The following is a 144,179-nucleotide window of genomic DNA, read 5'->3' on the forward strand; positions in this document are numbered from 1 at the left end:
ACAAATATCAGAATGCACAATGTCAGGTAGATCTTTTGCTCTTCTACTTGATGATTTAGGAAAAGGTTGTCGAGACTGTTTACCTTTTATGCAGGGAATACGTGGATCTAAATTGATGTTCGTCCAGTTCAGTCCATCAGCCACTTTTTCTTTTAATAAATGCATGCTTACACCATTCAAATGTCTCAATCTTCGATGCCAGAATCCATTACTGTCAATTTCTACAACATTCACGTAATGATGCACTTCATCTAAACGATACATACCATTTATTTGAGTTGCAGTTGCTACTGGTGTTCCAGAAACAATTACATCACTTTTATTGTATACATCGCACTGCACATTGTCAAACAATACACACAATGCACGTCTTGTCATCTGAGTAACCGACAGTAGGTTGTAAGCAAGGCTTGAAACATACGCAACAGCATTAGCAGTTATCTGTTTATTCTTGTCGTCACAAGTAACTGGAGGATGAAGGTCGCCTTCTCCAATACCCTGAAGATTGCAATTATCTGCTACTGTCACTTTAGCAGCTGTGGTCGATTGGAAAGTGTTGAACGAGTCTCTTTGATTCGTCATGTGTCGTGAACACCCGGAATCCACGTACCAGCCATCACTATGATGCGAAGATGCAGTTAGAGCCATTAACACAGTTTCGTTTTCAGTTCTCACTGCATTCGCAGAATTTGAAAATTTATTTGGTTTCTTCTTTGTTCAACACTCATTCGCCTTGTGTCCAGATTTCTGACATTTATAACACTTAAAAGACTTGATATTTCGCACATCACGTTGGATATTCGTCTTCTGGTGTTTACTGTCCTGCTTACTAGCTGCAGCGCCAAATCTACGGTCTCATTTAAGGATGCAAACTGAGGTTTCGTCGATTCTTGAATTAATCGCTGACTAACTAAATCACTAGTCATCTTAACACCCGAATTCTCAATTGCCATAATCAAGGGTTGGAAATCTGCTGGAGTGCTTCGAATTTGTTGCGCAAGAAACACAATTTTCGACAAATACGCCTCCATATTTTTTCTCAGAAGCCAATCGTGCATTTATTAAGCATTGTAACAGCCCAATATAACTAGATAAACTCTTATCTTCAAATGCATATTGTAAATTTTGCCATGCTTGTTTAGCAGTCGTTGCTGCACAAAGTTTAGGATACACAGATGAATTTACAGATAAACATAATTTCGACAATGCTTTCTGTACATTCTTCTCATCTTCGTCAGAGCCAGCAATTCTCCCATAGTCCCTCATGTTTCAGGTACATTTCCATCGTGAATTTCCACTCGTTGTAGTGTGTCATACCGGCCAACTTTTCAAAATTAAACAGTGATTGTCCACCCAAAGCCATCTTGAATACTTTCAGATAGTTAAACAAATAAATCTTGAAAGTTTCTCTGCAAAAAAAAAGATAGCATCACGTTGAACACGCGCGAAAATTATGTAGCCTTGATTTATCAGATTGTTTCTTTCGTATGGAAAGTTTACTAATGTCTCCTGGGCAATAACTTAGTAGATATTGACTCTAATTAGTCCTCTGTGAGATTATAAAGTTAACCTTTTAATCAAATACGCAATACACTATATTGCCAGTAACACGCAATTTTAGTGACCATTTATTCAACGATGTACATAACGGAGATAATGGAGAAAACATAAACTATCATACATATAACAAATCAAAGAATAATTTATGAACGTTCCCAACATTAATAAATCATGTTAAATCCAGTAAACACGTCTCCAATACGAAAATGAAGGATAGCAGTAGGAAAATTTATTCATTTTGCAGGTTGATGGCTCTGCTACTCTTGAGAGCAAGAACTTGACAGATGATACCAAATGGGATCGCTTGATGAGCATTCTTAGAGCTGATGGCGTTCCAAATTATGATAGGTTATCCAGGCTAATGCTTTCTGTTTTGACTCTACCACACAGCAATGCTGAGTGTGAGCATGTGTTCAGTTTGGTGAACAAAAATCGCAATCACTTTAAGCCCTCCATGTCAAATAAAACTCTGGGATCCATTTCTGTTTTGAAAACACGAATCAGCAGTCCATATCACATGAATAATTTTCCTTCAGAATTTCTGAAGAAAGCTACTCATCTTCATCTCTCCTCTGCAGCCTGTGATGGAATATAGCGAGTGTTCTGTGAACTTGAGAAAAATTTGTAAATAAGTGTAAAAAAATGGCTCTGAGCACTATGGGACTTAACTGCTGTGGTCATTAGTCCCCTAGAACTTAGAACTACTTAAACCTAACTAACCTAAGGACATCACACACATCCATGCCCGAGGCAGGATTCGAACCTGCGACCGTAGCAGTCGCACGGTTCCGGACTGCGCGCCTAGAACCGCGAGACCACCGTAAATAAGTGTACATGAACGTTCAGTTTAGTAGTTTTGACAGTGTCGTTCATATTGTGGCTTGCAAGATTAAGAGCAGAAAAGATATTTTTTTGTAATGTGTAAACTGTTCCCAATATTAAGTGACAAAAAATTAACACTCATCAGCAAGTAACTTGTGTAAGTACTTAATTCAGAGTTTGAAAATAGTGATCTTAAAATTTAGCCTACTTTACGTGTGTGAACTTTATCTGTAATCTCTTTCTATGTAGTCTTTTCTCGCATTGTTTGAACAACTTGAGACGCATGCATGCGTTAAATTTTTGCTGTTTGATATCTTCTAGATTTCTGTTTTTTGATGTTGGCAGGTATGCTGTTAGTAATTTTGGGCATAACACTAAGTGAAAAATCTTTCTGATCTTACAATGAATAAATATTTTTCTTTAGAAATTTATATACAGTGCTCCACAAAAGGGAGAAGTACATGTGTAGGTTACAGCAAATGGAAAGACAGGAACTATTTTTGTGATCAAGTGTTTATCGTCTCAGCAGATACTTATACATAAAATCTGTGAACATACACATGTAAAAAACATTAAAAAAGCAGCAAGTATAGTGCATCAATTCTTTTTGCAAATTGTCTTAATTTCTGGGTCTGAATTTCAGATAGATGTAAGTGCCCTACCCTTAGTGCGAAATTATATTGTTTGAAAGTAATTGCGTGCATATGTTTGTGCTAATATGCAGCACATAAATGGTAGTGTTTTAGCTTTCTTAACACTGTCAGTTTGTGAGTATGACTTGACTGTGAATTAGTAGTTACAAAAGGGCTCACAGATACTCAATAAAAGCACTATCCCTTAAAATAGTTCGTAGTTACACAGGTTACAGAAAGTATTTGATAGGTACATAAATACACAACTTTTAGTCATTATCCATAAACATTTGTATTATCATCATTATTAATTTATAACATTTGAGCACTTAACAATACCAAATACCTGCAAGATAAAACTTCCTGGCAGATTAAAACTTTGTGCCCGATCAAGACTCGAACTCGGGACCTTTGCCTTTTGCGGGCAAGTGCTCTACCATCTGAGATACCGAAAAACGTCTCACGCCCGGTCTCACAGCTTCACTTCTGCCAGTATCTCGCCTCCTACCTTCCAAACTTTATAGAAGCTCTCCTGCGAACCTTGCAGAACTAGCACTCCTGAAAGAAAGGATACTGTGGAGACATGGCTTAGCCACAGCCTCAGGGATGTTTCCATAATGAGATTTTCACTTTGCAGCGGAGTGTGCGCTGATATGAAACTTCCTGTCAGATTAAAACTGTGTGCCCGACCGAGAGTCGAACTCGGAACCTTTGCCTTTCGCGGGCAAGTGCTCCGCCATCATAGCTACTGAAGCACAACTCACGTCCGGTCCTCACAGCTTTACTTCTGCCAGTATCTCGTCTCCTACCTTCCAAACTTTACATAAGCTTTCTTGCGAACCTTGCAGAACTAGCACTCCTGAAAGAAAGGATATTGCAGAGACATGGATCTCTGCTGAAGAGTGAAAATCTCATTCTGGAAACCTTTCAGATACTATGGAACAAGTTAACTTCTTTCCTCTTCCAACTGTTTTTAGTTGTTCTCTTGAATTTATTGCCATGATGCAGTGGCATGTGTTCCACATTCTCCCATGTTCCATATTCATGAGTGTCTCTCTTTCTTTGCGATAAGAGGGTTGTTGTATTTTTACAGCAGGATACTAACTTTATATAGTACATAAAACAGTTCTGATAAATCTGTTATGAAACATGAATACCTGGTTGTGCAATCCCCATTATTTATTCATTTGTATTTAAAGGTATTCCATGTCCACAATCGGAAAGATGATGTTCTGTGGGAAACACAAATTTGGGCTGATGGCACAGGGCAGTTATTATTTGCCCCCTCCAAAACTCACATTTGAAGCCATGAATAGTACCATTGACATTCCCATACTGTTCTCACTAATTATCAAAAGAAGACAGCAGACATGGACAGAGGAGAAAGGCTACAAAATGAACACGTATCAGCAGCTCTACAGTATAGTTTGTCTACTAAAAAAGACTACGATAAAGCTTTCAGCTTCAGTTCTTTAGAAGAGTTACTGTTACATGCCAAGGAAGAGGAACCACCCTGTGAGTGGAGTGTAACTGAAAGGAAGAGTGAGTTTGTGTATTTTTTGAAGATCACAAGAAACCCAGCACCAATGTTGTTGTAGAAATGGATTGAAATATTTCATTATCCAAGAAAAATTTGCAACTGGAGGTATCAGGAAATAGGTCTTTTCCTTGAGCAGTAAATAATGTACCAGAAATTGTGAGTCTGTTACAAGAATTTTCAGACATAAATTATGAGTGCTCAGAAAGTTGCATAGAGAATATAGTAGAAGTAGTTACTGAGAGTTTAGGAGTACTAAAAAGGAAAGTGGAATGAGTGTGAAAAGAAAATGTTGGAATTTACATCAGAAAAAGCTAGGCTTATAAGCGTCATAAAATTTAATCATAATTGTAGTTCCACACTGATGATATTTTGTTGTTTGTTTTATATTTCTTGTCATGCCTATAAGTGCCTATAAGTTTGTACATTGCAGTTCATTACTGAAAATGCCACATCGAAGTACTCTACCTATAATATGCAGCAGATTTAATGAAAACCCATTGCATGAAAATTTGGGGGAAATAACTTCCTATCTTATGCAAAACAGAAATTTCAGTATTTGAACGTAAATGATGTAGATGTTATTCTGAATGCTGATGAAATTAATCTAAACTCTTACACGGATTAGAAAGGAGGCAGCATATTGGGCATGTCGTATAGTTCAGAACATGCTGCAATTTCATTATTAGTGTTTATGTTGCAGAGTGTAAGGATTGATTACAGAGATGTTTTTCACATCCTACCAGTGTAAATTATTTCTGCATGGTTGTTACATAAAGTGTTATTAGATATAATAGATGTCCTTGACTTATTGGCTATAGGATTTTCTGAGTTACAACTGACAACAACAATATTAACAGCAAAACAATGTCAATGTTTTCTGTGCAGAAAGTTACTAATATACCTAGCGTCCATGCGCAGCATCAGATGATACGTGGGAGCAGCAGACGATATGTGTGTGGAAAAAAACTGTCTGATGTCTTGTAAAGTCATTTGTTCTGCCGCATGCAACTCAAGAGTGACTGTGTGATATGTTCAAATTATATCTGTGAGCTCAAGGTTCCTATTTAATAAGAAATTGCTTTGTACCATTATTTATTAAGTTATTGTTTTTCTCTTATGTAGGTTAGTACTATTCTGAATTACAGAATCAACATTTTTATATTACGACACTTGGTTACAAAGATATATGTCTATCGAAGTTTACATTTATACAGCGTACTGCATATGGTGGATCCACTTGTTTCTGGAGCTATTGCCCTGGCAGTGACAGGAGATCTTCAGATTAGGTCAGAATGGAGACAAAAACAAAAAGTCTGATGTTCTTGGGTTCGACCCTGACTGGAAAGAAAGGACCAAGGCAGGGGAATATATTCACTCTTAGTGAAAGAACTGAGGCCCGAAGATCCGCAAGAATTTCGGAACTTTGTTAGGATGGACATGGCCTGTTTCGAGAAGCTGCTGCCTGTGATAGAAGATGGAATCAAAAAGTGTGACACAGTCACGTGGGAGGCTACCTCACCTTCTCGAAGGTAAGAATTATATATTTATACATTTTATGATTATACCAGCCAAGATTTCTGATAAAATACCATTACATGCCCTGTTATGTTGCAGGATAGTTGTAATATTACGGTCCTGGCGACTGGGGAATGTTTTAAGAGTCTGGCTTTCAGCCACAGAATAGCACAGCCCACCATTTCAAAATTTGTTGTGGATGTATGCACTGCAATTTGCAACACTTTAAAGGATCAGTACTTAAAGGTGCACTAGTTACTTTTTCGAGTTTGGAATATGTATATATATAGTGGCATTCAGACAGTAATTAAGTATAAAATGTTACAGGCACCATCAACAGAAGAAGAGTGGGAGAAAATTGTCAAAGATTTGATGAATTGTGGCAGTTCCCAAACTGCATTGGTAAGCCACAGAAATAAGTTACATAATATGGAGAAAATCTGACAATAATGAAATGCATTTAAAATGCTTTTAATGAAATCATCAGACTCAGCTTAATGCAGTTTTTATCTTCCATACTGGAAGTCTATGTAATGCTATATAAACCTACTTACTTTTATTTCCAGGAGCAATGCCACACCACAAGCTGCTGACTCAGCGTACTTCAGTTATAAAGAAATCCACAGCATTGTTTTCCTAGCCAGGTACCAATTCTCTTTAATCGACATTGGGTGCAATGGGAGAGTGAGTGATGGTGGGGTGTATGCAAACAGCCTGATCAGCAGTGCACTTCGGCAAAACTGGCTGAAGGTACCACAGAAAAAAATCACTTCCTAGCACTGAAGTGCCATATATGATACTTGATGATGCCTTTCACCTGGAGCCATATATCATGAAACCCTATAGAGACTGACAGAAACAGCAGCCCAAACAAATTTTTAACTACTGACTGTTAAGAGGGAGGTGGGTAGTGTAAAACACTTTGAAATTCTGGCCGACCCTTCAGAGTTCTTCTCAGTACAGTTCAACTACCTGTTCAGAAAGTGGAATTAATTGTTCACTTTGTGCATCTGCACAACTACTTGACTGAAGAGGAAGACAGCACATATCTGACACATACTGCTACAGAAAACTCAGACTTGTGCACCATAAACAAAAGTTCCTGTAGAGAAGGCAGCATACCCCAGCAGAGTGGAAATCACAAGTCACTGTGTGTCAGAAAAGTGCGCAAAAAATTTTGTGAATTCTTTGGTACAACAGGTTATGTTTCATGACAGTGGGAAGCTGTTAAGAAGTAAAACTTTTAACAGTCATAATTTACAAAAGACAATCTTTTATTTTAAAATAACTCATAATTGAAAGGCAGTCTCTTAACTTTAAAATCAGTTACTGATTTCTTTATGTATTCCATCCATGATAGAGTTAATCACATTCAATTTTACTTCAGCCTTAATTGCTAGATTTGTCTTTTTTTTCAATTCAGCAGCAACTACTGCCAAAACTTATCTTCACTGTCGCCACTAATTGAAACTTGAATGTCTCTTAAAACTGACAATGCTGAGGTGGCCAATTCATCCTCATTGTCCCTCCTACACCTCTTCCTTGCTGAAGCATAATGCTCACTTAGAGGTGATTGTGGTGATATCTGAGGTGTTGATACAGGTGTACTTCTCTCTGCCCATTCCACAGTAAATATGTCTTGGGAGTACTGAAAATGGAAAACTGATAACAGTACTGTGCTACATACATATTACAATATCTAACATTAAAGTGGTTATATAAAGTACAGTAGCCTGTTTAAAGTTATCTATGTAAAATGTTGTTAATGTAAATGACTTTATGAAAGTGAAGTACTATTTTGTTGTGGCAAATATATACAATATAATCAAAATGTTACATTCTCTTTGTCAAGAGAGCTATCATCGACATACATGAGAACACTGTTTATGCACTTACATTGCTGTTGTCATCTTCACTATATCCCTCATTTACTATGGTCTCTTCAGCTACTCTGGTCACCTCAGTATCCTGAAATAGTTGATATGTTATTCACCTGTTGCAATTACTGTTTACAACTTTTATTTAAATTTATGTAAATACTTACACAAGAGTCATTAACAATTGTCATGCTACACTGATTAGATGAAATATATAAGGCCCATGTCAGTCAACAGCAGATTGTTCATTGGTGAACCCCTAATGACACTGAAATCTATGAACCAACATGGTAGTATGAAAGTGTGACTTGTTTGCCAAAATACCATTCACTAACATAAGCGTATATACTACTTGAGTTGGAATATCCATCTACAATATTAAATCAGAATAAGCTGTATTACACAATACAGAACTCCTACAAAGGAAGTACAACAAAATGTTTGTACTTACTATACAGCGTAGGATGTTTGTCACTGTTTTTCTCAGTGTCACATAGTCTTTTAAAAACTTCAATGGATGGAACCACCACACAGCAGGTTCATAAACTTCGTTTGCCCCAGCACCACTATGCTCACTGGCTCTAATTTTTTTAGCTCTCCACAAAAGTGCGACTGCAGGGACATGAAACGAGTTTTGCAGTCTTTCTGTCACAATGGGCAACACTGTGTAAACTTTATTGCCTATCACTGCCTGTTTCTCTTTACTGGCTCGCTGAAATAAAGCAAGATACGGAATCGAATCAAACATGAACTTTCGTATGCTAAGGTATTGAGATACGAATCGAGAATAATCGTGTGACATTATGTGCATATCACTCAGAAATCAAAGATGCCGATGTATCTTATTATGATATAGCGGGTCGTGCGTGCCGAACATGCACTTTTCTTCGCTGTACGCCTGAATTAGGATGCTTAAAGCCTATTTGCTCCCTTCCATTTCTATAATATGAAGCAATAAATAGAACAATATGCTTTCCCAAACAGCTAGTATAAAGGTAAGTCTACTGGAAAAAAATAATGCTGTTTTTACTGCATTTACAAAACCTGCTTACTGAAAAAAATTCGGAAAATCCCCAACACCAAAAACTGTAATTTGCCTCTAGTCACCCAACAATAAACAAATAGCAAGCAGAAACCACTGTGGCACCTGCTTCTGACCATGCGCAAGTTATCACAGCCTAGTGCGCATGCGTGACCTGACGGAAGTTTAGAACTGAAGGAATTATTTCTACTGATTACTTCGTATTCTAGAAATTAAATGGATAAAAGAGGAGTTAAGCGTCTTAATTTAGGCATACAATGAGGAAAGCTGTATGTGCGACTTGCTGTATCATAAAACGATATGTCGGCAATCGTTTCTTTCCGAGTAATATGCATATAATGCCACACAGTGATTTTCGATTTGTGTCGTAATGCCTCATCTTACGAAAGTTCATATTTGTTTTGATTGCACCTCTTTTTTATTTCAGCATGCCAGAAAGGAGAAACTGGCAGTGATACGTGACAAAGTCCATGCAGTTTCGCCCAGTGCGATAGACGAGGACTGACTGAGTAGCACTTACATACTGTATACTCAAAACTTGGAAAAATAACACAAGTACACCTTTAAGTAAGTGCTGCACAGTGCTTACATCCACAACAACTTTTCAAAAGATGAGCTGTGTTATTCTGTGGCTAAATGCCAGACTCTTAAAAGATTCCCCAGGAAACGAAATGTTACAACCAGCCTACAACATAACAGGGCGTTTACTGGTATTTCATCACTAATCTAGCCTGGTATGATCACAAAACGTATCAACATACAATTTAATTCTTACTTTCGAGAAGGTAGGATAGCCTCCGTCGTGACTGTGAATCTCTTTCTGATTCCATCTTCTATCACAGACTTCTCAAAACAGGCTGTCCATCCTAACGAAGTTCCGAAATTCTAGCGGATATTCGGGCCAGGGAAAGTAAGTTCCGTTAGGATATATAAAACAAACGTGTACAGATACAGAAAAAATATTTATTGTACAAAAATCTACAGCTGTTAAACTACATTTCTACATAGCTAACATATTTTTTCAGCTCGCCATCAGCGTTGAAGTGTTGACCACCAAGGACAGATTTTAGGTGTAAGAAGAGATGAAAGTCGCTAGGAGCGAGGTCCAGGCTGTACTGAGGATGGTCAAACATGTCCCAGTGAAATTCCTCTAAGAGTCGTTTGGTCATTCGCCGTTTGAGGTCAAGCATTATCATGGAAAAAAACAACTTCTGACAGTAATCCTCAGGGCCTGTTCTGTATTGTGCAGTGCAATTTCTTAATGGTATGCAGTAACGATGTGCATTGATTGTTTGGCCTCGTGGTAAGAAATCAATCACCAAAATGCCTTTTCTGTCCCAAAAAACGGCGCGCATGACTTTTCGAGGTGTCTTCACGATTCTCTCTCAAGACCGTTTATGTGGATAGATACGTACAGCAACCAGCAATCAGAGTCGGAACTGCATCTGCAAAATCACAAGGATTATTAATCGTTTTTGTTGTCACTAATTAGCAGCAATGTAATTGACAGTGTAGTATCGCCAATATTTCCTGTAATGAAAGCCACGCAATGGGGGATGTTTCACATTTGCAAGAACAATCTCACTTAAGTAATTAAATTCATTGAAACACTTAGAAACTAACCTCTCGTCTGACGAAGACATTCTAAAGACGCAATGGCAATTTCTCCAGATCTGTTGGCAATGATATTTTGAATTATTGCTATACTGAGTTCGGGTACCTGAGAAACATAACAATACGTTAGAATTCGTTTTCTAAACACGAATTATTATGGTAATCTATGGCTAATTACATATAACTACACAATTAATATTTTCACAATTGTTTCTTTACTACAAAATTAAGGCCAACGGAAGAACAAATGTAAAACATACTTACTAATGACAGTTTTCTTGAGATGTAATTTTCTGTGTGGACAAGTGTAACTTGTACATAAGATAATAAATCGCAAGAGTCACAGAAATTACAGAAATAGCAGTGGTAGAGTGCGGAGGGATACAAGAACTGGATTCGTTGACTGTGACAAATCACAGTTAAGAATAACAAATACTGGAAACTAGCATCCACAGAAATCGCTGATATCGGAAATTTGCAGAATGACAAAAGCACAGTGATATTCTGGAAGAATGGTATACCGATAATATTTGTAGGACGTCTTTCAAAACTCACATCTCAGAATAGCAGCTATTATCGAAAGTCAAAACTTAACTGAGATATGAATACAGTGGGCGGGAAAAAGCCTGGGAGTTGAAAATCCAGAAAAAAACTATGTTCATCCGGAAAATCGAACGACTACCCCCCTGCCCGCATGAACCATAATGGATCTTGCCGTTGGTGGGGAGGCTTGCATGCCTCAGCGATACAGATAGCCGTACCGTAAATGCAAACATAACGGAGGGGTATCTATTGAGAGGCCAGACAAAGATGTGGTTCCTGAACAGGGATAGCAGCCTTCTCAGTAGTTGCAGGGGCAACAGTCTGGATGATTGACTGATCTGGCCTTGTAACACTAACCAAAACGGCCTTGCTGTGCTGGTAATGCAAACGGCTGAAAGCAAGGGGAAACTACAGCCGTAATTTTTCCCGAGGGCATGCAGCTTTACTGTATGGTTAAATGATGATGGCATCCTCTTGGGTAAAATAGTCCCCCATTCGGATCTCCGGGCGGGGACTACTCAAGAGGATGTCGTTATCAGGAGAAAGAAAAATGGCATTCTACGGATTGCAATGTGGAATGTCAGATCTCTTAATCGGGCAGGTAGGTTAGAAAATTTTAAAGGGAAATGGATAGGTTTGAATTGAAGAAATGTATGATGAAATAAAAGAAATTATTCAGATAGTGAAGGGAGACGAAAATTTAATAGTCACTGATGACTGGAATTCGGCAGTAAGAAAAGGGAGAAAAGGAAACGTAGTAGGTGAATATGGACTGGGAATAAGAAATGAAATACGAAGCTGCCTGGTAGAATTTTGCACAGAGCATAACTTAATCATAGTTAACACTTGGTTTAAGACTCATGAAAGAAGGTTGTATACATGGAAGAAGGCTGGAGATACTGACAGGTTTCAGATAGATTATATAACGGTAAGACAGAGATTTAGGAACCAGGTTTTAAATTGTAAGACATTTCCAGGGACAGATGTGGACTCTGACCACAATCTATTGGTTATGAACTGTAGACTAAAACTGAAGAAACTACAAAAAGGTGGGAATTTAAGGAGATGGGAATAGGATAAACTGTCTAAACCAGAGGCTGTACAGAGTTTCAGGGAGAGCATAAGGGAACAATTGACAGAAATGGGGGAAAGAAATACAGTAGAAGAAGAATGGGTAACTTTGAGGGATGAAGTAGTGAAGGCAGCAGAGGATCACGTAAGTAAAAACATGAGGGTTAGTAGAAATCCTGGGGTAACACAAGAAATATTGAATTTAATTGATGAAGGGAGAAAGTATAACAAATGAAGCAGGCAAAAAGGAACACAAACGTCTCAAACATGAAACATGAAATCAACAGGAAGTGCAAAATGGCTAAGCAGGGATGGCTAGAGGACAAATGTGATGATATAGGGCGAGGAGTAATATAGACACTGCCTACAGGAAAATTAAAGAGACCTTTGCAGAAAAGAGAACCACTTGTATGCATATCAAGAACTCAGATGGAACCCAGTTCTAAGCAAAGAAGGGAAAGCGGAAATGTGGAAGGAGTATATAGAGGTTCTATACAAGGGTGATGTACTTGAAGACAATATTATGGAAATGGAAGAGGATGTAGATGAAGATGAAAAGGGAGATGTGATACTGCGTGAAGAGTTTGACACAGCACTGAAAGACCTAAGTCGAAACAAGGCCCGGGAGTAGAAAACATTCCAATAGAACTACTGATAGCCTTGGGAGATCCAGTCCTGACACAACTCTACCATCTGGTGAGCAAGATGTATGAGACTGGTGAAATACCCTCAGACATCAAGAAGAATATAATAATTCCAATCCCAAAGAAAGAAGGTGTTGACAGATGCGAAAATTACCGAACTATCAGTTTAATAAGTCACAGCTGCGTAATACTAACGCGAAGCCGACCTCTGGGAAGATCAGTTGGGATTCCGTAGAAATGTTGGAACACGTAAGGCAATACTGACCCTACGACTTATCTTAGAAGAAAGATCAAGGAAAGGCGAACCTACGTTTATAGCATTTGTAGACTTAGAGAAAGCTTTTGACAATGTTGACTGGAATTCTCTCTTTCAAATTCTGAAGGTGGCAGAGGTAAAATACAGGGAGCGAAAAGCTATGTACAATTTGTACAGAAACCAGAAGGCAGTTATAAGGGTCGAGGGACATGAAAGGGAAGTAGTGGTTGGGAAGGAAGTGAGTCAGGGTTGTAGCCTCTCTCCAATGTTATTCAATCTGTATACTGAGCAAGCAGTGAAGGAAACAAAAGAAAAATTCAGAGTAGGTATTAAAATCCATGGAGAAGAAATAAAATCTTTGAGGTTCATCAATGACATTGTAATTCTGTCAGAAACAGCAAAGGACTTGGAAGAGTAGTTGAACGGAATGGACAGTGTGTTGAAAGGAGGATATAAGATGAACATCAACAAAAGCAAAACAAGGATAATGGAATGTAGTCGAATTAAGTTGGGTGATGCTGAGGGAATTAGATTAGGAAATGAGACACTTAAAATAGTAATGGAGTTCTGGTATATGGGGAGCAAAATAACTGACGATGGTCGAAGTAGAGAGGATATAAAATGTAGACTTGCATTGGCAAGGAAATCGTTTCTGAAGAAGAGAAATTTGTTAACATCGAGTTTAGATTTAAGGGTCAGGAAGTCGCTTCTGAAAGTATTTGTATGGAGTGTAGCCAAGCATGGAAGTGAAACATGGACGATAAATAGTTTGGACAAGAAGAGAATAGAAGCTTTCGAAATGTGGTGCTACAGAAGAATGTTGAAGATTAGGTGGGTATTGAATAGGATTGGGGAGAAGAGAAGTTTGTGGCACAACTTGACCAGAAGAAGGGATCGGTTGGTAGGACATGGTCTGAGGCATCAAGGGATAACCAATTTAGTATTGGAGGGCAGTGTGGAGGGTAAAAATCATAGAGGGAGACCAATAGATGAATGCACTAAGTAGATTCAGAAGGATGTAGGTTGCAGTAGATATTGGGAGATGAAGAAGCTTGCACAGGATAGAGTAGCATGGACAACAACAACTACAATAACAACTCAAAACATGGAAATCTTCTGGGAAAACCGAAAAACTTCGCAGGTATGTAACAGAAACTTTACGGCCTCCATCGCAGTTGCCTCTACAGTTCAACACACAACAACGAAACAGCATTATGTCAGTAGTGAGATTTCACAGAACATACACAAATTGTCCAGTCTAGTGTACACAAAGGAATTCAATTTAACACATGGTAACTTCATTCACGAACGAGCCAAATAAAGATACAATAATGGGCAGTGCAAATGTTTATGAGCTTCCACGAACTACTGCTGTCGCCATGTTGTGATGTCACGACAGGCTTTCTTTATTTAGTGGGTGCTGCTTGTACACCTGTGTCTTATTGTATCGCAGTTTGTTGTAAAAATGTATATGTGTACGTCCATTTGTTACCTACTGACGAATTCATCAAAATGATCCTTGTATTATATGATGTTGAATGAAATTACTATTATTAATTATTATTATTATTATTATTATTATTATTATTGAAGAGAACAAGTTATCCACTGTCACATTTTTAAATGACAAAACCATATTGAAAAATGACTGTAGGTTGTCTGTTTTATTATGCAAGATGCCTTTATTGCATTATTGGCCAATTTCAAATGTAAAATGTTGGTGATGTGCATGTCACAATCTGTGATCAGTTTCATGCTACGTGGAAACACACATGCAACAGAAATAACAAGTCATTGTTTACTTTTCTATCCTCATACACTAACTTTTCTATTTCTTTCATTTCTTTATGAGAACGTAACACCACTTCAGTCTAGGACAGAAATCTCTTACGCAGTAGGATGGTGTCACTATCATCCTAATTAAAAGAAAAATTGTTGTAGTCGCAAACTTCCCTGCTGGAAACATGAACAGTCTGTTTGACAATTTAGAGCAGATAGACTAAAAGGTACTGGAATTGCAGGGCCACAGTATTACAAACATTTAAGCTAAACAAAATAAAAACCTCTGCAGTCCACAAGACCCCACCGTACTAGTTACATGTTAAATAGGTTAGGCCTGATGATTTGACAGGCATTTGTCACAACAATATAATACTAGGAAGTGAATTGGGGCAGTGAAATAAAAGAACCAAGTAAAAATAAAGAATAAGTATAAGTGAAATAAAAAGCACTTGAAAAACAAATACCGGATATAAATTTTGTCTAATAATTGGAATATATTTTCAAATCTCATGTATTCTGGAAACCCCTGAACTTTCAGATTAAGTCAATAATATATTTGCCTAAATAAACACTGGCATAATGTTGTAGATACATTTTCAATGAAAATGTTCGGTATGCCAGAATCTTATAAAGGTCCTTGCATCTCACCAAATACAGTGATAAACTGCAAAGTGAGAATCTGAATGACTGTTTTGACAGTTCTCTGTAAAAGTTATCTTAACCACAGTATTAACTCATTCCACAAAATTTCTGGGAGTGCTGTGACTAAACTCTTCTTAGACTTCAATTGTTTGTATGAATCATCTGCTATGTATTTTTAAATAAACTAAAGATGGCAGAAAAGTTGTAAAATGATTCAGGGCAGTTGGAAAATTTACCTTTATTGACTTATAATGCCACTTCAGTAACAGTCACAGTACAAAAAAAAATCTTAAAATTTACAAACACGAAAAATGCAATGAAGAGCAGCAATAGTGCTCACCAGGCCTTAGAAGTGAACATGTACTCCAACATTAAACATAGGAAAATGAGAAGTATTTGAATACACCACGAACAGTATTAAAATTGCAGTACTGTTTTTCATATCTAATAAGAAATCATCTATTCTATCAGTGAAACACAAATCATTCACCCTGGTTAAAAAGGGGCACATCAGTTTATTTTTACAATGATTGCTTGTGAGATGCACAAGTGAGAGGAGGGGAGCACGAAAAAAGGTGGAGTTGATTGTGCATGATTAAATAGAAAGTGACCACACACGATCAAAGGTAGGTGTAAACAGAAAATAGATAAAGCTGTTGGGGGATTGGAGCAGAGATCTAGAGAAACAGGTCAACCAAGAGCACAGTAAGGCATATTACCATCAAATTGAATGAAAACTTTATGAACAAAAAGTCAGAAGTTGAAAATATTTTTAATAATCATTTTCTAAATGTTGTGAATATAGTAGGATCCAGGTGTTCATTAGAAGATGCTAGGCTGTTAATGGAAGAGGCCATACCTATGCAATTTGATACAATTGAAATCTCACCCACTTCTCCCTCTAAAATGAGGAAAATAATAAACTTGCTTAAAAGCAAAAACTCACATGAAATTGATGGCATTTCCATAAAAATACTAAAAGCTTGTTCTCAGCAGATAAGAGATTCTCAGCCACTTGTGTAATAGCTCTCTGGAACAGTGCATTTTCCCTGATAGACTGAAATATGCTATTGTTATACCTTTGCATAAAAATGGGATAGATCTGATGTCAACAATTACTGTCCAATCTCCCTTATAACAGCTTTATCCAGAATTTTTGAGAAAGTACTGAATTCAACACTAACAAAATGTCAGTTTGGTTTCCAGAAATGGTTTTCAACAGAAAATGCCCTATATGCTTTTGCCAATCAAATGTTGAATGATCTGAATAACCGAACACCACCCACTGGGATTTTTTGTGATCTCTCAAAGGCTTTTGATTGTGTAAATCATGAAATTCTGCTAGGCAAGCTCAAGTATTGTGGCGTGAGTGGGACAGTGCACAAACAGTTTAATTCGTACCTAACTGGAAGAGTGCAGAAAGTTGAAATAAGCAGTTCTCATAATATGCAAAGGTCAGCACATTCCTCAAATTGGGGAACTATCAAGAATGGGGTTCCACAAGGGTCGGTCTTGGGTCCTTTGTTGTTCTTAATATATATTAATGACTTGCCATTCTATGTTCATGAAGAGGCAAGTATAGTAACCACACCTAACAAACAAGAATGAACTGATGAAATTGTCAATAATGCCTTTCTCAAAATTACTAAGTGGTTCCTTGTAAACAGACTCCCACTGAATTTTGAAAAGACACAGTACATACAGTTCCGTACAGCAAATGGTATGACGCCATTAATAAATATAGACCTTAATCAAAAGCATATAGCTAAGGTAGAATATTCAAAATTTTTAATTGTGTCCATTGATGAGAGATTAAATTGGAAGAAACACATTGATGATCTGCTGAAACATCTGAGTTCAGCTACTTATGCAATAAGGGTCATTGCAAATTTACTAAGATGTTTATCACCAAACATCTTAGTAAATTAGCTTACTACGCCTATTTTCACTCATTGCTTGCATATGGCATCATATTTTGGGGTAATTCATCACTGAGGAATAAAGTATTTATTGCACATAAGCATGTTATCAGAATAATAGCTGGAGTCCATCCAAGATCATCCTGCAGACATTTATTTAAGGATCTAGGGATATTCACAGTAGCTTCTCAGTATATATACTCTCTTATGAAATTTGTTATTACCAAACAAATCCAATTCAAAAGTAATAGCAGTGTGCATAACTACAATACTAGGAGAAAGGATGATCTTTACTATTCAAGATTAAATCCAACTTTGGCACAGAAAGGGGTGAATTATACTGCCACTAAAGTCTTTGGTCACTTACCAAATAGTATCAAAAGTCTGACAGCAACCAACTATTATTTAAAAAGAAATTAAAAGAATTTCTGAATGACTACTCCTTCTACTCCATTGAGGAATTTTTAGACCTATTTTTTTTTTAAAGTTGTTATATTAACTTAATTATGTTGTTAAATTAACTTAATTATATCATGTATTGGAAAATTTGACTCGTTCCACATAATTATGAAATATCATATTCATGATCCATGGAACTAGTATTAATCTAATCTAATCTAATCTAATCTGAAACAAGGGAATGGTGCCTTCGTTATACTGTGTTAGTTTACTATTCCTGGTACTGGTGACAGACTAACAGGTAATTGTATATGTCACCTTATGATGACTGGTATTGACAGTCTTTTGGTGATAGATACAATAATATGGTCTTCGTGAAACGCAACTGGCCTATGGTTTCGCAGTCAGGTAAAGGATTTCTTTTTTCTCCTCGTGTTTGGACATTGTCCACTGTTCTGTATGATGTCCTCAACAGGGGGGGGGGGGCGGGCGGGGAGGACAAAGGTAATAGCCAGGAGTGGTGAGGGCGTCCAGAGGACGGACAGGTACAGTGAGTTCAGGAGTAGTCGGAGGGGGTCGGGCTTTACACTTTTGGGAGTAGGTGGGATGGGGGAGATTGCAGGTATTACAGGAGCGAGGGGATTGAAGGTTAGGGCACTGCTGGAGGAAGTGCGCTTGCCTACAATGCGGGCAGGTGGGGGCCTCGTGGCACTCGGCTGTTGGGTGCACGTTATAGTGCAGACACCTCTGACAGTGCAGGGATTGAGGAGGGGAACGGGAAGGGTCGACCTTAGAGCGCTGGTTGAAGACGACGGCACCCTCCTCCAGGAGACGGTCAATGTCCTCGGAGAAAACCCACATAAGGCGGGTGGGGCCGGTCGAGTTAAAAATGTGGCAGACTGCCCGCACCTTCAGCGACGGATGCGCCTTGAACTCCACCAACACCTCCTCCTCCGTGATCGTCGGACTAAGCCGAGTGATCACGGCGGTGAGGGTCGGCGGGTGATGCTGGTGTTGGGGTTGGCAGGTAGGAGATGGGGAAGGAGCAGGGGTGAGGGAGGCATTGGGGCCAAACCGGGTGATGGGGAGGCGGGACAGGATGTCAGTATGGAGGGTGGGGCTGGGGGAGGAGATGAAAACTGAATCCCATCTGGGAGTAAGGAGTGAGATGGGGGCACCAGGGATGTGTTGGCGGAGGAGGAGGGAGAGGTTCCGGGCCTCAAGAAGGGAAGGATCGGGATGGGAGAGGAGGTATTTGTATAAAGAGGGTGGGGAGGAGGAGGAGTAGGCGGAGGGAGCAGGGCCAGGAGTGGAGACATCCATGGCAACCTGGGAGGCGGGGGAGAAGGAGGACGGGGCGGGGCCTTTTTGGGAGTGGAGGAGGTGGTGGTGCCACAAGGGCGTTTAACAGCGGCAGAAGGGTGGGTGGTGAAATGAGAGGCGGGAGCTATAGTAAGGTCGCGGGAAGTGGCATGTCCCGGCGTGAGCGCAGTAGTCGGTGCCGGAGATCGTGATGGTGAAGGCGATGGCGACAGCGACGGTGGTGGCGGTGGCGGTAATGGCGAAGGCGATGGGGAGAGTTGGGCATGGGCAGTGGCCCGACGGGCCACCATCCTAGCTGGAGCTGCAGTGACAGGCCGGGGGAGTGGGGGGAAAGGATCAGAGGGAGAGGAGTGGGAAAATGAAGGTGGGGAGGGCGCGACAAAGAGCGAGGACGAAGAGAGAGTTAAAAGAGGGGGGATGGAAAGAGGGGGGGTCACTGGGCAGACCATGTAATGGTGGTGGTGGAGGCGGATGGCGAAGTGTACACTACGGCAGTGGTGGTAGTAGTAGCAGTGGCGGTGGGGGCTGACATGACGATAGGCATGATCGAAAACAGCACTGGACGAAAAGGAGAGGAAAAAACCGGGACGGACGAAGGCGAAGATGGACGAAGACGAGGACCAGAGTCCCATGCTGCTGGCGCTGGCGACGGCTGGCAGGAACGCCGCAGCTGCTGCTGTCCTGGATGGGGCTGCTGCTGCTTCAGGGCTGGCTGGCTGTCTGGCTGGACCGCTGCTGCTGGCTGGGACCGTTGTAACTGCTCAACTGGCTGGCTGGCTGGAAGGCTGGCACACTTAATTCCAAGTCCTATTCAAATGGCAAAGACGTAGTCTTCCGTGGAGACGTCCTAGAGGTCGTGAACTGATTCCCTCTCTCATTACAGCTCCTGTTATACACGATTGTCATGTGCAGTCACTGACGTTTCGCTGTCCAGCACCATCTGTTGGGCATTTTGTGAAATTTGTTTTTTTTATTGTTCTAATAAAACCCCATGTCATTCCAAGCATGTGTGTCAATTTTTTACTATCTACATTATTCCATGGTTTATTAAATTTTTGATCATCCGGTACATTAAAATATGGAAGAAAATTATGACTGCCGACTACATTAAAAAATATTAGTTGAACCTAACCTAACGCTTTGTGATTTGCGTTGGGGTTGTTTGGGTGAGAAGACCAGACAGCGAGGTCATCGGTCTCGTTGGATTAGGGCAGGATGGGGAAGGAAGTCGACCATGTCCTTTCAAAGGAACCATCCCGGCGTTTTCCTGGAGCGATTTAAGGAAATGACATCAGGATGGCCGGACGCGGGATTGAACCATCGTCCTCCTGAATGCGAGTCCAGTGTGCTAGCCACTGCACCACCTTGCTCGGTGCTTTGCGATTTCTTTCAAATGTTTTGTTCCACTTTTAACCATACCTGATACACACTGATAGCCAGTGCCTTGCTTCTTCTTATAACAGTCTTACAATTTGGTGATCTCAGGATTGCTTAGATCTATTAATAATTCCTCCTTCAGCTCTTTTTATCAAAATATCACATAAAAATAGATTGGGTTTTGAGAAACTACATATAGCAAGATATGATTGGCATATAGCTGTTTCTTTACAGAACAACGATGGTCAAACATTAAGCATTACGCCAAGGGGCTAGAGCACTATATTGGATTTTGCGCCCCCCACCCCCCGCCTAGAAACATTGGCTGGATTAATAAGTTTATCTGTAGCATAGACCGGGGTCTACATTAGGTTGAAAAGTGATAATTTTGTTGACAGTCGTGGAACTCTGTGAATAAGGAATAAAGGTTGTGGTAACATTCAGATGTGTGGCATTGCCTAATGGTTTGTTTGCGCCATTTTTAAATGCACTTTCCCATATTTAACGTCTTTTTCATAATAAAAAATAAAACTACTGGGTCATGACCGAAAACATATATTAGAAAATGGGAAAGTATCCGACGTGTGTTTTGATGCATATTACGTACATATATCGTACACGAACTACAAAAATGGAAAGGGTGCTCCACTACGTATCTTCTACCATATTTTACCCATTTTTTCGCGTTTGATGGTACGGCTACAAAGTCAAATTCGTAGTTAAATATTGCAAACGTCTGAGTGGGTGTTAAATTAGTAAACTGCACTTAATGTGTTAAAAAACATTTAGACACATTGTCTTGGAGTCGCAATATGTGTTACACTCTAAATCACTCTGCCATTCGACTAATAGTTCGTAATCAATTGGTACGCCATGGATTAATGTGTCACCATAATCGAGATTATTCGTATTCTAACCTTGTTTCTAGATTTAATTCTCATAGCGGAAGCTTCTTTTAAGCAATCTCTATTGACTTGACGTTCCAAAATGATATCTGAGGGCAGGTCTGCATAAATGCAGATGCCAGCAGGTGACTAGCAGCTCCGGCGGTGCTCTGAAAGGATACCGCCCTTCGATTGTGCCATTCCAGCACTAATCGAAGCGTTAGTGTTTCAGGTACCATTCGGCCAGCCAGCCAGTCAGCCGAGCAGCAGTGGTCCAGCCGAGGAGCAGCAGTCCAGCAGCAGCAGCAGCAGCAGCAGCAGCAGCAGCAGTCCCGGCCAGCAGCAGCAGTCTAGCCGGCAGCAGCGGTCCAGCTGGCAGCAGCGGTCCAGCCAGCCAGCCCTCCAGCAGCAGCAGAAGTGGTCCCGGCCAGCAGCAGCAGTCCAGCTGGCAGCAGTGATCCAGCTGGCAGCAGCGGTCCAGCCAGCCAGCTCTCCAGCAGCAGCAACAGCAGCATCCCCGGCCCAGTCCGCCAGCAGCTGCAGCGTTTCTGCCAGCAATCGCCAGCGTCAGTAGCTTAAGACTCTGGTCCTTGTCTTCATCCGTCTTCGTCCGTCTTCATCCGTCCCCAGTTTTATTTTTTCCTCTGCTTTTCGTCCTGTGCTGTTTTCGTTCATCCCTGTCATCATGTCAGCCCCCACCACCACTGCCACTACTACCACCACTGCCACAGTGTACCCTTCGCCCTCCGCCGCCACCACCACCATTACATGGTATCCCCAGTCACCCCCTCTCCTCCTCCTCCTCCCCCACTCCTTATACAAATACCTCCTCTCCCATCCCGATCCTTCCCTTCTCGAGGCTCGGAACCTCTCCCTCCTCCTCCGCCAACACTTCCTTGGGCCCCCATCTCACTCCTCACTCCACTCCTCACTCACAGATGGGACACAGTTCTCATCTCCTCCCCCAGCCCCACCTTCCATACTGACATCCTCTCCCGCCTCCCCATCACCCAGTTTGGCCCCAACGCCTCCCTCACCCCTGCTCCTTCCCCATCTCCTACCTGCCAACCCCAACACCCACGTCGCCCGCTGACCCTCACCACCGTTATCACTCGGCTTAGTCTGACGATCTCGGAGGAGGAGGTGTTGACGGAGCTCAAGGCGCATCCCTCGTGGGTGGTGCGGGCGGTCCCCACGTTTTTAACTCGGCCAGCCCCACCCGCCTTATGCGGGTTTTCTCGGAGGACGCCCCCTCCACTGACCGTCTCCTGAAGGAGGGTGCCCTCCTCTAAGGTCGACCCCTCCCATTCACCTCCTCAATCCCTGCGCTGCCAGAGGTGTCTGCACTATAACGTGCACCCAACAGCCGAGTGCCGCGAGGCCCCCAAATGCCCGCATTGTAGGCAAGCACACTTCCTCCGGCAGTGCCCTAACCATCAATCCCCTCTCTCCTGTAATACCTGCAATCTCCCCCATCCCACCTACTCCCAAAAGTGTGAAGCCCAACCCCCTCCGACGACTCCTGAACTCACCGTCCCTGTCTGTCCTCTGGACGCCCCCACCCCTCCTGGCAATTCCCTTCGTCCCTCCCCCCACTGCTGAGGACATCATCATGTTCCTCACCATTGTCCTGCTAAATGTCCACCCTTTCCAGCGCCCTCACTCCTTCCAACAGGTCTCCCTCGCCGCCCGTTCCGTCTTCCACCTAAAAATGTATGCTACCTACTCCGACAACCAGACCCATTTCACCTTCTCCTGTCTCGACACCCTCGTCTAAATGTCTGGCACGGCGCGACAGCACCGTATCCTGTTCAAAAACATCCGTTCCCTTCCCGCCAACAAGAACCTCTTCATGCACACCCTTGCAACCCATTGCGTGGATGCCTTCCTCCTCAATGAAACCTTCCTCCAACCCCACCACACCGTCCACACTTCGCCCCACCTTCTCCACCGTTCCGATAATCCCCTCTACATCTACATCTACATCTACATCCATAGTCCGCAAGCCATTTGACGGTGTGTGGCGGAGGGTACCCTGAGTACCTCTATCGGTTCTCCCTTCTATTCCAGTCTCATATTGTTCGTGGCAAGAAGGATTGTCGGTATGATTCTATGTGGGCTCTAATCTCTCAGATTTTATCCTCATGGTCTCTTCGCGAGATATACGTTGGAGGGAGCAATATACTGCTTGACTCTTCGGTGAAGGTATGTTCTCGAAACTTTAACAAAAGCCCGTACCAAGCTACTGAGTGTCTCTCCTGGAGAGTCTTCGACTGGAGTTTATCTATCATCTCCGTAATGCTTTCGCGATTACTAAATTGTCCTGTAACAAAGCGCACTGCTCTCTGTTGGATCTTCTCTATCTCTTCTATCAACCCCATCTGGTACGGATTCCACACTGCTGAGCAGTATTCAAGCAATGGGTGAACAAGCGTACTGTAACCTACTTTTTTTGTTTTCGGATTGCATTTCCTTAGGGTTCTTCCAATGAATCTCACTCTGGCATCTGCTTTACCGACGATCAACTTTATATGATCATTCCATTTTAAATCACTCCTAATGCCTACTCCCTGATAATTTATGGAATTAACTGCTTCCAGTTGCTAACCAGCTATTTTGTAGCTAAATGATAAGGGATCTATCTTTCTATGTATTCGCAACACATTACACTTGTCTACATTGAGATTCAATTGCCATTCCTTGCACCATGCGTCAATTCGCTGCAGATCCTCCTGCATTTCAGTACAATTTTCCATTGTTACAACCTCTCGATACACCACAGCATCATTCGCAAAAATCCTCAGTGAACTTCCAATATCATCCACCAGGTCATTTATGTATATTGTGAATAGCAACAGTCCTATGACACTCCGCTGCGGCACACCTGAAATCACTCTTACTTTGGAAGACTTCTCTCCATTGAGAATGACATGCTGCGTTCTGTTATCTAGGAACTCCTCAATCCAATCACACAATTGGTCTGATAGTCCATATGCTCTTACTTTGTTCATTAAACGACTGTGGGGAACTGTATCGAACGCCTTGCAGAAGACTAGAAACACGGCATCTACCTGTGAACCCGTGTCTATGGCCCTCTGAGTCTCGTGGACGAATAGCGCGAGCTGGGTTTCACACGACCGTCTTTTTCAAAACCCATGCTGATTTCTACAGAGTAGATTTCTAATCTCCAGAAAAGTCATTATACTCGAACATAATATGTGTTCCAAAATTCTACAACTGATCGACGTTAGATATAGGTCTATAGTTCTGCACATCTGTTCGACGTCCCTTCTTGAAAACGGGGATGACCTGTGCCCTTTTCCAATCCTTTGGAACGCTACGCTCTTCTGGAGACCTACGGTACACCGCTGCAAGAAGGGGGGCAAGTTCCTTCGCGTACTCTGTAAAATCGAACTGGAATCCCATCAGGTCCAGCGGCCTTTCCTCTTTTGAGCGATTTTAATTGTTTCTCTATCCGTCTGTCGTCTATTTCGATATCTACCATTTTGTCATCTGTGCGGCAATCTAGAGAAGGAACTACAGTGCAGCCTTCCTCTGTGAAACAGCTTTGGAAAAAGACATTTAGTATTTCGGCCTTTAGTCTGTCATCCTTTGTTTCAGTACCATTTTGGTCACAGAGTGTCAGGACATTTTGTTTTTATCCACCTCCCGCTTTGACATAAGACCAAAATTTCTTAGGATTTTCTGCCAAGTCAGTACATAGAACTTTACTTTCGAATTCATTGAACGCCTCTCGCAAAGCCCTTCTCACACTACATTTCGCTTCGCGTAATTTTTGTTTGTCTGCAAGGCTTTGGCTATGATTATGTTTGCTGTGAAGTTCCCTTTGCTTCTGCAGCAGTTTTCTAACTCGGTTGTTGTACCACGGTGGCTCTTTTCCATCTCTTACGATCTTGCTTGGCACATACTCATCTAATGCATATTGTATGATGGTTTTGAACTTTGTCCACTGATCCTCAACACTATCTGTCCTTGAGACAAAACTTTTGTGTTGAGCCGTCAGGTACTCTGTAATCTGCTTATTGTCACTTTTGCTAACCAGAAAAATCTTCCTACCTTTTTTAACATCTCTATTTACCGCTGAAATCATCGATACAGTAACCGCTTTATGATCGCTGATTCCCTGTTCTACATTAACTGTTTCAAATAAGTTCGGGTCTGTTTGTCACCAGAAGGTCTAATATGTTATCGCCACGAGTCGGTTCTCTGTTTAACTGCTCAAGGTAGTTTTCAGATAAAGCACTTTAAAAAATTTCACTGGATTCTTTGTCCCTGCCACCCATTATGAACGTTTGAGTCTCCCAGTCTATATCTGGCAAATTAAAATCTCCACCCAGAACTATAACATGGTGGGGAAATCTACTCAAAATATTTCCCAAATTATTCTTCAGGTGCTCAGCCACAACAGCTGCCGAGCCCGGGGGCCTATAGAGACATCCAATTACCATGTCTGAGCCTGCTTTAACCGTGACCTTCACCCAAATCATTTCACATTTCGAATCTCCGATTGCGTTTGGCGGAGTTGCCATTGGCTAGCACCGCCAGATCCCGGTTGAGCTCCAACCTCTCCTTCCCGACCCAACTGAACTCCTCATCCTTAGTCTCTTCTTCCCCGGCCTTACTGTCACCTACCCCACCATCTATGTCCGCCCTAACGCCCCTATTGCTTTCGACTCCCTCTCCCACATTGATCGTACCTTCTCCTCCTATGTGATCGCCCCGCCGACCTCAACATCCATAGTTGTTCAGCCACCCAGTTATGGCGGTGGCATCGGTTCCTCTGCACCCTCCAAGGCGACCTTGTCCCCATTCCGTCCTCTCCTCCCCAACCTCCTTGGCCGCATAGTGGTGAACGTCCTTGACCCCATTGGTAGCGACCATCTCCCTGTCCTCCTCACCATATCAGACAGTCGTAGCCTCCGCCCCGACCCTCATAATGACCCTTCCCCGAAGTACATTCATGATTATTCCCGTGCCAACTGGAATGCCTACCGGGAGGCCCTCTCCACCCGGGTCGAAGGCCACTCCTTCACCTATCACAACCCTTACGATGTTACCCATGCTGCCTACTTTCTCCAGCAGACCTTGTCTGAGGCCGTGGAGGCCCCTGCTGTCGCCATCCACCCCCTCCGTCCTACCTTACCCCCACAGGCCATCCTCCTCCTTCGTGAATCCCGCCATCTCTACCGTGCCTTCCTCCACACGTGTGACCCGGACACACTACGACGCCACCGGCAACTCCAGCGAAACATCCACAACTTGCTCGCGGCTAAGAAACGCCAGGACTGGCGACAGACATGCATCCGTTTAAACGCTACCGTACCTATAAACTCATCCAAGTTCTGGTCACCCTTCCGTTGCCTTACCGGAACTAAACCCTCCCCCTACTATCCTCTTCTCCATGATGATCACCCCTTCCCTGACACCCTTAGTAAGGCCATCACTTTGCCTCCTACCTTTCTGATGTCTTTTCCATCCCCGACGATCCCCAGTTCGATTACTCCCTCTTCCCAGATGTCCGCGATCGAACTGACAGCTCTGTCCCTCCCCTCGCACTTGGTTTCCTGTACTTGGACAACATTGCACACACGGAACTCATTGCCCCCATCACTACACAGGATCTCATTCCTACACTCTGTACAAAACGCAACCCGCTCCTGGTCACAATTGTGTCACCTACCGCCACCTTTGTGAAGCTTCTGTCTCTTTCCTCTCCACCCTGGTCAGGCTCTACAATGTAGTCCTGTCCACCGGCTACTACCCCGATCTGTGGAAAACCTTCCATATCCTGATGTTCCCTAAACCCAGTAAACCGCCGTCCGCCGTCTCCTCCTACTGTCCCATCAGCCTTACCTCGGTCTTCAGCAAGGTCCTGGAATCCATCCTCATCCGATGCATCCACCAGCATCTCCGCCAGCACCGCCTCCTTCCCATTACCCAGTGTGGCTTTTGGCCATCCTTCTCTTCCAGTGACCTGCTCCTCCACCTCACTCATCTCCTTTCCGAACAGCTAAATTCCCGGCGCTCTGCAATCTTCCTCTCCCTGGACCTCGAAGGAGCCTATTACCGCATATGGCATTCCGGTCTCCTCTTCAAGCTCCAAACCTTCGCGCTTCCCATTAACTACGTCCGTCTGATCGGCTCCTTTCTCTCCCACCGTCCTTCCTATGTCACCATCCATAACACGGATTCCTATACCTTTTTTCCCTCCACCGGTGTGCTCCAAGTCTCCGTCCTCTCCCCCCTTCTCTAACTTTTGTATACGGTGGACATGCCGCCACCGTCACCGCCCGTCCACCTTCTCCAGTTTGCCGATAACACCGCCTTCCTTGCCCTCGACCCAACCTTCAGCATTCCCAAAACCTTCTCCAATTCCATCTCGACTGGTTCACCACTTGGTGCAACCAGTGGTTGCTCAAGGTCAATCCCTCCAAAAGCCAGGCGATCATTGTAGCCATACCACCCCTACCTTCCGCCTCCTTGATTTCTATCTCACCATCTATGGCCGTCCTATCACCCTCACCCCCACTCTTAAGTACCTTGGCGTCACCCTCTACCGTCGCCTCTCTTAGACCCCCCATCTCCGGACAATCCAAGCGAAGGCACGCTCCCGACTCTTGTCTCCTCAAACTCCTTTCCGGCCATACGTGGGGTCTGGACCCCTCCACCATCCTCCACACCTATAAATCACTCATCCGCCCTATCCTCTGTTACACCCATCCTGCCTGGATCTCCGCCCCCCCCCCCCCCCGTACCTTTTACAAATCCCTTCAGATTCTTGAACACCATGCTCTCCGCCTCACCTATCGCATCCGTCTCTCCTCCCCCACGCAGATCCTGTACGACCTCATTCCGTTCCTCCACCTCCTCCTTTTCCTTGATGGATACCGATCCTGTACACCTCCCGAAAACTCGATCCTCCTCACCCACTTGTCTCCCCCATCCTCTCCCACCCCTGCCCGCTGCCGCGTCTGTATTCCCACATCCCACCAGGTCTCCATCTCTCTACCCTCCTTACCCTCTCCCAAGGTAGCTTCTGCCAGCTCCCCCTTCCTGATGATGCCCTCCTCCCCTCCATCTGCCCCTCCTACCAACTTTGATCCTGCCTCCCTCTTCCTGTGTTTGCTCCATTGGGCACCCCCCCCCCTCCCTTCTCCCCCCCCTTCCCACCCTCCTCCATTTCTCCCCACTCCTCCCCTGGTCTTCCCCTCCCCTGTCCCTCTACTCCTCCTCCCATCTCCTCGGCCATTAGCATCTTTGTTATCCCCTCTCCCCCCCCCCCCCCCCTCACCATTCTTTCCCTCTTGGCAGGTCCCTGGACTCGCACAAGCAACGTGAGTACGTGGACATTCGCGCGTCCGAGATCATCGCCATTAGTGTCTCGTGTGTGTCGTCGTGTTTAATGTTCAGTGTTCACACTTCATCGTCACACTCCATCGTTCACCAGTGTCTTCGACATCTTCAGTGTTTGTGCGTCGTCTCAACAGTTTGTGGTGTGGATTGTCATCGAGTGTGAACGGCTTCATGTTTTTTATGTTCTTGTGTCTACTGTTTTTTCCCCGCCGTTTTGTTCCAACTCATGTGTCTTCTTTGTTTTATCATTGTACTATCTTTGGCTGAAAAGCGGCGTATTGTGCTGCTGCCAGCCTACCTGTTATTATACGGGTATTAAAACCACAATAAAGAAAAAGAAAAGGTTACTGGCGTCACATGAGGCATACGTCAATGTTGTGGCACCGAAGCCAACGCAACGAGAAATACAGAACCCGGCGTCTGAACGTGACGTCACACTCGGCGTCTTGTTTTGCTAGTGGAAGCAACTTGTGTGAAAGAGCATTGCTATTTGCTGCGTTTGTTTTTCGTACTACAAAAGTGGAGTTTAACTAAGTGCATCAACAGAATACGTGTGTATATGTGTGGTGGTGATGCATCCACAATTTGTTATATTTACGGTGTTGTGTGCAAAACATTGATAATTGTAAGCAAGGTGTGTTAACCTAAAATGCATCTTCGTTTACTACTTTACAAGATTCTGACCGTCTCTGTGTGTTTATCCTGACGTGAATTCGAGATCTTACACTTCACTGTATTTTCGAGGTAATGTATTGAAATACGGTTTCATTTTATTTCTAGATCTCGAATGCCATCTCGATGTAGTGTGTTCGGTTGTCGGTCGAATTATGATTCCGAAACCGAGAGAACGACTACATTTTCTTTGCCATCTGACGAGTGTCGATGTGCACTGTGGCTTCGAAATATCCCAACAGACTTAACCAAACTAAAACGGCCAAATATTTGTGTAAAACACTTCGATGAATCATGTGTAATTCGAGTGGACATAACTATGGACAGAGGACAACTGAAAGAATTTCCCAGAATAATCCCAAAACTCACCGAAAATGCTATGCCAACTATTTTTCCCAACACTCCATATTGTTATAAATCAACTACAAAAGAGACGTCTTGCTGATGTGGAAGACTATAATCTTAAAAAGGCTATGCAGTACAGTATTGAGTCAAACAACTTACACCTCCAACAAAATTCACTTTCGTGTCTCAGTGACATTTCTGTATTTCTAGAAGGCCAGAAAATTTGCAGGAACAAGTGGTCTGTGATCAGAGATGATGGAAAATTGCATATCTGTCTTTTGGGATTAGACAGGGGAATACGTTGTGTTACTGCATTCATCACTGTTAATAGTGAAGGAATTCATTTTGCAATTAATGCATCCATCAATGATGTGAAGAAATTAACTTCCATAAGCGTTTTAGAAAATGTAATGTCAATGGTTGAGAAAGGGGAAATTTTGCCTAGTGCTACAGATATATTAAACTGTGCTGTCAATTGTTTGCAGACTATCCCAAATTATGATGAAAATGCACAACTGAAATTTATTGTAGAACAACTCCATGTATCACAAATCTCAAAAAACAACAGACACTATGGCAACAACCCCATGATAGTGGCATGCTGCTTGTATGTACATTCTGTCAGTGCATACAGTGCCTTGAGGAAATGTGATTTAATGCTTTTACCCCACCCACGAACCCTGCAGAAACTAATTTGTAATTACCAGTTAGTCACTTCATCAGTTCAAACAAGTCCTTATTTAGAAAACAGGGTGGGATATGTAGAAAAACATGAGTTGTTAGTGTCTCTGTTGTTAGATGAGATTTATGTGCAACCACAACTTTCATTTAAATCTGGCTCAATACATGGGAGTAGCTTTTCTCATCCTGAGACGTGTGCCAAAACAGCACAGGTTTTTATGGTCTCTTTTGTGTAAATATGTTGATGTTGTAGCAATTACACCAGTAGCTAATATGACAAGTGAGGAGCTGAAATCTTTGATCAGTAATGTTCTGTGCATGGTGGAAAGAGTGGGCTTCAAATTTGTTAGTCTAATAGTAGATAACAACAGTGTAAACAGGAAGGCATATGAACTGTTCACTCCCAGTAGAATTCTCCAACCCAGTATTGAACAGCCCTAAAGATTCTCCCAGGAAACTTTTTTGTATGTTTGACACTGTACACATCCTGAAATGTATCAGGAACAATTGGCAGACAAAAAGAAGTGTTAATAAAGTGTTACAGTTTCCTGACATGACTGATCATTCAGTAATATTGACAGCACAGTATAAGCATTTGGAGTTGGTATATGAGAAAGAAAGAAACTCTAGTCAAATATGGCCACACACTATCAGCTAGAGTGCTGTATCCATCATCTATTCAGAAACAAAATATGAAATTAGCTTTGAAAATTTTCAATGATAATGACATAGCAGCTTTGAAACATGCAACAAAGGATATGCCTAATGTTACTGAGTACCTAAATCAGACAGTGACTTTCCTTCAGGTGATTGTGAACTGGTGGAAGATTGTGAATGTTAGAAGTGTATTTGAAGGCCAGAGATTCAACGATCCTTACAGAGAAGCCATCAGGAAGACAACAGACAGTCAGGTGACATTTCTAAATAATCTGTGTCATTGGCTAAAAGTTTGGAGAGTATCTGTACCAATAATGATGCTTTAACATCACAGACATTCCAGTCTTTTTCATTAACAACTGAATCTTTTCTGCAGATAATTTCATACTTATTTGAGAAATATGACATTGATTACATGTTGCTAGGAACATTTCAAAGTGACTTAGAGGGCCACTTTGGGTGCTGCCGACATTAGCTACATCCAAGTTTTAGAAAATGAAAGAAAATTAAGATTCAAAAATTATGTACTGTTTGCAGCTCAAAATGATACTGTTCACGTGAAACACATAATTCCTGCCCAACAGCAGCTAGACTGTGATATTCACATTAGCATTTTCTTTCTGATATTACGGACATCACCTTCGGTATGGATGATGTTCCACCTAACATGTTACCTATTTTGACATACATAGGAGGTTATGCAGCTAGGAAAGCCCTTCAGAAATCTAAGTGTGAGAAATGTACTGAATGGTTGCAGCTGAACAAAGAAGTTGAGGTAGATTCTTCTTACAACTTTGTGAAGAAACTGGACAGGGGTATACCGACTTTGCCTACAGAGACAGTAGTGATAACAGTTGGAATAGTGTGGCATACAGTCTCTCTGCTTGTGAATGACTTTATTCAGCAATTTATGCCATGTGGCAAACAGCTTTCCATTTCTCAGAAGATATGCATGTCAAAAGTAGTGAAAGCAGTGGATAATGCTGAATGTATGTGTTTGCTTCACAACACATTGTTAAGCAAACTGGAATATGTATCTCTCCATGCCAACAGGATACACATTAACAATTTTGAGAAAATGCATAATGATAAGGCAAGTAAGTCCAAAATAGATTCAAGGAAAGTGAAGCAGCTTAGGACTGACACATAACTACGAAGCCCTCTACAAAGATAACATTTATTTTTTTATACTTTCTCATGTTATCAAGTGTCACAGATATCTCACTGTTCTTATTGTACAATTTTATTTCATTATGTAACACACTATTTCTGATTTTTACTTTGTTTTTCTTGTGGAGGTGTAAATAGTGGCCAGATGTGGTTCCATGTTTGTGAAAGCAACTGTTGGTTGGGTACAGGGCAATATTTTTCTTTATGTATCTCACTGTTTGAAAATTGTAGTCACATGGAACTGTAGTTGCAGGTGCAACAGTCTGGATGATTGACTGATCTGGCCTTGTAACACTAACCAAAATGGCCTTGCTGTGCTGGTACTGCGAACGGCTGAAAGCAAGGGGAAACTACAGCCGTAATTTTTCCCGAGGACATGCAGCTTTACTGTATGGTTAAATGATGATGGCGTCCCCTTGGGTAAAATATTCCGGAGGTAAAATAGTCCCCCATTCGGACCTCCGGACTGGGACTACTCGAGAGGACGTCGTTATCAGGAGAAAGAAAACTGGCGTTCTACGGATCGGAGGGTGGAATGTCAGATGCCTTAATCGGGCAGGTAGGTTAGAAAATTTAAAAAGGGAAATGGATAGGTTAAAATTAGATATAGTGGGAATTAGTGAAGTTTGGTGGCAGGAGGAAAAAGACTTCTGGTCAGGTGAATGCAGAGGTATAAATACAAAATCAAATAGGGTTAATGCAGGAGTAGGTTTAATAATGAATTTAAAAAAATATGAGTGCGGGTAAGCTACTACAAACAGCATAGTGCACACATTATTGTGGCCAAGATAGATACGAAGCCCACGCCTACTACAGTAGTACAAGTTTATATGCCAACTAGCTCTGCAGATGAAGAATTTCATGAAATGTATGATGAGATAAAAGAAATTATTCAGGTAGTGAAGGGAGACGAAAATTTAATAGTCATGGGTGACTGGAATTCGAGAGTAGGAAAAGGGAGAGAAGGAAATATAGTAGGTGAATATGGATTGGGGGTAAGGCCGGTATTACACTATCAAATTTCTTTGTCAAAGATTTGATCAAAGATGTGATCAAATATTCAGTCTAATATATTTGACAAAGATCTTTGACGTAGCGTTAGAAGGGGTATTACACTGTCATCAAATTTTTCGTCAAAGTTCAAGGTGGCTGACAACAACTTGTTATTAACTGCAGCAGTTGCACGTATCGCAGTTGCATTGTGTGCACATGCGGAAAAGCAGTGGGGGAAAAAAAGGAACCATACATATGAGGTTGACAGTCTTAAATTCCTGGGATTACAACTTGATAATAAATTGAGTTGGGAGGAGCACACCACAGAACTGCAGAAAAGCATTAATAAATCTGTACTTGCAATTCGAGTTTTACCAGACATAGGCAACATAAAAATGAAAAAGCTTGCATACTTTGCCTACTTTCATTCCATAATGTCATATGGTATAATATTTTGGGGTAATTCTTCAAGGTCAAACAAATTTGTCAAGAGTGCAAAAGTGTGTAATACGTATATTTGTGGAGTAAATTCATGGACGTTCTGCAGAAACCTCTTCAAAGAACTGGATATACTAACTACTGCCTCTCAGTATATTTACTCCTTAATGAAATTTGTCCTAAAAAATATATCTCATTTCCAACAAACAGCTCAGTTTATACATACAATACCAGGAACAAAAATGATCTGCACAAGGACTTAAAAGCACTTACTTTAGTTCAAAATGGGGTCCACTACTCAGGAACACTCATTTTCAATAATTTGCCAGCAAACATAAAAAATTTAGTTACAAGTAAAGAGCATCTTAAAAGGAGCCTGAAAGACTTACTAGTGGCTAACTCCTTTTTTTGTGATCATTTGGCTAATTCTGTCATATTTTCTACAATGCCTGTAAAGAATTTATTAGATGTGTAAACCGCCTCAAAATTTTTGAGAATAGTATCATTAAATCAATAATAAATTGACCTAAGGCAGTATCGTATTGCCATGAAATGTATAGCACCAATAAGTTGGAACATCTTGTTTCATTAAAACCTTCAAATGGCAAATAGGGTCACTTTTATTGGAAACTTGAAAGCTCACAGTAGGATGTAAAATTATATTTACAAATTTATCACACTACTGTAGTGAGTTTAAAACATTATCTTACCTCAATTAATATCAACTGTTATGAGTAATGAAAATGTCTGTTTTTAAAAGCATTACAAATTTGTTAAAATAAATTATGTGTGTGAAATGTTTGTTCTTGTTCATTATTGTCTTGATACGTGGTTCTTGCTATACTACACTTCAGTTAGGAATGAAGTGAAACACATTTACTGGTGCTTGTTCTTGGTATATTTAAGTCTGTGTGTGTGGGAGGAGGGGGGGGGGAGTATTAAGACAGATAGACCTTGGTATAAATTCGGGTTGCACAGAAAGCATAAAGCTAAAGAAATTTTAATATTTATCAAGTAGTGCTTGTTGCTGATTTGTGGAAACTGCCTGTAGTACACTGTTTGATGATAGTTTACCTCAGGTGTTGCTGATGTAAGCCAACAAACACATGTGGGTACATTCAAAAAAGTTTCAAATACTATTCTTCTGGATGCAGGGCCCCTTATAAATTGAAATTGTCCTTTCAGTTTGGAAATTCATTTCCTTTTATTCAGTTCCTTCTCCATCAGTTCCTTCTGTTTGTAAATGTAGATGCTGCTGACAGTTAGGGGGGCTGGTAGAGAAGTTAACTGGTAATCTAAGATGGTAAATGTTCAGTTTTATATTGGAACTACTTAGAATATACAGTGAGCATAAAATGGAGAAAAAAATATAGAACTTAGATTATGCATTTTGTAGTGTCATCTTCAGACACAAACATTATATTTTACTACACAGTCATTACTCCAAGTAGAAATTTTTCCTTTGTGTAGAACACTGAAATGATGTAGCAGTTCTTCCAAAAAACTAATAGCCCTTATTCCATAAACATAATATCTGCATCAACACGGACTTCGTCAAGAAACAGGTAAGTGACAAGTTCTTGTCAAACTACAGGTGAGATTTTTGTTTTTTGTAGAACTGACCGCCAAACAACTGCAAAAATATATTAAAAGTTACTTTATTATGCAAAATCTGTTTCGAGGAAACCTCTTCCTCATTATCAGGTGTCTTTTTCCTGATTGCAATGAATAAAATATGCAAGAAAAACACAGGTGAGAATTTGCTTCTGACAATTCGATACATCAGGTTTGTTCAAATACAACAACGTGGCAATTGTGCAAAACAGGAAATAAGGTACATTATTACGTTCAGGTGATCGCCCTACAAGTCTTGTCAAAACTGTGACGTAATGCCCAACTTCGTCGAAATCAACCTGTGGAGATGAGCATCTTCTGTAATTAAATTTTCACTCATTAAAAATGAAACACCTTGGAGAAAAATCGGCGGAATATATCAGGAAAACTATCGGCTGCTGACATTTTCTTTCGTGTGAGGAAAAAACACCTACTGAAAGCAAAGGCGGTCTACCTATACTTCTCTGCGCCTTGCGTGAGTGTAATATAGAACGAAAATGCCTACATGTCTTTTAACTTGTTTCGATCACAGTGAATTGAATATTTCGCTGTCTGCTAGAAATGTTCATACACTTACAAATGTTATGAATGGAATTCTATGTGAGAGCCTGTCGAAAATTAGTTGTCTGTAACTGCATTTTAGAAAAAATTGATATATTCTTTCCTTTCGTTCATGCAATTATTGTGTGGTGTAATTACTTTACTGGCTACTGGAGACAAAAATGAACCACAAGCAAAAAATGTCTAAAACCACATACATCTAGACGTAAGCTGTGCTCGGTTAGTAAGCAAACAAATTGAATAAACTCTTAATTGGGATGCATATGTTTTGTCATGCCAGACCTGCTGTTTTTCAGCTATTAAATACGTATGCCTACAACTTTGTTCTTGACTGTAAGGTTTCTAAGTATATCTTGCATCGAAGTTTACCAGTATTCAGAAATACAGTATATGTGTACCCAGCACAACTTCAATTCATATAAAACTTTCACGGACGCATTTTAGACAGAGGTGCTATCTGTTCTGAAGTGACGATGCCGGTCACGTGACATCCTCAGTGTGACGTACGCGGCGCGACATGTCTCTCGTTGGCCTTGTGTTGCAAATGAGCTCGTCGGCCACACGTCAATAGAGGCACTTAGAGGTCTAGTCACAAGGCAGCGCAATCACGCTTTCGTCCTTTCTGATCACGTAATGAAGTGATTCTTCGGAGGTCCGCGAGACGCACATGTGCGGAAACGTATTCCGAGCGAGCTGCCGATGTAGATATCCTGTCCGTTGTGTTCCTTTTCAGTCGCCCCTTGTGGGGCAGCCAAACCGCTGTTCTGCAATTCAGTTGAGACTGCCATTTTTACGTTCTAAGAAAGCTGTCGTTAGTCAACTTTATAATACCTACTACAATAATAAATATGTTAAATGCAGTATTCAGAGGGTGTAATGTATACCTTTTCCAGCATAACTTTAAAGACTGATAGCTTCGGATCCTAATTACATGACTCTGTCACAGTCTATTTTGTTAGACTCTGACACTGTAAACATTACTACATGCTTCACCACAAGAAATGTATAGCTAAGTTCAGAAATGTGTTCAATGTTTGAATGAGAATAAATCTTCGCTAAAGCCGTCACAGATCGGTTCATTAAGTGCAGCATACTACAAGGCACACACTAGCGCTGTAATCAGAGACGCTGGTGCAATAATTGCGTAAGTCACCGAGAACGCTGTGAAATTGTGAATCATAGCCGACGCACACGATAAGATTGGAAGTGGTCGGTGTGCGATATCTAGTTCCCGATCTATAAAGAAAAGAAGATCAAGGTTTAACGTCCCATCCACACCGACGTCATATGGGATTGATCTCTGTTGCGGACTTTGCGGAAGATTCCAACTTGGTAAGTTTCTACTCTCATTTACATGACCATTGTAAATTTCAAAAGGAACAATATTTTAGTGACATTTAACTTGATCCCATTAAAAACAACACAGTAGCAGTATACTCGGTGTGAAAAAGGAAAGTAGTTTGTGTTATGTGCGTCGAGAAATTTTATGGTACCGATATTGAATTAAAATGTTTGAAAGATTCGTACTTGGAGAACAGTTCACGTTACCTGCATGTAAATAGGAGAATAGGTACAGATCGATGTAATCACAGAGCTTACAACATTTTCTGTCCAAGATACACACAGAACCGTATGGAGAGTTGTATAATTGATGCAGGCAGAAAATTTGTTGTACGTGCATTATGAGAATGAAGTTGGTATTTTCATACAATGTATATTATACTATTGAGCGACTTTCGATGGGCATAAAACTCAGAGGCAGTTGCAGGTAGCCAAAGCGACTGCTTCTAGGCACAAAAAAATTTATTTACAATTTCTCTTGAAAATAGTGACCGAATTGAAAGAACTGGACATAATCTGCGCATTGAGAGGTATAATTCACAGCCACACATTGGGATCGAATATTTCTCTTGACCTATATAGCTCAACAGCATCTCCCGATCCCATAAATTAGGATCAAACACTTCCCATGGCTGTGTAGCTCAAAAACATCTCCCGATACCAATACCAACATTCACAGCCACACATTTCAATAAAGCACTTCCCTAGACCTCAACACACAACACATACACTAAAAATAAAAACTTACCACAAAAAAGTTCTGGTGCCACAAACTAAGTTGGCCACTACAGTCACACACAGGCACACGCGCGCGCGCGCCCACACACACACACACACACACACACACACACACACACACACACACGAAAAAATACTCAACCAAAAGAAAGACCCGATCCACCCACCCCTCAACCTCCTCCCCCCAACCAACACAACCTCCCCCCCTCACCCCAAAATAAAAAAACCCACAAACAAAAACCAAATGCAACATAAAAAAATCTAAATCGCACACTACAACTCAACATAAACTTTAACAAAACAGATCATCCACAACTAAAACACAAACCAACACACTCCCCCCCTCTCACAAACACTAACATGAAATAAACCACCCACCGCACCCTGAGCCGCAGCCACCTATCTACCTACCCAAACCACCCTAACCAACCACTTTCAGCCTATACCGAAAAACACAATAGCCCTCAGGGACACACTTCCACCAACAGTACTCATCTAAATGAGACTGAAGGTTGGAAGAGCGCTTCTTCCCCCTCCCAAGAACTGACTTAACAACCTCCCACATCCCCTCTGTTGTATTTGTGCAAGCCCTCGTCTCATAATTTTTGAACTCTAAGTTATAGTTAACGACTAAATGATTGAATCCCCTCTCACCCAACCCCCTATACGAAGAAAATGCATCTGAAACTACTGTGGACTCTGGTTCTATGTACACTTCAATTTACCCCACTAATTCCGCCTTAGACCTCCATTCCACAACCGTAAAAACACATTCAGAACACCCAACCCCCGGAACAACAGCTCCCAACACCCAGACACCAACCACAGACTTACCCCTCCCATACTTCCTTTTCCCAAACTGTGACTCGTCCACCTCAACAACCTCATGCCCCCCAAACTTACCCCTGTACTTAATGAGCTAGGAACACACTTCACGGCAAAAAGAAAACCAATCAAGCACACTCCTCTCACTCTCACCAGTCTCATGCGCACAAAAACTGTGTGGGGATCTATAACAAAAATAATAAGTCACCAGTACAATCTCATGCATGCCCAACCTAGACTTCTCGAACCAGGAACCACGCCGTATGGAACACCAAATGTCAGCCTTTCAACAGGGCCACATATAACCATCCCTGGTCCGAGACGCCGGAACTTAAGCCAACTTCATTTCTTCGCCACAAATAGAGCACTTCACGACCCCAGCAATTAAACCAAACAGCTGCAAAAACTTTATCAGTTCCAAAGCAGTGTTCCCCTTCATATCCCTCAGATGCGCACTATTAATTTTATCCGTCATATCCATTCCTGAACAAAAGCAACAACCGATTAATTTTACTAAAATTACCACACGACATACAGCGAACAACACTAAATTAACCTTCACACAAAATCGTTAACTCACTGAAACGAATTTCACTACAAACGCAGCCAACACTTGAACAACTTTGGATAATGTGCAAGAGCAAACTGAGCCCATTACACCACATAAACGAAAGCCCTGAACATACCACCAGAGGGCACAACACGACGACATCTACAAACAATTCACACTCACAAACCAAACTCCGTGCTGTCATGACGTCACACACAACAACACCCTTACGTCATGGGTCAAAGCCGATGCAATTCCACCCGTCTGATATATACAGGGTGAGTCACCTAACATTACCGCTGGATATATTTCGTAAACCACATCAAATACTGACGAATCTATTCCACAGACTGAACATGAGGAGAGGGGCTAGTGTAATTGGTTAATACAAACCATAAAAAAATGCAAGGAAGTATGTTTTTTAACACAAACCTACGTTTTTTAAATGGAAGCCCGTTAGTTTTATTAGCACATCTGATCATATAAACAAATACGTAATCAATGCCGTTTGTTGCATTGTAAAATGTTAATTACATCTGGAGATATTGTAACCTGAAGTTGACGCCTATAGCAAACACTACGGACATTGGAATCAGACATTTCCCTTGTCCACAGCTGACAACACCAAAACACCAATACCTACAGATAAAACTACAAAAATTAGAGGGTGCCATCAAACACAAGACATCTACAAACACAACCAACTCATAAACTGCGCACCTTAATGACATAACACACCCTTACACCATGGGTCAAAGCAGACGGGTGGAATCGGACGCTTCTGTTGACCTGGTACTACAATAACGGCACCTCCCGTAGGTTTCTCCTAAAAAGGGTTGATGCTCCCCTACAGCCACATGATGAACATCTTCATGTTCTTTACCCCTTTTTGCCAGAAAGACAGGGTTTTGTCCATGCCTTTTTCGTGATGAGAAGCCAGAAATCAATTGTCTGGGTAGATGGATCCTGTATGTGAGCTGATCATGCTGTCCACTTTCTCTTTTACTTGTTTTTCACAGTATAAAACTGTTCACTATAGCATCATCCACCAGGAAATAAAATATTCTGTGCCACCATTTTACAGAACGTGTGGCAATAGCATACCTTTCTTGTAATTGATCAAACTTATTGACAACACCCATTATTTTGTTGTATTCTGTCACAACTTCAGGACAAGAAATCTCTGTACTAGTACCATCCTTGTTTTTCCTCTTCACTGTGGCTGTTTCTCTTGGGTCATGAGGACAGGAAAGTGACTGGATGGATATACATTCATTTTACTGCAGAAATGTCTCCTTTTGTTTCAAACGGCAATTCTCCTCATTCCAATTTTACATTTTCCTTCATAAATTTGGGTAAATCCTTCCTATTGGTTTTCAATGTTCCACATCCATACACACCCTTCAAAAGTGTTGACATCAATTTCAAGGTGATGAAGAATCTGTCAAACGCAACTATATTATTTTTATTTTGTATTTCCTTAGTTAAATCTACTACAACCCTTTCACCCAATGTCAAGTCCATATCTGCCTTACACTTGCTGTGTAGACATCAAAGTTCATTATATATCCAGTGAGTGAATCTGACAAGCACCACACTTTGTAGCCTTGTTTCACCGGCTTCATTGGCATATACTGTTTCATAGATGATTGTCCTTTGAAAAGACTCATCGATTCATCCACTGACATAAATGATGAGGGCTCATAAGTATTCTTACAGCTCTGAATAAGCTTTTCAACCAATGGCCGTAATTTATGCATTTTATCATATTCTGGATGATTTTTTGGCTTTGAGGTTTCGTTGTTATTACAGTGGACATTCTCTACAATTTTTTTAAATCTTTTACTTGTCATTACACTAGCAATTGGCTTTACTTTTAGTATAGGGTCTGAACTCCAAAAGTTAGAGAGAGAGCAGGAAGTTGGTGAATTCCCATTAGAATAAGATATCCTATATAAGCTCTCGCTTTTGAGTAGTGTGTCCACCCAGCTGTTTGATGGACATCTACTACCACAATTTTGTTTTGCATACAAGTTTGTTTCATTTACAATGAGAGTGAAAACAATGTCATCAAAGAACTTGGAAAAATAAGTGAGCTCCCAATCATTGGCACTACAGAGAAATTTTGGTTTCCTTTCCGTTCAAGTTTCAAAGTTGTTCCTCACATTGTGGAAGTAGGAACAGTTGCTGTTTCATTGTTCTTCACTTTCACAATGTATCAGTATTGGCAACAGTCAGAAGCACGAATGATTCACTGACATGTTCATCACCATAAATGTCTTGTTCCACAGAAACATGCCTTGAATCACTGATGACTGTGTTGTTAGAACATTCAGTTCATCTGCAGCACCTTCCTCTCCTTCAGTTTCTGAATCACTTTCATCAGGTAATGAAAACAATATATTGTTCATTTCTCCAACATGTTGAAGATTGTTGAAGTCTAGGGAATGAGACATCTGAAAGGAAAGCAATGCAAAGAAGTAGAGAACTGGAGAGTGTAAAAAAAACAGTATGACAGATTCATTGGAAGCAAGCACTTGGTTCGGTATGGTAAACTTTCTTTAGTAACATAATGATCTGTGCATTATTTCTGAAACCCACTAAGTCAAAAATTTCAAATAAATGTGGCAAAATATGGAAATATTCGTTCTAGAGACGTAAAACAATATGCTATGATAGGGACGATGGGAAGGATACTTCCCACCAACGAACAAGTCAAGTCCTTAAGTAATGTAACTAAAGACACATTTTACAACAAACAGGGAACACCAAATAATAAGGCACCATTGCAAAAATAAAAAGTATTTTCCTTATACTACAGCTTTAAGGAAAAAAGCACAAAATGTCACTCAAAAAGCACTGAAAAGCAGCTCTACAGAGCAACACTCAGCCATACAATGCCTCTGCGTGAAGGTACAGCAAACACATTGGGAACTCCCGATTGGATGTAGACCCTATACTGTTCACTAGGTGGCAGCACCATACAGAGGTGGGAACAGTGAATCCCATGGGGCTAGGAGCGATTTCATCGTAGTGGGAAGGCAGGTTTCCCATGGCTCATGAAAGGGTTATCTCACCACGCATAAATACCCAGACTATATTCCTGTATTTCAGAATGAAAGCATTTACAATCAGCTTCAGACATAATTTCTAACTGTTGCGAAATTTTTTCTCACTGACGCCTCCTACAGAATGATAAAAGGTAAAATGGTTATCGCATCAGGCATTACATTTTAATTTATTTCTTCTTTTTACCAACTGTATTGGCAACACATTTCGTACTGAATGTACATCCATAATTACATTATTGTACGACATATAGTCCAGAAGATGTGGCGTTATAAAAACTGAGATGCGTGAAAAACTGACATTTGCTTAAAACAAAGCTCAAATTACCCATAATATACACATCCAGTGTTTGACAATGGCCTTATCCGATCATCTCACAAAAAGCAAGCATAATCAGCCGCCTTAAGACAAGCTGCAGATCCTCAAGTATGTCCCCAAACTTTTTGGTAGAATTAGAAATTCCCATGTTTGTGAGATTGTCTTCAGATCACAGTCTCAATGAGAGAGGAAAAGAAAATGGAGAATTTTATGGTGCTATATTCTTCATCTTCTTTCCAAAAGGAAATCTTCCTGCTCCCACCATCACCCATCTACCCCCTCCCCTCCCTCTCGTCCTGTTTCCTCATTAATAACCAACCCCTCTTTCTTTCTACACTTACAACACTTTACTTTCCATTCTTTCCAGGCCAAAAATTTTCCTCCAACAGCCCTTTCCTATAATAAAGCATTACCCTCTATCTTACATTAACCTCACATCACCCATTTCCTCTTTGATCTCCTTTTCCCGCTATTCTTTCATATTAATACACAAAGTCCCTCAAATATGCAAGCTGCTCCTCTCCTCCCCCCTCTCAAGCTATTTCCTTACATGTGATTTTTATTCCACTGCTCCAGCACAGCCCCCTGGCTGGCCCTCAACTCATACAATTCTCTTTCCACAACCTTGCTGAACTACTTGTGCTCTAAATGCTGGCAAGGGCACTGCAGTTCCACCTTGTTCCTCTTGATGGTTGTAAACATGCCTGCAGCTGCACCGGTTGCTCCTTTCTGCTAAATTGAATTTTAATTACATGGCACTTTCATATTTTATTCCCCCCCCCCCCCCCCCAAATTCGTTTTTATGATATCTAGCTTTGTCACCTCTTTTAGCGTTCCTCCACTTTTAACATGTGGTGTATGACAAGGGTGTTTTCCACCGCCATTTTACAGGACAACTGGAACCAGTATGAAAAGCTTTCTGCATTCAAAAGTTTTGAAAATTTTCACTCACCTTTTAGCCATATTAAACCACTGTTCTCTGTGTTCACATATTTGAGTTGTAATTATCTCCTTATTGTTCCAGTCTGATGTGAAATGTGTAATTGAAATTAATAAAACAATTACATAATTGCAACGGAGACTGTTCACTTATTTGACCCATTCTTTTTCTAACCTTTTCAAAAATTTTAAGCAGCAATAGTTGGCACCATCTTTTATATACATTTGCTTGTAAGTTCCTGATTGTTTCATAAAGAAAAACACATTTGCTTTTTAACATGGTAACAACACCAGAATTCACTGATTGATGATAGACATCCACTGACCTGCTGTCCAGGGCATGTGTTGCTGTGGGTACTCCAGTTGCTACATCATGTTATGAGAGACGAAGAATACATTTAATAACACAAACGTACATGTTCGAAGTAAATAACTTTGCCGCAGTTGTAAAATTCAACCTACATTTGAAAATCTTGATCTCTTCCAAAATGTTTAAAGTTAAGCTTTTATCATAATTTATGATTATTTAATGCTAAATGCATTTGAGCTTGTTAATGTTACAATGCTCCTTAAATCTAGTCTGAAAAGATGAGGAAGCTGTTAAGGTACCTTGCTAACTCACAGCCTGTGCTTCCTATAGAGTAAACAATTGGCCTGAGAGAGCCGATTGCTCGTTGACCTTTTAACATCCCTGTAGGTATAGGGATTCTTGGGTTCATTGGTAGTACTCTTACGATTTAAGCCTTGATCAAGTACTAATTTAATACTTTCAAATGCCATCTTCACTTCTGCTAAAAAATTTATTGGTTGGATCAAACCTAGCTTGTGTAATATTATTACCCACGATAAATTCCTTAACTTTTTCGTCATATTCAGCTCGAGATAGAACAACAGTGGTTTTCCCCTTAACCACACATATTTTATCACGATTACCCTATATTTTATTTGTCCTATAACTAACATGGGACACTATGGCTTTATAGTGTTTTCTAGCCACCTCTTTTTTTCTAAACTAGTAGAGCTTTAGTGAGATCTAATCCCACTGTAATATGAGCAATAAGATACTGCTTTTTCCTTTCAAAATTGTTCATTACTGTTAAAAACAGACCACTTTAATAAAATCGCTACATCATGCCCAGTAAAATAAATATCAGTACAGTTCTGCAACCTAGGAAGAAACTAAATGAATACCTAAGAGTAGTCTCGCCTTGCACCATATCTTTAGTTGCCAACCCTGCCACCAGATCCTGAATCTTATGTTCCAGCCTACTGTCAATATTTTCTTTTAACTGAGTCATCAACCTATAATATGTGACATGGCCACATAAATATATTACAGTTAAGTAAATAGAGTTAACCACTGACATGATTTTTCTTCTTGTATAGTTCATTGAATAGAGCATTACTGATGAATCCAAGAACCCCACTCTTAGAGGCGCATTGAAGATCCATAAGCAATCCACCCCTCCCAGGCAAATTATTAATTCTATAGGGAGCCCAGGCCATGAATTATAAAGACACCTTAACAACATCCTCAACTGGCATTACCAATCCTCTCAGCAGAAATTACACAACTCTTGCAGGCAATTAAGGTTCCACGGGGAGCTACTTTAGTTTCTCTTGACGTCAAGAACATGTATTCTAAATATTTCTATGCATGATGTTGTGGACTTTGTTAACAAAAGCTTAAGCACTTTTAGTAATTTAGAGCGAGATTATATTAAAGACGCCATGTTTAAGTTGCTGTGCTGCGTTATATGTTAGCTCTCCATATTTCTTTCTTAAGGCAAACATCTCTCATAATGGACCACAATTAGTTTCAGTTATTACCTATGTTGCTCTTGCATTTTTTTCGACACTCTTGTATGCTATTACCATAGTTTTTCTCCATGCCGAGTTATGCGCTGCCTGTTGCGGTATTTACCACAAATACAGCCTGCAGCATTACTACTCGGTCTGCATCCCGTAGCCACACGAGTCACACACACATGCTGTATCAGTGTTTGGAAAGTGTTGGCCATGAATGTTTGGTATATTTGTATGGTTTGTCCTATCTGGCTGTAAGCTGATTTGCACTTTCCGCAGCACAGGGTATTTATGTCCTATGGTGTATTTACTGTTACAGACTGCGTGCACCCCTAGTGGCAACATTGGGACGAGGCATTTTCTCAGGCCACGACTGAAAGTTGGTGTTCAATACATCCACAATTTGACGGTCCACCTGCGGCAGATGTTTGCCTATTAATTGTGAGGGTATGGGCATGACCTCCTCCTACTGCTAGGTAGGCTGCTGTCCAGTCATTTGATCTGTTTTTCAGATTAAAATGTCAATCTTCATTTTTTTTTTTAATTCTTACTTGCTTAATGGAATACTGTTGTTTTACTTAAGATTTCAGATACCCATGATGGAGAGGCTAAGACCCCAGAACTGTGGTAGTGTATAGCTACTTCTCTCATGTGAGACATCGATCAATAAGTATTTTACACCTGTGGTAGATTCATTTACCATGAACATTTTGCAGAACAGTTGTGGGTGTCCCCATAAATAAAAATTTAAACAAATGTACATGTTCAACCATTTTATGGATCTGTACAGTTACTAAATGTCAGGATTTCCACGTTCCCATTTCATTTCTCAAATATGTTCACTATTAGATGCGGAAACTTGCAGCAAAGCATTGAGCTTCTCTTCGTACCCAATATGTGAATGGCACAAAGTGTATCCACCATTCACATCCAAAGGTGAAACTAAGTAAGTTGTTGTTTTAATAATCCCAAGATTGACTCTCACAGCATGGCTGTAATACAATCTGATGTTGCCAAACTTTTTTTTGCAAACCTGATACAACTTTTTAACACTTAGTTGACAGTTAAATGATTCAGTACTGTGTTGTCCAACAATATTACTTGCAGGGCCAGTTTGAGAACATTTTTCCACATAAGTGACGAATCATTTGGTGCCCCCCCCCCCCCCCCCCCAATTCCCCCTTTCTCCTTTTCCCTCATACACTTTCACTGCATCTATTGTTGTTACTAATTGTGACATGTACAGTCTTCAAAACAAAAGAACACATAACAAGACGATCTGCTGAGTACATAAATAACTTTAGTGTATTTTGTGGAGGTCTGACATTTATACTTATCCATATGGCACTATGATAAATTACTAACCTGACCATTCAAGATTGTCATGTGGTAAAGCAAATATAGAAATTTCATGTTAACAGTAACAGAACTTTTATTGACAGAGTTAAAGAAAGGAATTAATTATCCTCTTAGATGATAGAAGAGGTAGTTCATAGTACTGCTCATGCAATACAACTCTGCTCTTGGTATGGGATGCACACTGATAAGGGCACATATTTCAGTAAGTCAGTGGGTTGTTTAAATGTTCTTCATTATAATATACACAATACACCCAAGTGTGTGTGTGTGTGTGTGTGTGTGTGTGTGTGTGTGTGTGTGTAAAACCACACTGCTACACAACATAAAAAACAGTTCCAAAGGCAAAGGCTCTTGGACTGTTCTTGAAATGTGTAAAATTAGATTTTATCTGTTGGTATAGCACAAATCATGTTACGAGTGTGATTACCCCTAGTAGCTATACTGCAATGTTTGAATATATTGTGGTGTCTAAGAGCTCCATAAGAGTGAACTCTTGGTACAGTTGAAGACTCAGTAGATGGGGTGCTACTCATAATCTTTGTCTTGAAACCATCTCAAACATGTTCTCTGATACTGTCTTATATAATAAACTGAGTGCTTCATGTGCTCTCGCATGTTTTCATTGAAAATATTCATCTGTTGAAAGTGCTTCGTCTGATGTACTAATATGTTAGATGGCTGCAATCCCTATTCCACTGGTATAAATATACAGATAATTTAGGATGTCCTAGTTATATATCTGCATGATGTTCTTTGTGGAAACCACAGGACTGTGCTGTGTGTTCACTTAAAAATTATATACTCCCTTCCTGACAAAAGACAATGCAATACCTCAAGTCACTGTTCTATCAAAGTTTCATGCATGATGCAAGTTCCCGAGTCTTTCATCAGAGAAACATATTTCCTTTGAATGTAGTAACAAAACCGGAGATGATGATGATGATGATGATGATGATGATGATGATGATGATGATGATGATGATGACAGTACCCTACTGATATGCTGTTCAGTGCAGGTGTTGCTGTGGCTCTCTCTTCTGATGAGATGAAACATACACTTAATAACACAAAAATTGTCAGCTGGCAGTTGCTGAATAACCTAAGAATAGATCTTGTGAAACATGTAGCATTACTTCAAAAATTACATGAAACTGGTCCTATCTATATTCTTGACATAATACAAATGATGTAAATATTTTTCTACTAATAGCAAACACTTATCTACACTGAAGCGCCAAAGAAACTGGTATAGGCATGCGTACTCAACTACAGAGATATGTAAACAGACAGAAGAAGGTGCCATGGTCAGCATCCCCTATATAATACAAGTGTCTGGCACAGTTGTTAGATTGCTTTCTGTTACTACAGTGGCAGATTATCAAGGTTTAAGTGAGTTTGAACATAGTGTTATAGTCGGAGCACGAGCAACGGGTCACAGAATCTCGAAGGTAGCGATGAAGTGGAGATTTTCTCATACGACCATTTCACAAGTGTCCATGAATACCAGGAATCTGGTAAAACACCAAACCTCCAACATTGCTGCAGCTGGACAAAGATCATACAAGAATGGGACCAACAACAACTGAAGAGATTCGTTCAACGTGACAGAAGTGCAGTCCTTCAACAAATTGCTGCAGATTTCAATGCTGGGCTATCAACAAGTGTCAGTGTGTGAACCATACAATGAAACATTGTTGATATGGGCTTTTGGAGCCAAAGGCCCACTCGTGTATGCTTGATGATTGTACGACACACAGCTTTATGCCTCGCCTGGGCCAGTCAACACAGAAATTGGACTATTGATGACTGAAACGTGGTGCCTGGTCAGACTTGTCTAATTTCAAATTGTATTGAGTGGCTGGACGTGTACGGGTATGGAGGCAACCTCATGAATCCATGGAGGTGGAGACTCTGTAATTATGTGGAAAAATAATTTGGCAAAGCCTCTTGTTTATGAAATTGCAATTGTGATAGTCCTAAACAGCTGCTCCAGGCAGGAAGGCAGCCTTCTTTATTGAATACGGAAGTTCATAATATCCAGCTGCTCATGATGTTTCAGGCAAGTTAATCTAATTTAAATTTTTTATGATTAAAAGAATTATTAATAAGTTAATGGAAAGAATAGATTGCTACTCATAACATAAAGGACATATTGAGTTGCAGAGAGACACCAGGGTTGCTGCTAGTTACCCCAAGGTAAATCCCCTGATTTCCAGACAAGTTTTAGCATATTTCCCTGACAAATTTTGAGATCTCACAGGTAAGAAAAAAAAACAAAGTTGACAAAGAAATGAGCAAAAATCTTTAAGGTCTAACATCGACATCTTTTGCAATGAACTGATTTCAGAAGGAGGAAGCAAGCCATATGGTATATATATTTCATTAAGAGCACTGATGTTATTTTACTTCAATAAAAGGAAACACATTTGATGACAAAAATATGCATTTCTTTGGAGTCGCAAAGACAAATTTAAAATACTTTCACTGATTTCAGAAATAACCTCAGGAAAAAGTGGGCTACTTGAAAGAAGTGTGTAAGACTGGGAAGAGTTGTGTAAACCAACACAGTAGGTGACTACCAGTAAAATGTTGGTTTTACTGTGTTTGTTATTGTCAGTTATTATCCACTGTTTTATGTCTATTATTTTACAAGTATTGTGTGATTTTTCTTTCGAGAAATACATGAGTACATAGTGTACAAACTGCCAGTGACTGCCACAATTTTCACCTTTATATCATTCATAGTTTCTAATATATAAACTGCTTTCAAAGTGTCAAAAATATATTACAATAAATATAAGGCCTATAAAATGCCACACTATACAATTTACTAGGTGAGACAGTCACAATTCCTGCAGTCCATCACTCGAGGCCTCTGGTCTGGTGAGGAGCACTGCAGTCCACAGATAAACCATGAAAATGTGCCTCATTACGCCACACACACAGACAGAATTAGCCTGCAGGTAGATTAGTTATATTACATCCGATGGGCATGGTCCGTACATTAGTAGGAAACAGTGGGCTTCAGGTCTGCAGACCAAATCTGTTAAGAGATACGCAAAGAAATTGCCTGCAGTTTTGGACCATCATGGACGTCCACGTGTGTGGCCAGCTATTTATGTGTCACAGACACCATATTGATGAAATGAGATTGCGATGATCAATCCATCCAACAGATAACATGCACAAATACTCTAAGAATCAATACTAGTGAGGATAAGTAGCAACTTGCTGTAAAGATGATTGCTGAGCTGCAGACAAGCACATAGAAAAGACAATCACAATCTCACAATTACATTTTTGCCATAGCCTTTGTCAGAAAACGAGAGTACACACATATGGGACTGCTTCCTCTGACTGTGACTGTGTTTGACATGAGCAACGATCTGGGGTGGTTGGTGGGGGCAAGGAGTGACATGAGGAGGGCAGGGGAAGGGATAACAGGGTAGGGATTGAGGAAGATGAGCTGCCTGTCAAGAGAATGCTGGTATGTGAGGGAGGGGGGGGGGGGGGAATAGAAAGGGAAGGAGGTAGATAAGGGGAAAAGACTAGTAGGTACTTTGCTGGAATAGAAGGCACATGCAGCGGTGAACTGGAAGCAGTGAAGAATAGGTAAGTGGACAACTGGGAACCTTCACTAGTCCCAGTCCTCCACCTCCCTACCTCTTCTCTGCTCCCACTTCTGCTCTACACATGCCTTCTATTCCACGAGTGCACCTACCAGTCTGTTCTCCTCCTCCTCCTCCTCCTCCTCCTCCTCCTCCTCCTCCAGCACAGCTTCCCAAATTTGCACTTAGCAGCTCCACACTGTCCCCACCTTGTCCCTGCACGCTCTCAAAGGCAGCAAATCATATTCCCCACCCCTACCCTGTTATCTTTCCCCTCCCCACCACATGCCTCATACTTGCCCTCACCATCCACCCCAGAATGCTGCTCACGTCAGATTCAGTCCACAGTGGCTATGTGTGTGTGTGTGTGTGTGTGTGTGTGTGTGTGTGTGTGTGTTGAGGAAAAAATTCTGAACAATTTGTCACAAAAACTGACTCAAGACAAGATGACTGCCTATCATCATTACTGTTCAACTGTGTACTGGAATACATCATGAGAGGACTGTACATACACTGTGTGAACAAAAGTATTCGGACACACCCAAAAACATGAGTTTTTCGTATTAGGTGCATTGTGCTGCCACCTGCTGCCAGGTGCTCCATATCAGCAACCTCAGTAATCATTAGTCATCACAATAGAGCAGAATGGTGCGCTCCGCAGAACTCACGGACTTCGAACGTGGTCGGGTGATTGGATGTCACTTGTCACATGTCTGTACATGAGATTTCCACACTCCTAAACATCCCTAGATCCACTGTTAATGATGTGATAGTGAAGTGGAAATGTAAAGGGACACGTACAGCACAGATGCGTGCAGCCCGACCTTGTCTGTTGAATGGCACAGACCACTGACAGTTGAAGAGAACCATAATGTGTGATAGGCAGACATCTATCCAGACCATCGCGCAGGAATTCCAAACTGCATCAGGATCCACACAGACTTCGTGTCAGTCCTCACAGACCAACATCGGTACCTCTCCTCAGTGCAGCAATCCTTGAAGAATGAAGAATGGGCTGCCATTCTCCAAGAAACCTTCCAGCACCTGATTGAACGTATGCCTGCGGGAGTGGAAGCTGTCACCAAGGCTAAGGGTGGGCCAACACCATGTTGAATTCCAGGATTACCAATAGAGGACGCAATGAACTTGTACGTCATTTTCAGCCGTGTGTCCAGATACTTTTGATCACATACTGTAGATAACTCAGAAAAGAAATGCGAAAATGATGTAAGTTTAAGCTGCTTGGCTGCTGCTCTTGCTCTCCTGGCCAACGATGTTCAAGAAACCAGACAAGTAAGATCACTACAAGAAATAGCACAGGAAATTGGCCTTGGAATATGATTTGAAAAAAGTAGAGATTATACTAACAGATCCACAACAGAAAATAAAACCTGTTGATGAATTTAAACATTTAGGTGAAATCATAATATACGATCTAAATGAGAAACCAGTATGGCAAAACATAATTAAAAATCTATACAAACCCGATTATATCACAAAAAACACATACAACAAAATGAGCCATCCATGGTTATAACATTAATACATTATAGGATATTTACACAACTAGAAATAAAATAATATGCAGCTAAAAACCATTTTCAAAACAAACAATGCAGCAGAAATTGACAAAATTCTAAAGATAGAAAAAATAATAATCAGAATATGCATAAATAAACAATATCATGTAAATGGTCATTGGAGAATAGTTGTAAATGAAACATTGTGCAAGAAAATAACACTAGTAATGAGTGTGATCAGGAAGGAAAGCATCTCATTCTTTGGACAAAGATGAGAATGTCAGAAAGAGAATTAGTACGAGAATTACAGAAAAACTATAGAATAAGGAGAACAATATTAAATGAATCACAGAAATTAAGGAAGAAACAGGAACTTCAAATTATAGTAGCTGACTTAAAAAACAAAATAGGAATATTGCAAGACACACAAACCAGACTACAAACGAAGATCATTAAAATGACTACAGAGTGATCTCAGATGAAGCAAGAAAGAAAATATCTGTAGCAGTGAAGAAGTATTGTGCACACAAAAGAGCAAAACACCCTTCTTATAACAATGAATTATAATAATCTTTGTTTTGTACACCCACTGTGTTATTGAATTGTCTCACTGAATTAATATTCAATTGAAATGTATTATTGAAAAACAGCAACTTGCATAAAGCATTGTATAACTGACGAGAGTGCTCCAACGAAGGCCATAAAATAAATAAATAAACAAATGATATGTAATTCAGTTTATTTTTCAAATAAATTTTAATCCTGAGGGCTTATTGTCTACTTCAGTGTTCCTCATTCAATTTGTTGCATCACTAATGCTTTGTGTGTCCTGTGCGGTGTAGCACAGAAGTCACATGTGGGTTTGAATAGTGTGTAGCTTCTTTGTTTGGAAATACATTTAATTAATTCCTGCTGTGTACAATATGAAATACTTGGTTGGAAAATTTGAAAAAACAAGATGTGAAAAAAGTCTTTCAAATGATCACCATTCTCACCACACAAAAGAGCATCTCTTCACAGTACATTGTTCACAACTCTGTAAAGAACTGCTGGCTGTAACTCATGAATCTCAACTCATATATTCTTTTTGAGCTGCTTGATAGTTGCTGGTTTGTTGAGGTATACACATTCTTTGAAAGTCGTGTTGTTTCATCAAGTCATGCAAATCTGACAAGAAAACATCACCAACTTCATATTTTAAGGAGAAAAAAAGCACACATGCAAGATATCAGCCCTAACATTTGATCCTGTGCAAATATTTGGGGCATAATTCTGGTGATATGCAGTTATGATATTTTGAAAGTACAGGTTTTAAATAGCACATGCACTGGTTGTTTGTCACTTGCTCCATCCCAATGCAGCCACCTAATACTTGAATGCAAGGTACTGTACAGCAAAGTGACAACCAGAACCCTTCTGGAAAAAGGAGGGAGGGAGGGATCACATGCACAATATGTTTTGAATTTCTGTTCAAGAACACGTTTTATGCAAAAGGGGGCGGGGGAGGGGGGGGGTAGGTAATATGAGTGTGTAATTCAAAAGCAATGTGAAAAAAATTAATAATTTTTGATTTACAACTTAATCATTCGAGCCGTGTTGAAGAATAGAACAACTCCTGCAAATATACTTTACCTTAACACTGTCAGCTTTACAATCCAAAGCAAATAATACACAAAAGTGATGTTAATATCTAGATGGCTGCTGTGCAACTTCTTTAGTGATACTCTATCATTTATGCTGCATTTATGAATCGCATATTAATAATGTTCAAAGCAAAGAGATCCCTGGCACCAGCTACAGGTTAGAAACCACACAGACACAATGAACAAAGTGCATTACCAATGTCAAAACAGTACAGTATTTTGCTGGATGTTGAAAGTGATCTGGCCAGTTACTAGTGTAGCCACTTTGATACCAAGCATATTCGAAGACTGGCTGAAATACTGGTGCACATAACTGCCTTTTAAAAAGAAACTGCATATTTGAAGAAAGTTGGTAAAGCTGCAGGGAAAACTGCTGAATATGTGTAAGTCAATTACATCTAGCAGTGGTATAGTCAATACAGAAATTGCAGTGTCTTCTGCTCCACGCTAGTCACACATTGACAATCTTTTGTGGCCGTAAAATGCGTCCACAATTAAAACTGCTCTTCTGTGATTTTGCATGACTCTATAGAACAGCTTCTGTTGCCACATCCATAGATGTTCCTTGTTTACTTTTCCAGAAGATGAGGTGACAGCTCCAATATACTGTCACATCAAACAAACTTCGTTTGACTTGCAGCTCAGACATGCCTGTTCGCTCTTCTTAAAACTACATCCAGAAGTGACATACGTGTCCATCTGCGGATACCACCGGCATTATTGTGTAGCTGTGCGTTGTGTTACAGATGGAGTGCACTACTCTGTTGACATCTCTCATCCATTTTTTGGCAGGATATCAGCTTGGCATAATTTCAGAATTAAAACTACTCTGATCTGTAGTGTATGCATTGTATCCACTGGCCACTTCCATTTCTGCTAGCGAAACACTTCGCATGCAACAAGTATCACAGTCTCTGTTAACCAGCTTTCTACTTGGGGTGAAGTGGCTTATTTTCTGTGACACACTAATGCGTGTCCTTTTGAAAGCATACACCCACTCAGCAGATGCTCTAAACCTTTTTAGTTCCACCTCCATTGTGGCACGAATGCCCAGCACTTTATATTAGTATCATGAATTGTCATCTTGTTTCTTCTTCTATATGCTTTATTAAATTTGTCTAGACAGATTGTGCCGAACTTGGAAAACTTTTGATGATGTGTACCCAAGTTTTGAATGGTCGCACTCCAAATGTACAAATCCCTCTTTTGTTTTAGTAATTTAAAATCCCTTCTGACCATTAAGATAGATTACCCTTCTTTCAACTGTTTCAAAAGCCAAAGGTTCATTTCAGACACTCCTGTGTTAGCGACAGGAGTAAAGTGGAATGTAATAATATTAGACATTTGAAGCAGGCGTCATAGTCATCAACATCATCTGCATTCATGTTTTTACATCCCTGTCCTGCTGTACCAGTGATGCTGTTTGACGATTGTGAAATTGGTGGAAGGGCACCCTTGTTACTGCCATTATTGCCCTCTTGTAAATAAGCAGTGAACATCAGTCCACTGTCTTTCTCTGTCTAGCATGTCTTCATTCATAAAGCTATTTACGATTTCTGCAATGAAATTGGAAGGTATAAATAATAGCACAAATGGCAATATGCTTTCATTTCCTTGTATTAATGTTAGTCAAACAGCCTACACGATCACAATGGAATGATGATTGAACCTTTAAAATCTCTTTATTAACTGAATTTAAGTTACTTGGCAAAAAGCTAATCTGATTTGAATGAGAACTGTCTGAATTTAAAAAAAATGTCAAGAAATTCTCTTTCAATAAAGTAATAACTTGAAGTTAATAAGACTGTCAGCGTGTCACTAAGTGTGAATGATAGTACTGATAATGGTATAGCTATATCTACAGAAGAACAGTAAAAATTTTTTAGCCAAAGTTCTGCATACTGGAGGATCTGCTGGGAGTCTCCAATGAAGCTCCACATCTCAATGACCCTGAAACCTTAAATCGTCTTTACTCTTCTTGCATTAGATCCACCAGATTCTGTCCTTGTGGAATGACATCAGCTTAATGAAAAGTGATTGGTAATCCCATTTTTTCCTAATTTCAAACAATTGAGCCAAATTCCTCTTGTTGTAGTCATGGAAGTCCACCCACCAAATTGTTTTGCATTAATTCAAATACCTAAGCAAAGTCTTATGGCAGTCTTCCACAAGGTAGTGTTATAGATCCTTTGCTGTTTCTTACCTATATAAACGATTTGGGAGACAATTTGAGTTGCCGTCATAGGTTGTTTTGCAGATGAGGCTGTCATTTATTGACTAATAAAGTCATCAGAAGATCAAAACAAATTGCAAAATGATTTAGAAAAGATATCTGAATGGTGCGAAAATTGGCAGTTGACCCTAAATAACGAAGTGTGTCTTCATCCACATGAGTGCTAATACGAATTCATTAAACTATGGTTACATGATAAATCAGTCAAATCTAAAGAATCTAGGAATTAAAATTATGAACAACTTGTTTGAAAGAACACACAGAAAATGTTGCTGGGAAGGCTAACCAAAGACTGTCTTTTATTGGCAGGACAGTTAGAAAATGTAGCATATCTACTAAGGAGACTGCCTACACTCACTTGTCTGTCCTCTTTTTAGAATACTGCTGCACGGTGTGGAATCCTTACCAGATAAGTCTGACGGAGTACATCGAAAAAGTTCAAAGGAGGGCTGCATGTTTTGTATTATCGCAAAATATAGGAGGGAGTGTCACTGAAATGATACAGGATTTGGGCTGGACATCATTAAAACGAAGGCATTTTTTGTTGCAGCAGTATCCACTCATTCAATCACCTACTTCCTCCTCTGAATACAAAAATGTTTTGTTGATACTGAACTGCAAAGGGAGAAACTATCACCATGATAAAATAATGCTATATGAGATTGGAATCATAGAGAATTGTGAACATGGTTCAGTGAACCCTCTGCCAGGCACTTATTTGCAGAGTATTCATGTAGATTTATGGCAGCTCATTTCAAATTCAGGGAATCACTGAAAATTATAGACAAAAGTACTAATAAACTTATACTATATTCTCTGAGCAATACTTTCCTGCTAATTGCTTTAAGAAATGGTTAATTATCTGGTCAGTATTCTGACAAACTTCCTAAAATTAAGATTTTGCCTAACAGTGGCCTTCCATAATGCACTGCAATACAAAGATTGACTCGTTTTAGATTAGGTTCCAAGACAATGCTAATTATCTGCATAACAACATTGCTACATTCAAAGAATATTTTTGAGTGTGTCAGTGCTGATGGCACTCACAGGTGAATATTACTGTTTGGTGTTCTTCACAAATTAATGGTTATTTTCAATAAAGGCAACTACAGTGCCATATGCAACCCCTGTTTTGTGGATGACAGATAGAATATTCAAAGTAAAAATAATAAGTTAACATGACTATTACTTCTAAATAGAGGCTCGATCTTTGGAACCAGGTCCCTCTGTGTGTACACCTACATCTATTATTTTTTCTGCACCTCCTCGTGTATTCGTCAGAGGTTCTTGAAGGTGGAACCTTTGTCAACACCATATAATTACCACAAACATTGCCCTTGCACAATTCTGCAATAATGCTCTGTGATTGTAAAAGTTTTATAATATATGTACAGTAAGTCATTCTGTCAAGGAGCATTTTCACTGTAAACACAACTGACTCATCCATAATGGGAAGCAACTGAGTAAAAAATCAGAATCTTATTAATCATGAATACTTTCATCAACACAGGTACCAAAAACATACTACGACATGAAAAAAAAAAGAGTACATCAGATTTTTAATATGCGCGTGTAACAAAGAAATCCAGAAAAAGCATTTAACATTCATAACTACAATCTGTGGCATGAACAAAAGAACATCACACATTATGTCACTAGTCAAAGCCGGCGGGTGGAATCGGGCACCAGAATAGACCTCATAACCAACACACAAGCAGTTTAAAAACTCTACTTTCATAAGGCCATAACTATCAGAATTATGACCCAAATTTTCATGTGAGTTCCACTGCTGGGGCTGATTCCTTCCAAGTGTGCTTTTTGTTCCTTAAAATATGAGGTCAAGTTGTTGTTTGTTTTCTGGTGCATGAGCACCTGCTGGATTCACTCTCTGCACCAATTGAACTTTCTCTGGGAATAGATTCAACTCCATCATTAAAATTCTTTGCACTGACCTTCAATGCATCCCAAGCTGAGTGACATCTCCAGATTGATGTTTGAGGATTGTCCTTAATGTTGCACCTCACTCATTGAATGTTTTCCAGAGTTTGAATTGAATGTCATCTCCACATTCTTTGGCAAATCAGACTGAATAATATTGCTGGAAGTGGGCTACCAGGCACAGAATGGTAGACTTAATGAGGATAGTTTCACATACTTAATTACCAGCTGTATGCTCTGTAAATGAGGATGACGGATCTTTGATTTTGAAAATAAGTTCTATCAGGTTTGTGCTCTGCTTAGGACTCAATCTCTCCATAGTGTGTCTCTCAAATGTGCTTCACAATCCTGAAGAAGAAGATAAGATTAATTAAAAAATTGCGAGGCATCGTAATCCATGTGTGAATTCTGCACTACCCTGATTACTGTCAGAGCTGGATGCTGTACGGAAATACCACTATCAGACTGTGGTACCTTAGTTTTCATGTGGTGCATGCTGTTGTGTATAAAGACTGAATAAAGGTGTAATCAACTATGAAATGCTAACAGAAAGTGAATTAACATGTTATTGCAGAAAATATAAAGGATTTACTTGCATTCTGTAAAAAAGTAAAGTATTAGCTCTTCTGCTACTCAAATAATAACATTACAGTTGTTGTTGTTTTGTTGTCTTCAGTCCTGAGACTGGTTTGATGCAGCTCTCCATGCTATTCGATCCTGTGCAAGCTTCTTCATCTCCCAGTACTTACTGCAACCTACATCCTTCTGAATCTGCTTAGTGTATGCATCTCTTGGTCTCCCTCTACGATTTTTTCCCTCCACGCTGCCCTCCAATGTTAAATTAGTGATCCCTTGATGCCTCAGAACATGTCCTACCACCTGATCCCTTCTTCTTGTCAAGTTGTTCCACAAACTCCTCTTCTCCCGAATTCTATTCAGTACCACCTCATTAGTTATGTGATCTACCCATCTAATCTTCAGCATTATTCTGTAGCACCACATTTCGAAAGCTTCTATTCTCTTCTTGTCTAAACTATTTATCGTCCACGTTTCACTTCCATACATGGCTACACTACATGCAAATAGTTTCAGAAACGACTTCCTGACACTTAAATCTATACTCGATGTTAACAAATTTCTCTTCTTCAGAAACGTTTTCCTTGCCATTGCCAGTCTACATTTTGTATCCTCTCTACTTCGACCATCATCAGTTACTTTGCTCCCCAAATAGCAAAACTCATTTACTACTTTAAGTGTCTCACTTCCTAATCTAATTCCCTCAGCATCACCCGACTTAATTCGACTACATTCCATTATCCTCGTTTCGCTTTTGTTGATGGTCATCTTATATCCTCCTTTCAAGACACTATCCATTCCGTTCAACTGCTCTTCCAAGTCCTTTGCTGTCTCTGACAGAATTACAATGTCATCAGCGAACCTCAAAGTTTTTATTTCTTCTCCATAGACTTTAATACCTACTCCGAATTTTTCTTTTGTTTCCTTTACTGCTCGCTCAATATACAGATTGAATAACATCGGGGAGAGGCTACAACCCTGTCTTACTCCCTTCCCAACCACTGCTTCCCTTTCATGTCCCTCGACTCTTATAACTGCCGTCTGGTTTCTGTACAAATTGTAAATAGCCTTTCGCTCCCTGTATTTTACCACTGCCACCTTTAGAATTTGAAAGAGAGTATTCCAGTCAACATTGGAACATTACAGTTATCATTCAATTTTCAGAAAACAGATTTCCAATAGTTACAGATTTGTACGAGATCCAACAAATACCCAAGATACACTGTGCTTGATGGCACCTATACTGTCCCTTGTTAACATGGTAAGGTTACTTGGGAAGGTACTTACTATGACAATGGTTGCAGACTGCTAAACTTCACTGTAGCTAGTGCACAGGGAAGTGCTTTTATTACATCCTGTTCCTGAACAAAATATAAGGCAGTTCAGTATCACTATGTCACATGTAATTAGATTAACTGCAGGTTTGGTAAAATTAGCTCCTACGATAGGTAGTATTAGTTCCAATTACATTGATTGATGGTGTGTACTGATCTTTTAGAAAAAGAGCTTTTACAGGTTCAAGTATTCTCTGACCCGTTACTTTTCTGTTGTGGGATACTGCTCCAAGTCCATGAATGGTTGAAATATATGCAGAATTTTCTGTATTTATGCCTTGTCTTTGAAGAATGGCAATCTTAAAATTTCTCTAAAACTGTTCATGTTTAATGGTTTGGCATTTACAGAATGCTATAGAAACATTTTATGCATTACTAGCTGAGTACCCAGCTTTGCCTGGGGGTGTATGTATTCAAATTCCAGTAATTCATCCCCCCCCCCCCCCCCCCCGGTCCCTCAGTTCATGTGCTTCTCCCTCTTCTGTCCACCTTTTCACCCCCCCCCCTCCCCTTTCTCATGCCCACTCCATGTCTCCCCTCTTAATTTTCTCTGTCCATTTCCTCCTCTCCTCATCCTCTTCCCTTTTTCAGTCCATCTCCTCCAGCCCCATGCCTGTTTATCCATCTCTTCCTCTGAACTTCTCTCTCTACATTATCACCCCCATCTCAAAGGAGGTTGCCAGTTCTTACACCCATCAGTATTTCATTTGAGATTGTGTAATGTGTGTACCAAGTTTGGATGAAACTGATCTAGGGAGTTTAAAAGGAGTCTTTTACCCAGGCTTTGCCTGCATACGCTTGTCACATATATTTTGCAAATATTTAACATATTTCTCACACAGCTATACCCAGATTCCACCTATTTGTCCAGCGAATGTCACCCCATAGTTTTGTTTTCATGCAGCTCAGTGTTTATATCATATCTCCTGAACTATGTATCATACAGTTATATATTTGTGTAGGTACATTCTGCCTCCAAAATACATTGCAAATAGAGTTATTAACAAAGAAGTAATAAATTAAAAGGCAGTGCAAGATATGGCAGTTATACTGCAAGAACACTGGAAATGTAGTAAGTGATAAACTTCTTTCCTTTCATAATTTTGTTGGGGAGGTGGGCAAGAAGAAGTGTTGAAAATGTTTGAGATCATGCATAAAGTTTGTTACAAGTCACAAAGTGCTCTCATTCTCAGCTACTTGTACATGATGAGCTATGCTTCTTTTTTACCCTTATCTCCCTTTCAAAGATAACCATTCCCCTTCCCAACACATTCCCACAGACTGTAAGTGATATATGTTTGGTTGAAATCAATTTGGTTGTCTTTCTTTACTTCTTAATTAATTTCTGTCACAGATGACACAACAATGGAAGAACTAGTACTGCAGCATCGACCTCCAGGTTGGACAGACACACCTTCGAATGAAGTTGAAGTGGAATGTATTCCAGCACATATGCCACACGACTTGCAGGTCACATCAGTTGTGAAGGTTCAGAACCCATATTTGTGGTGCTGTTATCAGCTGAAAAAGGCAGAATATATTAACAGATATGGCAGTGCTGAGGAAATGACTCTGTATCATGCTACAAGCAAAAGTAATAAGGACTCTATAATTACGAATAACTTGAATTGGCGATGTTCAGAGCGAGTCAGGTATGGTCAAGGCATTAGTTTCAGTCCATCAACCACCTACGCCAATTTCTATTCTAAGTACAATTTTGGTTCTAACTGGAACAATGAGACTGACATGGCAATGATTGTCGCAACTGTACTAGTTAATACTACTGCAGAAGGTAATAACACAGTTAAAGTGCCTCCCACTGGTTTTGATACAACTATTGGAGATCATAATCAAGTATATGTTAAGCACAGTGACAATGAATTTTACCCAAAATATATCATTTACTACAACATCTATGTAGATGACAACTTTTAAGATAGCCAATTAGTAATTTTCAGGCAGGAGGGGAGGGGGGGGGGATGATACATGGGCAGTGGGGGCAGCAGGATATTTTAATGCTGTATCAGATATTACTTTAAAAAAAAAACACACACACACACACACACACACACACAGCTGAAACAAATGCAATATATTCAGAGACTGATATATACAGAGCCTGTTTATTACTAGAGTTTGACATAGTCTCAGATCTGCACATCTCTGAAGTAGAACTTGAAGAATCAGTTTTTGAATAGAATATTCTAGTTACCCCCTTAACAGCTAGTGGATCCTGTTTGTTGAAAGTAAACTAGTGACATGCTTTTTGTTTGAAATCATATGCATCTTCTACACTAACAGAGAGCTTCACAATTCTGTGTTCATATTAGCACAAAATTCTGTGTTGTCTTTATTCACCAAACTAAAACCTTTTTACTCTGGGGAGTTACTATGAGGTTCCAGAAGAACACCCATCATTAGCTTACTGAGTGAAGGGTACTTTCATATTCCTGAAGCATGAGTGAGTTTTGAAATCTCATACCAAATTCTTTCAGACCTCTCATCCTTTCCAAAATGGAATGCATCAAATTGGTAACAACTGAACTCTGTTCCCAAAGATTCTTTTTTTTCTGACAATAGCATTTTAGAAAATTGGTCAATCATATAATCCATAGGTGAAAAACTCTTGAATTTTTGCTAGGAAACCTCAGTAACTTCAGCATGCTGAAGAAACTTGTTTTTAACTGGCCATTTGTTGACAATATACTCACACTTTTTGTGTAGAACAATCTGACGTTGGAAAATATTTCAGTGTAGTTTTGTCACAGAAAAAATTTGTTGTTAATAATCCAGCCCAGTTCAAAAGTAATAGCAGTGTGCATAGCTATAACACCAGGAGAAAGGATGATCTTCACTATGCAGGGTTAAATCTGACTTTGGCACAGAAGGGGGTAAATTATGCTGCCACAAAAGTCTTTGGTCACCTACCAAACAGCATCAAAAGCCTGACAGATAGTCCACCAACATTTAAAAATAAATTAAAAGAATTTCTAGATGACAACTCCTCCTACTCATTGGCTGAATTTTTAGATATAAATTAAGGGAGGAGGAAAAACTAACTTAAGCATTAGTGTCATGCAATATTTTGTGTAATGTAATATCTTGTACAGACATCTTTCATTAACCTGACACGTTCCACATCATTACGAAGTGTCAAATTCATGATCTATGGAACAAGTATTAATCTAATCTAATCTTCATTTATGTAAGCCTTTGCATTTGCCCATTGAGCAACTCTGTCATTTTTCTGTATCTTAACAGGCCAAAATTTTAAATGAAGCAAATTGCTATTGAACTCCAGAAGTCAGGATGCTGCTACACAGCAACCAATAAGACCACTGAAAAGATTATTTCTTATTAGAGGAATACATTTAAGGAATTGTGAAGTGGAAGAATAGAGCTGAGAAACAGAAGGTAAAGCTTTGTAGATGCATTTTCAAACCGTGCCTCAACTTAATGTGATTCACAGAAGAACATTTTTAAAGGGTTCCACTGCTTTAAGGTCTTTCATACACACTGTAGCAGAGACAACAACCTAGTATAAATATACTTAAATATTTTGTGTGGCTTTTCAGTCAAGATTTGCTTACATGTCTTCAGAGCATTTTGTCTCTTGAAGCTCCTTAGCAAAAAATAAGAAATGTCACAAAGCTTACAATAGACTGCCCGTGCACAGATGTTGGCCTATGTGAGTATGATTAAAGACCAAATGTGTTATTACTTTCGACAATAAAAACTGACTTTCGATAATAAAAACTGATCACTTATTATCACCCATCCATCTCCCAACTCACAATTCAGCTGTTTCACCTCTTAATTTCCCTGAAGGCCATCTGTAAAGTGTTACGAAATGTCAATTAAAAACTATTCAATATTAATATTTACAAGACAGTTACAGTTTTTTGGACAGCCAAGTGTACAAGAGGGAAAATACAGCCTTGCACATGAATACTAGTATTTTCTAGACAAATAATGTACCTACAGAGGGGTCGTGTGTCTGACGCTATGCTATTACTTGCACCTGCATCCTAGTGAGACATTGTTCCTCTTGCGATGATACAGATGCTTAGCACAGCCTGGTACAGCATGGATAGCTACTACCAGCTGAGGGAGAGTCCCACTCCATGCCTCTTCTTCCCTGGACCACTCCATCCACATTTTGGTGTAGGCGGCAGGCGTTCAACACAGTACTGCTGGCCTGGTAGGTCCCACACCCAGATGGGCTTAGGTGTGGCAGATGGTGGTCCGCAAGGAACCCTGGTGGTCATCTTCTGCCCCACATTCAGAGAGTACAGTACCTGGTACTACTCTGATGCTGGTAGTTCATCAGTTCTCCCATCAGTAATGGTTGGTGTGACACAGCATGAAGTTCATCAGTGGAGTTCAACTCTGGGGCACTCCACGGCTGGCTGGTACTGTGCTGGATGACCTGAGACACGACTAACTAAAACAACATGGTCATGGAATGGAATGTCATCAACAAAGACTCCATCATTCCCATTGACCTGAAGCTGTTCTCCTGTACTTGGAGCTGGGGCTCCGATATTTAAAGAGCTCTCTCTATTTCTGTGACGTCTTGTTTACTAGCGATGACCGCACTGCATGTGGCCTCGTAATTCTGCGACACTTGCTTTAACTCTTTCTTAACAGCTAGTTAAATTGGTCTGTTGGTGTTTTCCTGGACCATGTCTATTCCTTCTTGCAGCATCCCACCATGTGAACGAGTGTGCATGTTATTTTGCTTAGTTGCTGTCAGTTTCTGCTTTACCACTGTGTTTGTTCTCTCTCACTCAGCTACTGCAGACCGTGCTGCCCATCTGTCTTGCATCACCGTGCTTCCTGGTCCGCTGCTAATCATCGCGTAACGAGCCTATGTCAAGGTGGTTGAACTCTGTAAAAAATTTTATAATTTGGAAAACATATTACTCTGTGCTGAAACAGACCTTACACCATTGGAAGTGCCACATGCGGAACCTACAATTATCCCACGGATCTCCCTCTTCTTTAGTTCATTATCCAAAACAGTAACTATTTCTTTGCTTGTATTCTCATTGGATTCTCCAATTTAGATACATTTCAAATCAGTGTATTCTCAGCATCGACAAGTTCCACAATTACTGGGTAGAGTTTTTTGTCATTCATATCATCACTGCTGTCTGTTGTCAGGGCAAAGTGCTCGAACTCATTCCCACAACTGTGCTTGCAGACTATTTTCAAAGCAAGAAACATTTCGTGAACACACATCCTGCACCGTAAGGGCAAGTTATGGTCAACAAGGAATGTCGTAAATAACAACTCCGTGGTTTTTTTATCTTCATCTTCTGAGGATTTAGTGAAAATTGTTGAATTCTTGTTCGTCTCCCTTGGCTTCGCTGTACCTGCAATCCTCTCTTCCCTTCCACTATACGTAACTGAAAAATGCAGGCTGCACGCCCTACAAAACACATGTAAATCAGATTTGGGGGAACACAGTAAACAGAGCCATGCTTTTGAGGACTCCTCCCTAAATTTTTGACCAGTTCTTGCTTCTTAACAGTGTCACTATAATCTGTTCATCATAAACATGACACTATGTATTTTCTGAGTTTGCTGGAACCTCATTGGATTTTGTTTCATGTGGAGCAGAAGCCAATCTCTCTCTCGTACAGTCAGATGCAATAATGAGGATACGTTTTATGCTGAGTGTTATGCGCACGTCGACTCAGCGATAATATGGGGCAACAGCTTTACCAGCACATTTAAATCACTCAGCAAAGGCCAAGAAAGTGATCCAACTAATCTGCAGTGATGTGAACAATTGTAATAAAGGAGTAAAATATAGCTTTGAACGTGATTTAATTTTTAAACAGAAAAAATAATATTTGGTGAAACTAAGGCAATACACTTCTTAGGTGACTGGACGGAAAATGTAACAAGCTTTCGATCTAGATAACATAGTATACTGTAATTAAAAACAAGAGTAATGAAAATTCCTGACTTTAATAAGGGTAATTTTTATGCTTGGGCTATGTGAGGCGCAAAAGTGCTCTGCTGTGATTTCACCTTGTGGTTAAATACTCATTGAAGGTATTACAGTCAGTCATCTGGAAATCTCTGAATTCCTTCCACACACACCGTCAGGTGGCTTGCGGAGTATGGATGTAGATGTAGATCAGATGCTGAGGAATACATTTCAGTACTGCTATGTTGATAATCAGGGAATCAACAACAGAATACCAAGCCATCAAAAAAATCCACATTTCCTCCTCCTATTTTATGAGGTATTGTCCTGTATTTTGCCATCAGCATTGATATGTCACAAAGATTCGTGCATTCATTCTGGTACATGTGGCAGCTGAAATGTTTCATTATTTCTCACAACAAGTCCCTCTAACTTGGCTCCAGATCAGTTCTATAGGGTTCAGATTGCAATGTTAAGGCGACAGCTTTAAAAATGTAGCATTTGTACAGTGCTCGGCAACATGAAAATTGTTTCCCATGTTTCTATGACTCATATCATTCTGGCTTGTATCAGTCCACGTCTGTCCTGCAAAGGGTATAATAAAATGATGAGTATTTGATTTTTCATTTTTCTCCGAAAAATTTGTGTAATGTTTCCTTACCTTCAACAATCTTTCATAAAACATTGAAAGTCAAGAATGTGTATTTACAATGAAAACCAGAATTTTGCATGAAATATGTAATTAGGAACTAGAAGACAGGCATTTTTCTTGAAAAAATGGTTAAGTATCTGTTAATTACCATGTATTTGATGAATTTCATATTTAAATGATTTAGGCATTCAAACTGAGCCACCGCCCACCATCACACAATTATCAATCTATGATGCTAGAGATTATGCCATGCAGATAATTAAATGCCCTCCCTTATTTTTATTACAAGCATCGTAACTGATTTTTCTTTGTAACAACAATGTGTTTCTTACCAATAACGGTGTTCCCTGCATGTGTTTCACTATGAAGCAGGAAGCAGTGTCATCCATTTTCATGGTAAGTATGAACAGCGAGACAACCAGAGCACAAGTAGTATTTACAGAGACTGTGACTCTACACGATTTTTTAAAAATAAAAATTGCGTAAATAAGTATGACTGAAGAAAAATGTTGATGGTTGTTAATACATAAGAATGTCTTGAAGTTTCTTCTACAATTATAGTAATGAGATATATGAGACTGACCTACTCCCACGAGTGGAACACCACCACGGTACGAGAGCTATGGTTGCTGACCAATCATCACGTTTGTGTTTATATTCTTATGTTGAAGTAAGTAAAGTCACAGTACCATCACCACACAATTTAAATTGTAAAGAAAGGTTTTCTCATGTGCATCATTTTGAGCACTTTATATGCTTGCTTAAAGATCATTGAAAGAAAAAAAGTTATTTTTGCCATGTCGTTCATATGGTTGTAAGTATTGGAAGAAATTTGTAATTATCATGACTGATTTGTAATAATTGGCATACCTGAATCTGAGATGTTAAATTTATGTCCTACTACTTTAATTCATGAAGGTGTACTTTTTTAAATTTGCGAGTTTAATTTTTGTATCAATCCTATTTTCTAATAAAAAGAAAATTATTTCTAAAAAAAAAAAAAAATTATTACATAACCTATGAAAAGCCAACCTTGCTTTCACGTGCTATACATTTTGTTGGCAACAGGTTGGCTAGGAGAAGAGTGGTATCTACTGTCACGTCACAATGGGTATTTAGGTTTTACATCATTGGAACGTACTGTCACAAATATTTTAACAGGTGTGCCTGACTGATTCTCTGGGGTCTCTAGGTATAATAGTGTATGTCATCCACTAAGACTTTACTAAACACCTGCTAAAACACAAGTATCACACAATTATGAGATAGTGTGACAGATTTCAGATATTTAACAATGAAATTCGCCAAATACTCCTGCAGTTGAGATTTTATTTTATTTTCACTACCAGTTTCAGCAATTCATTATACAACCTTGATGTCCCGTACACTTCTCTCAATGGGTCCTGAAGACGGCATAATGAACTGCCGAAACTGGTAGTGAAAACCTCAATTATATGGATGTTTGGTGAATTTCATCATTGAATATTTGACCAACTGCTGTCCCATGTCCACAACATCTACATTACACAACATTAACAACAGTAACAGTGTGTTCAAGACAATGATGGTTCTGTCAGTGGAAAGTTAAAATATGTGCCAGATTGGGTTGTGAGGAAAGGTGAAAAAGATATGTGCAGCAGACTGCAGAAAACAAAAATACCTTAAGTTCATAAAAGAAAAAAGTTTGTTTTATTATGGCAGTAATACAAACATTAGAAAATACTGAGCCTGTTCTTATTACCACTTTTGACACAGATAGCAAGAGTCCACTTGCTGTTAAAACTTCGTTTGCAGTTTTCTAGTATGGCCTATGATTAGAATATCTTGCAGACTGAACACTCATGTTACAATAGATACCACTTAAACAAGATATTTGTTTTTTTAACTCCCCCCCCCCCCCCCCAGAACTTTAATGAAGCATGAAATGCATAAATAAGGTGAAGTATTGTTCTTAGAAGGGGGGGGGGGGGGGGGGGGATCGGACTGAGGAAATGCATCACCCACATATACCCTAACAGGAGACAAAATGCAGATATATTGTATGAGCTGTAAAGGAAGCAAAATCAACAGTTGATTTTCCAAGGAAAAACAAAATTAACTGAAGTGTTCCATTGACAAAGCAGTTCCAATTGTTCATTTATTTAATTATACTTGACAGACTGTGACCACTGCTTTAAGGATCTAACAACAGTTAATGCTAAATGGTATACAACAATCTGCGATAAGCCACTCATTAAATTAGGAAAATGGAGAAGTTGGAATTGTTCATCATGGTAATGCCGGTTGTCACACAGTATCTCAAGGTATTTACTTGTCTTTGAGTGTTTTGAATGCTACTGATATTAATAGTTTATACAAATTAAATAATACATAAACGGTGTATCTATAAAGCTCATACCATTAAAGTATAAATTCTGATACCTATTGCCAAGATGTGATTCTATATGAGTGAGTTCCGTATCTCAAACGTCACAGCACCTCAGTTTACACATTGGTGTCTGATGACTCAGAGTCAAATGCCTCACTCAGGTCAATCAGTATAGTTCAACAGATGATTTTGCTCCAAAGGCACTGAGTATTATTGAAACAACATTTCAAACAGTTTTCAGTGTAGATGAATTTTCCCTGAAGTCATACTGAGCGTTTGTCAGCTCCCACTGCAGGTGAAATGCTTGTAAATTTGTTGGTGAATACAATGTTCTACTATTTTCAAAAGTATTGGTAAAAGAGAAGCAAGGTGATAGTTATTGACACATGACTTTTCTTCTTTTTCATGTAAAATACAACTAGTTATCTTTCAGTAGGCTGAAAAACAACAACTCATAAAAATCCAGTTTATTGGTACACATACATTGTTGTTGTATAATGTCCACTATATTTTCGATAACAAAATTGATAGACCACACAAGTCCTCTGATTTTAAGTTGATGATTTTTGGTACAGCTACTGCAACTTTAGTGACAGCAATTTGGACCCACTTGGATACAGATGTTGCTGGTTTGTTGCATGATATGAATGATTTTGGTTTTTCTAGATGCTTATTAATGCCCGATTTATAGCTGTCACTTTGAGCTGGGTGTCCTTTATTACCAGAGCTAATGAAGTAGTTCATTTCATTGGGTGTGTGCAAGCAGCTTTGTATTTGTTTTGTGAATGTTGATTATAGTTATCATTTGCCACTCATTTCTGTTTTTATAATTTCTAATCTGCTCCTCTTACTTCAGTTGACGGTATTGAAGCTATGTTGTTCTTTGATCTGTTAAGGAGATTGATAACCTGCGTTCTTAATTTTTTGAGGTCAGGTGTGAATAATCAACATCTATTATTACTCTTGCTTGTTTCCTCATGTGTCTTTTTAATTCTTTAGGACAACACTTATTAAATGTATTAGAAGCAATACTGACAAAGCTGTCAAATGCTTCAACATCTATAAATTGCCCACTACCATGCCAATATAGTTTTGACCATCATACACAGATGTTGCATTGTTCACATTGCTCTGTAGGATTTTTTGTTAGCAACTTTAATGGCACCTGTTCATGATTTTGTGGGAGTGACTATCAATAGACGACAGGACGGTGTGTGTATTATCTTTGGGGGCAGTTGTTTTGGGAGTGTGTTTTGTTTCTTGCTTGATGTAGTTTTTTGTTCTGTTATGCTGTGTAATAAGGTTAAGTGGACATTAGCACAAATTTACGTACATACTCTTTTATGTAGCAAGAGTTTCCCCTCATAGGTGATAACCACAAAACTACATTGTTGTGGTAGTGGACAGTTTTTCTTGACACTTATTCTGCATCACCAAGTACCAGCACGTCGTCCAAATAAAAACTCCCTCTGCAACACTGATGGTCCATTCAGAGCATCACAGAGGAACTAGACACGATATAACGAACTCCCCATTCCACGGTGTTACAGGATCCTAAGTCTCAAACTGAACATGTCCATGGCATTATGGTTCCAAATGCACAGTCACAGCATTGTTTCCTACAACACTGCAACAAGCTGTTGCCTCTCACAGGACACAGTGAAATCAACCAAAATGTGAACATGTTGACTTTTCCACAATCAGCGACAGTGCCACTTCCACAAGCTACAGGCCCTGCCATTCATGCCCTAACACCCAGAGATGTGGTTCATGGTTATGGAGAACATTTTTGTGCTGCAGCAAACTGTAGATGATTTCAGACAGTTCACCTTGGCGATCAGCAACCTCGATCAATGTACTACTTTGATGGTATCAGACATCATTTTACACACCCCTCCACAGCAAGCTTAAGACAATGTAAATCTCTTGGTGCACAAAACTTATAGACAAGCAGACTAACCTTATTTTCGCAACAACAGTCACCTCGGCAGGTGTGCTTAACCTTGATAGCTCACGAGAGTTGGCCAATAAGTGAGCTGCTGCTAGTGGCTGATACGAGTGCATGCCCTGCTCACCTCACATGCCATAGTGCTGCTGTTGCAACCACCACAGCTGATGACTCCCCAGGAGCACGGCCAAATCCAGACACTAACCTGCTTGACCTAGTCTGCCATGGCTGCCCGATGACCGCTGGATGTGAAAAAAGATTTTCAAACCCTCCACATTGCTATCATTCAGCTGACAGCCCAACTGCAGCACTTACAAAGTCATATACCCCCCCTCCCCCAGTTCCACTCATGGATCGTGCGAGGGAAAAAAGACTGCCTGAACGCCTCAGTAAGAGCTCTAATTTCCCTCATCTTTGAATGGTGATCATTGCGCGATTTGAAAGTTGATGGTAATAACATATGCTCTACATCCTCGGAGAAGATCGGATTTCGGAATTTAGTGAGCAGCCCCTTTCGTTTAGCACGTCATATATCTGCAAGTGTGTCCCACTTCAAACTTTCTATGAGATTTGAAAAGCTCTCATGATGGCTAAACGTACCAGTCACTGATCTTGACACTCTTCTTTGGACCTTCTCAATCTCTTGAATCAGACCCATACAGACAAACAATACTCTAAGACTGGATGAGCTAACGTATTGTAAGCAATTTCCTTTGTTGAAGGACAGCATCACTTCAGGATTCTACCAATAAACTGCAGTCTAGAGTTCATCTTGCTCATTAATTGTGTAATCTGATCATTCCATTTGAGATCATTTCGAATAGTTACACCCAGATACTTGACGGATGTTACCACTTCTAAAGACTGGGCATTTGTTTTGTACTCATACATTAATGAGGATTTTTGCCTTGTTATACGCAGTAGTTGCACTTACTAATATTGAGAGATAACTGCCAGTCATTACATGACGCATTTATTTTCTGCAAATCCTCATTGATTTGTTCACAACTTTCGTGCGATACTACTTTCCTGTAGACTACAGAATCATCAGCAAACAGTCTAATGCCACTGTCAATACCGTCAACCAGATCGTTAATGAAAATTGTAAAAAGCAGCAGACCTATTACACTGCCCTGGGGCACACTTGAAGTTATGCTTGTTTCTGTTGAGGTCACCCCATTCAGGACACCATACTGCTCTCTATCTCTTAGAAAACTTTCTATCCAACCACCTATGTCATCAGATAGACCGTAAGCGCACTCTTTTTGGAGCAAGTGACACTGCGGAACTGAGTCGAACGCCTTTCGAAAGTCGAGAAATATGGCATCAACTTGGGAGCCAGTATCTAAAGCCTGTTGTGTATCATTCACAAAGAGGGCCAGCTGTGTCTCGCATGACTGCTGTTTCCTAAAACATAGCTGGTTTCTGCAGATGAGCTTTTCAGAGTCCAGAAAGGTCATCATATCTGAACACAAAATATGTTCCATGATTCTACAACAAATCGATGTCAGTGAAATTGGCCGGTAATTATGTGCATCTGATTTTCTCCCATTTTTATAGATTGCTAGACCTGGGCCTTCTTCCAGTCCCTTGTAATTTTCCGCTGTTCCAGTGATCTCTGATAGATGACGAATAAATTGGTGCTATATTTGTAGTATAGTCAACATATAATCTTACAGGGATACTGTCTGGGCCAGATGTCTTCCTGGTGTCAAGGATCTTAACTGTTTTACAATCCCAGATACACTAAAACACTATGTCAGCCATCCTTGCATTTGTTCGATAATTGAAAGGGGGAATGGTGCTGCAGTCCTCTACTGTAAACGAGTTTTTGAAAGCTAGGTTTAGAATTTCGGCCTTCTCTTTACCATCATCCATTACATTACCCATACTGTCAGCAAGAAAAGGTATTGAATTATTTGTAGCGTTCATAGATTTTACGTACAACCAAAATTTTTTGGTTTCTTTTAGAATCTGCAGATAAAATATGGTTTTCAAATTCGTTAAAAGAATCTCTCATTGACCTTTTGACAGCTGCTTTCATTTCACTTAATTTCTACTTGTCGGCGGGGCAGTAACTATGTTTAAAATGACTGTGCAAAATTTTCTGTTTTCTCAGCAATTTCCTAACATGTTTGTTGTACCAAGGTGGATCCTTTCCCTCTCCTATATTTTTGCTAGGCACGTACTTCTCTAGTACGTGGTGGACAATACCTTTAAATTCTGACCAAAGGAGGTCAATATCTTCAATATCTTTGTGTCCTGTGGTGAATGCTTGAAGCTGACTGTGAAGATATTCATTAATGACACTTTTATTTGCTTTCACAAACAAACAAAAACTCTATGCTGCTTCTTTGGTTATTTTTACAACTTCCACTGACATAGAAGCCACAGCAACATTATGGTCACTAATACCTTCTTCTAGATTAACTTCCTCAAAAAGATCAGGTCTGTTTGTTGCCAAGATATCTAATATGTTCCCATCTCAAGTTGGTTTTCTAACCAATTGCTGAAGATTGTATGTTGAGAGCGCTCCTAGAATAACTTCACAGGACTCTTTGCTTCTGACTCCTGTGGTAATCTTGTAATTTTCCCAGTCAATGGATGCCAGATTAATGTCTCCACCTATAACTAATGGATAATTTAGATATTTACTTCCTATGTACTCAAGACTTCCCCTGAAATGTTCTGCGACGTTTGTTGCGGATGCTGGTGGTCTATAAAAACACCCTAATACAATGATCAATCCTTGTCTGATTGACAGCTTTGTCCAGACTATTTCATAGTCCGACCCAGTATCAATCTCAATTGCATTTAAGCAGCTTTTAACTGCATTAAACTTACCACCTCCCATAGCATCAGTCCTATCTTTCCTAAACATTGTCCAATCAGAGTTTAAAATTGCACTGCTATTTGTGTCTGGTTTCAACCAGCTTTCGGTACCTAATACATTGTTTACAATATTGGCATTGCTACTGTTTACTTCGGGGAGTAACTTAGGGGATCTCGCTACAGACACTTTGACAATTTACTAACATGCGGTGCAGCATATTTAAATTCTTTGGAATGAACTGTTTAGGCGAACTAACAATTTTTATAGTTGGCACATCCACATCAGTGTCATGAACTGGTAATTTTTCACGCCAACCATTTGTTTCCCGTGGGGAGGAACGTATTCCAAAAAAAAATCAATGTGCACACCCCAAGTACTGTGATACCCACGTAGCTGCTTCCTGTGTGTAGTGCACCACTGATCTATCGAGGGGCACTCTACACCTTCCACCCCATAGCGCAGGTCGAATAATCTACAACCATTTTCGTCACAGAGTCGACATAGTCTCTGGTTTAGATTCTCCAATCGATTCTAAACCAGAGGACCTTGGTCCACCCTGGGTACGATGCTGCAGATTGTCAGCTCGGCTTCCACTCCTCGAGAGATGGAGGCCGCCTTGGCCAATTTAGCTAGCCGTCGAAAGGACCCAAGGATTTCCTCGTGACCCTGACTACAGCATTGCTGGTGCCGACGTGTGCAACAATCTGCAGCTGGTTGCACTCTGCACGCTCGATAGCTGCCAGAAGAGCCTCTTCCACATCCTGGACAAGAGCGCCCCCCCCCCCTCCCCCCGGCAAGCACACAGAGTGAACGTTGGACTTCTTCCCCGCTATGTTCCTGAGGGGCTCCATGACCCGCCTAACATTGGAGCTCCCAATAACTAAGAAACTCCTGCCCCTACGTGTTTGTCCAGACCTTGCTTAAGGAGCAGCCACCATCCTGACAGAAGGTGCATTCTGGTCCGGTGCCCCCCCCCCCCCCCCTCCCCCAAGCATCAGATAGCACACTGAGTCTCTGAATCTATTAGCAAAGTGCATGGGATTTGGCAGGAGCCTGCGTCCCCCATGCAGCCTTCGCCTTGAGGCTCGAGACCTCGACACAGTCCACCACCCACAATGTGGTGAGAATGGGACGGCCAGCTCAGTCACACCTGAGGTCGGCTCAGTGACGAGAGCTGTGGCAACCCCCCCCCCCCCTCCCCCCCTGCACATCTAGTACAGCAGAGGCTGCCCCAGGCACCCCATCCCCACCGCACCTCAAGGTGGCACTCTCTAGCTCAGTGCTTTCCAACCTTTTCGGCTGGCGGATCCTTTCTTAAGTCGAAAATCCATGGCGGACCCCTAGTCAGTCAAGAGCTCAGTAACTTTAAATTTCAGAGCAAAACCCATGGGAACTGAAAGCTTCTTAATGCAAGTGCCATGTTTCCAATGAACCTCCCGCTCCCCCCCCCCCCCCCCCCCCTTGGGTATCTACTGAACAGCAGCTGTCAGTCCATAGCCGGCAGCTAGCAGGCGGCGTTGCAACAGTGTGCTGTCAGCTGGTAGCTGACAACTGGCAGGCGGCATGGCAACAGCTTAGCCACAGCTGACAACTTCAACTACTACTTGGACACTATATTGTGGCAGTCAGCCTCGACTGTAAACAAATTAGGAAAACTAACAAACAGACTCTGTTATTTGTATATAAGAAGACAAAGCATTTAACAGAACGTAAGACTTCTTTTCTCAAAGGAAACAATTCTGGCAGAGGAGGTTTACCTTTTGCAAGGTGGCATGTGAAAAGTCCTCATTTGTTTGTGCTCACAGCCAGTTGCCACAGTATAGTGTCAGAGTAATAGCAGGTAATTGTAATTGAAGTATAGGCAGGCCATATTTTTAACTGAGAGGACGGAATATATTATAAAGAAAAGAAATTAGCTTTAGAGATCATTTTAATTTTCGTAACAAAAATATTAATGCCAACATAATTCAGTTAATAATTATTTTGTAAATGATAGAAGACAAACAAAATTCCTACAGAGTTATAGTTCAGGTATGTTCACTGAGTATCTACAAAGAAAAATGCTTTCTTCTTTACTATTGATGAGTCTGTAGGAATAATAATGGAATCCTAATGTGATCCTTGAGGGTGCTTTTGCTGACACAATTTTGAAAAGTTGGGTTCAATTCTTGACAGCTGGAGATGGAAGTCTGGTTCCGCATCTAGACAGCTTCGGTACTTAGTTTTGTGGGCAGCATAGATCGAGAATACAGATTCACACATGTTTGTTGTGGCAAATGGAAGAAGTACACGTTTTGCCGTTTCAACAAGGCGCTACTATTTCTTGAAATCTAAACGGATCCAAAAGTGTGAGTAACCGTCAATGTCAAAACTTGATAGCAAGGTAGGGTCTGTGGCAATTTCTATCAACAACTCATATTCATTTGATGATAGAATGTTCGGCTTTTTGGATACAGTGAGTGGGTTGACCGCCCATTCGTATTTCTGCAGCTTCTCATCTTCAGCTGTTGGGAAATAATGCTTCAACAATGACATCAAGCTTTGGAGATGTTCCAGGATTTGATAAAACAAATTCTTCCCAGGCGCCAATGTTTTGTTTTTCAAAAACTCCTTGAGAAGAGCAAAACACTTGACCTCCCCCTCCTTAACACATTCTGCCCAAAAATTGATTTTCCTCTTGAATGCTCCAACTTTGTCAATAGCAGTGGCCTTTGTTTCACTTTGCCCTTGGAGTAAAATATTCATTTTGTTCATTTTGGAGAAAATATCTGACAAATAGGCAAGTATACATTGCCAATTTGTTGTTATGCTCCAAAAGGAAAGCTAAGACTTCCAATTTTAATTCGTACAACCGGGAGAGTACATTCCCGCATGAGAGCCATGAAGGCTTCCCATATCTTCACACAGTATTGTGAAAAGTCTTGACTTCAACGGCCTTGATTTTATGTAGCTAATGATTTGAATGGATTCATCTAAAATTTTCTTGAATGAAACAGGCATATGTTTTGTAACTAAATCGTATCTTTGGAGAGCGCAATGACTACTGCTGCAGTTCTTGGCGTTTTTTTTTATTTTCGTTATTGCTCCAACTGTAGGACCCGTCACAGCTTTTGCACCATCTGTGCACACAGTTATGCAATTAGACCATTAAACTTCATTAGTACTTTAAAAAAAAATCCAATAGACTGAATATTTCAGCACCTGTTGTGTTGGCAGGTAGTGGTCTGCACAATAAATGGGTCCTCCTCAAAACATCCAGAATATTCATAACTGACAAAAGCCAATAAAATCAGTAATCCTGCAACATCAGTGGATTCATCTATCTGCAGACAAAATGAATTGTGTTGGATGCGAGAAACAAGAATGTCTTTCACATAATTTGACATGTCAACAATGCGTTTCTTGACAGTATTGTTTGATAATGGCACCGAGGATGCAAGCTTTACTGCCTTTTCGTCTAGCATGCAAGAAATAATATTATTAACACACGGCTTTATGAGATTTTCTGCAGTGGTACGAGCTTTGTCAACTTTTGCCACTCGATAACTAACCAAGAAAGAAGCTTTCAATGAATTTTCATTAATTGTTTTTGCATGAGTTTTCATGCAATGCTGAGAACCAGTTAGTTCAGCACTCTTCCTTTTGAAAAAATCGATGTCTTTAGCCTAGAAATCTGGGTGAGTACCTCCAAAATGATAGCGCAATTTAACTGGAACCATTGAACTGTTCGGAAAGACTCGCACACAAATTACACACTTAGCTTTACCCTCCTTTGTCTCCATAAAACCCATTCTAAATAGCTTTCGTTGTACTTCCGCTTCTTGGTTATTCCACTTCCACAGGATATTGCAACCAATGGAGTACTTGCAGCGTTTTCACATAATAAATCCGGCTGTGGAGCTTCTTGTGATTGTTCTTCCTTTGGTCGTCCTTCCTCCTCATTCATGTCAACTGGGAACTTCCCTTGTTGTGAAGGCGATGGAGAAACTGCACCCTTCTCCAATGATCCTTACTTCCGCCACCGATCCATATTAGAAGTAATAAACTGGTCAAAAATAAACTTATGAAGTAGGCAGTACACTTCCAAAGCAAGTTTTACATTTAATTATGCCTGGGGCCACATACATGCCAACAAGCACTGCGATTGGTCAACAAAGCTCGCTCCGCGCATGCGTAAAAGGTTTCAGCGCATCTAGTGCCGCGAGCAAGATCATCAATGACCCCCATATTGTTGCGAAACAGTTGATCAGAGAAGCCGCATTCTCCGGCACTAAACTGTGTTTGCGTTCTCACTTAGGAATCGCAAAGGCTGCTTTGGAATATGACCTGACGTAAAAGTACATGTTTTTCACATGAAAAAAAAAGTGATGAATTTGATTTTCACATTTTTATTCAATAATTTTACTCATTATTTTACATGATTTGGTGAAAGGTGGCTGTGGACCCCCATGAAAGAGCAGGCGGACCCCTAAGGGGTCCGCAGACCACACATTGGGAAGCCCTGCTCTAGCTCACTGAGTGTGGTCAACAAAGCTTCCAGCTGCGTTTGGACTGTGGCCAATTCCTCCTGCATCCATGCACACAATACACACAGGCCCTATCCATCCAGTTAATAACTGATTTACTATAAGAAACTTAAGGAAACTTACTGCCACACAAGGTTAACAGCCACACTCTAATTGGCAGAAAGGACACTCAACAATGAATAACAATAAAAATGTATGGTAGAAGCTCAATCTGGTGCTTATTTTCCTGCTATGGACTATTTAGTGAATACTAAAGAATAAGACAGTGACCTACAGTAAACTGCTAGGGGCTATCTAGTGAATATTACTAACGAATTAAACAGTAACCTACTGTAAGCTACACCTACTGATTATCCGTCATATTTATAATGTAAACAAGCATTTACATACACATGAAAATTACCCAATAAAACTATGAAAACTGCCACCTTAAATGTACCGAGTCGCAATGACACTAATATTGCACACTGACAGATGCAGGTGCAAAACAAATCCTTTAGCTAACAATAAGAGATCAGAATGTAAAGCACAAATACGAACTCTACTTTATAAGAACCTATGGGCTTACAGTACAAGATCACTAAAGCCCACAACAAGCTAAGGCATTTAAGCAGACGGCGAGGTGAGTTTTAGCTTTCTGCTAACCAAACCATATGTAAGAAGGGTCAGAAGTTGTATTGTAACACTAACTTACCACATATTGTACATTTGCTTAACTGTTATGGATTGCAGGTTGCACTAGTCAAATGTATACTCGTGAGGTTAGAATTCACTATCAATATGACTTCTCCTAATAAAACATATAAAAACTGCTACCTTCAACGTATCTAGTCTAAATGACACTAATACATGTGAATACTGAGTAAATAAAATAGAAAGAAACTTCCACATGGGAAAAATATGTATGTGCGGATGGATGTGTGTGTGTGTGTGTGTGTGTGTGTGTGTGTGTGTGTGTGTGTGTGTGTGTGTGTGTGTGTGTGTGTGCGCGCGCGCGCACACCTGTCCTTTTTTCCCCCTAAGGTAAGTCTTTCCGCTCCCGGGATTGGAATGACTCCTTACCATCTCCCTTAAAACCCACGTCCTTTCGTCTTTCCCTCTCCCTCCCTCTTTCCTGAAGAAACAACCATCGGTTGCGAAAGCTAGAAATTCTGTATGTGTGTTTGTATGTTTTATTTATTGTGCCTGCCTACCGGCGCTTTCCCCGCTTGGTAAGTCTTGGAATCTTTGTTTTTAATATATGAATACTGAGTATTATACACTAACTTAATCGATAATCCTGCATGATTAACATCAGTTAAGAATGTAAATAAACGTTTGTACACACAAAACTGTCCTAAACAGAAACTTTGGTTATCTTATTCAGATGCAAATAAAAACTGAAACCTTCAATTTATCATAACTATCTGACTACAGAATATACAGCAAAAAATGATTAATTCCTAGCTAAATTACTAATCTCGTAACACAGCAAGCAAAAAGAACTCGTAGCTGGTGTCAGGGCTGCCAACCAAGTCAATTTGCTTACAGGAACACAATGTCACAGTAGAGGATGCACACTCATGATCATGCCACACACAATGCAAGGCTTATGACATGATCCCACAAGCATTTCGACCGAAGGAGGAGTCTGACTTGCAGATGGATCAAATGATCATAAAATGGCCGATGGTGCAACCACCACTTCCTCTGCTATGACAACATCTGAGCCACAATGACATGGAACAAACAGGGGCATGGTTAGGCACAAGACGGTCCACCCCATTGGACAATACCAGGCCCACCGTTTTCCTCCCGTATTTGAAGACTCACATCTGATCGCCTACGTGAAATGAAAGCCACTTTCCATGACATGTTACAAGGAGGAATCACTCAACAATCCATGGTCCTCCCTGCTACATCTCGTCAGTAAGAAAAACAGTTTGTGGCATCAGTGAGGTGACCATCGGGCACTGAACACCCAAATTATGCCAGACAGATACCCCATACCACACATGCAAGACTTTACTTATTCACTGGCTGGGGCAACCATATTCAGTGTGTAGGATTGCTGTAAAGCTTACAAGTAGATTCCCATGGCCAAAGCAAACATATTTAAAACAACAGTGACAAACGCATTTGGACTGTTTTAATTTTTGGTAATGGCATTTGGGTTCAAAAAAGCAATCCAAACTTGGAAAAGGCTTTTTTTAACAATGTACTAAAAGGGTTACCTTATTGCTTTGATGTTGGACACTATTTCAGTATGCTCCGAAAATGCTGATGACCAAGAAAAGCATGTGAAGGACATGTGAAACAGGTTTAGTGATCATGGAATGACACATAACAAGGATGAGTGCATGTTGGGAGCCAGTGGTGACCTGCCCATGTTACAAATTGCCAGCTCAGGGCATTTTTCCACTGCCAGAAAGACTGGATTGTTGCTTATCCTTCCTCAACCTCGAAATTATAAGGAACTCAGGCAATTCCTAGAATAATAAACATTTATAAATACCGTCTCCCCGAAAGAGCCATCATTCAGACACCACTCAACAGCACGCTGGCAGGACATACCAAATACGGCAAATGCCAACTTCAGTGGACGTCTGAGATGGAGTCAGCCTTCACTAAGCTGCAAAGCAGTCTCCATGATGCAGTTGCTCTAGCACACCCTGCACCAGCTCACCTAGCTTTAGTAATCAATGAAAGCCACTAAGTCTCCCCCCACCCCCTAACATTTACATGCTGGCCTAACACATTGGAGTGCATTTGACAGAGAACTCCTTGTGATGCACAAGGGTGTACAACATTTCTGTTTGAGGGCAGACTTGTCACAGTACTCACCAACCACCAAACCACTGTGTCAGGTTTCCACAAAATGAGTGATTCATGTTCTCCTTTGTATGCTTGCCAAATTGAGCATGTACGTTAATCTTCTACAGATGTGTGCCATATACATGGAGCTGACAATATGTGGTAGATTGTGCTTTGCACATCAAAGGGATAAGCTCAATATTGGAGTATTCTGAGCTTACAATTGCTTGAGCTTCGGACGCACTGCTACTGTTGTCGTTGATAAGCTCTTCCACTGGCCTGTGTTTCCAACTTATAGGCGCACCCTGCAGATTTAAGGTATGGTGCGACATTTCTACTGCTAGACCAATTCCTATGAAAAGTATTTGACGGCATACACAACCTGGTGCACTCAGGAACTAATGCATCTGAGTGGTGCATGATGGGCTGTTTTGTGTAGCTGTCAATTAAGAAAGATACATGGGAGTGGGCCCACACCTGCTTGCACTGCCAGTGCAGCAATGTAGGACAATTCCCGACATCTACTGCACTTTTGGGCATGTCCACATTGGTGTGATCAGACATCTCCCCCCTTTCGAAAGCTATCAATTTTCGTTTATGGCAGTGGATTGTTACACAAGGTGGGCAGAGGCCATTCCAATCAGAGACATTTCCACGTAGACTACTGCACGAGTGTACATGGAAACTTGGGTGACCTGTTTAGGGTATCCATTTTTCATTACTACTGACCAGACGCAAATTTGAGTTCACACTGTTAGAGAAATTGTTAAAACTTCCTGATTTCCAGTGTAACTGGAGAATAAGCTACCAGCCAGCCCACAATAGGCTGCTGTAATGATGGCATCACATCTTCACGGCCGCACTGATGTGCCATGAAGACTCTTGGATGTAAGCGTTGACACTGCTTTTGTTGGGTTTATGGAGTGCCTTAAAATTGACATGGATTGTTCGTTAGCAAGTTACAGTTGTTCATTGGCTGAGTTAGTGTACAGGGAACCATATGCCTCCCAGCAGAATTTCACACACCTGTGCTATTCCCGAATGAGGCACAGCTACTTCAACTCTTGTAACAAATCAGAATGCAAGTGGAGACACTACACACAGCTCTGATGTCATCGCATGGCACACACCCAGTTTTTGTACGAAAAGCTTTCAATAGTTATACACATATCATGCTTAGCATGGATCTGGCATGACACCCTTTGCAGCCACCATGCACTGGCCTGTATCAAGTAATACAATGAGACAGACACATGGTGTTCACCTCCTCCAGGGAAAGACAAACCAAGTCTTCATAAAGTGGGTGAAACCTGCTTGGGCACTACCAGTGCCACCCATCACCCCACAGTCAACTTCATGCTCGCCTCACATTGAGTCAACAATCCCGTCAGAGCAAGACAGTTGTGACCAGCCCTACTTTCACCACCCCAAATCAGATGCATCAGCAGAACCATCCAACAGCACCCATCCCCTGCCATCAGCACTCATACAGGCTGGGAGGTGAAGTTTAAGTACCCTGCCGTACCTGTTGCTCACACTAGGTGAGGACTGTGCGGGAGTGGCTATCGACAGCTGACAGGACACCATGTGCATTATTATCTTTGGGGGCAGTTGCTTTGGACTAATGTTTCAGAAGTGTGTTTTGTTTCCCACTTGATGTAGTTTGTTGTTCTGTTATGCTGTATAATACAAGTTAAGTGGACATTAGTACAAATAAGTGTACATGTTCTTTTACACAGTGCGAGTTTCCCTACAATCTTATAAATACATATACATAGTATAATGTAAATAAAATAGAAAGAAACTTCCACATGGGAAAAATATATTAAAAACAAAGATTCCAAGACTTACCAAGCGAGAAAGCGCCGGTAGATAGGCACGATGAATAAAACACACACACACACACAGAATTTCAAGCTTTCGCAACCGGCAGCTGCTTCGTCAGCAAAGAGGGAAGGAAAAGGAAAGAATGTGGGTTTTAAGGGAGAGGGTAAGGAGTCATTCCAATCCCGGGAGCGGAAAAACTTACCTTAGGGGGAAAAAAGGATGGATGGGTGTGTGTGTGTGTGTGTGCGCGCGCGCGCGCGAGTATATACCTATCCTTTTTTCCCCCTAAGGTAAGTCTTTCCGCTCCCGGGATTGGAATGACTCCTTACCCTCTCCCTTAAAACCCACAGCCTTTCATCTTTCCTTTTCCTTCCCTCTTTCCTGACGAAGCAGCCGCCGGTTGCAAAAGCTCGAAATTCTGTGTTTGTGTGTTTTATTCATTGTGACTATCTACCGGCGCTTTCCCACTTGGTAAGTCTTGGAATCTTTGTTTTTAACATATACATAGTATTGTACACATGACCTGAAGACTATGAGCAAGTGTACAAGCTTTGTTGTTGTAACCCAAATGTCAGTGTCCATATTCCCAAAGATTAAAATTTTATGTTGATTGCATTTTTGCAAGTGGGAGACATTTCTATCTACTACCTCTGTGAAGACACCACAATTGCTGTCAGGGGTATGGTGTGCAGACGCTACAATTAGTTTGGGGTCTGGAAATAGTACAGCAGCTGCCTCAAATACACTTTCAATGCAGAAATCACAGATGTCAAGATTAGAGCATTTTGTCAAAAGATCTTTGCTGATGTATATCTAAGTACCTCCATTGTAATTCAAGCTTCTACAATACTTGACACCGAACAATAGCCCGATGACTCAAACAAATTAAGTCGATTTTCATTCAGCCAATGTTCATTAATACCTAAACCAGAATGTTTGCTTTCTCCTAGAAGAACACTAAGATCACCTACATTATTTTTATCAAGATCTCATGGTGGTCATAGAGTTATTAGAATATGGGGGGAGGTCTGTCCTGTCTGAATGTAGTTCACTTTGTACTTGGTCAAAATCGTCAGCCTCCACATTGGGCCCAAGTACAAAATGTCAACATTGAGCCCAAATAAAAAAAGAATAGTGATGAGACTGTTAATCCCACCGTAACATATTTTCTGTGTATGTAGAATGTGAGGCTTGTTTACTACCATACAAAGCACTTTCTTGGTTACTATATATTTAACCAGTCCATTTAAATGTGAACCACAGTAAGTGTGAAATCCAAAAACCTGCATCCAATTCTATTCACATTTGTTATACTAATGTTTCTGAAGTGTTTTGTTGAGATTTGGCACAAAAAAATGTTTGTTTTTTTGGCAGTGAGTTAATGTTTACAGATCTTTCTGCCTATCATATGCACTTTTAGGTACCTATGCCAGATGTTCTGTGTAATATGCCTCTGTATAGTGCTAGGAACACATTAACCATAGTAGAATATATGTTTCTAAGTAGTGCTTCTCCAACAACATTATTTTACTGGTCAAATACATAATCCAACAGGTTATGGGCCCAGGAAGATTGAATTGAATAAATTTGACTAATGAATGGCAGAAAACTTAAAATTGTTTGTGAGTAATAATTATATTGTAACTATGCAAATGGATTCTGCCCAGATACTGCAGATTGAGAAGTTCATAGGTCGAGAGAATTATGCAACTTGGAAGTTTACTGTAGAAGGTTATTTACAGTTTGACGACCTTTGGGATGTCATTGATGGAACCTTGAAGTCCAGAGATTCCGATTCCAAGAATAAAGATCATAAGGCAAAATGTAGTTTAATTCTTATAGTTGATCCTGTAAATTATGTTCATATAGTAAAGGCCAGCACAGCAAAGTCAGTACAGGACAATATAACATGAGCTTTGGAAGATGGAGGTTTAACTATGAAAGTAGGTTTGCTAAGATAGCTTATTATGACAAGTTTAGACAAATGCATGAAGGCTGATGAATATGCAAACAAAATCATATCTACTTCGAACTGTCAAAAAAATACTGGATTCGACATTGCTGAGGAATGACTGGTACCTTATTACTAGTCGGACTACCTGGTAAATACTCCCCCTTGACAATGGGCTTAAATAGTTCAGCAATACCTATTACAGGCAACAGCTTTAGGGAGCCATCCAATTCCACCCATCTGCTTTGATCTATGACATCATCAATATAGCAGAAATGTTACTTCCAGCACATACAAAATGGCAACAATGTTGTCACTGTGTACATATGCCAACAAATGCGAACAAAAATAAACATGACAGAAGAACTTCTCACTCCAATAATAAATGAAACTAATAGGACAACTGTGGCAAATAGGAAATAGTGAGTGTACGGTGGGGACAAGCTAAATATATAACACCACACCATCCCAAAACAAATATTCCAAATAATTAAATGAATACGAATCTCAACTTAGGGTGTAACGCTACAGCCACAAAACCATCAGGAATCATATGCTTCACTTGACTCACATAAATAAAAAAAAAGCCCTCAATACCAGAAAATCAGCTCCCCCAACTATGAAAACTGGAATCAGACACTTACCTTGAACTATATAACTCAAACACACCTCTCTAGGCCTGCTGGCAAACCACAAATTAAAAAAAAATAACACAACCACAAACTTCAGACACCTATATAAATCACATAACCAAAACAACTTGAAAATGTAAAAAACACCATATTCACTAGATCAATTAAAACAATCAATATGCCATAAGTATAAAACACACAAAACATCACAATTACTATAAAATTAAATCAAAACAAGAATTACTTAACACCACACATTAAACTCAACACATCAACATCCACCACAAGAGGGCACCATCAAATACAACAACACGACATCTACAAACATGAATCAACTCAAAACCACTGTTCAATAGTGATGCCACACAACACAACACATTTGCGTCACAGATCAAAGCAGATGGGTGGAATTGTAGGCCTTCAATAGCCCCAGGCAACTGTGTATAAGTCAAGATGTTACAGATTTTAAGCATGTACAGGAACATCCTATCCGGAACAAGGAAACATCTTTATACTCAAAATACAAAAAGAAGAATCATGTTCCATGTTGTTAATGGTGCAGAATGGGGATTTTGCACCACAGTGCATAGAAAAAAATATACACAAGAAAAAAAGTCAGGTTTGAAAAGGTCCAGAAAGGCAGGTAAGCAATAAGACACTTAATGGATATCACTCTGACAGTAAAACTGAAAGTAAGGGTGCAGATTGGTTCCTGGATTCTGAAGCACCTATGCATATTACCACTGAATATTACCAAAGACCAATCAGTTTTATAAGTTGTTTCTCCAAGAACAAACACTGGTGTTCCAACAGTTTATTGTTCTCAGTTACCACGTGTACTGGTATAGGAAAGAGGCTTTAATTTTAATGTTAACCCTGCTGTTCTATTCGGGTCTATAAGACCCCAAATGGTTATAAATTTCATTTCTTATTATTTAAATATCAAAATATCTTTATGAAATTTGGTGACTTTCTCTGAAAATGCAAGGGCATTACATAGTGCAAAAAGTTTTAAAATATCTTAAGACATTTCGTCATAAATCTTGGACTGGTCATGTTATGACCTATCAACTGTTTGTATTATCCCTTGTTTCTGCACAGTTTGTGTTCTGTGTCTTTTGTGATCAGTCTGAATTGTGGTATTGTGGTGATTACATCATTGACTGACACGAGTTGGAAGAACTAGTAAATAAATCAACAGACAAAGGATCACTTTTAGAGTTCAAAGATAATGTAAGTACTGCATCTGAAAGTGAGTGTTCTGATGAAACTGCACAGCCTGTTCCAAGTGGTGTGCTGACTTCATTTCTAAAAATGAGAACACTGAATGGCAGTTGCAACCACCAGCACAACATGGCCGCGTGCCTAGTTTGAACATCATCAGGTGTACCCCAGAAGTTAGCAGATACGCAAGCAGCAGAATAAGTGTTGTAAAAAGCTCATTTGAAATATTATTTTCTACAACATTTCAGAATGAAATAATAGAGATGTCAAATATTGAGTAGTAACAATTTTATGGTACACAATGAACGAACATTGATAATTATCTTTTTCAAGCGTACTTAGGACTCCTGTTCCTTGCAGGTGGGGAATCTACAAAAATTTTGTGGGATAAGGAAACTGACATATTCAGTAACATATCAAGGACCTTGCGATTTGATATGAAATCCCCAAGAGATGAAAGACAACATATTGATAAACTCACTGCAATTTGCAGTACCCGGGAGAAGTGGTTAGAAGTCCTTCCTAAACTGTATAATCCATGGGAAAATGTGAACATCCAAGAGCAGCTAGTAGCATTCAGAGGCCACTGCCCACTCAAGCAGTACATCCCAAGCAAACCGGCAAAATAGGCACTCAAGATATGGACTCCGTGTAACACAAAGCCTTCAAATGTACTGAAAGCCCAAATTTACACGTGAAAGGAGAGTGGAGCGGCACCAGAAAAAAAAATCAGCGAATGAGAGTAGTTGCTGATCTTACCTCTGATTTGCGAGGTCAGAATGTAACATGACAATTTTTTTTACATCATATGATTTGGGACAGCTGACAATGTTTGAAACCTTATGTAAAAACAAGCCAGAGCTTCCACAAAATATGACCAACAAGGAGGTTCATAGCTCTTCGTGTCACTTCACAAATAATACTACGTTGGTCAGTTATATTCCTGAGAGAAATAGAAATGTTGTACTAATGAGCACTCTCCACCATGGGAAATAAGTGACAGGGCTGATAAGAAGCCAAAATTGATTTTAGATTATAATTTAACCAAAGGGGCTGTAGACACACTCGATCAGCTAATAGGTATATATATACACGCGAACAAAAAACCAATAGATGACCCATGACAGTTTTTAGAATATTCTTGTTGTTGCTGCTTATAATGCATATGACTTGTGGACTCCGATTGACCTGAGTCGGAATTTAACTAGAAGGAGAATATTTATGGAGGAACTTGGAAAGTCACTGGTTGCAGAGCACATTGCATCAAGGAAGCATTTTCCAAGAACAGAAGATTCTTTGAGAATGGTCAGGAGCATACAAGACCCTCAAGGAGTGGGGAAAGTGTGGCTAAATCAGTAACAATAAGAAACTCTACCAAACATGCACACTGTTAAGTTCTGTCCTTCAAGCAATGACAATAAAACAAACATGTTGTGTGGGAAGTGTATGTATGCAAAACATGTCACCTACATGTGTCCAAACTGCAGTGAGTAAGGAGGAAAGAAGTGTTATGGGCAAGATGGACAGATGGTTGTTCAGAATTACTTTTGATGGAAATGTCTGTTGTTCCTAATACACCCTGCACGAATATTAAAACAATAAATTTTCTTGAGTCATATTCTGTATATTATTAATATTATTATTATTAACAACATACTGCAACATAACAAAAAATGTCAATAGATAACTATAAGAAAAATATGTATCAGTAGACTTTTTTCAACGGCACAGTTGTATAGTAAAAGTGGACAGCACAGCAGTGTTAAAGGAGGAGGATGGGCCTACTACAGCACATAAAGTACATTATGTGAAGAATGTCGCTAGAAATTTGATTTCAGTGAAATTGTGAATAAGGGTAACAAGGTAATTTTTTATTTCAATGGTGCATAAATAATTGACCAGAGCGATGGCCACAGCAATTCAGAATCCAACAATGATAAAGTAACATTAAAAAAGGGATATTTATAAATTAGATGTTCTTCAAGTTGTAAATAGTTATTCAGTATATTATGCAGAAAGTGTTTTTTTTTTTTTTGTTTTAACGACACTGAGGAATCCGGCAGCTTAATAGGAAAAGTAAAGGCTATGTTAAAAAGTATGGCAATGGGGGTAAAGGGATATAATGGTTGTACCTTACCATGTGGAATTTTTATACAAGGAAAGCAAGCCAAATTACCATTTGTGACAAGTCAAAATATATCTATTGAGCTATTAGAGCTGATACAAGGTCGGGACACACATGTCCGGACCGTTTCCGTCCCGAGACACGTCCGAGATCGGCCGTCACCCGGAGAACGAAATAAATCATTAAAACAAATGTAGCGGGCACCACTTGACCGGGTCGTGCACGGGGAACGTCAACGGGCCGGGCGGGATTTGTCGTATTTAATTTTTCACGTGACGGACACGGCCTTAGTTTCCTGATCTTTACGATCAGCGAAGTGAAAAGTACAGGAATATCGAGTACAAATACAGAGTTTGGAAGACAATTGCAACAGCTCTACAAGCCAAAGGTAAGATAACAACTATACAAGTTTTTTAATACCCGAAAGATATTTATTTACTTTTTATTTTACAAACAGATGTTTGGTTTATGTCATCGTTATATCGCCAAGGCAACATGTTCTTCCATTCCACAGTCGCTTGTGGAGAGTTGTCCTCGTACAGCAAATGCAGCATCTGTTAATCTCCCACGAATTCGAGGTAGGTTTCGAGATCTTCCGGATCCCTCAGCAGTTTCATTTTGATCCATCCTTTTTTCGGGCGCCCTACAACCTTCCATTTTTCGAATAAAGTTGTACAGTACACACTCAGCCGTCACAGTCATTGTAAGGTTATTAGGATTTCCCTGAAGGATTCTTCTAAATATTCGAAATTTCTGTTACAATATACTGAATGCATTTTCGGATATTCTTCTTGCCCGACTTAAACGACAATTAAATATAATCTTGTCATTTGTTAAGTTCCTGCCAGGATATGGTCGCATCAAGTATGTTGTGAGATGAAAGCCTTCATCGCCTACAATTACCATTAGAAGTTCAACATCAGTTCCGGGCTTCGACCATAACTAGTAACTATGGTCGAAGGTTTCGGGTAAAGTTTTACTCTTTGGGACGCCAAGCGTACTGTTTTACAATGGCTTTCCAAAGTTTGAATTTACTAGAATACCTCCATCAGAGTTTTTTCCGTACGCTCCAACGTCTATTGCAAATAAAATTATAACATGAGTCAACCAGAGCAAGAAGCACAATGGAATACGTTTTTTTTCCTTTTTTTTGTAATTCCAATAGAGATTTCATGAGTTTTTTGGAGCCTGTATTGTTACGTGCTTTCCATCTAAAGATCCAATGCAGTTTGGAAACTGCCATTTTGTCCAAAACTCCTCAGCTATATCGTTCCATTTTTCTTCCTTCGGCAAAGGCATCGCCTCTTCTAACAATAAATCGATAACTGCTCTAGAGATGTCATAGACGATAGCTCAAACTGTGGAGTTTCCCAGCCTGTAGCTGAAGGAAATAGTTTTAAAGGAATCTTCTGTAGCAAGGAACTTGAAAAAATTGAACTGTGTAAGATGAGAAATACTGTATAATCTATAAAATATTTGCAGCATTAAACCTTGTAATATAAATACGCGATTTAAAATATTTTTGCTACAGGTGGAATAGAGGAATGCGAAAAAAAAGGCATCTGTTTGTGACCGACTAAGGAAGACCCTGCAGAAAAGGAAACCTGTTTCAGGACAAGGTGCTGTTCATCAACATAAATAAAAGTATGAAGATCTCTTAAAGTTCCTGCTACCTTACACGGTAGAACGAGAAACAGTTTCCAATGTTCCTTACACGCAAGACAGTAATGAGCATAAACAAGAATCAAATACAGATTACCAAGAGGAGCAGTCTATTGTTGAAAACGAAAAAGAGTCTACACAAGAAGACATTGCAGATGAAGAATGGATCATTAAAACCCAGGGTAGTGAAACAGAGAATTTGATAGAGTGCACTCGGCATTCCCAGACGTCTTCAGCTCGTCCGTCACTTCAAATAAGAACACGTTTATGAAACCACCACTAAAACGAAAATTTCAGCGTAAGGTTAAACCAAGGGAATCTGCAATCTGCATCAAGCCAGCTCATGGCTTACATTTTGGCAGAAAAAAGGCTGAAAAACAGAGAGAAATACAAAACCCAGTGGATGCTTTTTTGGCTGGTATAGCACCAGCCCTAAAATCGTTGCATCCACTACTCTTTCATCAAGATAAAAGTAGGATTTTTTCAATTGTACAAAACTTTGAACTGAAGCAACTCATGAATGACGATCAGTCCATCAATTCACTCCATCATCCTCCAATTCCTCAGCAAAATCTGTTTCAACACCATATCCTTCACCTGTGTAAAACGAGTCAACAAAACCTACACAGCAGCTTTTGGATCTGCAAAGGGATTCCCACAATTCGTATATAAATAACCAAAGCCATCATCCTCCAAGCTCCCCTGCGTCCTCATAAGCTTCAGAAACTAATTCACTGAATAGTCCTCATTTGTTTTTCTTAGGATAGTAGAAATTTAACTGTATAATTTACTAACTTATGTTTTTATCTTTCAATTACTAAAGTAATAAAATAAAAATGCTGTCCTTAAAATTTCTTATTAATTGTGTTCTGTGTACTTTTCTTTAACCTACCTTAAAAAAAAAAAAAACAGCAAATCATTCTTTGGGCGAAACTGATACTCTCCAGACAGCGTCGTTTTTTCTCAGTCTTGGTTCTAGTTTCTTTAAAAGTTCACAGAAGGTGTACTGCGTCATCCTGAAATATTCATAAAACTCATCATTTATGAGATGAGAAAATAATGTTCGAAACTCTCCCTATACTGGTCTTGTTTTCCAGGCACTGTGGATCCATAATTTTCTTCTTCTTGTTTGCCTTCGTCGTTTTTCCTCTTCGTCTAAAGCAAGTGCTATAAGTCCTAATTCATTATTACGAAAATTAGTTAACATGTTTTACAGCTTTCACAAACAGAAACACAGATCACCGCATCCGAGTCACTACAAGGAACAACAATGATACGGACGTGCCCCGGTCATGTGTGGCCTCTGCAGGAATGGACCGGAGCATGGTCGTCACTCGTCCGACGCTCGGCCCTGACATGGCCCAGACGTGTGTCTCCCGAACTACATGCAGACATTTGAGGGCCTATGGAAGAAGACATTACAGGAGGCAGTTATAATTTCCTTAGAAACAACAACAAAGTGAGCAAAATATTTGCCAATTTTCACACCATGGTTGAAAGAGAGATAGGTAAGAAGATTTAAGTACAATGGTACCAAATATGTCAATAAACAGTTAGGCAACAGCTGAGTGAATTTGGAATCTGACATTAAACTATAATTCACTATAGTTCTGCTGGTAAAATCTTACAAAGGACTGTCAGGGAAATAAAAGATAGCAGAACAGCTGAACTGTGAATCAATGTTTTATCTGATATGTTTTTTTGTATAGGGTCATTCCATGTACGTGAGGAATCATCAAAAAATTAATTTTTCTGTGGGAATTTCCCACCCCCCCCCCCCCCCCCCCCATTACATATGTAGTAGGTTGGGCATTGAATTTCGTTGGCAAGATTGGTTTTTCCGTCCAAAACCTATTGTTTGCACGTGGGAGCCTTTGTTTTGAAGATTATATTGTTGAGTTTGTTCATGTAGAAGATTTGATCAATTTCAAGACAAGAAAAAAATAATGAAATTTATAATAATTCTTTATAGTCTATATATCACTTTAAAGTGCAATACTTCTTTTTGGTATATTTTTAGAAGCAAACAATTTAAGCATGATAAATACAAACCTGACCCAAAATGTGTAATATGAGTTATCAAATGCCAATTTTTCAAGATTTTCACAGAATACATTAAATTATAGAAACTTATATGCCATGGTGTCCTTCATATAAGTGTACTTGATAATTTGGTGTCTCAAATAAATTTCCTGCTGGAAGCTTTCTCATGTTATAGGATATTTAATTCACAAAATGGGAGTTACCTTTATTTATGTAATGTGAGTTACCATAATTTTTGTAGGATTAGTTATAACTTTGAGCAGTCAGATTGGTTCTAAATTACATATAACATGACACTTGATGCTTTCTTTGAAAGAAGACCATGCAATGTTTTGTAAAGAAAATAGCAAAGTGATTGGTAAAAGTAAATTCGCAGAATTAAGACCCAAACATGTCATGCTTGCTAATAAACGTCCACACAATGTGTCTCTCTGCAGATATCACGAGAATTTCATCTGTGCTATTAACTCTCTTCATAGCACAGTACCTCAAATACTAAGTAGGCCTACACCAATAATTGGCCATAACTTTTTCTATGTGCAGATCCTACAGCCGATTGTTGATTGGGAAAGTGCATGAAATGTAAAGATTTATAGGCAGTTAAACTTCTTGATTTATGTACTGGAGTACAAGAGTACAGTGTGAAAGGGTATGTGTGGCAGGAGAGTGATGGCAGAATTTTGAAAGTAGAGAAGAAGGTATATTACAGAGTCTTATTGATCATATTCTTACCATGGGACCTAAATTTTTAGAGCATTGCTACTTTAAGAGAGAACAATCAAAGAACTATCAGAGTAATAAGGAATCACTGCCTTTTGCGATGCTAACTGCCATGATGAAAATCGATTTTTCTGAAAATTTTACATGTGTAAGTCAAGATGAAATTCAAAGTGCACATTGGCAACATAGTCAAATTAGTATTTTTACTGCCATGATTTGGCATTCAGGTACCTCTCACCCCTACGTGTTGGTATCTGATAATCTGGACCACACAAGAAACACTGCCATTACCTGTGTTGATAGACTTCTTGAAGATCTACCAAAAAATATTAGAGAAGTTACAATCTGGTCACATGGTCCTGCTTCCCAGTTTAAAAACAGATATATTGCAGAGGCTATAAAAGTTCTAAGTAAGAGTCATGCCAAAAGAATTACATGTAAGTGCTTTGCAACTTCTCATGGGAAGGGGCCAGTGGATAGAATTCGTGGGGCTGTCAAATGCCAACTTTGGTCTCACATGAAAAGTAGGAAATGTGTTGTAAACAGTTCAACAGATTTTGCAAAAGCATTGTTGAATTCTTCTTCTAATGCGACAGCAGTTCTTATGGGTGAAGACGATTTTAGCCAAAGAAGCAAAAAACTACATATCTCGGCCTTAATCAAGAACTGCAAGCCTTTCTTGAACATTTCTAAAATTCATCACTTGTCACTCTACAATAATGAAATTGTAGGACACGCCACTTCATCAGCTGCGGAGTAAAACACAAAAATCACTAGCTACACAAGTAGATGACTGGTTGGTGGTAAAATTTGACAATTTATATGTTCCTGGTAATATTACTGAAATTGAAAATGGTGAGTTTAAAGTTGATGTTATGATGAAAGATGGGAAGTTTTGAAGGTGACCTGAAATTAAAGATGAGACATACTACACTAAAGACAAGCTTGTCAGAAAAGTGAAGTTACTGTATGTTGTAATGTGAGTTACCTGTTCATTATGTTTTAATATTTATTTTATTGGAGATTAAATGTTTGCAACTTTGTTAAAATATTTATAAGATCTTCTGGTATTGTGTGTAAAACTTACAAGAAATGTTCACATAAAACAGAGCAGACTTTTGTATTTTCTTTATCACATACAAAAACCATTTCTTGGAAATGTAACATGAGTTACCAAGAATAATTATAAGACTTGGTTTTATAAATATAGTAAGGTGACAGTTATTGTGATATAGGTTTATAGAACATTCTGTATAAAGTATGTCTTGAAGTATAAAAAATATTTAGTAGAAACATTTCCTTCAGTTAACTGTCCAAAACTTATAATATAAACATCACTTTGTAATGTGAGTTACCATGCAATGCTCCTATATGGGAGAAACACCATGAGGCTATGGAGGTGGAAGGGTGAAGATAAGTAATCAACTTTTAGTGTCAAAAGTAATCACACATTTGCTCTTAACCGTACACGCATATGCATTGCCAACATCTGCATCTGGGTGGCCCATTGTAAATTTCAGCTGTTCTGCTCAAAATGAAGCAGCAGAATTGACTAACAGAACTATTGCAGAGAAAGAAAAGAGCATGTTAAAGGATCCAGGATTACCAAAATGTTACTGGGCAGAAGCAGTATCCAAATTTTTGTGATACTGCCAAAGGAAGCCACAAAAACTCCTCAAGAAAAGAATAAAAGTTGATGGCGGCTGAATAGGAGCATGTATGGTACTAAACAGAGTGGATACTGTTGGAATCACTATTTACATAATGCATTAAAAAGGATGGACATGAGTCAGTCAGCTGCTGGTCCTGGCACATATCACAGAAGGAACGAAAAAGAAACTACAATTTTCATCATATGGGTTGACAATATTTTTATTTTGACAAAAAATGAAAGGTCAATGAGTAGTTTCAAGAAACAACATAAATTTGAATTTTCTATGCATAATTTAGGTGAGCTGAAATAGTAGCTCGGTATCGAAAAAGTGACAGTGGAGAACTGTCGACTGACCAATTAATGTACACAAACAGAATACTAGAAAAATTTGACATGACTAATTGTAAGCAAATTTCCACACTATGGAACAGGATGAAGTTGGTAGTAGTACAACAGGATGAAATGTGTAATAAAGAAGGAACTTATTTGGAGGCAGTGGGAAGTTTTTTATATTTAGTTTAAACTTCCAGGTGAAATACTGCCTTTGCTACTAAAACTATGAGAAAATTGTGCAGGCATCCTAGAAAAAAAAACACTTGGTTGTAGTCACAAGAATATTTAGATATTTAAAAGGAACTATGATTACAAATTAATGTACCGTACTGTAAGACAGAAATGTTACAGCAATGCAGACTGAGAAATGAACTGTAACAGCCATTCTATTACAGGTAGCTGTTTCAAGATGATAGGAGAATTAATATCCTGGTCGTCCAAGAAACAAATTGCAGTGGCTTTGAGTACTGCTGAAGCTGAGTAGTGTATGACATTGTTTTTCACTGTACAAGAAGAGCTTTAGCTAAAAACTCTAAGAACAAGTTTAGCCATATACAATTATCCAGCTGACCACCATGTTTTGCGACAACATGGGAGCTAACAACTAAGCTCAAAACCAAATATCAAGCGTGCAATCCAAGGACATGATATTAGAGAGGACGTTGCTATAAACTATTTGTGTACAGATGAAATGCTTTTTGATTTACTGACCCAACCTCTGAGTAAAAGCAAATAACATAAATTGGTAAAACGCTATGGTTTAACGAAGTTCTATGCATGGTGCTTTGAATGGAGTAGCGTCGAAAATTATTGTGACAACATAAAAATATTTGTTAAAGGGGAGTTGTTTTGATTTGGTGAAAAAATATGTTACATGGGAGTGAGTTAACGTGTAAAGATTTCTTCATCTATTACATATTGCTAAGCATCTATGCTAGATGTTTTCTGTAATATGCCTTAGTACAGTATTCCTTCGTAAAGTGCTGGGAACATATATGTAGTAAAATGTATTTTCCTAAATAGTATTATTTCACCAACATTATTTTACTGTGCAAATATATAAACTAATATGTTAACAAATATTTTTGAACTGTAGATTTGCTTTAGTTATTTTTGTTTAACACAGGACCGCCATGGCAAATCATTGGGGTGTGGGATGTTGAAAACCAAGATGATGGGATTTGTCCACAGATCCCAACATTTCTTCAATTTCCGAGGGGTATGGGCATTTGGTTCTTATGAAAATAATTCAAGCCTTTTACCGGCTCGGCGAATTCGTTGGAAGACTTACCTATATCTGACAGGTTTGTAAGTTTGTTAACTTCCGCAATCATGCACCATGCAGATGTTTCAATTTTCCTAAATAGTATTATTTCACCAACATTATTTTACTGTGCAAATATATAAACTAATATGTTAACATATATTTTTGAACTGTAGATTTGCTTTAGTTATTTTTGTTTAACACAGGACCGCCATGGCAAATCATTGGGGTGTGGGATGTTGAAAACTAAGATGTTGGGATTTGTCCACAGATCCCAACATTTCTTCAATTTCCGAGGGGTATGGGCATTTGGTTCTTATGAAAATAATTCAAGCCTTTTATCGGCACGGCGAATTCGTTGGAAGACTTACCTATATCTGACAGGTTTGTAAGTTTGTTAACTTCCGCAATCATGCACCATGCAGATGTTTCAATTATTCGGGAAGAAATGCTGTCACCAAACTCGATTGCTTTCCTATGTAGTTCTGGTTTTAGGTTGAACTGAGAAGGGAAACAGAAGTAGCGTCCTGCAGTATTTGCACGCATTTCCCTTCCCACCATGCTATCTAGGAACTTTCTTGATCAGGGCATCACTGACTTCACCATAAAAGTCGGCATATATAATATTTGACCATATTTATGTTGGGAAAATTTTAGTGCGCTCAGTTCTCTTTTTCTTCACAGCTGTTGTTGCTCACTAAATTGGCACTGCTTTCACGCTTTTTTTCAGTTTTCCACTTTCCACCATTGAGTACTTTTTTATTTGCCGGAATTAATGTCCTCGCCATTTCCTAATGGCTCGAGAGCGCTTCGTTCACTCTTTGGGTTCCACAGTTCATTAAAGAGTTGTAAACGAAACTTACAAAGTTTTCACAATTTTTTTTTTGTTTTCTACTTTCTGTAGACTGTTTGCATACACAGCTTTTCTCCAATGATACGAAGAAGCGTTTTTTTGGCTAAATTTTATCGTATTTATCTTCGACATCAGCTCACGATTTTCGAATTACATAAAAGAACATGTACGCATATTTGTGCTACGTCCACCTTAGCTTGCAGCTCAACAAAACAATACCATGCGTCGAGCGGGAACTGGGAACGAAATACATTTCTCTGACTTAGTCCAAAGATACTAGCCCGATTATGTGCATTATATGCATGGAGGAAACGTTAGCGACAGCCCCGGACATTTTCACAAGCCCCGCCCATTTACCGCACTCCACACCCACCCCCCGCCACCAACCAAGAGCACATCAATATGATGTTTGGTAGTTCTCGTCGCTGTCGTATTTTTGTTCGTCGTTTTTTGTTTTATCGCGGTTGTTCATACTAGCACTGTTGTGCTATTAGTACTTCTTAGCAGTTTGTGTAATACTGACAAAATGAAACATAGATATGCACTCTCAATAAAGTTATCATACAGAAGGTACCTAATCTTGACTGTTGTGGCCAACTGCTATCAAGACTGATATCTAACATACATTAAAGTATGAAAAGATGTGTTGGAATGACACTGACGAAATTATGTACATATGTTTAACAATAGGCAGATCTAAAGCTCTCAAACACTGAAGAAGAACTCAAAATAATCTCGTGTCTGCTATAAGCAAGCAGTCATAAGAGTTCACAAGTACATATTCACCCATTACACAGGCAAATATTAATGAAGAATGTCACTGTATAAATATCTGACTGCTTGCATTACGCATTTCTACATTATCCCACTCTTATATTTTTCAGTCTTAATGAGGTAATCAGAAACAAACCAAGTCATCGACTTTGCCTTGTTCATGCACAACATTGACTTTAGACAATAGAGATAATGGACAGCATCCTTGGCGATACTACCAATTAATATTTCCCAACAGAATTTCTTACACTACGCGAGGTGACGGAAATTTGCGCTCACTGCAGTAATTAAATATCGGATTTTTTGATATAGTGCAGATGAAAGCTCATGAAATAAAAAAGACAGTGTGGATACCATTTTTATTTTTATTTCTTATTGATGATTTTTCAACTCGCATATTAATGAACATATTTCTAATTCTTTTCACAATGGTACAGGAAAAACTGTATTTCGTACTAACAACTGATTTTCTCCCTTGTTATGACTGGCATATCTGTGATACGAACAACTTTGATGTTGGAACATGCGGCAGACCATGGGCGGAGCTTATGATATGGATTGGTGTGGAGGGGGGGGGGGGCGATTGGGCGGGACTTGTGCACTGTCCGCGGCTGTCGTTAACGTTACGTTGTGCATGGTATCCTGTCAGCTATCGATAGTCACTCCCGTAAAGCCCAAATCCTAAAGCGCGGAACACAAGGTATGGCCGGCTACTTAAATTTTACCTCCCGGCCGGCATGAATGCGAGCAGTACAGGGGCGGATGCTGTGGTATGGTGCTGCGGTATGGTTCTGCTGATGCATCTGGTCCCGGGTAGCAAAAGTTGGGTCGGTCAGGCATGCATGAAGTTGACTGTGGGGTGGTGGGCGGCGTTGCCAGCATCCAAACTGGTTTTACCCGCTCTGTGGAGACTTTGGTCAGCCTTCCTTGGAGAAGAAATGGAAGTCAAGAGGTTTTGAGATCAGGAGAGCGTGGAGGTCATGGAATTGGTCCCCCTCTACCAATCCATTGGTCACCGAATCTGTTGTTGAGAAGCGTACGAACACTTCGACTGAAATGTGCAGGAGCTCCATCGTGCATGAACCACATGTTGTGTCGTACTTGTAAAGGCACTTGTTCTAGCAGCACAGGTAGAGTATCCCGTATGAAATCATGGTAGTGAATCGAGGAAATACAGTACATACTGACGAAAATAAAATGAGCCTTAACATGGAAATTAAGTGTTTCCGGAAACATGTCCACATAACATATTTTCTTTCTTTGTGTGTGAGGAATGTTTCCCGAAAGTTTGGCCGTACCTTTTTGTAACACCCTGTATAAGGCTGCAAACAGTCTGACCTAATTGTAATCACATCTCAGTTGTAAAGTAATAGTACATTGCTATTACAACACAGATATCTTAAGTAAACTTCACACCAATTCTAAACATTTTCTCAACTTTTCACAAAATCAAATGAGATTATAATTTTATCAGCATAATGAGAATAACTGTATAGTCATCATGAGTAAATATTACACCAACTCTCCTCAAAATTGATTCTCTGGTTGTATTATTAAACTACACATTATTAAGTCTGCCCAAAGCTTGTACTTTTATCCAGATAACCAGAAAAAGGCAGCTCGCTCAGTATAAAATATGTGCACCAGTACCTTTTGGCTTCCAGTCTCTAACTAGTCGTCTGAATCAGAAAGTGGAAGAGGGTGAGTTTGTGCAGATAAGTAAGAGAGGATGTGACTTGAAACGGAAATAGTCACACCAACTTGGAGCCTTGGGTTCGCCACCCCCAAATCGCAAAAAAAGCTTGCAACCTCCTGAGGAAAGACAATTCTTATGATGTTATATGAGTGATAAAGACTGTTTGTATAATTTGAGCTATGTAACATTCCTGAGTCCAAATAACAACAAATTCAAATGGTCCTACGTAAAATCAAACAATCCTCAATCTGTGCCAGGTAAAAGCATACACAAATGTTCAAATATACCCCTTTCAACCCCCGCTCTATGAATATACAAAAATATAGGTAAAAATATACAAATATTCAAACACAAAAGAAATATGAACAAAAACTACAAAAAATATTTTACAGTACTAGCTTTATATCAAACGATTTTTTCTGTTCTTTCATTAACTGAAATAACGCATTAAAGGCTGATACACTATATTCAAACCCACAAATGGGTGAACATTCACTACTGTGGTCACTATTCTCTCCGATTTCACTGTCCTGATTAACTATATTATTAGCAGTAATATCTACACTGTTTTCCAAGTTTCCATTAACCTCCCCATTATCACCAACTTGCATATTGTTGTTAACTTCTCTATTGTCCTCCATAATGACAAAGCAGACGAAAAAACAGTTTCCAAAAGGAAAATTAAAGTAAAAAGGTACACGAAAACCAGTTTCCAAAGTAAAATTAAAGTAAATTTTGTACTTACAAAAAGCTGGTTCTTCAAGTTGCGTTTTCACATAAGTATACTTTGTAGTGTTACTCACGTTTTTCTTTGTCCTATACTCGTAAAAAATGGAATATTATGTCAACAAGTAGGTTAACTCTGAAACAAAATACAAGATTATTTTACAAATTTACACTGTATCCCAGCTCCATACACCAATTATAACGTTCTTTGGGGGTTGTTTTACTCATCGTATCAGGCAATCTGTCGCAGCATAAGTGCTGGAGACAGTTACTGTAATATTCCAACTTCAGAAAAGTTGAAATTAAAAAATCATCTTGCATTATGTTATTTTAAATACATTTATTATACTTTCAAAACATAGTCAAAGTATTATTACAAAGTCAAACAATACTTACAATACAAAATGAGCAGCTACATGCTCATTGCTCAAAAACTAAAACCAGACTCAGTCTCCCTGCCAACATGGTAGTCACTCTTTATAATTTCTTAACAATGCCGAACAATCCTCGGCATTGTTTAAGATGGACATTTGATTAATTAACAAATAAAATTCATACAAAAAACTGAAAATACATATATAAACTATCTCTCCTCAGTACAGTAAGAACACTATGATATTAGTACATGTCTGTTATTTCTTTCGAGAATAAACTCTCATATAAGAAAATATAATAATACATTTATATTTTTCTTTAATTACTAGAGACTCCCTTCACAGGAATTATTCCCTTCATTTACAGAGCTTCTACACTTTGAACTGAAGTAGATTAACAATTATTTTCTCAGTTATAAGTTTTTCTGGGTGAGTTACGTATTTTATTTAGATATGCAATCCTGAATTAGACTGGGAAGTGTTCATTTTAAATAAAGCCTTAATGGGCTGTTATGTTTCAGAGCTTATTGTGAAGATGACAATAACATTGGACTCCAATAATATAGATTTTCGTGGACATAGGGAGAAAACAGGGAAATCAAACAATGGAATCATTTTAGCAACCATCAGTCTTCTCACAAAGTACGATCTGGTGTTACACGATTTAGTAAATAAACCAAAATATGCCTATACTGGTATGTTGAAATGCCTTAGCCCATCAATTAAAAATGTCTTAGGCCATGCAGTTGAGAAAGAAATTATTAATGGCATTAACACTGTCTTTTTATTTTCTATTACTACATATGCAATGTAGAACATTACAAAATAGATCAGTTAACTCATACATTTAGATATGTTACAGTGGAATGCCTTGTGATGTTAAGATAAATGAAAGCTTTTTAAGCTTTCGTGAAAATAAAAGATAAAACTATACCAGGAAAGGAAATACTTAATGCAATAGACGAAAAGGGACTTTTTAACTGAGTGCTGTGATCAGCGTCATGATAGTTGTACCAGTATGTCAGGCATATACAAAGCTATCAGAACGAGAATTGAACAATGACAAAAGGCTGCAAAATATTTGCATTGTCCAGTGCACACATTAAGCCTAGCACTTAACAATGCTACATTGGAATTCAAGTCAGGTCCTTTCACGACACAGTGGAAACGCTTTATCCTTTCATCAGTCACAAAATTAAATGTCGTGTGACTCGGGCTGTTCCCCGGGTGCAAGTCTTTCGATTTGACGCCACTTCACCGACTTGCACGTCGATGGGGATGAAATGATGATGATTAGGACAACACAACGCCCAGTCCCTGAGTGGAGAAAAATCTCTGACCCAGCCAGGAATCGAACCTGAGCCCTTAAGATTGACAATCTGTTGCGCTGACCACTCAGCTACTGGGCATGGACAGTCACAAAATTAAAAGATGAGAACTTCTGGTATATTATTGTGACTTAAAATAGCTTCGCCCAACACGTTCATCTTCGAGATACTGTACCTGTTTGTAAAAGCTCTTTGTTATGCTTATGTCTATTAGGCTATTTATGGCTCCATAAAAAATAATATCGATGTCTAATTAAAGGGAAAAAAGAGAACAGGTTGCTGTTTTGAAAAAGCCAATTAGGGGGATGTGAATTCATTTTTCAGATAGGTTTGCAATCGAAGCTTTGCAATTTAGCATCTCAAATCCTCCAATGGGAAAATTTAGAGCTTGATAACGATTGTTCTTTTGTTCAGATTCAGCAGATAATTTATCTTGCCATCGACACAATTTTTAAGAAGCAGTGTCATTGGCTACGTCTTTGGCAAAGAAATGGGTCTTTTTATTGCCTATTTGAACATCATTGTAGTCAAGTAACCAAGTGAAAGAGTAAATTTGATGGTACACATGAAGTTAACCTTATCTTCAGAATTATTTTCCCAAACTTTATAAATTCTGTTTCCAATGAAGAGACTCAAAAAGAAGCAGTAATTCTTCAAAATGAATATGCGGAAGATTTCTCCCAAATGAAAAAAAGCTCTGAAAAAGAAGTAGCCTCATTAACCTTGGTAGTTGATTAATAAAAGTGTTAGTAACATAAATTGAAACGTAACTATAGTGTTCCAGATAAATGCACAAAATGTTACTTGTTCTTAACTGTTGTGGTTTCTTCAGCAGAACACTTGCTTTTTAAGCACTTATTTATAAATAACTATCTGTGCAATTTCTAACATTCTGCGTGGTGTCTGTTTGTTCTATATCGTGTCTCCCTACCACTTTCGTGCAACGACGCTCTGAGCGTGTTTTTCTTTTTTTTTTTTTTAGGCAATTGACTAGTTTGAATCTGGGACCTGTTGCTGGTAAGGAGATGTCAGACCACACATGGCATGTAGAATTCAGAAGAGTTCAGTGAGACTAGCAATGATATAACCAAGTACTTAATCATTTCAGCATCAGCTCCACTGCACTCCCTGTTAAAGAATCTTAGTACTAACTAAATTTAATGGAAGGGGTTCAAGGCTTTCCTATTTTTAGTTAGCTGGTAAAATAACGTCGAAAAAGCAGTTAAGTTTACCACTGGAAATTTTATTCTACTCACAAAACATTGTTTATAAATTGCACTATTGATAAAAGGAAATGTTTTAATACAGGATGGTAAAAACCAACTGCGTTCAACAAAAATGTGAACGAATATTCCCTGAAAGGGTTTCCAAGTTCTACAATGGATCGAAGGGTGACCTATGCCATATCACATCTATAATCTAGGTTTAAATTAAGTTTCACAAAAGAGAAAACTACCAAAATGGTCTACAGTGACCCTCAATTATCTTTAATTACTTATCTAACTTGTCGTAAATTACAGTGGCTGAGGTGGATTCTCAATAACTATATAACAGAAAAATCATCGCTTTTCAGATTTTTACTTCAAGTGGCAAATGTGAACACCATGAGCTTTAATTGACGATCGACACTAGTATTACGCGAAAAGGGGGTGTAACAGATGAGGTTTCTGCAGTTCTGAGTAAAGCCTTATGCGCTCAAAAATGTGGCATCGTGTGCGTTCATTACGTTGTCGGTGTTCGTCAGGGGGCGGCAGGCAGCACAGCTCTGCTCACCTCGCCATCTCGGAAGCATGTCCCTCCTAACTTCTCCTTACTACAATTTACTGAAGTTGGTTTAAAAAAACTATCTGGCTGTGTTTTCATTTGACCAATCAGTGTCTCAATGTTAACCTTAAGCTCCACCTACAAAAATTCTGTCTATCCAATGAGAAACGTTATACTTTTCGTGGTGGGGCAATGTTTTTAAAGTTTGCAACATAACAGAGACGCGAAAAAGTCTCACGCTACAACTTGCAGCTGGTGTGGTCCTTTCAGCGTTATTGTAAGATCTATACTGTTCTTCTGGAGGTCTCTAGCTTTTAACGTGGGCTGGGGGTTGGTCCTAGCGGTTAGCTGGAAACGTGGGGGTCCAGCCCCTTATCATAGAGCCTTCAGCTTAACACGGTTCTGCTCTCAGCTTCTATTCTCGTTTCTCCCCTCGGAACTGCGTCTGTCTCACGATGGGAAGATATGACATGCATTTAGGCATTCTTGTGTTAGTCTGTGGTATTCCAGTTGCTCACTCGTTACTCGTATTACTTTGGTTCATTTAATGTCATGATTTATTCGGAGCTATGTGACATACTACTGGATTTGCTTATCATGCCATGGTTTTCATGGAAGGTGTTGGATTTTCCTGACACCTTACAAATTCTATGACCCAAGACAGAGTTAGTGAAGTCTGCTTCCCCAGTATCCAAAGTGCTCTATTGATGCCATTGAAATAATCAATACCTTCCATTGCAAAAAGTATGCCACATGGTCCAGTTTCACTAGAGATAAAGGTGTACACAGTAAGGTTTTATAAGTACAAATCAATCAGACAATGGATAGAACTATAGGCCTATGCTAATGAATATTTATTGTCAATCACTGTAATGTGTTTAATTTTTAATAACATTTATCAGTATTACTAATTCTGGTTTAATACTTTCAGTATAGTAAACGAATGATCTCTTTGTTTATATTACGTGGGATTTTACAACATACTCCATTAAATTTCTATTTCTACCTGCTGCAATGAAAGTTATGTTAATTAATGATAGGTTATGGCTCTGGCTCCAAGCACTATGGGACTTAACTTCTGAGGTCATCAGTCCCCTAGAACTTACAACTACTTAAACCTGACTAAGCTAAGGACACCACACACATCCATGCACGAGACAGGATTCGAACCTGCAACCATAGCAGTCGCGCGGTTCCAGACTGTAGCGTCTAGAACCATTCGGCCACCCCGGACGGCAATGATAGGTCATGCATTTTATATTAGGGTGTCAGGATCTGTATTTTTGCAGGCAAACCTGTATGGTGTATGTTAATGCATCTGGGTTTGTGGGTTTCTCCAAATACATTTGAATTTGAGTTCGATCTCATTTCTGTTGCTTTTAAGCCAGGTAAGTTATCGACTGAGCTAGGCAGTCTCAACATACGCTTGAAGTACGGGTATATTTTACTTTATCACATCTCAGGTCTTTATGACACAGGCAGTGTTTATAAAAGATTGTAAATGAAAGGTAATCTTTGTAAAAAATATCGAGACTCCACAGAAAACATATACTACACTCCGCCTTTCTACACTACAAAGAGGACGATTTTCAACAAAACCCATTATAGTGCCATTGTAAAATGAAAGCTTCTCATGAGCATAAATTTCATCTATCTGAACAACACCCTTCTCCTAGTCACTTTGCCTATTGCAAGCTGTTCCAATAATTCCTGTTTACATCTTCCAACATTAGGAGACAAGCAGTTTTTGTGATGGGCTTTACATGTATTTGGGATATGGCAAAGTTAATCTCTCTTCTGCTGTTTGCTCAGTGGACAAGAGTTTCATGTATGAAAATGCCATTGTAAGTCAGATGCTAAAGTAATGGCATCAAATTTTGTGTGTCATTATACTTATCCAACAAGTTGCAACCACTACAACTGTGATTCACTGATTGTTTTATTATTAACACAAACGAGTTTTAAATCCACTTGTACCATAACAATAACAGCCATTTTAGGCAGACATATATATTCACACTATAAAACATAGAAGCAAACAAAAGTATCTTCTACACACAGTTTCCACTTGGTACTGTAGTCACATTTCTCATCTATCTTACTCAAGAAGTCCTGAAGTGAGCAGTTGAAGTCTTTCCCAACCACTGGTTCTGCTTTTCTTCCAGTGTCTTAAGTTGTACCTCTCGCCTCACAGAAGGATCTTTATGATTATTAAAACGTTACAGAGACCTGAGAATATTCTTGGCACTGCACCTTCTGGTAGTTCGGAAAGTAACCTCCATTTGGTAATAAAAAAAGCAGTCGAGTACAGATAAAGCAAGCAATTTATTTCACAAAATCTATAATGCTTACATTACTTTTCAACATAGCTCTCGTAATTTTCCAGGCATGTCTCATAGTTTGGTGTATCTTTATGTATTCCTTCGTCATAGAATGTGTGTTGTCAACAATGTGGTAACATGTTCTTTTACTTTTTCATCGTTGTTGAAGCGCTTGCCGCCAAGGAATGACTTCAGGTGCCAAAAAGAGATGAAAATCGTTAGGAGCGAGGTCGGGACTGATGGAAAATGGCCAAAAACGTCGCAGACAAAGCTCTGAAGTAGTTGTTTTATCGCATTCGCAGTGTATGGTCAGTGTTGTGAATGAAAACCACACGTTTTGATAGCATTCCTCTGTGCTCGTTCTGTATTGCACAGTGCAATTTCTTAAGCGTCTCGCAATAAACGTCATTGATTGTTTCAGCTCATGGTAAAAAATGAGTCAGCAAAATGTCTTGTCTGTCCCACAACACAGTGCACATGACTTTTTGGGGTTTCAAGACTTGCTCGGGTTTAACCTTTTCTGGGGACGAAATGTGCCCCCCTTCCATCTATTGAGTTTCGTTTCAGAGGTGTCATAAGCAACCCAAGTTTCTTGCCCCATGACTACCTGGGATCAAAATTTCTCGCCATCGTCATTGTAACATGTCAAAAAATCAAGTGCGCTGCCTGTCCATTATTGTTGTGTTCAGTAGTTCTAGGCACCTAACGTTCGCGAAGTTTACGAGAGCCCAGTTTTTCAGTAATAATCTCATAAATTACTGTTCATAAAATTTGAGGAAGTTGACGAGCAATGGCATTCATTGTAAACCTAAGGTTTTTCTTAATCACTTCTTCAACTGCACTAACCAGTTCATCAGAAATCACAGATAGATATGCACTTTGCTCTTCGTCATGCTCTTGATCACGCCCATCCGTAAGTTGTCAGATCCATCTTCTCACCATTGAAGGACGCACTTATTGTAGTTTCTCCAAACCAGTGATGTCATTCTAAACAATTACTACGAACAACACGCAACAGAGAGCGAGTTCGAAATGGCGTCATTTAGTTCTGCATTTTTTTTTACCAAAAATACTACTGCTCATGAGCGGAACTGCGATCGTAGCAGTGTTGTTCCCTAAGAAATTTAGGTATTAAACGTGTGCAGTTTATGAAACTTTCTTTCCGAACTACCTTTGTATTTTGTAGGTTTCCAGTCTTTTTGCGAAATAGTTCTACTCTGCGCAACTGCCTTGCCCTCACCTACATGCACATCCATACTATGCAAACCTCTATGAAGTACATAGCATTAATTTGTAAGCAAACTCCTTTGTAGACTGATTGCATTTCCCTAGTGTTCTAACAATAAAGTAAAGTCTACCTGGTGTATTCATGACTGAGCCTATGAGAGCATTCCATTTCACATCCCTACAAAGTGTTACACCCAGGTATTTGTATTAGTTGACAGATTCCAACACTGATTCATTTATACTGTAGTCATAAGTTGCTACTTTTTTTTTGTTTCCCGAAGGGGACAATTATAATTTCTGAAAGTTTAAAGTAGTGGCTATCATTGCAGCACTTTGAAATCTTGTCAAGGTCTAACTGAATATTTATGCACCTTCTTTCCCACAGTACTTCATTACAGATAACTGCATCATCTGAGTTTACCATTAATTTTGTCTACAAAGTCATTAATATACAGTGTGAACAGCAGTGGTTCCAACAATATACTTCACAGGGACACACAATGAAGTTACTTCTACCCTGTTACCAATGTCGCTTAATACCTCAAACGATCGCACTTTAGAAATAAGTATAGACGTGGCACTGAGTCAAATGCTTTGAGGAAATCAAGGAAAACTGCATTTACGTGACTGTCTCGATACAAAGCTTTTAGTGTGTCATGTGATAAAAGTGTGATTTGCGTTTCACATGATCGATGTCTCTGGAATCTGTTCAAGGTCATTCTATTTGAGTTCAGAATATGTTATAATATTCAGCAACAAATCGATGTCAGTCATATGTGATGGTAGATTTGTGTAGCATTTGTGTAACAGGTGTAGCCTATGCTTTATTCAAACTGTTTAGCATGGGCTTCTGTTTAAGGGAACTATGATACATTATAGCTAAAATAAAGGGCCAACTTAGGTGAAAATTCAGTACAGAATCTGATGAAGCTTCCATTGGGCCATGGAGCTTCGTCCAGCTCTAATGAACTCAGCTGTTCTCTTCGCCACTGACACTAATGCTGTTTCACTCATCTCTTCAGAAGTACGATGATTAAACTAGGGCATCTTTCCTAAGTTTTCCTTAGTAAAGGAGAATTTCGTAATGCAGTTAAGCATTTCTGCTTTTCCTTTGCTACCTTATTATCTGGGCACTAACACTGGTGCTACTAACAGACTTAACCATACGACCTGAATTTTTTTGGGTTTTGTGAAAGAATCATGTGACATAATCTGCTATGGCAGTGACTGAAGTTTTCATGCATTGCTGTCTGGCCATCCAAATGCATCTCTCGGTCTATAGCGCCGTGGTTTGTTCTGCACGTATTATGCAATTGTCTCTGTTTCTTTAGAAGTTTTTTTAGAGTGACTGTATACCGCAGAGCTCCTCCCATTATGAGGAATTCTACTGGATACATTTCTATCCCGTGTATAGTCCAATATTCTTTTAAATTGGAGCCATAAGCAATTTCCATAGAAATACTGGAACACGTGAGGCAATACTTACCCTACGACTTATCTTAGAAGAAAGATTAAGGAAAAGCAAACCTGCGTTTCTAGCATTTGTAGACTTAGAGAAAGCTTTTGACAATGTTGACTGGAATACTCTCTTTCAAATTCTAAAGGTGGCAGGGGTAAAATACAGGGAGCGAATGGCTATTTACAACTTGTACAGAAACAGATGGCAGTTATAAGGGTCGAGGGGCATGAAAGGGAAGCAGTGGATGCGAAGGGAGTAAGACAGGGTTGCAGCCTCTCCCCGATGTTATTCAATCTATATATTGAGCAAGCAGTAAAGGAAACAAAAGAAAAATTCGGAGTAGGTATTAAAATCCATGGAGAAGAAATAAAAACTTTGAGGTACGCCGATGACATCGTAATTCTGTCAAAGACAGCAAAGGACTTGGAAGATCAGTTGAATGGAATGGACAGTGTCTTGAAAGGAGGATATAAGATGAACATCAACAAGAGCAAAATGAGAATAATGGAATCTAGTCGAATTAAGTTGGGTGGTGCTGAGGGAATTAGATTAGGAAATGAGACACTTAAAGTAGTAAAGGATTTTGGTATTTGGGGAGCAAAATAACTGATGATGGACGAAGTAGAGAGGATATAAAATGTAGACTGGCAAGGCAAGGAAAGCGTTTCTGAAGAATAGAAATTTGTTAACATCAAGTATAGATTTAAGTGTCAGGAAGTCATTTCTGAAAGTATTTGTATGGAGTATAGCCATGTATGGAAGTGAAACATGGACGATAAATAGTTTGGACAAAAAGAGAATAGGAGCTGTCGAAATGTGGTGCTACAGCAGAATGCTGAAGATTAGATGGGTAGATCACATAACTAATGAGGAAGTATTGAATAGGATTGGGGAGAAGAGAAGTTTGTGGCACAACATGACCAGAAGAAGGGATCGGTTGGTAGGACATGTTCTGAGGCATCAAGGGATCACCAATTTAGTATTGGAGGGCAGCGTGGAGGGTAAAAATCGTAGCAGGAGACCAAGAGATGAATACACTAAGCAGATTCAGAAGGATGTAGGTTGCAGTAGGTACTGGGAGATGAAGAAGGTTGCACAGGATAGAGTAGCATGGAGAGCTGCATCAAACCAGTCTCAGGACTGAAGACAACAACAACAACAACAACAACAACAAGAAATCAACATGCACTTGTCCTGTGCTAAAAGTTTCAAATTCCTCAATCACACATGACACTACCGGTACTGCTTTTTTTATCTAGTTTAGTGAACATATATCTTCTATCTTGTTTAATTTCCCTTTGTATTTTGGTAATCATTGTTCCCAGAACTGTGTTATCGTCACTGATATGAGTGTTGATGTAGGCAGCCTCAAAGGGGTCAAGTCTATTTTTTGCCATTAGATCTTAAATATTTACATCATGAGTGGTGTTTCAAACCATCTGCTCTGGGTAGTTTTCAGAGAAGGCGCTTAGTAATGTGTCACTAACAAAACTATAATTTTCCCAACTGATTGTTGGGAAGTTAAAATCTCCACCGATGTTCACTATATGATTAATTACATACAAGTGAACTAAGGTTTTCTCTGAAGTTTTCGCTACATCAGGAGGTGAATCTGGTGGTTGACAGAAGGATCCAATTACAATTTTATGCCCTCCACAGATACTGGGTCTTGTACAAACAATCTTACAATGCATTACAGTTACATAACCTGTTTCTTTAAAGGTGCTCTCGTAGTTGCTGAGACATCCTGGAACACATTTTGGATCCATCTGCAAACAAAACTTTCAAAGTAGTAACAAATTTGCCACCAGATAATCGTAGACCTATGTCTTACATCAAAACCACAAGTATATGAAATAAAAATATTTATTAATACATGTTGACTGCTAAACACATCATTCGGCTAACTCCAATACTGGTTCATTTCAATAAGAATTTACAGTTCTTCATTATTAAAGAGTTGTGACAACTCTTAAGCTTACAGAAAAAATACGTAATCAGTAAGATCTGTTGCATGAAAGGTAAGATCTCACTTCTTCACTAACGGAGTATTAACATAAGGAAAGGGCAGTAGCACACAACAAGTAAACCATCGTATGCTTCAAGCAGGCCAACAGGACAGTGCTGGTGCACTGAAACCATTCCGGCCAGTCTGTAAGAGACCATGGCCAGAGCGTCTGCTCTAGGATATTATAGAAACAACAGGTTTTTCCAGAAAGAACTTATAAAAAATTAAACCCGTTGTATGACATTCAGAAGAAGATGCATTTTATTGTTTTCCACTGAATAAAGGTGTGTTTGCTTGTACACAGAATTACCTATCGACTTGTCATTGTTATAAGGTTCATATCCAAAATCATAAATGCAAAATAAAACAAAAGAAAAACAAAGATGAACAGAACAGTCTTTGCTGAATGTTCAGTAAGACCAAATGAAATATGAACGTAATTTATTCAGTCGTTAATGAAAAGATCTTTATTAAAGATATAATATCCTTTGCTAAGTGTCTTTATTTTTTTTTAACTTTACAACTAGCAGATACATAGTTATAGCTCAAATATGTACAGTAGTTCCAACTATAAAGCATACGAAGTCTGTTCAAAAAAACTCTGGAACATTCGTAATTTCGCGCCAATGGTGTGTTGGAGCAAAATGCGGTCGGAATCGCTGCACGCCTGGTTTGATGTGTAACTGCCGGAAATTTCATTGTTGTATGTCAGTGATTGACCAGTGCTGTATTGAGTACATCGTTGCGTCGCGCGGTTTGCGAAATTCGAGATGGCAGAGTTAAAGGTGCGACGCGTCTGCATTAAATTTTGTGTGAAACTAGGGAAAAGCCTTACAGAGGCACGCCATACGATGCAGGAAGCTTACGAGGATCAGCGCTTAAGCCGTATTCGGTGTTACGAATGGTTCACACAGTTTAAAAATGGCCGGAGGGAAGTTAAGGCTGACCTTCGTTTAGGACGCCCTTCGACGTCTACCGACTACACTCACGTCAGGAATGTCAACGTAACTATGCGTGCCAATCGAAGACTGACTGTTCGAGAGATTGCAGAAAAATATAACATTTCAGTTGATCATGTCATGAAATTCTCGGGAAAGGTTCCTCGTCAGGTCGGGTCAAATGTCAAAGCCATGCTGATAGTTTTCTCTGACTTCGAAGTATTAGTTCATCATGAATTCGTGTCACAGGTACACATTGTTAATCGATGGTACCATCGGGACGTGTTGCGTCGCCTGTGAGAAAATGTGAGAAGGAAACGGCCTGAAATGTGGCGAGACGATTCATGGCTCTTGCATAACGATGACGCGCCCGCACATTCATCCCTGTTGATGCGTGACTATCACTGTGCTCCCTCATCCTCCGTACTCTCCAGACTTGGCCCTTACGGACGTTTTTTTATTTCTAATATTGAAAATCCTGTTGAAACTACGACGATTCGCAGCGACAGAGGAGATAAAAGAAAACTGGCAGACGGTGCTTCGTTCGATCCAGCAATGCGCGTACCAAGATTGCTTTCGGGAGTGGAAAAGGCGTTGGAAGCGGTGCATCAGTTGTGGAGAAGAGTATTCCGAAGGAGACTATGCGCAATAAATAAAAGGTGAGCGCAGAAAATTTTTTTTGACAAAGTTCCAGAATTTTTTGAACAGACCTCGTAGAACTAAACCAGTTTTGGTCTGGGGCGCACAGTAAGTTCTATATCGATGAGATGTCGCTATAGAATAAAGGGGCTATTGCTGTGAAACATTTTGTTTCAAAAGCACACATATTTTTTATTGACACCCTCAATATGCTACCTTCCTCTGTCCCTACAACACTCCATGAAAATTTTCTATTGATGGAAGTCCTCCTCAGTAGCCTCTTTGACGATGCATGCTGCTTTTTCTTCAACTGCTTCGACGGACCGAAATTCCTTTTAACGCAGAATTGACGTTAGGGACTAGAAAAAAAGTCATATGATGCTAGGTGAAACGAATAAGGCGGGTGGTCTAACACTGGGATGCTGTAATTGGTTAGAAATCTATTAACAGATAACGCAGTTTGAGCCGCTGTGTTGCCCTGATGCAGAACCCATGACTTTTTCTTCCATAGTTCGGGTGGTTTTTTTTTTGTATTTTCTCACAGAGTTGAGAAAGAACCTCATGGAACTAATGTTGGTCAATTGTTTGATATTGTGGAATCCAATAAAGATACGCAATTCCATGAATATAGAAAGAAACAATCATTACCACTTTGAATCTTGATTTGCTCATTCGAGTTCTTTTGCTCTAGCTGATGTTTGGCTCTAGCGAGGCATGAATAGGAGCTTAGTTTCCAGATAAGAAGTAACAAATCAAGATTCGTCACGTGTTATAATTCAAAGAAATAGCGATCATTTTCAATAGTATTCAAAGTGTCAGTACAGACATTTTCACAAGCTTCATTTTGTTTGACGATGAGAATTTTCGGCACCATTTTAGCATATACCTTTCTCAAGTTAAACTCCTTATGTAAAATTCACCTTCCGCATTGCTTCTCAATTGCTTTAGTTCAGCAATCGATCGAATACTCAACCGATAGCCAGATATAATCAGATTATCTATTTTTTCGATATTTTCGTCCGTTTGTGACACTGGAGGGCGTCCCAAGCGTAAATCATCTTCAACGACATTTCGGACATCTTGGAAACGCTCTAACCACTCAAAAGCTCGCGTACGTGATAAACAGTCTATGTCGTGCACTTCTTATATGAAAAGGTTGGTTCCAGTTGCAGTTTTTGTACGTTCCATGTGAACCTTCATTACAATTCATTACTCTCTTATTAGACTTACCATTTTTTCTGGCAAAATAAAATAATAGCTCGTACACAAACGAAGGGAACAGCCACACTGATTTGTCAACAGACACCAAAGAGTTCACATTCGACTGAGAAGGCTTCATAGCTGTTGGTACTTTATCTTTGGCGTACTTACTCTGTGACAGCATCACTTCCTTAAAAAATTAATAATTATAATTATTATATGGTGATGTGATGTGATAACACTAACCAAAACGGCCTTGCTGTGCTGGTACTGCGAATGGCTGAAAGCAAGGGGAAACTACAGCCGTACTTTTTCCCAAGGGCATGCAGGTTTACTGTATTGTTAAATGATGATGGCGTCCTCTTGGGTAAAATATTCTGGAGGTAAAATAGTACCCATTCAGATCCCCAGGCAGGGACTACTCAGGAGGGGATAGTTATCAGGAGAAAGAAAACTGGTGTTCTACAGATCAGAGTGTGGAATGCCAGATCCCTTAATCAGGCCGGTAGGTTAGAAAATTTAAAAAGGGAAATGGATAGGTTAAAGTTAGATGTAGTGGGAATTAGTGAAGTTTGGTGGCAGGAGGAACAAGACTTCTGGTCAGGTGAATACAGGGTTATAAATAAAAAACCAAATAGGGGTAATGCAGGAGTAGGTTTAATAACGAATAGGAAAATAGGAATGCAGGTAAGCTACTACGAGCAGCATACTGAATGCAATATTGTGGCCAAGATAGACACCAAGCCCACGTCAACCACAGTAGTACAACTTTAGATGCCAAATAGCTCCACAGATGACGAAGAGATTGATGAGATGTGTGATGAGATAAAAGAAATTATGCAGATAGTGAAGGGAGACAAAAATTTAATAGTCATTGGTGACTGGAACTAGTTAGTAGGAACAGGAAGAGAATGAAACGTAGTAGGTGAATATGAAATGGGAGTAAGGAATGAAAGAGAAAGCCGCCTAGCAGAATTTTGCACAGAGCATAACTTAATCATAGGTAACACTTGGTTCAAGAATCATAAAAGAACTTTGTATAAATGGAAGAAGCCTAGAGATACTAAAAGGTTTCAGATAGATTATATAAGGGTAAGACAGAGATTTAGGAACCAGGTTTTAAACTGTAAGACATTTCCAGGGGCAGATGTGGACTCTGACCACAATCTATTGGTTATGAACTGTAGATTAAAACTTAAGGAACTGCAAAAAGGTGGGAATTTCAGGAGATGGGACCTGGATTAACTGAAAGAACCAGAGGTTGTACAGAGTTTCAGGCAGAGCATAAGGGAACAATTGACAGGAATGGGGGAAAGAAATACAGTAGAAAAAGAATGGGTAGCTTTGAGAGATGAAATAGTGAAGGTAGCAGAGGATCAAGTAAGTAAAAAGTCGAGGGCTTATAGAAATCCTTGGATAACAGAAGAGATATTGAATTTAATTGATGAAAGGAGAAAATACTAAAATTCAGTAAATGAAGCAGGCAAAAAGGAATACAAAAGTCTCAAAAGTGAGATCGACAGTAAGTGCAAAATGGCTTAGCAGGGATGGCTAGGGGACAAATGTAAGGATGTAGAGGCGTATATCACTAGGGGCAAGATAGATACTGCTTACAGAAAAATTAAAGAGACCTTTGGAGAAAAGAGAACCACTTGCATGAATATCAAGAGCTCAGATGGAAACTCAGTTCTAAGCACAGAAGGGAAAGGGGAAACGTGGAAGGAGTATATAGAGGGCCTAGACAAAGGCGATGTACTTGAGGTAAATATTACGGAAATGGAAGTGAATGTAGACAAAGATGAAACAGGAGATATGATACGAGGGTCAGTCAAAAAGTAATGCCTCCTATTTTTTTTCTACGTTTAATTGTCAGGACATTTAAATGCAATTACATAGGTTGAAAACCACAACATTGAGGATCATTTTGTCATTTTTCAATGTAATCTCCGCCCATCTCTACAGTTTTGGTCCATCTTTGAACAAGAGCATGTATCCCAGCACGGTAAAAATTACAGCTCTGCTTTCTAAGCCATTGACGCACGGATGTTTTGACGGCCTCCTCATCTTCAAAATGAATCCCACGATGAGCTTCTTTTAGTGGCCCGAACAGATGGAAGTCTGACGGTCACCACGAATGATGTCATCAACTTGCTGAATGTGGTGTGGAGTCACTGCACTCACCGGCCTGCCGCTCCGCTTTTCGTCAGTCAACGGTGTTTGCCCTTCAGCTTCCTTACAACGACGAACCCATCGTCTAACAGTGCTGACATCCACTGTCACAACACCATACACCTTCTTCAGTCTTTCATGAATGCGTATGGGCGTTTCACCTTCTGCATTCAAGAATTCAATCACACAACGCTGTCTCAAACGAACATCGATGTCGGCCATCTTACAAACTTCTGCTGTGCTGCCACCTGTTGACACAGAAAGTTACTACTGCAGTGGATTGCAGAAGAAGGTTTGAGGAATGGCGCCAAATTCAAATTTTTCACTTAACTTAATTTTTTTAAGTAGAAAAAAAATGGGAGGCATTACTTTTTGACCGACCCTCGTACTATGTGGACAGTTTGACAGAGCACTGAAATACCCAAGTCGAAACAAGGCCCCAGGAGTAGACAACATTCCATTAGAACTATTGATAGCTTTGGGAAAGCCAGGCCTAACAAAACTCTACCATCTATCGAGCAAGATGTATGAGACAGGCGAAATACCCTCAGACTTCGAGAAGAATATAATAATCCGAATCCACAAGAAAGCACGTTTGACAGATGTGAAAATTACCGAACTATCAGTTTAATAAGTCACAGCTGCAAAATACAGACGAAGAGATAAACTGGTAGGAGCCGGCCTCAGGGATGATCAATTTGAATTCTGTAGAAATGTTGGAACATGTGAGGCAGTACTGACCCTATGACTTAGCTTAGAAAATAGATTAAGGAAAGGCAAACCTACGTATCTATTATTTGTAGACTTAGAGAAAACTTTTGACAATGTTGACTGGAATATTCTCTTTCAAATTGTGAAGGTGGCAGGGGTAAAATACAATGAGTGAAAGGCTATTTACACTTTTTACAGAAACCAGATGGCAGTTACAAGAGTCAAGGGGCATGAAGGGAAGATGCGATTAGGAAGGGAGCGAGACAGAGTTGTAGCCTATCCCCAATGTTATTTAATCTGTATATTGAGCAAGCAGTAAAGGAAACAAAAGGAAAATTCAGAGTAGGAACTAAAATCCACAGGGAAGAAATAAAAACTTTGAGGTTCGCCGATGACATTGTATTTCTGTCAGAGACAGCCAAGGACTTGGAAGAGCAGTTGAACAGAATGGACAGTGTCTTGAAAGGAGTATATAAGATGAACATCAACAAGAGCAAAATGAGAATAATGGAATCTAGTCGAATTAAGTTGGGTGGTGCTGAGGGAATTAGATTAGGAAATGAGACACTTAAAGTAGTAAAGGATTTTGGTATTTGGGGAGCAAAATAACTGATGATGGTCGAAGTAGAGAGGATATAAAATGTAGACTGGCAAGGCAAGGAAAGTGTTTCTGAAGAAGAGAAATTTGTTAACATCAAGTATAGATTTAAGTGTCAGGAAGTCATTTCCGAAAGGATTTGTATGGAGTGTAGCCATGTATGGAAGTGAAACATGGACGATAAATAGTTTAGACAAGAAGAGAATAGAAGCTTTGGAAATGTGGTGCTACAGAAGAACGCTGAAGATTAGATGGTTAGATCACATAACTAACGAGGAGGTATTGAATAGAATTGGAGAGAAGAGAAATTATGGCACAATTTGACTAGAAGAAGGGATAGGTTGGTGGGGCATATTCTGAGGCATCAACGGATCACCATTTTAGTATTGGAGGATAGCGTGGAGGGTAAAAATCGTAGAGGGAGAGCAAGAGATGAATACACTAAACACATTCAGTAAGATGTAGGTTGCAGTAGGTACTGGGAGATGGAGAAGCTTGCACGGGATAGAGTAGCATGGAGAGCTGCATCAAACCAGTCTCTGGGCTGAAGACGACAATGACAACAACATATGGTGATGTTTAGAATACAAATATATGTACAAATTAATTTGCAATATGAATGTAAAATGACTCGTTCCACATCATGACGATTTATCGTGGAAAATGAGCCACGGTACATGAAAGTAGCTAACTAACTAACTAGCCATGGCTCGAATACTTTGCAAACCACTATGAAGTGCATGATTGGGGATATGTCCTACTCTACCAGTTATTGGGAATTTTTTCTGTTCCACTCAGATTTGGAGTGAAAAAAATCATTGCTTAAATATCTCTGTGTGCACAGTAATTAGTTTAATTCTGTCTTCACAATCTCTATGTGAGCAATGTGTAGCGGGTTGTAATATATTCCTATAGCCAAGATGGCCTATGAAGATTCCTGACAGCTGAAAGTGCTGTTGCCAGCTTTCAATTGTGAAGCACTGACAGTTGCAACAGACATCTACAGAACTGTGGTGACACTGACACATTGCCATAGAGACATTTACAAAATCACATTACGTTATTGGTTGAGGTTGGCCCACTAAACTGCCACGCCCAGCCCACTGCAACAGCCAGGGATCACAATGTATGCTGACTAAACTACAGATTCATCAGTTAAAGTTGGGTCTCGAAATTTCTGAAGCAGAAGTTCATGGGATAATTTACATCTATCTTCAAGTGTCTGCCAGTTCAGTTCTTTCAGCGTCTTCATGATTTTGTCCCATGGGTAAAAGAAACCTGTGATCATTTGTGCTGTCCATTGTTGTACCCATTCAATATCTTCTGTTAGTCCTATTAGACATGAGTTCCTCACATATGAGCTGGAATCATTTATTGAAGGAATAATGGGGAACACATTCTATTTATGTACTGAAGACAAATGTGTATAAGTGGAAAATACTAAGTTTGTGTTAGAAATAGTGGTATACAAGGTAACGGGCAGAGATCCAAGGTTAAGGCTGGGGAGGGATGAAGGTCACAGATTGTTACAGACTACCCAAACCACTAAATTTAACTGGCCAACCCCAGTTTTAATGTGCCACAGACACCCAGTAATAATAATAATGAAATGAAATGTCATGTGACGAGGGCCTCCCATTGGGTAGACAATTCACCTGGTGCAAGTCTTTCGATCTGACGCCACTTCGGCGACTTGCTCGTCGATGGGGATGAAATGATGATGATTAGGACAACACAACACCCAGTCTCTGAGTGGAGAAAATCACCGACCCAGCCGGGAATCGAATCCAGGCCCTTTGGATTGACAGTCTGTCGCGCTGACCATTCAGCTACCGGGGCGGACTACAATAATAATAATAATAATAATAATAATAATAATAATAATAATAATAATAACCCCGTGGAGGCCCAGGAAAAGAATAGGCCTATGGTACGTTCTGCCAGTTGTAAAAGGCGACGAAAAGAACAAACCACTAATAGGGCTAACCCCCCTTTTAGTGTGATTAGTTGGTTCAGGACCGAACTAATGAAGCCTCGGACAAATGTTGTCATGGTTGGGGATGACGCTTGAACCCTATGTCCTTCTACACACTGCTAACCACACGGAAAATGATTTAAATCCAAATAGAGGTGTTTTGCAGGATATGCTTCCTGCAACCACTCTAGAAGAAAAACAAAGGCAGAGGATGAGATGGTCAGATGAAGTTAACCGACACCTCTTGTTCTGTTGTTACCAAGCAACTAGCTGATAAGGTCTGTGTAATAATAAAAAATAACAGGATACTCCAGTCAGCATTAGAAAACATCAAACAACAAGTAAAAAAAATACTGGAACAAAATAATGTGCAATCAGAAGAAGAAGGAAATACAGTAATGGACTCAAACATCCCAAAGCAAACTAACAAAGAACACCACACATCAATTAAACAATCAGAGGAAAACAAAATCTTAAGACAGCCACCAGAACAAGCACAAATAGAACATAAAGTGACACACATGTTAGATATAGAAGAAAAATTTCCGCTAACACACACACACACACACACACACACACACACACACACACACACACACACACACACACACATATATATATATATATATATATATATATTACAAAGACACAAATACAGACATTAGACCATTCTTCCATAGACCACCAAATAACCCACATGTTGTAACAACAATAACAACTATCAACATAATCATACACAACAAAATAAATGAAAATACATCTATGGAAGAGTTACAACTACTGGTTTATATAGAAGCACTCATTACACTAAATATACACATTAGGCAGAGATCAGAGCAAACCAACACACAGAAGAAACCCACAAAACCAGCATGGTAACACAGGCTACAGATCAGAATAGAAAAACTGAGAAAAGACATCGGACAGCTAACACAATTTATAAGAAATGAAATATCAGACGAAAAACGAAAAAGGTTAGGTAAAATCTCACAACAAGAAGCGATAGAGCAATTAGATGAAAAGAATCAGAAATTACAACCATTGGCCAAACGACATAGAAGATACAAAGAAAGTGAAAATAGAAGGAAACATAACCAAACATTCAACACAAACCAAAAGAAATTTTATCAGACAGTAGATAACACACACACATTAAAATAGACAACCCACCAAACATAACAGACATGGAACACTTCTGGAGCAACATATGGTCAAACCCGGTACAACATAACAGGCATACACGGTGGATACAAGCAGAAACAGACACATACAAGATGATACCACAAATGCCTGAAGTGAAAATTTTGCAACATGAAGTCACCCAAGCAATTAATTCTACTCACAATTGGAAAGCCCCTGGAAAAGATGAACTAGCAAATTTCTGGCTAAAGAAGTTCACCTGAATACATTCACATTTAACTAAATAATCTCTGCCCAAACTCTTTGCCTTTACAAATGTCTGCTTGTGTCTGTGTATGTGCGGATGGGTGTGTGTGTGTGTGTGTGTGTGTGTGTGTGTGTGTGTGTGTGTGTGTGTGTGCGCGCGCGAGTATACACCTGTCCTTTTTTCCCCCTAGGGTAAGTCTTTCTGCTCCCGGGATTGGAATGACTCCTTACCCTCTCCCTTAAAACCCACATCTTTTCGTCTTTCCCTCTCCTTCCCTCTTTCCTGAAGAAGCAACCGTCGGTTGCGAAAGCTAGAAATTTTGTGTGTGTGTTATTTTATTGTGCCTGTTTACCAGCGCTTTCCCACTTGGTAAGTACTGGAATCTTTGTTTTAATATAAACTATTTAACAGTTACATTGCAGACCCATACACATTCCTTTATACACTTATGCATGGAATAACTTGTCTGAAACCTAAAGATCAAGCAGACACAGCAAACCCAGCTAAATATCGCCCCATAACATGCCTACCAACAATATACAAAATATTAACTTTAGTCATTACACAGAAATTAATGACACATACAACACAGAACAAAGTTATAAATGAAGAACAAAAAGGCTGCTGCAAAGGAGCATGAGGATGTAAAGAGGAACTAATAATAGAAGCAGAGGTGACATATCAAGCTAAAACTAAACAAAGGTCGCTACTTTATGCATACATTGATTACCAAAAAGTTTTTGATAGTGTACCCCACTCATGGTTATTACAAATATTGGAAATATACAAAGTAGATACTAAATTGATACAGTTCCTAAACATAGTAATGAAAAACTGGAAAACCACACTTAATATCCAAACAAATTCAAATAATATCACATCACAGCCAATACAGATTAAGCATGGAATATACCAAGGAGACTCATTAAGTCCTTTCTGGTTCTGCCTTGCTCTGAACCCAGTATCCAACATGCTAAATAAAACAAATTATGGATACAATATTATTGGAACATACCAACACAAAATCACACATTTGATATACATGGATGATCTAAAACTACTGGCAGCAACAAATCAACAACTCAACCAATTACTAAAGAAAACAGAAGTGTTCAGCAATGATATAAATATGACTTTTGGAACAGACAAATATAAGAAAAATAGCATAGTAAAGGGAAAACACACTAAACAAGAAGATAACAACAGCGGCTGCATAGAAGTGATGGAAAAAACAGATGCCTCTAAATATCTAGGATACAGACAAAAAATAGGAATAGATAATACAAATATTAAAGAAGAACTAAAAGAAAAATATAGACAAAGACTAACAAAAATAATGAAAACAGAATTGACAGCAAGAAACAAGACAAAAGCTATAAATACCTATGCTCTACCAATATTGACCTAATCATTTGGAGTAGTGAAATGTAGTAACACAGACCTAGAAGCACTCAATACACTTACATGATCACAATGCCACAAATATAGAATACATCACATACATTCAGCAACAGAAAGATTCACATTAAGGAGAAAGGCAGGAGGAAGGGCATTTATCGACATAAAAAACCTACATTATGGACAGGTAGACAATTTAAGAAAATTCTATATAGAACGAGCAGAAACTAGCAAAAGCAATCACTCACATAAATACATTGGCTACACCACTGCAATTTCATAACCACTTCTACAACCCTTTAGATCAGATAACATAAACAGATATGAAGAAAGTAAATTGGAAAAAGAAAACACTACATAGCAAGCACGCGTATCATCTAACACAGCCACACATCGATCAAGACGCATCCAACACATGGCTAAGAAAAGTCAATATATACAGTGAGATGGAAGGATCATGATTGCAATACAGGTTCAAACAATAAACACCAGATATTACAGCAAGCATATTATTAAAGATCCCAATACCACAACACATAATTGCAGACTTTGCAAACAACAAATAGAAACAGTAGATCACATCACAAGCGGATGTACAATACTAGCTAATACAGAATACCCCAGAAGACATGACAATGTAGCAAAAATAATACGTCAACAACTTGCCATACAACATAAACTAATAAAACAACATGTTCCCACATACAAGGAATGCATCACAAAATGTATTGAGAATTATGAATACAAATTATACTGGAACAGAAGCATTATAACAGATATAACAACACCACATCACAAACCTGACATCATACTCAGCAATAAAAAGAAGAAATTAACACAACTAATCGAAATATCCATACCAAATACAACAAATATACAGAAGAAAACACGAGAAAAAATTGAAAAATACATCCAACTGGCTGAGGAAGTCAAAGACATGTGGCATCAGGATACAGTTGACATCATACCAATTACACTATCAACTACAGGAGTCATACCACACAATATCCACCAGTACATCAATGCAATACAGCTACATCCAAACGTATATATACAACTACAGAAATCTGTAATTATTGATACATGTTCTATTACCCGAAAGTTCCTAAATGCAATGTAACTATACCGTACAGATAAGATGAAGTCACACTTGATCAAGGTCTGCGTCACTTTCCATAACTTCTGGGACAGGAAAGAGAAACAATAATAATAATAATAATAATAATTATTATTATTATTATTCTAACAATGAGGTATGTAAAATTTTTAGTATACCAGTATTAATTACAATAATGTCTTTATATCAGTACTACGTACAACAAGGAAATTGGAGCTTGGAAGAATACTGCAGTTGAAACTATTACAAGAACATATGTCATGCAATTGTTAAAAGAACTATAATATCAAAAAAACTCTAGCAACATTGACAGCATGAAAATTTTCACGAGATGAAACTCAAGTGTGTGGTCTCCATCGTCAGTATTACACTGAACATAACAACTGTGAGCGCCAGGTCAGTACATTACTGTTATGTGAGTGTGTATATGTGCAGAACGCTGTCATTCAGTCAGTATTTTCCATATTCCTTGTGTTACTGTTCCTGCACAAGTTTGCCAGTCCTGCCCATATGTTATCGGACAGTGTCGGATTTGTTGACAATGGCGGGAAGGATCCGTCTGTAAATGTGCGCCTTTCCTGGTGGAACATTCTCTGCAGGGCCCAGCACTTAGCAGGGAAAAGCAAAATATCCTGTGTTCAATATGGCTTCCTGCCATTTTCGAGACATAGTTTTAGTTTTTGCTCTGGCTGAGGAATTTGGAGTTTGGGGGCTTCATGATCACCCCCCCCCCCCTCTTTTGTCCCACACGAATCTGCACCTGTAAAGACACTCCACCACAGCCAACTACCATATGGTGGCTTTCGAAATGTAGATTTAGATAACAACATATATCCTCCAACAGAACTGTAGTACTGTACAAAGAATAGTGGTACTGACACAAGTATTGCAATGCAGTTCCTATACAATCCTGCAGTACAGCTCAAGACACTCCAGTCTCCTGATTTACGTGTCATTGAAAATTTGTAAAATGTCATTAGATTCCTGCACTAAAAGTCATCATATTGCAAATAAAAGTGTTATAATGAAGCTATTTGGGAACCTGGTAAAATATTGAAAATGCAGACACTGAAACTGGCAGAATCAATAAATAAATACTTCCACTTAGTGCTAATGCAAAACAAATATGAAATTACTCGTAGTTTGCGATGGCGCTTCGTATCACAAAGTAAATATAATATTTTTGTTTTGAGTTTTCTGAACCTGTTTGAATAAATACAAGTCACAAATCCGAATTTTCAGGCTTCACTGTTAGATGATATCATCGCAGTAATTCAGTCTCACACAAGCTTAATTTATTATTTATTTATTTCGAGTTCTGTAGATTCATATGAGAATATATATCTGGATATAGAGCAAGTGAAATTTTTACAAATTATTGTTTAGTGCATGAGTACATTGTTCTTATCATACAAATAACAGGAACAGATTAGTTAACACATAACTTTATGTATGAGTTATCATACTTGATTTCTGAATGAATATACAGTTATACATACAGAGATACATACATTTCAATTTTTAAATTACATTGTAGGTAGACAAAGAATGATGATTAAGGCCAGAAAGGCCACAAAAGTAGATAAGCATACTGAGGAGGTATTATGAATTTTTGCTTAGAAATTCGTCTGTACTATTGCAGTACATGTACCGTTTTCCGTGGATCCCTTGGAGAGGAGTCTCTGAGATTTTTGTTGTTGTTGTTGTTATTTACTCAGATACATGGATATTGTACAATTCTAATGCAGACAGAGCTATGAGCTACTCTAATTCCAGGCATATCCAGCCTAGAGAATTGTTGGACTTTTGCTGCAAATATGGAGTTCTTCCGGACGATGAAAGGAGGGACTGTGTTGATTGTGGTGCTGCACAGTCTGTAAAACTTCGTAAGAGGAGTGTCGATGCTGAAATAACGATGCAATTTCATTGCAGACAGTGCAGAAAACGAACGAGTATCAGGAAAAATACGTGGTTAGACTCTTCTAAGTTATCCATTCAGTCGAGCGTAATTCTTCTATCGTGCTGGATTCGATACTACACGTTGCAAGCAACAGCATCAGAAACAGTTATTTGCAAATACCATGTGTGACTATTTCGGGTTCTGCCGAGAAGGCTGTTAGGTGGTAGTGACAAATGATAGTGTACCAATTGGTGGAGCAAATAAAGTTGTAGAAGTAGACGAATCTCATATAGCTAGACGGAAGAACCTTTAAAAAGTTAAATCAATCATATTTTGGTATTCGGTGGAATAGAAAGAGAGTCCTGGAAGTGTTTTCGTGTGAGTGTATTGTCCCAAGACAAGGTCATTTTAGTGTGTCTCATAAAACATTTCACAAGACCTTTTTATGCTCTAGTAAGTTATTGATTGTATGAGTGCCCATGTATTTGACTCATTCTTGTTCTAATGTTATGCTTTTATAGTCCTTATACAGATTGTTTTTGGTCCTGGTATTATAATCATGTTTTGCACTATTTTGTGTAAATGAGACATGTTGGAAATGATAAAGGACATCAACGATTATATGTACAGAGAAGTAGTAGTTAGAATACCAAGTTTCTTAAAGAGGTCTCTGCATGATCATCTAGGACTGACACCAGATATAATTCTTAATGCCAAGTTGCTTTCACGCTAGAAAATGTTTTCTTTTTCAAGTTTACAGATACTTTTGGTGAATGTTAGCCCGACAAAAACTGCAAATAAAAGCAGAAAAGGGAACCTTAACTATTTAAATATTTGTGCATATAAAACAGGACAACTGCTTAAAGTTTTATTTGATAGAATGTACTTTCTACATAAAACAAATACATTGCAGTGAATACCATCTATGGCTTAAGTTCTTGTTAATGCAGAGATTCGTCTTCAAAATTAGTTCAAATGTCGAAATACCTTGATGTCTGAATACATTGTGCACTTAAAACGTTACATAAGGTAGAGCAGTGGTAGGTAAATAAGGTGGTAATTGCATGTGGTTGCAACAAAGAAAAGGTTATATTTCCAAGGCAAATATAAAAAATCTCATCGCCAGAAACTGCAACCTACTGTCGTCAATAGTCAAACCCTCACTAGAAACCTAAATTACATAAAAATACTACTACATGGTTCCTGACTATGTTTACCATGTATCCAGCTTCTGCCTGACATGTCTGGCTTTTTACAATCGTGTCCATCCAAATATGTACAAGTTAGGCTTTTGCTGGGTTTTTAGCAGTGTAGTACAACTATGACCCATTCCAAGCTAAGGCAAGGTATAATATGAGAAAGATTACGGAGAAATGCCATGAGGCTATATCAATGTCCCAACCATGCTGTTCTTATGTGTGTGTCCTACGTTTTTATTAATTAATTAAAAGCTGTTTGACATAAGATTATAGCAGGCCAAAGACTGAGCAATTAACAGGACTCAGCATTTAGTTGTAATTGTTAAATTATGATTGATAATTAATAACTATTGAAAATATCCAAATGAGTATATTTGTATTGAAAATAGATAGTCTGTCTTTTAGAGCAAAATATCGCAGAGTCCAACGTTTCTGCTTTTGGACCTGGCAACCCTATGGCTGATAACTTTGATCTGTTTTGTTTCTTATGCTTCGAATGGGGAGTCATACACATTGTGTATTGGCGTGAGGTTCAAATGGCTCTGAGTACTATGCGACTTAACTTCTGAGGTCATCAGTCGCCTAGAACTCAGAACTAATTAAACCTAACTAATCTAAGGATACCCCATACATCCATGCCCGAGGCAGGATTCGAACCTGCAACCGTAGCGGTCGCTCGGCTCCAGACTTGGCGTGAGGAAGGCGAAGTTTACTTCCCGTCAGCCACTACTCATCCGGTCATCCCTTGGTTGTCGATGTTGCACTGTTCCTTATAAGCACACTTCCACTTTTCTCTACTAGGGCTGGGAGAGGCAAGGTATGTTTAGGTCTTACGTTCGTCGCTGAGCAGATAGATCTGTATGATGGAGTTGTGGGATGCACTATTCAGTACACAAAAGCTTATCTGGAAACGGAGCTGTACGGTACTGATCCACATCTGCTAAAATTTCGCGCTCTTTGCTAATCAAGGACGTCCTAGCGCTTCACATGTAATCCAGTAATGGCGATGCAGTTTGCATGACTCCCAGTTTTCTTTTTCCTGTTCGACATGAAAAGACCTTCCCAACTGGGTTGAAGTAAACCTATTTCTCGTTGCCTGGCGGCCAGTGATGAATACAGCCACTTTCTCCTGGGGGGGATATATAGCTTGACATGGGGGGGGGGTTAGAAGATGAAGTTATAGGCTTAAAATTTAAGTGATAGCGTTCTAAAGACGTAGCAGCGCTATTAATATTTTTCATGAATAGCTAAAATATAATTAAATAATATGTAGGTTAAGTACTAAGTTAATTATATTAAATGATTTTATTGCATGCAAAAAAACTCACATTTACATGGAACTAATACGCCGTGGCTATTTGACAGCATATCTCTTGATGACGTCATCAATAAAACTTCCTTTTGGCTCCTCGTCCCCTTCAGTTGAAATCTTCACACAAGCTTGGAGCGTTTCCCGACCTATCCTATTCCTTATTTTTGCCATCACTCTGTTCATTGTACTTAATAAACTTTCCACAGTGCAAGTCGAAACGGGAATGCACAGTACATATTCAGCGAGTGTCTGTAGTGCTTCATAGCCGATGTCGGCTCTCAGAATGAAAGAAGCAACATCAGAAGACGCATCATCTAATTTATTACTAACAACGTACCTAAAAGAATACAAGTCTGCAATAACAGCATCGACGTTTGTAAGTCTCAAAATTAAGCATAGTTCTTAACAATCATTATCGCTAAACCCTAGACATTTTTTAAAATTTCAAAATATGTACTTAGTTCTATCACTTTTATTTCCTTCTCATCAAACTGTTGCTCAATTTCATCAGTCATACTTTTAACAAATTTCCTTGCGCTTTTCATAGCTTTAATCTGCTCCTCTATATTTGTGAAGAGCACACCTTTAACTTCTGTTGCGTCTTCCTGCAGTTTTTTAATTTTATTTATAGTTTCATTTTCTGCACTATGTCCATTACTGTCACAAAGACAGTCGATGTGTTTTAAATGTTCCAGAGTTCCAGAAACAGAAAGTAGAGGGATTTGCGAAATTTTAAGTGATTGTCTCTGCAAAACTTTACATAAGTTTGAGACTGCATTTAATGTATCGTCTAAAATCACTAAACCTACGATGAAATTGGAATTCATCATTTCCAACAAGATTGCTCCAGCTAAACTTGTTAAATCCACGCCATCCTTGTGTATATGTTCACATGCCATTATAATGGACTTGTAGGTTAGGAAAACAACATGAACTGTGCGATAGGTACTTAAAACAGGTTGTTCTAAAGCTCACTGAATTTTATGCAAAACTTTTTCTCGTTTGGAAAACCATGAAAAAATTTGTAAATTTATTTAACAACATGTAATGTGCGTTTTATAAAGGGGTGCTTATTCCTAGAGTTGGTGGCAGCAGTTGACAAAACATGTGCTCTACAGTGAATGTATGGCAGCTTATGGCCCTTTCTCTCTGACAACAGACTGCGAACTCCTGAGATAGAACCACTAAAATTAGCAGCACCGTCAAAAGAACAAGATAATAATCTGTCGTAAGAAAGTTTTCTTTTATTTAGTCCAGTATCAATTGCTGTAAATATGGATTCAGCTGAAGTGCTTTCCGACTCAACGAGACATAAAAACCTTTCCTTCACTTCAAACGATGGAGACAGTACAACATATTGAACTACTAAAGACAGTTCACTTTGGCTGGAAACATTTGTAGATTCGTCTGCCATTAATGAAAAGTATTTGTCATGGAGGAGTGTTTCATCAAAAGACTCTCCTAACCAAGCCAACATTTCTGACGCAGAACACTTACTAAGATATGTGGACCTTTCGCTCTGAAATTTTAACCACTTTTCAAGATTAATGTCGCTTTTCAGTACTACCTTAGGAATTAGAGGTTCATATTTTGTTGTGTGGGATATTTCTTCCTTACTAAAGAAATACAGACTTCGAATTAACGACGACAATGCTTGGCGGTTTAAAGCTTTTACATTTTCATTTTGTTTAACTATCTGTGTATGAATTGGATCGTTTAATCCCTGTAATCTACAATTTTCAAGTGCAACGGCTCCTGCATGTTTTTCTGAGTTGGCGTGCTTTTCAAGTTTCCCCGTGCTTCCAGTAGCTTTTCTTAATTTAGTGAAAAATACAGAAATGAACACTCTTCCTATTGTCTGCAGAGCTTCGATATCGTTTTTTAAATGCATTTCACACAGTTTGCAGAAATCCCCACCCCTCTCATGATCAAAGTACAACCAATTGAACTTACACTCCCATTTTGCTGATACTTAATCTCGCGTTCAATACTTTGTTTAGAATTGCAATTTACGAATGGGCCAGAAATAGCACATTTATCGTTTGAAAACTGTGGAAGGGAAACTGAAGACTTGGTAGACCTACACATTTCATCGTCACAATCACTAGCACTTCTTTTAGTAGAATCACACTCGTCTTTGTCTTTTGCAAATACACTTTCTTTTACCAGAAAAAAAAGAAATTAAAGTTTGTTGTTTCGACATTGTATATCGGCACTAACACTTCTTTTTATGTTATGAACTGACGAAGACTGCATGTAGTATGCTACATAATCACATCACACTTCCATAGTAACCTGTCGACTGACTGTTAAAACCTTACAACAGTTTGAACAATGGATTGAGTTTTTATACAACAATGAAAGCTTAGATTGTATTCGTAGAGCAGCTTTGCCAAACGTCCCACTACTCATGGTGAAATGTACCGCTTCTTTAGGAAAAAATTGTGTATCCCCATTGACACTGCGAAAATCATTGTCAAGTGTACACAGATATTTGGTTTAAGCTTTGTACTCATCGATTAGGAAAAATCTATATGGCTATTAAATCTTGCAAATATTCCCAGTAATGCAATAACAAAATTAAAACAATCTTTTATAATGTTAGATGTTACTTCCAATTCCGTAGCAATACCTGGGGACGTATTTTGCGCCATCCGGTTTATTCTAAGGGCTCATGGTGAAATGTACCGCTTCTTTAGGAAAAAATTGTGTATCCCCATTGACACTGCGAAAATCATTGTCAAGTGTACACAGATATTTGGTTTAAGCTTTGTACTCATCGATTAGGAAAAATCTATATGGCTATTAAATCTTGCAAATATTCCCAGTAATGCAATAAAAAAATTAAAACAATCTTTTATAATGTTAGATGTTACTTCCAATTCCGTAGCAATACCTGGGGACGTATTTTGCGCCATCCGGTTTATTCTAAGGGCAAATAAAGTATAGATACGAGTGGCGGATGAGAATAAAGTTCGCAGCGAGGGTGGGCTGTAGTGGTGAGCAGGAAATCGCGTATCTGTTAGAAATTGCAGTGATTGAGAAGTCACAGATATCACTATAACATCTTTACAAAATCTAACTGCGATTTCAGTCACAGTTAGCAGTCGCAAGTAGCATTTCACATTCAACGCCCTGAGCCGCCATTTGGCCGAATTCCATACTGCTTTCTTCGATTTCAGTGACAAGTCGCAACTAAGAGTCACAAGTAGCAACTAAAAAGCGCAGTTAACAGTGCCATCTGTTGGCCAAAGTTCGTACTACGCACATCTCTGCGTCACGCTATCGAGTCCAACTGCGATTTCTGTGACAAGTCGCAACTAAGAGTCACAAGTAGCAACTAAAAAGCGCAGTTGACAGTGCCGTCTGTTGGCCAAAGTTCGTACTACGCACATCTCTGCGTCACGCTATCGAGTCCAACTGCGATTTCTGTGTCAAATCGCAACTAAGAGTCGCCAGTAGCAAATAAAAGGCGCAGTTAACATTCTTTTCCTAGTGCCATCTGTTGACCGACGTACGTACTTCGTTATGAGAGCCTTGTGCCTCACGAGATCGATGTGCTGTGTGTGCATGTGAAGGACTTATTTCAATAGTGGTACAAGTCCATTTTTGTTCATTTTAAGATATAGAGTCGTAAAGTTAAATGAGCGCTGAAAAATCTGCAGTTGAGATACCAGAAATATTCAAGCATTGGCTTCTTGCTAGAGATGAAACTTTATTTATGTTTGTTTGGAGCATTAATTTCAGAAGCATTATAGACAGAAAAGTGGAGGTAATGGACTTGTACCACTATTGAAATAAGCCCTTCCTATTATATGACGACATGCACATTCAGCATCAGTTATGGTTGGTCAAACACAGCTGTGACTCCTAATGTATTATATTAATAAGAAGCAATATTGCCTTTTTCTCCTGAAAATATCAAGTAAAGTAACAAATGTGTTTGATTCTGCTTCCAATATGACAGTTTTGGTTACTACTCCACATGCCTAAAGGACTTTGCAATGTTAACACAGGAGAACTCAGACATCGAAATGAAAACAGTATTACTGAGTCATATGAATGCCTCACTTTGGTTCCAACACAGTTCAAGACTCTGGAGAAAAGTTTTGCACCTGGTGTTCTACATGGCAACTTCACACACAAGAACTTTTTGCAGACACTACTACCACCTACATAAGTAAGCTTCCCTGTGTTACTTTCAAGTAATGCACTTAAGCTATTCCTCATTTAACTGGAAGATCTGTGCTTCCCACTTTCATATCAACAGCCTCAAAATGCATAATCTAGACTTCCAGATATGTTACAGGTCAGTGTCACACCAAGATTGTGGAGAAAGGGAGGAGGGGGCGGCATGTCACTCTCCAACAAGTGTTTACCAATAAATAAGTGGCGGAAAATTAGGGGTATAGGACTGCTTAACATGTGGAAAATGAGATTTTCATTATTGACTCACAGTATTCAACATTTATTATTCCTTTAAAATCGCACAACTTCAATAAAACACAGTTTAATCACTCATCTGCACTATAGATACGTACAGCAACCAGGAATCAGAGTCAGAACTGTGTCTACAAAATCACAAGGATTATTAAACAATTTTTGCTGTCACTAATTACATGCAATATAATTGACAGAGTAGATTGCTAATATTTGCTGTAATGAAAGCCACTGAATGGGGTATGTTTCACATTTACAAGAACGATCTCACTGAAGTAATTAACTCCATCGAAACACTTAGAAACTAACCTCTCGTCTGACGAAAACGGTCTAAAGAGCAGTGGCAATTTCTGCAGATCTGTTGATAATGATATTTTGAGTTATCACATTACTGAGTGACTGAAATGTAGTTCAGGTACCTGTGAACATAACAATATATTAGAATTCATTTTCTAAACACGAACTATTATGGTACTGTATATCTACTTACATATTAATTACACTATTGATATTTTCACAGTTGTTTCTGTAATACATAATTAAAGCCAACGGAAGAACAAACATAAAACATATTTACTAATGACAGGTTTGTTGAGATGCAGTTTTCTGTGTGGACATATGTAACTTTTTCATACGGTGGTAAGTCGCAGAAATTGCAGGAGTCACAGAAATCGCGGAAGTAGCAGAAATCGCAGAAATAGCGGTGGTGGAGGGATACACGACCTAGGTTCCTTAACTGCGACAAATCACAGTTAAGAATAACAGATACTGAAAAGTAGCATGCACAGAAATCGCTTGATATCGGAAAATCGCAGTTTAGCCCATCACTAGTGGGCTGCATAGCTAAGGGATTAGCTTACACGTTAGGCCGATTGGTGGTGCGGTGGGGGAAGACATGAGAGAGGAAAGGCTGACTTATTCCACAATCGGCGTTGCCAACACACCTTGCAACGCTTAGCTTTACCGCTCACGTATTATACAGCAATTGCTAATTTGTTGGTGTTGGCAATAATAATAACAATAATAAGAATAATAATAGTACAGACAGAACAATCGACGCTATGTTCCAAACCGTACCGATAATTAACGAAACCCAACTATAGGGACCCAGCCGCCACCTATTGTGTTACACATTCATTTGCTTGTAAAAACTGCATGTCACCACGACTTCTCCATAGTTGACTCCAAACTTCGTTAGAAGCAGCAGCTGGCGTAGTTTAAATTTTGTCACAACGTTACACGTTAACACACCAGGTGATAATTTTTACGTTCCACCACGACTAGGGGGGGGGGGGGGGGGTGGAATTTCCAATTTCCGTAGGCGGGAGTCCCGCCCCCGTCCAGCCCCTGAATTCATCACTGCAGACTGCAGGCAGCTGGGATCTTAACTTTATACCGCTACCGAAGCTGTCGCCAACCGGTGCATTACGTACAGCCTAGTACAGGGCGACAACGTATAATATTGGCACTACTGTTTAGGGACTTTCTTTTATCCGCAATAGGCGAGGCGAGGTAGCCCTTATATATGGGGTTCACGATCCTATGAAATGGATCTGATGTCAGTACGGTGAATGTGGAAATAAGCTGCTGTGGTGCATCTGGTTGTCATCTCTGTTAAGGGCTTACTGAAAATTCCAACTTCGTAAGTTACCATTCTCATTCTTACTACCGTGGTGAATTTCAAATTTATAATTTATTAGTGACACGTAAGTTTATCTTATTAGGATCAGTGCGTTACCGTATGTGCGGGGTGGATTGTGTAGTGCTTATTGTTGTGTCCATAGTGGAAAAGTTTTATGGGTACGGTTTTAAAATGTCTGACAGCTTCATAAAATGAAAGCATTTAATGACTTGCAACGAACTTTGCACACAGTTTCAGACCTGACACCCTTAAAAACGATGAAAGGTTGAGTTAATCGCTTACTACATTTTCTATGAGCAAGCATGCGCATCAGCTTACCGACTGCATGTTGCAGACTGTTCACGTAAAGCGCTTCATATACCACCCAAATTATATTATTCTACGACACATAGTTCAAAGGATATGACGTGATATACACTGAGATGCGTGAAACCTTAACTTTCACGTAAATTACGCAGTATACACTCACCCAGTGTTTGATAATGAAAACAAACGTCAAACAATTTCAAATCTTTTCTAAACTAATTTCCTTCTTACGCGCTTAATGTTAAGTATTTAACCCATTCAAGGCAAGGTGATTAGAAATTTGATGCTGTTTTGTAAACGGGAGTTCGGTTTTTAAACAATCGAGTGTTTACTGATATTATCCCTGTAAGTCGGAGATTGTATATAGTGATATAATGGTAAAAGTATAAACAGTGCTGGACTCGTTGGAGACTGAAAACATGATGTAGTGCCAAACAAATATACGTTCCAGATGGTGCCCAATGAAGTTAATATTTAAGGTGCCCTACACAGGCAATTGCATTGGAATGGCACTTACTACATTTCTCTGTATCGCATGTTATAGGAGGAACAGCAAAGACCCTATAACACAGCTTTGTGGCGCTCCTGCTTCAGGGCTGTTTGCTTCTGCCATTAATCCTAATTATATCTCCCCCCCTCCCCCCCCGCCTGTGTCCTGTTTTGTAAATGTGATTCCAACTTTATGTCATGTCTTGAATTTCTAGTGCTCTCAATTTATGAAAAATATTATTTTTTATTAACAGTAGGACCTACTTGTTAAGCATTAGAGGCACCTCTGCTGCACTTATTTAATTTTCTGATTACTAGTATTTCTGCAGTGTAATCCATTATTATTGATTCTGTACTTCACCTGCTTAAAAACCACATTTAACACTGTGTAGTACTGGAGGTATTCACTTATTTGGATTTACGTGGAATACCCAAACACTCCTTTACTGAATGATAATGAAGCATTTTGCCAAGAGATTAACAGTTATTGAAACAGCCCCTGACTGTCATGAACAAACACTTCCACATCACACCAGTTGCTGTACTGGTAATGCAGTTTAGTATTTTTTCACTCTCATCTGCCATAATTATTGACCCACCGTGTTGCACAATCCATCTTCTGCGACTGTGTGGTTACTGAGTACCATAATTTCCATGTTCCCATTTTATTTTTCAAATACATTCACTATTAGCTGTATATTTAAAATATGCAGAAAAGTATTGAGCTACTTGTACTGTTTGTTCTTGAACTATAACAATTTTAGTCTTTTAATCACCGCCATATATTCAATTATTTTTGTTGTTGCTTAATGTATTGCCAAATTTAGTGGTGAATTTTAATTCAGAGACTTATGAATGTAACAGTCTGGACTCACTATATGAAAGACACACAGTTCCTTTAATCACATGCAAAAGAGAATCTCCATTTGACCACTGATGACTTTCATATGGTAAAGCAGGTATGCGGGAATTTAATGCTAACAGTAAACAAATGTTTAGTGATGAAGCCAAAGGAAGAAATTAAATTAACCATCCTCACAGATGATTTCTTGAGCAGAGAATAGGCAGAATCTGTTAGATATGCTCCTAGCATTCACATTGCAAACTACCAAGCTACATTATATAGCACCTATTTCACTTCGTCAATGTAGGCCTATTGGTTTGGACTTTTTTTACACTGATGAATGTTCTTCCTTATAATAATATCTACATTACACACAATACATGTGTGTCACAGCTCCAAACAAAGAATCTTGCATTATTTACAAAATGTAAAAAATGACTGGTGGCATAACATAAATGTTGATTTAGAGTATGATTACCCCCAGTAGCTGTATAGCAATGAGTGATGCTGTTAATTTTGGTGTTCAAGAGTTCCATTCAAGTGAACTCTATTCTTCACAACAAGCTGTTCTTGGTGCAGTTGAAGGCTCAGTACATGCAGTGCTACTCATAGACACTTTCCAGAGACTATCATGGGGAGTTTTTCAGATAGTCAATCTTAGATTTAAAAAAGCTGACTGCTTTTGCGTTCACACATTTTTCATTGAAAATATTGATCTATTGAATGAGCTTTGTGTAGTGACAGATTCAGTATTTGTTACACTGGCATAAAGACACATATAATTTTGGGAAGCATCTCCATAGATATGGATGGCATTCCTTGTCGAAAGACATGTTAGATGTGTTTGTTCATTTTTTCATCAAATAAAAATATATTTCCTATCAATATGTTAACAAAACCAGAATTCACTGATGAAGAGGATGGTCGGCCATTGACCTACCTTCCAGTGCATAATCCACTGTGGCTACTGCAAATGCTCCCTCCTGTGATGAGAGATTGAAGATACACTTAACAGCACAAAAATTTTCAATTAGCAATCACACCCAGAGTTAAATTTCTGTAAACTGACCTGAATGAAATGCAACATACACATTTTTTCATTAAAGTGTGGAACTTTTAAAGAGGAAGTATTACTTAAAACATGTGTGAAACAGGTCCTTTCTGTATTCTAGGCCTGGTTCAAGTGATGGAAATACTTTTCTCCAAATTGAAAACACTTATTATCTACAGTTAGTAACTAAACAGTTTTATTATAGAAGCAATGAACAGATTGATCAGTATCATTTCTCTGTGGTAGATCTGGAGGTACAAAGTGTTGGAAGTGCAGAATTCCATATCAATCTACACAGATTTTTTTGTGTTTGTGAATGTATGATTTGACTGATTATTTCACAGCATGGAATGATTACTGCACAACAGTGAATAATTGTTAAGTTGGAGTCCTTATATATGCACCCTCACCACCCTACTGCCAAATTTTTATGATATTCTTGAAAAGTTACTTTAGTGAGACAGCAGGACGACAGCCTTCTTCTTTGAAGTTGGAAGTTCGTAACATTTTACTTCTCATGACATTTCAGGCATGCTAATTTAACAGTCACATTTCTTCTGGTTAAAAGTATGCACCTTATACGCTAATACTGATATGTAATTAATTTAATTTTTCAAATAAATTTTAATCATGAGTGCACATTGTCTAGTTCAGTGTTCTCAAATTTAGTATCTTCCCATTGTTAACACTTATTTGTATTGTGTTAGTGCCAGTGCCAAATGTTCTTTTCACGAATCTGCAGGTGGCTGTTGTTTGGAAATATCACTATCAGGTGGAGTATCTCTGTTTTCATGTGATGCAGAGTTAGTTGTTAGATTCGTTTTTTTAATTATTTGTTTTTGTTATAATTTTCTCACAATTTGTGGGATGTTGTTTGTTTAAGGAATGAATTAAGGTTGTAATCAACTCATTAAAGGGCAACAGCATACAAATTAATAGATTACTGCAGAAAATCTATTTAACTCACATCTACACCATAAAAAAATGGCACTTCCACTATCCAAGGAATACCATCAGTGTCATCATTTCATTTTTAGAACAAAAAATGTTTTAAATGTATCGAACGCGTAATGCTCCAATATTTAAGCAACTTTTTACAGTTGCAAATCTGCACAACATCCAACAAAGACTTAAAATATACACAACCACCATGTTTGAAGGCATTCAAATGGACATGTTAACATGTAGACGGTACGGTTATTTGAGAAGATACATTCTATGACAACTTATTGGTTTTACCACTATGTCACATGCAATTAGATTCAGGATCGGTGACATTAGCCCCTGTGATAGGAAATATTAGTTCCAATTATAATGCTAAATGATGTGTGGCAGAACATCTAGGGGGAAAAAAGAGTCCTTCCAGCATAATATGTTTTTCAGGAAGTATTCTCGGACGTTATTTTTCTGATGTGAGATACTGCTCTAGTTCCCTGAATGGTTGACATATAGACAAGCTCAATGTCACTCTGTTTTTCCTTTCAACCAGAACATTTATTTTTATGCTTTGTCTATAGGGAAAGGGAACTTAACATTTTAGCTGTTCATACAGCTGCCTATTACTAAGACACTTTGTGTGTTCTGCTGCAGGGTTCTTAAGTCCCTGATGGTCATTGTGATCTACTGTTGGAGTCACGAATGATGGCAGTAGAGTTTATGCATCTGTGTCACGCTTTCTTCAACAGCCAAGGAGCATTCAGTAGTGCTCTGAGCACTACTGTGAATGCCATGCCAGTGCAAGCATTAAATGGGATCACTGCGAGTTATTTAGTGACTTTTCATTCCATTTGTTGTGAGCAGTCATTGCCAATGGTGATGGTAAGCAGCAGATTCTACATAAGCAAGCAAGAGACGTAATTTGCAGGATACATGCTTTCTGCTAGTGCAAAGCATGTGCTGCAACTGTCACTTGGAAGTGTCAACAATGCAGTTCCTATCCACGCTGCAACCGGTGTGAATTGCCATCTGTAATTGATAATACTTTAGTACAGTTACACAACTACTGTTTGCGCACTTTTACTTGGCCCTTCTGAGATCGCTGCAACTGGCTGACTTTATGCCATTAAGGCATGTTTACACTCATATTGCCAACATTAGGTACATATTGCCATGACAGTAAGTAGCTGTTGTGAATACAGTTTTGATCTGTGTGCGTTGTTGTTTCTGGTGAACAATATTATTTACAAAAATGAGGGACACTATTAACTTTTGTGTCACTTCTGTGAAGCATTAATACAGTGAAGTTCATTTCTTTTATTCGGTATAAGCTGGCTGTTCTGGGAAAAGGAGACGGGCCTTGTCTCAGCACCCAATGTGCTATGAGCCAATCACAAGCTTCCATTTACAGCATCCTATGCTTAAGGACCAAGTAAACGCAAGCGATCAGTAGCTGAAGGAGGACATGTCAAATCCACACTGAGAGTGAAAAATTTTGTACTCGATAACATATTTGTTTCTAGCAGTAACGACAGATTACATTTGTATTTGTTGATAGTCATCTTAAATATGTGTTTTACAGCTTCAAATTGTTAGTAGACAATTTCACATTTAAAGTGAGAGCATTAATGGAATTAAGTAGTTGGTTTCTTTGTTCCTGTAAAAGCCTTGTCTGTAACAAGATATTTCACTATTCACGGAAATATGTGGCATTATTTGCACTTGAAGAATTTCCTGTTTGCTTTCTAATTGTATAAACATTATTCCTGCCAAAATAAGTCAAATGTCACATTACATATGCTATAACTGTAACACACTGCACAATACATTAATGCCCATACCCTTGGAAGCACATTAGGTTTATCACTAATTTACACTTATTTACTACAATATTTGAGATATAGTTTATACTAGATAACATGAAAAATTATAGTTAAATGTTGAATCATATTATCTTACCATTGTTCCAAAATGGTGTCTCTTTATCAGTTTGTATGTCATAGGGTACAGTGTGCCCTGTGGCAGTATGTTAACAATAGTGTTACAAGCTGAAAATATTTTTTCTTTTCCAAACATGCAAACATGAAAAATGTGTGTAAAACTATGTTCACAACAGTAATCTTACGTTTTTGTGTTTGTTGCCTCACCTGATTTCTTAATCAATTTCTGCCGCAGGTGACTCAGCAATGACAGAACTAGCACTGAAGCATCTACATCCATGTTGGACATTGACATCTTTTGATGAAGTTGAAGAGGAAGAGATTGGTACATTTGAAAGATCACTTCTAACCTGTTCTATGCCACATAACTTGTACGTCAGATCTGTTGTGAAGGTTTTGAATCCATATTTATGGTGCTGTTATCAGCTGAAAAAAGCAGAATATATGAACCGTTATGGCAGTGTTAGGGAAATAACTCTGTATCATGCTACAAGTGAAAGTAACGTTGACTCTATAATTAAGAACAACTTTGATTGGAGACGCTCATGGCGAATCAGATTTGGCCAAGGTGTTAGTTTCAGTCCATCACCCAGTTATGCCAATAAATATTGTAACCCGAGCAGTGGTATTTATAGAGCAATGATGGCAGTAAAGGTACTTGTTGATACTAGTTCACTAGGTGGTAGTTCAACAATATTGCCCCCAAAAGGTATTGATACAACTGTTGGAAATCGTAGGCAGGTTTATGTTAAGTATTGTGACAATGAATTTTACCCAGAACATGTCATTTACTATACAATCTGAGCTCTGCAGTTTCTTTTCTACTTCCTTTCTTGATAAAAGTGTATATTTTTGTAATAAGTGTGTTTATTTAATTTTTTTATGAATTCTGTTTTCTAATAAAAAGGAAATTATTTTCCTACAACAACAAAAAATTGCTATGAAACATCTGAGATGCAAGTCTTTTCTTCACATGCTGTATATATATCCTGTTGGCAACAAGTTAGCTAGGAGCAAAGTAATATCTGCTGTCTTGTCACAATGGATGTTTAGGTGTTACCCCATTGGAATGCACTGCCAGAAATATTTTAAAGGGTGTGCCTGACAGACTCTGAGGTGCCTCATTAGTCACCCAGTAAGACGCTCCAAAGCACATGCGAAAAAGCAGTAATTATCACAGGATCACACAACACTGAAGACAGTAAAGGAATGTCCAGGGTAATGGCCATTCTCTGTCAGAGAAATATTTTAATATGTGCAAGATCTTTCGTGGGGAAAGGGGAAAAGGATACAGATAATAGTACAAACAAAACAAAACAAAAAGGAAATATACTTTTAGCTCATTGGAGGGATAAAGTTTTGTTTTAACAGGGCTTTGATACATACTTTACAAAATACGGAGCTCATCCATAACACAATTTTTTGTTCACTGATAATACGAGGCCACCTGTTAAAACATTTTTATGTACGTATTTGAAGCATGGCCCTTGTTCGAATACTGTAGCAGACTTAGTATAGAGTATTGTCTCAACTGACCACCAGTGTTACAATAGGAACCACCGAGACACAATACCATGTATTGTGTGTCCCTCCCACTGCTCCTTTTAATATTCTCATGTCTGAAACACACAAATATAAAAGTTTCAGCAAGTGGACTCCTATTATTAGTGACAAGAAAAAAAGATGACTAAGGATGCCTCAGTATTCATATAATGATTGCAGGCTACCTGACTGACTATGTTGTAAGTTAAACTAACATACATCACAGAATTAATCTCAAGACTCATGGCCATTCATACAACAATTGTCTGCCTGTAAACAAGCAAAAGGAGAAATATGTATACCCCAGACACAAATATGTAGAACATTCCTTCTACACTTAGTTACTGCAGTAGCTTAAAATGATTGCTCAAAATAAAACAAAGAAAAAGCCACAAAATACCTAGTATAAATTGAATCAAACAGTTATCAGGAGTTTAAAACGTAACAGAACCACTTAAAATCAAATATTTGGCCTAAATGGTGTTACTTCAGATTCCATAAAGATTGCAGCAGCATTCCATTGAGTCTTTAATAAACATATTAAATGCTGCAATGGAGACAGTGTTGTACAGATTCTTCAGAACTTAAACCAGATTTCTTTACACAACAGTGCATATGAGAAGTAGAATACTACAGGCCAGTATAAAAATTGTTTTGCTAAAATACAGAGCCTGTGCTGTGCAGTGCAGTAGATGCCGGGCAGCGAGTGCTCCTTGCCCAGCGATCAGATGCTGTATCACCTGTCTACTGCTGTGTACGACAATATTACATTTAAAACATAAGCAAATAAATTCTGTACCCAGCCATGTCACGCAAGGAGATGTTGGAACAGCCGGCCATTATTTTCCATGCATTTTTGACATCTACTCAAGAAATTATTTATTACCCGCTGTGTGCCATTTATCTGATGACCGCCTGCCGGGGTATTGCAGCCCAGCCACATCTGCCGGTTTAATGGATCCCACAGAACTGCTCTATGCCCCCCCCCCCCCTCCCTTTTTTTGGGTGAATTTTAGCCTGGAGGCTGTACAGACATATGCGCCTTGTCAGCCAGTGTCCTTTGAGCTCTAAAACAGGCATCATGAGTCTAGTAGGAAGTTTGCGAATGCAGCTAGGCCAAGTGCAAATTCTTCAATTCCACAAGTGTTTATTTACAATTTGTACATGCATACAGAATCTGCTTGTACAGATCAGAGATTGTTTGAACAGAAGTTTCCAGGTGTTAGAGTTCCAAGTCGTGACGCAGCTCGCAAATTAACGAATAAATTTTGTGAAATGGGAAGGTTTTTTTAAAAATGTTTTTGGGGTTGTCACCAGCACCAGTGCAAAGTCTCAATTTTTTCACAGTCCAATTTTTTTATCCTATCCAATCTAGCCCTTGTCATGAATGATGATGAAATGATGAGGAAAACACAAACACCCAGTCCCCGGACAAAGAAATCAGAAGTGTTCAAGAGAAGAACAGTAAACAACAACATACAGCACTCACAGAAGCTCTTGTAGAGGACATTGCATACTGCCTGGAAAATTCCCCTATAAAGTCTCTTAGACATCCTTTACAGCACCTATGTGTATAAAAGGTGCTAAGCTGCTTGAGCTAAGGCCCTATAGTGTATTAGTAGTACAAGAACTTCGACGTGGTGACCCTGTGCACAGGGTTAAATTTTGCAAATGGGTTTAAAAACAAGTGCATGATGGTGAAATAGATCCTTGCCTCATTCTGTTTCCAGGCGAGGCTTGTTTCCATTTTCGTGGGTATGTTAATTCCCAAAACTGTTGACATGGGAGTGCAGGTAGACCTGTTGTGTTTCATGAGGAACCCCGTCATGATGAGAAAATAGGGGTGTGGTGTGCATTTAGTGGTGACAGAATTTTTTTTTAATGGCACAGTTACATGTGAAAGGTAGGTGCAAAACATTTTGCTTTTTTTCAACAGGATTCGGCAAGGGTTCATACGGCCAATGTTCCTTTGCACACAATTCACGATGTGTTTGATGAAATAGTGATTAGTAACAACATCTGGCCCACTAGACGTCCTAATTTAACTCCATGCAATTTTTAATTGCGGGGTGCACTGAAGGACAAAGTGTGCACAGCAAATCCTCACACAATAGAGGAACTCAAGGATAATATCCATGAATTAGTTAATTCAATGTCTCAAAGAGAGTTACATCATTTCATTAATAACTTTTTGAGTAGATGTTATAAATACTAGGAAAATAATGGCTGCCTGTTCCAGTGCATGACATGGGTGAGTACAAAATTTATGTGCTTATATTTTACATGTAGTCATGTCGTACCACAGCAGTAGACTGGCGACACAGCATCTGATCACTGGGCAATGGAGCGCTCACTGCCCGGCATCTACTGCGCCGCACAGGCAGTCGTCAGATAACTGGAACTCCCTGTATATGAAGAATGGTATTTATACAAAACAGATTTGTAAATTTTATAAAAATAATTATAAATATAAAACTTAACCTATCTCATTGTGTTAATTAATCATACTTGATGTAGAAGTTGTTACTATATGAAACATTTTGTAATGATATTCAATCTTACGTAATGTGTATTAAACAATGCACCGAAATGAGGCATCCTAGAATGGTAAATATAATCAATCAAGAAGAGTGAAAGCAGCCTTTTTGGTAGTCGCAGGTTCAACAGTCTGGCTGATTGACTGATCTGGCCTCATAACATCAGCCAACATGGTCTTGCTGTGCTGGTCCTGCAATGGCTAAAAGTAAGGGAAATCTATAGTCGTTATTTTTTCCTGGGGGCCTGCAGTTCTACTGTGTGGTTAAATGAAGACATCACCCTCTTGGGTAATAAAATATTCCTGAGGTAAAATTGTTCCCCATTCGGATCTTGTGCTGAGACTACTCACCAGCAAAAACAAAACTTGCATTCTACGGGTTGGAGCAGGGAATGTTAGATTCCGTAATTGAGCAGGTAGGTTAAAAAACTTAGAAAGAGAAATGGATACTGAGGGTTAACAATGTAGGAAATGACAGATTACTACTTACTGTAAAGACGATACATCAAGTTGCAGACAGGCACAGTTACAAGACACTTTCATATCATGTAGCTTTCAGCCATAGCTTTCATCATCAGTAAAACACACACACACACACACACACACACACACACACACACACACACACACACACACACAATCGAGAAGCTGGAGTCAGCAGTCATATGAGCATGAGGTGTGCTTGCTTTCTTTAGAGAGTGTGAGTGTGTGTGTGTGTGAGTGTGTGTGTGTGTGTGTGTGTCTTACTGATGAAGGCTGTGGTCGAAAGCTATATGTGAGTGAAGTTAAATATTGTGGGAAGTTCACTGGCAAGAGGAACAGGACTTCTGGTCAGTTGAGTCAGGGCTATAAACACAAAGTTTATAGGCCTACTAGCTCTGTAGATGATGAAGAGATTGAAGAAATATACAGTGAGATAAAAGAAATTATTTAGGTAGTTAAGGGAGACAAAGATTTAATTGTGATGAGTGACTAAAATTTAATAGTAAGAAGAGAAGGTAAAATAGGACGAGGATATGGACTGGGGGAACAGAATGAAAGAGAGAGGTGCCTAATAGAATTTGTTCAGTGCACGAATGAACCATTGTATATGTGAAAGAGAACTGGAAACACCAGACAGTTTCAAATTGTTTATATAGT

The 144,179-nt window shown here is 39.2% G+C and overlaps 1 protein-coding gene and 2 long non-coding RNA genes across 3 annotated transcripts; 2 read left to right on the forward strand and 1 right to left on the reverse strand.

Annotated features, from left to right (window-relative positions):
* Nucleotides 1-9,931: 9,931 nt before the first annotated feature.
* LOC126334568 (uncharacterized) lies at nucleotides 9,932-36,350 on the reverse strand. Its single transcript, XR_007564756.1, has 3 exons — nucleotides 36,230-36,350; nucleotides 10,612-10,708; nucleotides 9,932-10,433 (listed from the first exon to the last, which is right to left on the reverse strand). It is a non-coding gene; the product is annotated as an uncharacterized LOC126334568 (long non-coding RNA).
* Nucleotides 36,351-36,430: 80 nt separating this feature from the next.
* LOC126334567 (uncharacterized) lies at nucleotides 36,431-63,500 on the forward strand. Its single transcript, XR_007564755.1, has 3 exons — nucleotides 36,431-37,279; nucleotides 45,853-46,009; nucleotides 61,099-63,500. It is a non-coding gene; the product is annotated as an uncharacterized LOC126334567 (long non-coding RNA).
* A 74,381-nt stretch (nucleotides 63,501-137,881) lies between these two features.
* LOC126334566 (protein mono-ADP-ribosyltransferase TIPARP-like) lies at nucleotides 137,882-140,689 on the forward strand. The gene is made up of 2 exons (XM_049996951.1): nucleotides 137,882-137,903; nucleotides 139,197-140,689. Exon 2 carries the CDS (start codon nucleotides 139,208-139,210, stop codon nucleotides 139,763-139,765), a length of 558 nt encoding a protein of 185 aa, XP_049852908.1. The 5' UTR covers nucleotides 137,882-137,903; nucleotides 139,197-139,207; the 3' UTR covers nucleotides 139,766-140,689.
* The last annotated feature ends 3,490 nt before the right edge of the window (nucleotides 140,690-144,179 follow it).

The sequence above is a fragment of the Schistocerca gregaria genome, chromosome 2, assembly GCF_023897955.1.
Source record: "Schistocerca gregaria isolate iqSchGreg1 chromosome 2, iqSchGreg1.2, whole genome shotgun sequence".
In the NCBI taxonomy this organism is placed as follows: domain Eukaryota; kingdom Metazoa; phylum Arthropoda; class Insecta; order Orthoptera; family Acrididae; genus Schistocerca; species Schistocerca gregaria.

What these genes read in the sequence shown, in the direction of transcription:
- LOC126334566 (XM_049996951.1), top strand. Translation starts at nt 139,208, where the DNA reads ATGACAGAACTAGCACTGAAGCATCTACATCCATGTTGGACATTGACA.